This window comes from Medicago sativa, chromosome 2 (assembly GCF_051527215.1).
Source record: "Medicago sativa cultivar Bolivia chromosome 2, Bolivia_mono, whole genome shotgun sequence".
NCBI classification, from domain to species: Eukaryota; Viridiplantae; Streptophyta; class Magnoliopsida; order Fabales; family Fabaceae; genus Medicago; species Medicago sativa.
This window is the reverse complement of record NC_140750.1, coordinates 54539526-54683704: the sequence shown is the minus strand read 5'-3', so window position 1 is coordinate 54683704 and position 144179 is coordinate 54539526. Positions and strand designations below refer to the sequence as shown.

The 144179-nt window shown below is 34.1% G+C and overlaps 9 protein-coding genes, 2 long non-coding RNA genes, 2 other non-coding genes and 3 pseudogenes across 23 annotated transcripts in view; 6 read left to right on the top strand and 10 right to left on the bottom strand.

Moving 5' to 3' along the window:
* The window catches only part of SCI1 (splicing regulatory glutamine/lysine-rich-like protein), a 4103-nt gene extending 360 nt beyond the window's left edge, over positions 1-3743 (top strand). Inside the window, exons 2-4 of the mRNA XM_085745107.1 lie at positions 36-158; positions 2573-2628; positions 3368-3743. Coding sequence (XP_085601233.1) covers positions 36-158; positions 2573-2628; positions 3368-3595 — 407 coding nt within the window. The 3' untranslated portion in view covers positions 3596-3743. The remainder of the gene's footprint in view (positions 1-35; positions 159-2572; positions 2629-3367) is intronic.
* Positions 3744-7369: 3626 nt separating this feature from the next.
* On the bottom strand, positions 7370-10108 carry LOC146948979 (uncharacterized; annotated as a pseudogene).
* A 3587-nt stretch (positions 10109-13695) lies between these two features.
* LOC146948978 (uncharacterized) lies at positions 13696-15543 on the bottom strand. Its single transcript, XM_085748459.1, has 2 exons — positions 14473-15543; positions 13696-13728 (listed from the first exon to the last, which is right to left on the bottom strand). The coding sequence occupies exons 1-2, from the start codon at positions 15541-15543 to the stop codon at positions 13696-13698; spliced, it is 1104 nt and encodes a 367-aa protein (XP_085604585.1).
* An 11464-nt stretch (positions 15544-27007) lies between these two features.
* On the bottom strand, positions 27008-32569 carry LOC146948977 (ABC transporter D family member 2, chloroplastic-like; annotated as a pseudogene). The gene is made up of 7 exons (XR_015028065.1): positions 32546-32569; positions 31458-31676; positions 30932-31160; positions 29811-30049; positions 29442-29748; positions 27749-28008; positions 27008-27426 (listed from the first exon to the last, which is right to left on the bottom strand). The product of XR_015028065.1 is annotated as an ABC transporter D family member 2, chloroplastic-like (transcript).
* Positions 32570-32852: 283 nt separating this feature from the next.
* Positions 32853-39487, bottom strand: LOC146948974 (proteasome subunit alpha type-2-A). The gene is made up of 11 exons (XM_085745106.1): positions 39377-39487; positions 39104-39264; positions 37579-37643; positions 37120-37166; positions 36385-36460; positions 35881-35948; positions 35133-35202; positions 34903-34988; positions 34643-34705; positions 34053-34118; positions 32853-33162 (listed from the first exon to the last, which is right to left on the bottom strand). The coding sequence occupies exons 2-11, from the start codon at positions 39219-39221 to the stop codon at positions 33114-33116; spliced, it is 708 nt and encodes a 235-aa protein (XP_085601232.1). The 5' UTR covers positions 39222-39264; positions 39377-39487; the 3' UTR covers positions 32853-33113.
* LOC146948976 (small nucleolar RNA snoR77Y) lies at positions 38487-38577 on the bottom strand. Its single transcript, XR_015029037.1, has one exon. It is a non-coding gene; the product is annotated as a small nucleolar RNA snoR77Y (small nucleolar RNA).
* On the bottom strand, positions 38644-38800 carry LOC146948975 (small nucleolar RNA snoR2/U65). The gene has a single exon (XR_015029578.1). It is a non-coding gene; the product is annotated as a small nucleolar RNA snoR2/U65 (small nucleolar RNA).
* A 2417-nt stretch (positions 39488-41904) lies between the features above and the next one.
* Positions 41905-48138, top strand: NUFIP (GATA zinc finger protein). Its single transcript, XM_085745105.1, has 7 exons — positions 41905-42852; positions 43195-43301; positions 43415-43482; positions 43597-43654; positions 46464-46554; positions 46649-46708; positions 47371-48138. Exons 1-7 carry the CDS (start codon positions 42115-42117, stop codon positions 47947-47949), a joined length of 1701 nt encoding a protein of 566 aa, XP_085601231.1. The 5' UTR covers positions 41905-42114; the 3' UTR covers positions 47950-48138.
* Positions 48139-48784: 646 nt separating this feature from the next.
* LOC146948972 (F-box/FBD/LRR-repeat protein At3g14710-like) lies at positions 48785-54894 on the top strand (annotated as a pseudogene).
* A 588-nt stretch (positions 54895-55482) lies between these two features.
* On the bottom strand, positions 55483-61435 carry LOC146948971 (elongation factor G, mitochondrial-like). Its single transcript, XM_085745104.1, has 9 exons — positions 61278-61435; positions 59088-59162; positions 58515-58610; positions 57237-57298; positions 57082-57148; positions 56458-56496; positions 56274-56325; positions 56088-56167; positions 55483-55912 (listed from the first exon to the last, which is right to left on the bottom strand). Exons 1-9 carry the CDS (start codon positions 61392-61394, stop codon positions 55817-55819), a joined length of 684 nt encoding a protein of 227 aa, XP_085601230.1. The 5' UTR covers positions 61395-61435; the 3' UTR covers positions 55483-55816.
* LOC146948970 (uncharacterized) lies at positions 61423-62472 on the bottom strand. The gene is made up of 4 exons (XM_085748458.1): positions 62113-62472; positions 61746-61970; positions 61490-61636; positions 61423-61440 (listed from the first exon to the last, which is right to left on the bottom strand). Exons 1-4 carry the CDS (start codon positions 62470-62472, stop codon positions 61423-61425), a joined length of 750 nt encoding a protein of 249 aa, XP_085604584.1.
* A 22528-nt stretch (positions 62473-85000) lies between these two features.
* On the top strand, positions 85001-93348 carry LOC146948969 (uncharacterized). Its single transcript, XR_015027094.1, has 5 exons — positions 85001-85389; positions 85557-85663; positions 87060-91378; positions 91546-91652; positions 93049-93348. It is a non-coding gene; the product is annotated as an uncharacterized LOC146948969 (long non-coding RNA).
* A 19972-nt stretch (positions 93349-113320) lies between these two features.
* On the top strand, positions 113321-114753 carry LOC146948968 (uncharacterized). The gene is made up of 2 exons (XR_015025374.1): positions 113321-113647; positions 114066-114753. It is a non-coding gene; the product is annotated as an uncharacterized LOC146948968 (long non-coding RNA).
* A 5109-nt stretch (positions 114754-119862) lies between these two features.
* LOC146948967 (uncharacterized) lies at positions 119863-124401 on the bottom strand. Its single transcript, XM_085745101.1, has 6 exons — positions 124228-124401; positions 123125-123155; positions 122967-123026; positions 121510-121804; positions 121211-121327; positions 119863-121093 (listed from the first exon to the last, which is right to left on the bottom strand). The coding sequence occupies exons 2-6, from the start codon at positions 123136-123138 to the stop codon at positions 120068-120070; spliced, it is 1512 nt and encodes a 503-aa protein (XP_085601227.1). The 5' UTR covers positions 123139-123155; positions 124228-124401; the 3' UTR covers positions 119863-120067.
* A 7521-nt stretch (positions 124402-131922) lies between these two features.
* Positions 131923-140277, top strand: LOC146948966 (pentatricopeptide repeat-containing protein At3g57430, chloroplastic-like). Of its 10 annotated transcripts, XM_085745092.1 has the most exons (9): positions 132000-132125; positions 132406-132440; positions 133838-133905; positions 134864-136405; positions 138174-138278; positions 138873-138979; positions 139073-139266; positions 139692-139719; positions 139952-140270. In XM_085745092.1, the coding sequence occupies exons 3-4, from the start codon at positions 133888-133890 to the stop codon at positions 136340-136342; spliced, it is 1497 nt and encodes a 498-aa protein (XP_085601218.1). In that variant the 5' UTR covers positions 132000-132125; positions 132406-132440; positions 133838-133887; the 3' UTR covers positions 136343-136405; positions 138174-138278; positions 138873-138979; positions 139073-139266; positions 139692-139719; positions 139952-140270. The 10 variants fall into 10 exon arrangements, with proteins under 10 accessions (XP_085601219.1, XP_085601216.1, XP_085601218.1 ...); XM_085745090.1 differs by lacking the exon at positions 139692-139719 and having other exon boundaries at positions 131958-132125; positions 132283-132440; positions 139952-140277; XM_085745095.1 differs by lacking the exon at positions 139692-139719 and having other exon boundaries at positions 139090-139266; positions 139952-140277.
* Positions 140225-141553, bottom strand: LOC146948965 (endochitinase PR4-like). The gene is made up of 2 exons (XM_085745100.1): positions 140943-141553; positions 140225-140728 (listed from the first exon to the last, which is right to left on the bottom strand). The coding sequence occupies exons 1-2, from the start codon at positions 141382-141384 to the stop codon at positions 140322-140324; spliced, it is 849 nt and encodes a 282-aa protein (XP_085601226.1). The 5' UTR covers positions 141385-141553; the 3' UTR covers positions 140225-140321.
* Between the last annotated feature and the right edge of the window lie 2626 nt (positions 141554-144179).

Here is a 144179-nt window from a genome sequence, read left to right as displayed (position 1 = left end):
ATTGTTAATAATGTTAAGTGTTAATTGAGTGACAGATGAGAAGAAAAGCAAGAGGAAGAGAACTGTAGATGATGATGATGAGGAAAAGAAGAGCAGAAAGAGGGAAAAGAAAGAGAAAAGAAAGGATAAGAAGCATTCCAGAGATAAATCTGATAAAGGTAGTAGGTGATTATTTATTTATTGAGCTAAATTTGATTCAGACTCTTAGGACATGTTCGTTAAATAGCTGAATTAAACGCTTTAAGTGCTTATTTCTATAACAAAATCAAATGGTTTTAGTACAAGCTATAATTTGTTTTTATAAGTTATCTTGAAGAACTTATAGAAATAAGCTAGTCATACATAAATTGTTTCTGTAAGCTTTCCAAAGAGTCTCAAAAGGGCTTATGTCAGTAGTTGGTAATGATTAATTGGTTAATATTTTTTAGCGTTTAATCTTACTTTGTTCCTTTGCGGGACTTAGTAATGATTAATCATGTATCAGCTGCAGGACTTAGTTAGAAGTCGTTGAATTTCATTTTTGTTAATTGGACTGTTTACAATAACTCTTGATAACTCAATATGATAAGAATGTCCGACCTAGATATTTGTAAATTGGTAACTTTAAACTTGTATTTGTTTGTACGCAATGTTGTTTTCAAAGTGTTTTAGGTTGGGGTTCTTTATTTTATATAATAACACAACCATGTCTCTACTTAACTGAATTATTCTAAACAAAAGAACATTGGTACTGAAGGATTTATCAGTATTCTGTTTGACATGGAGGGTCTTAGGAGTTAGAACTTTTGTAAGGCTATGCTAGTTCTTCTAGGAATCAAGAGGATACTGGCTAGGTAGAGTAACTGCAGGGGTTTTGGGATCTCCAATGATCTAGTCAATAGACATGCTGATATTGTGCGTAAAATTGAATGTAGAATTCATGTTTGGCATTTTCCTTGAATCTTTTATATATATATATATATATATATATATATATATATATATATATATATATATATATATATATATATATATATAGATGCGCGAAAAGAAAGTTTGTACCAAAACATTAAGCAATCATTTTCCAGTTCTATAATGTAGAATATCCAGGCTTGCAATAACCTATAAATCATTTTTAGGTTTACTGCTTGAGGTTTTGAGCAAGGAAAAAACATGAAAGGAATGTTTCTGATCATTGTAAACAATAACATGTTTATAAAATATATTTCCAAAATTAATGGGACAAAGTATCTGTATAAGGCTATAAGCCATCCTTGTCTTGTGCCATTTCACTGCAAATTCAACTTGTTACCTATTCCTGTCTTTCCCTTTTGAATCATCGGTGTATTGAGTATCAAATCATAAACCAATCATTTCACTCCATGGCAAAATTAGTGATTGCTTTATGTTTGATTGGATATAGATTATGGGTCAGGCTTAACTAACCCTAAAAGCAAGCTCAAGGAGTGATAATAGTCCGCTGTTATAAGGTCTGCTTGGTCATATAGTTGAGCTCAACATGCCATTTCGCCTCTAGGATAGGACATGTAAAGTGTGAAATTTGCAAGACTACACACATAGGTTGCCCGACAAATCTAGGTGTGGAGAGTCTCATATTGGATGAGATGTGACCTGAAAATGTATTTAAAAGTAGGAGGTATCCTTCTTTTTACATATCGGTTTTGTAGGATTGAGTTAGGTCCAACTCAATTTTTAAGATAGAATCAGAACATATCTAAGATAAGGGAGAGCCTTGGCGCAATGGTAAAGTTGTATGTGTTGTAAGGGCATGGGTTCAAGTCTTGCAAACAGCCTCTTGTGTAAAAAACTGGGTAAGGCTGCTTACAGTATACCAAATGGTGGGACCGCTTGCCAGACCCTGCGTATGTGGGAGCTTTGTGCACCGGCTGCCCTTTTTTTTATCAGAACATATCTAAGATCTGTTATGCTACTCATGATCGGGTCACTCATTCTCCAAATGTCCAGTCTTGGACGTGAGGGTAGTGTGTTGACTGTTGAAAGTTCCCCATTCAATGAGATATGGTCCGAGATGTCTTTATAATTAGGAGGCATCTATCACCTTATAAGTCGATTTTGTCGGGTTAAGTTAGGTTCCCACCTTATAAATCGATTTTGTCGGGTTAAGTTAGGTTCTCACCTTATAAGTTAATTTTGTTGGCTTAAGTTAGGTTCAACCCAAACTTCTAAGATTGGGATATGCTTCTAGTAGCTGCACTGAAGGTAATCTAGGACGTACTATGATAAAGGAGGTTACGATTCCGATATGGAAGCAGAGTCTCCCAGACTGCAAACATTGGTACCATCTTAGAATCTGACTTATGTCTAAATCACCCTCAAAAGTTAGCTCAATGAGTGAAGGATTGTCTAAGCCTTATAAAGATTACGTTGGCCACATCACTGGTCAATGTAAGATCTCAACAAGTATTCAGTCATAGAAATGAAGTTATATTGGATTATAAAATGACATTTTATAATCATATGCAGGAAAAAGAATAAATTCTCTTTTGAAAGATTATATTTTTACGTTGTTATAATATTTTATTTTTATATTGACATTCTGTTGTTATTTCAGATAAGAAGTTAAAAGACAAGCACAAAAGTAAACGCAGCAAAAGTGAAAGAAACATGGTGAGTTGTGTTCCCACTCCCAATACTACTACTAATAATGCTACATCCAGAAGAAAAATCTTTTATCACTTCTTGCCATGCTGAATATTTGGTATCCGATCCTTTTTGGTGCTGTTATATTTTCTTTTTACGGAAATCATTTATATGAGTATTTGTTAATTCAACTCTGCCATCCTGTTTTACCAGTGTTGCCTTTCTGCTGAATTTGTTTATATTTTTAGGTTATTTGTACAGAGAAAAATCTAGATAAATAACACAAAATCAATTCAGAACCACATGCTGCAACTGACAGTTCAAGAGTATAGGTTTTTCTTATTTTGAAGACTTCTTTTGAAAAATTGTGGATGAGGGAAATTTTTATTAAGTAAGGTGACATTAATGGTCATTTTTACAAACCATCCTTGAGGGGATTCGAACTCCGTCCATTGAGCTAGCATCTCATAGACTGTATTTTGAAGACTCCGTGTATGTTTGGAATCACAGCAAGTTTAACAAAATCACGGTGTCACCGTGGTTTTGTTAAATCTCCAAAGCATAGCTTTTGCGAAAAATCAGTCACGCCTTGATTCTATCAAACTCACCGCAAATCCAAACATATTAAAAAAGGAACATGATTTCTTGTTGATTGTGACATGTTACTATCCTGTTATTTATATGAAGTAGTCAGAAACTCTGATTGTTGAGGTTATTTATCTAGTGGTTTGTTGGTATTTATGGCATATCTTTATTTCAAATGTAGGATTTTCAAGAATTGTCCGGTGATGACTATTTTGCTAAGAATAATGAGTTTGCTACCTGGCTGAAAGAAGAGAAGAATGTGTTTTTCTCTGATCTGTTATCAGAGTCAGCACGTGAGTTGTTTGCAGAATTTGTCAAAGCTTGGAATAAAGGAAAGCTTGAATCGAATTACTATGAAGGCATTAAAACTGCGCCTCGCACAGCCCATAAATGGAAAATCAAAAAGTAGATTTGAAGAAAGAGCAGTCATTTTGATCCAATCTCTATAAACCCTTTGTTTAGATTTCCTATGTAACAGTTACTAACAACTGACTTGAAACTCAGTAAGTATAGATGTTATTTATCTATATAAATTTCGTAGTTCACACTTGTATCAATCTTTAAGTGTGTTGGTTGTTGGCGGCGCCAAAAAGAAAAGGTATAAAAAGCAGAGAATGGATGGAGTTGAAACAAAAAAAAAAAAAAAAATGGGGGATTCAGGTTATGATTTGCAGAGTGACGGATAAGCATACCAATTTCCCTTTTGTGTCTTTATGTGAATCAGTGTGCCTGTTGTGTGAATCGGTAAGGCCACTACACATATCAACCAATATGTGTGCCACATTTGTCTTACATGATAAAGGTGTTTTGATAATTATATCATTTCTTTAAATAAGTATTCCTAGCAAAATAAATTATCGACCAAACACAATTGTTAAACATTCTTTGGAATAAAATTGACGTGTGATATTCCAAGGAAAATCAATCCTGGGTATAATTTTTTTGTAACCTTGAACAAACGCCCCCTTGTACTTTAAGAAACACCATTTCATTGTTAATATACAAAACCAACAGCAGTCAAATCATGCTCAATCTGAACAACTGAAGGTCTAATTGTAAGAGAAAACGAGTATTGACTATCTCCCATGATGGATGATAAACCTCTACAACACAACAAAACCCTATAATCACAATAAAAAAAAGTTGAACTTAAAACCACTTCTACAATCAAAAAAGTTCATTACCCTAACGCACTCGCTTTCAAACTCGTGAAGCTTCTAGAACTTCAACTTCTGATTCAAATGCAAATCAAAACGGTTAATCATCTCCTTCCCTCAGGTTCTTCCCGAGGGAATCAACGGTCCATCCAATTCTCTGATCTTATTCGAAATCAAAAGTCCTCTTCTTCATTCACTTAAGGTTGAATCTGAAGAGATTATGTTTCTTTCGCTATGCGAAGTGATAGATTTATTTGCTGATAGGTTGACCAATGTTCTCTTGGTGGATAGGTGGAGCTTCTTGAGTATGTTATCGTTTGTTTTTCCGATGAAGCGCAATTGGAGAATAAGAAATGGCTTTTGTTGTTATCGGAATTACCGGTGGATGTTGTGAATGAGAGTTTTTGTTGAATCAAGGAAATTTTGATCTTGTATTTGTGAGTATCTTGGAATGGATTTATATGGACAAGGAATTGAATGGATTGGTCTACAATGCATCAATTTCGTTGATGTTATTGTCGAAGGATCTTGAGAGAACAAATGTATGCGATTTTTTGTTGCCAAATGTGTTGAATGTTATCGATGAACACAGGGAAGAAGAGGTTTTGGTGAATAGGGTTAAGTGATTGGGTGATTTAGTGACCTTGGATGATGGAAGTATCTTTGAGGGAACACATCGCGAATTGTCTTGGTGCATGATTCGAGTAGCGGAGATGGAAGGTGCAAGCAAGGAGGACTGTTTTGGTGCATCGCTATACTTGTCATTGCTTCAATTGCAGAGAAAAAAGTATGATGGTATGGATAAATTGAAGTAGATAAAATAGTCACAAGAAAGGGGGGGTTTGAATTGTGACCCTTTAAAAATTATCCTGAAACTTAAAGGTTATTCTCAAGTAGTTTACTTGGAATGGTTAAGTTAACTTTCTGAACTCAGAACGTTCTGAAGTTCATACACAGAAACTGATTAATAAAGTAAATGTGTTGGTGTGTGTTGTGTATACTGAAATTAAAGAGTATAAGGAAGAAAGAAAGAACACACAGAGATTTATAGAGGTTCACCCAATGTGGGCTAGTCCTCTCCTCACAATCTTGTGAGAGTTTCCACTATGATGCTTGAGATAACCTCTCAAGTCCTGCACCTTACAATCTTTGTTCACCTGAACAATTACAATCCTGTATTCTCTAAGCCTCAGCAGGCTTGCACCTTCTTGCTAAGTTACCCACTTAGACTTTTACAACCTTTGCTCAAACTAACACTTTAGTACCCCTAAAGCTAGATGAGACTTAGTTACAATTTGTATGGAAGTTGAATGTTTGTGAATCAAACAGAGGAGGAAGAAGAGAGAGGAGTTATCTTAGAGATAACAAAGAGTATTGATTTGCACTAAGTAATGAAAGCCTTAGAGATTGATCAATTTCAGTTTGCAAGAGCTTCAAACAAAATCAAAGTTGTTTTCTTGTATGCTTTGCAATGGTGCAAGTAATGCTGAGCCTTTGAACTGTATTTATAGAGTCCTTGGGCTCAAATAGCCGTTGTGAGGTGTCCAATGGTGTTATGCCATGTGTCCTGGGTCCCACAAGCTTTTACTTGAAATTCTGGGCAAACATTCTGATCTCTGATGAACTTCAGAATGTTGTTGCGTTCATGATGATCTTCATCTGGGTTCATCATGTTCTTCATCTGGGTTCATCATATATGAATGAACATATGAAGTTCTGGGCGTGTCATATGCTTTTCATATGAATTTCTGGGCAATAACCAAAGTATGGACTTTGCTTCATACTTCAGAAAGTTCAGTTGCCAGATCTGCCTTGGAACTTGGTGCAGGAGGATATAGTGGGATTCTGCATCTTCATACACAGGCTTTGAGAGATTGTGTGGTCCTTGTTCTGTACCAACTCTCATACGTGTCTATCTCTGATTGAGCAAGATAGATTTGCTTTGCTTTTGCTTTTGCTTTTCACCTACTGTACTGTTCATAAAGTAGGCCTGTGCTGAGCTGAACATTCTGATCATCAGAATGTTCCATTTGTTTCACTTAGGATGATTTGTAAGACTACCATTTGATGTAATCAAATCCTAATAGTGAAACACAATGAAGAGCAGTAAATATAACATCTAGGATGATATTCCCTTGTGGAATATTCCTAGGACTTTAATGTTCATAGTCTTAAATGAACATAAAGTATCCTTTTTGACATAATCCTTGTATATGCCTTTATTGCTTGATTGATCCATGCAAAAGTACTTCTCTTGACATTTATTTATGTCACATGTGCCTTGCATGACCTTGATCCATGTTCTTGAGATTCTGGGCTTGTATAAAAGCAACCTTCTGATCTCTTGTGCGAACATTCTGATCTCTGAGCAACATTCTGATCTAACTTTCTGACCTCAGTGTTAGATCTTGAATTCAAATGTCCTTTGATTTCTTTATTCTTGGTATGATTTAAACCTTGTTCCTGTCTTAGTAAAACACTCAAGAGCACAAGTTAAATACCAAGGAATTAATCAAAGTCCATTAATTCTTTAATCATATTGGTTTATTATCTTTAAAATTAATTAGGGATTTTGCCTCAACAATCTCCCCCTTTTTGAAGATGATAAACCTATGATTTAGGATTAAGGATTTTGATTATATATGAAGAATAACAGAGCTTGAAAATTTATTTTAATGCTCCCCCTCATTTTTATAATTCATTATGCAGAGTTTTTAAGAACTTTAAAAAGCTCCCCCTCAATTTCATAATTCATTGCATAAAATAAAAAATATGCAGATTTGAACCAAACTCAATATCATTCATTAATGTAAAGCATGAAGTACAATTACATGAATATATGGTTCAAAAACAAAAAGAAATTCAAAGCATGTGATCAGGCAAAAAGTGAAGTTTCTAACTCCAATAACTAGTGATCACTAGACCTACTTAGGGCCTAAAACTAAGAAAAACTTAAGACTTAAATCCTAAAGCTTCTCCCCCTTTAGTCATCTGCAAAAAGGATAGGGATCAGGATGATAAATGATTCAGGGAGTTGAATCCCCAGAATCTGAGGATGGTTCAGACTCAAACACAGATGGATCATCAAAAACTGGTGGATCAATGGCCAGACCAGGAGCATGGACTTTGACAGTTCAATCAGCCAAAGCACAGACAATTTTGTGTGTCTTGGTGGAGACCCTGAGTGCCCTTGAGGCTAACTTCTCAGCCCTTGAAGGCTTGGCAGGTGCAGCAGGTGGACCAGCATCAGAAGCTTCAGCCTTCTCTTTGTTGGCAGACACAAAGGTATTGAGGGAGTCAAAAAGAGCAGCCATATTAGGAAGCTTGCTTGTGGTGGTAGTTTTCATTGGTGGTGGTGGTGGAGTGTATGAGGGAATGGTGTCTGGAGTTGGAAGGTTAGAAACCAAAAAGTTGCTTGCACCAGCAACAGATCCCATTGTGGAGGATGAGAGGTTAACATTCTGACCAGTTTGAGCCATGAGCTGTACCTCAGCAGAGGGCAAAGATCCTGAGGCCATAGGCACTGGATCTGCTGACAGCTGGCTAACTTGAGCAAGAAGAGGCTCATTTGATGCATTCAAACCAGCAGAGATTTGAACATTCTGACTGACTGGAACATCTTCAGCAGGAATTTCAACATTCTGAGCTTCAGAGATTTCAACATTCTGACCTGCAGCTGGTTCCTGAACATGTTGAGTGGTGTCCTGACCATCTTGGAACACTTCATTGTTGAAGTCAGTGTTGACATCTTCAATGTTGAGATCAAACCCAGTTGTGAACTCCATTTGTTCAACTTGAACATCTTTCTCCATAGACATGTTTGAAGCTAAAATTTCTGCCACTTCCTGAGTATCTTCATCAACATTCTGAGCTATCTTCTCAGTATTTTCTTCAACTCTTTGATTTGGATCAACAGAGTTTTCCTTACCAGCCATCTGAGATATACCTTCATGAATCTCAGTTGCTTGCTTAACATTCTCAGCTTCCCTTTGAAGAGATGGATCATCATCCTTCTGAGCATCATCTTCAATCATTGATTCACCAATCAAGGCTTTGAACTGAGAGCTTCCTTCTTGAACTATCTCCTTTGCAAGTTGAGAAACTTGAGAAAACAACTCCAAAGCTGGTGGAGAGGGAGGTCTGACTTCTGCATTCTTAGGAGGTTCATTTCTGATTTCTTCTACCTTTCTTTTCTTCCTAGTTGTCTGAACCTTCTGAGCAGTAGATCTCTTAGTAGATCCAGAAGTGCCAGAGTTTGTGAAAGATGGCATGTTTGAGGTGGTGATGCGTAGCTGACCTAGTGTTTTGGATGTGAATTTCATGAAATCAAGCTTTCGGTTTTCTCCTTCAAGAGGCACCTTTGCTTTCTGAAAGATGGGGGTTAAGTGCATCCCATAAGGTAACCCAGCAACAGTTTGTTTCATGGCCAAGCAGGAATCTATCATATGTTGAATGATGATGAAACAGAGGTTCAATTTGGTTTTGGTCAAGAGGTGGTAGATGATGCATAGATCCATATCAGAAATAACATCAACAGATCCACACTTAGGGACTAAGGTGTGCCTAACCATATTATGAAGGATTTTTGGAATATCTTCTAGATTTGTGGAGTTAAAAGTGCGGTTTTCTTTGGTGTATTTGACTATGAGTTGATTACGGTTAACCCTAACATCATTATACCATGAGCAAGAAAACAGTTTGTTACCTTCATTAGGAATTTTCAAAGCTTTAGAGAGGAAATCTTGAGTGATAGTGATCTGAACTCCTTTTACAGAAGAGATGAGAAAGTTCTCATTTTCCTTTTTCTTCTGCTTCACAACCAGGTTGGTGTAGAACTCTCTGACCAAACCTTCATATGTGTGTTCTTGTAGAGACACAAAGTTAGTCCAGCCTTGTGGATCAGTGAACTTCTTCAGGTTCCATCCTTTTGTCTCCAAGCTTTCAAACTCAAAATACTTTGTTCTGCTTATTGGTCTGAGAGCAATCTTTTCTGCTCTTTGAGCTTTTAGAATAGCAGCAACTCTAGCAATGTCTTTTCCTTTGCCATGCTTTTTAGGAGAAATTTTCTCCTCTTCTTCAGGAGTCTTTTCTTCAGACTCTTCCTCATCATTCTCATCATCATCTTCCTGAGATGATGAACTTCCTTTTGATGGAGAGGGAGTGGCAACTTTCTTTCCTTTCTTTGAGTGTACTCTCATGGATTTCACTATTTCAGAGAGAGTTTGCTCAGAGTCTTCTTCCAATTTTTCTTCCTTTTCAGGAATTTCCATTTCTTCTTCTGGATCCTCTTCAGAATCTTCTTCTCTTTCATCATCACTTGATTCTGTCTTCTTCTCTTCGTCAGAGACAAGATTCACATGTGAGACCTTAGGTTCCTTTGATGAATGCTTCATCCTAGATGATCTTCTAGTAGGAATAGGTCTGGGTTTGGTGATGGGTTTCTTAGAGGCTTTTGATTTTGAGGATTTGGGTGGATCAAAAGCAGGATAGACCACATCTGGAAGAACAGTGTGAACAGGGGTTTCACTTAGTGGTTGTTGATCAGAGGATTGACCAGCAGCAGCGTTTGGTGGTGGTGATTGAGAACGTTCCACTTGTGGAACTTCATTATCAGAGAGTTTTGAAGTGGTTTTTGTTCTTGCCATTTTCTTCGTAAGCGAGAGAGAGAAACAGAGGGTTTGTGAGTTTTGAGAGTGAGAAGAAAGAAGTTTTGGATTGAGATAGTTGTGAAATAATCAGAGGTGGTTACTGATTATATAGACCAAACGTGCAGAAGGAAAAGAAAGAGAGAAAGGAAATGATGGCAGTTTTGCATTGGAAAAGATGAAACTGCAGAAAAGTAACGGTCAGAGGAGAGAGAGAAAAAAGTAGCCGTTTGTGGGAAATGGAAGGGATTGGTTGATTTGATAGTTCAGGTTTTACATGGTGATTAAACCTTAAACTCATCTTCTTATAACCAAACATTAAATGCTTGAGATTATAGAAGGATTTTTGGAGAAAGTCAACACAGAATCTTACGCATGAGATAGTTGACCCAGAAATCAAGTTTTGAATATAACTGAGTTTTGTGGACATCCTGAAAGGATGAAACTCAGATGAAAAAACTTGTGAATGTTGATTGAATGAATGTTAGGATGAACATTCTGATCATATGAACATTCTGACCTGATGAACATTCTGAACTCAAGAACATTCTGAGCTTAGGAACATTCTGAACTCAGGAACATTCTGATGAATGTTCTGATTATGATAGATCTATCTGATTTGCATCAGATGACATCAAGGGGTTTAGTCTAAGGCCCTTAGTGATCTGTAATCAATCTTTATTGGGATTTTTCATGATTGACAATTTTTCTTTAAGAAAATTGAATCTATCCTCAACAAGGGGTTTTGTGAAAATGTCAGCTAGTTGATTTTCAGTATCAACAAAGCTTAATGCAATATTCTTTTTCTGAACATTGTCTCTAATGAAATGATGCTTTATTTCAATATGTTTAGACCTAGAATGCTGAATAGGATTCTTAGAAAGATTAATTGCACTTGTATTATCACAAAAAATAGGAACACTTGTGTACCTTAATGAGTAATCTTCCAACTGATTTCTTACCCATAAAATTTGAGAGCAACAACTAGCTGCAGATACATACTCAGCTTCAGTTGTGGAGAGAGCAATGGTGTTTTGCTTTCTGCAAGACCATCCAATCAATGCTTGTCCCAAGAATTGACATGATCCACTTGTACTCTTCCTCTCAACTTTGTCTCCAGCATAGTCAGCATCACAATATGCTACAAGATCAAAACTAGAACCTTTTCTATACCAAAGGCCAAGATCAGTAGTACCTACTAGATATCTAAAAATCCTTTTAACTGCAGTTAAATGGGATTCTTTTGCACAAGTTTGAAATCTAGCACATAAACCTACTGCAAACATAATGTCAGGTCTGCTAGCAGTCAAATATAATAATGAGCCTATCATGCCTCTATATTCTTTTTCAGAAATAGATTTTCCACTCTCATCCTTATCTAAACTTGAAGATGGATGCATAGGGGTGACCATGATTTTTGCCTCATTCATTTTATATTTCTTAAGAATGTCTTTGACATATTTTTCTTGACTTATGAAAATTCCATTTGGATGTTGTTTGATTTGTAAACCAAGGAAGAAACCAAGTTCACCCATCATGCTCATCTCAAATTCACTTTGCATAAGGTTGGAAAATTCTTCACACATTTTCATTTTGGTGGCACCAAAAATAATATCATCCACATAAACTTGAACAATAAGTAAGTCAGAGTCATGTGTTTTTCTAAAAAGTGTGGTATCAATTTTTCCTCTTGAAAAACCATTTTCAATTAAAAATGTGCTAAGTCTGTCATACCAAGCTCTAGGAGCTTGTTTAAGACCATAGAGTGCTTTAGTGAGTTTGAAAACATGATCTGGTTTTTCTTTACTTATGAAACCAGGAGGTTGACTTACATAAACTTCCTCATTTAGAAAACCATTTAAAAATGCACTTTTAACATCCATTTGAAAAAGTTTAATGCTTTTATGTGCAGCATATGCAAGGAGAATTCTGATGGCTTCTAACCTTGCCACTGGTGCAAAGGTCTCATCATAGTCAATACCTTCTTGTTGGTTGTAACCTTGAGCAACTAACCTTGCTTTGTTTCTGACAACCTTACCATTTTCATCAAGCTTGTTTCTGAAAACCCATCTTGTTCCAATGATGGTTTTCTCTTGATTATTTGGAACCAGGTTCCAAACTTTGTTCCTTTCAAACTGAGAAAGTTCCTCCTTCATGGCCTCAATCCAGGAATCATCAATAATAGCTTCATTGATTGACTTGGGTTCCATTTGAGAGATCATTGCCATGTTGGTATCTTGAAAGGACAATCTGGTTCTTACACCATCAGTTGTGCTTCCAATGATTTGATCTACAGGATGGTCTCCTACCATTCTCCAACTTCTTGGTGGAGTTTGGAAGGTTTGATCCTGAACATTCTGATCATCTTCTTTCTCAACTGAAGTGTCAATGTTCTGACTGGGAACATTCTGAAGTGTTGGCACTTCTGTGTCTTCACTTTCTTTTGGTTGAGAATGTTCATCATATTCATCAAATATGACATGCATACTAATTTCAACTGTCTGGGTTTTTAGATTGTACACTCTATAACCTTTAGAAGTTGTAGAGTATCCTAAAAAGATAGCTTTATCTGATTTAGGATCAAACTTACCCAATTTTTCTTTATTGTTCAGAATGTAGCAATAACAGCCAAATATGTGAAAATAAGATATGCTAGGTTTAATGTTTTTCCAGAGTTCATATGGAGTTTTATTAAGAACTTTTCTTATTGAAACTCTATTCAAAATGTAGCAAGATGTGTTAATGGCTTCTGCCCAAAAATAATCTTCAACATTTGATTCATTTAACATTGTTCTAGCCATTTCTTGTAAAGTCCTATTTTTTCTTTCAACAACTCCATTTTGTTGTGGAGTTCTTGCACAAGAAAAATTATGTTTAATACCATTTTCATCAAAGAATGTTTTGAAAGATGCATTTTCAAATTCTCCTCCATGATCACTCCTTACTGTAATGATATTAGAACCTTTTTCATTTTGAACTCTTTTACAAAAGTGTTGAAATGCTTCAAAAGATTCATCTTTGTGTTTTAAAAACAGCACCCATGTAAATCTGGAAAAATCATCAACAATAACAAACTCATATCTTTTGCCTGTTAGACTAGCAGTTTGAACTGGACCAAATAGATCAATGTGAAGAAGTTCTAAAGGTTTCTGAGTTGAAACAAACTCAATGGTTTTAAAACTACTTTTCACTTGTTTACCTTTGACACATGCTTCACAGATCTTATCCTTGTCAAAGCTAATCTTAGGCAAACCTCTAACTAGATCAAGTTGAGAAAGTTTAGCAATGGTTTTCATGCTTATATGACCAGCCCTTTTGTGCCAAATCCATTTGTCCTTTTCAAGGGACATGAAACAGGATTCTGCAGGCATATCATTTAGTTCTAAGACATACAAGTTCTTTCTTCTTGATCCAGTGAAAAACAGTTTGTTAGAGGAGGTTTGTCTTATTTCACATATGTTAGGTTTAAAGATCACTTCAAATCCACTATCACACAATTGACTTATGCTAAGTAGATTGTGTTTTAAACCTTCTACATACTGAACATTTTCTATCTTAGCAGAGTTAGGTTTACCTATAGTACCTTTACCTCTGATCTTACCTTTGTCATTGTTTCCAAATGTCACCAGTCCTCCATCCTTCTTTTCAAAGGTCAGAAAACAGTTCCTGTCACCTGTCATGTGCCTAGAACAACCACTATCCAAGTATCATGGCTTTGTTCTAGCACCCTGAGGCAGGACCTACATTTGACAAGATAAAAATTTTAGGTACCCATGTAATGTTGGGTCCTTGAGGGTTAGTTCTTCTAAGAGATCCTTCCTTATTGTAACATTCTGTCTTGTGTGATCAGATTTGTTACAGTAGGAGCATGACTTCTTAGCTTTCTCAGCCTTTTGTGAACTTTCTGATCTATTGAGATGAGAACGTTCTGAACTAAGATTAATTTTATTTTCTTTGATAAGTTTTTTCTTGACATGGCATATTTTTTCATCATGTCCATACCTATCACAAAAATAACATTTAGTTCTTGGTTTAGTTTTAGGTACAAAACTTTCAATGATTTTGTGTGGATCCTTAAAGCCTAAGCCAGATTTTTTTGCACTTTCATTTTGAGATCCTAAGATATTTTGAAATGTTTCTGTAGATTTTATAAAACCTGTAAGATCATTTTTCAAAGTTTCAACTTCCTTTTTCAAAAGTGTGTTTTCCTTTTTCATCTCAGAAGGTATAGAAATAATGCCTTTTTGTTTCTTGTTTAACTCTTTTTGTTTTTCTGTCATTTCAAAATGGGAATCTTGCAAAATCTGTATGGTTTTTCTAGATTCATCATATTTGTTTTGAAGTGTTTCTTTTTCTGCTTTTATTTTAGAAAGTTCCTTGATTAAAGAATGACATCTATTAGTTAAGAAGTTTGAGTCATATAAGAGACTATCTATTTTACTTTCAAGATCTTTATAAAAAGAATCAGTTTTATAGACAATTACCTCTTCTTCATCATCTGACTGAGCCATCAATCCCATGTTGGCTTCTTCATCTTCTTGAGGTTCTGACTCTTCTAAGTCATCCCAAGTGATCATTGCCTTCTTCTTGAAGGGAGGTTTCCTTTGCACCTTCTTGATGTCAGGGCATTCACTCTTGTAGTGTCCAGTTTTGTTGCAGCCATAACAAGTGACTTGGCTTTTGTCAGCTTCAGTTCTGGTGCTATTGTTGGTGTTTGGAAACTTCTTTCTGATCTGATTTCTTCTCAACATCATTCTTTGAATTCTTTTGGAGATTAGTGCAAGTTCATCTTCAGCTTCTTCTTCATGAACTTCATCTAATTCTTGTGGTTCTTGTACCTCATCATCAGCAACTGATGGGGTTTGCTGAGATGCTTTTAAAGCAAGTGTTTTAACCTTCTTCACTGGTTTGTCTCCTTGAAGTACCACTTCATGAGCTCTCAGTGATCCAATGAGATCTTCCAGGTTCATAGATTTCAAATCTTTGGCCTGAGTGATTGCAGTGACCATAGGTCTCCACACACTTGGAAGACATCTTAATATTTTTCTGATTCTATCATGAGTAAAATATGCCTTTCCAAGAGATCTCATTTCATTTACTATTGTAGTAAATCTAGCATACATCTCATCAATGGTTTCATTTTCACTCATTTCAAAGACTTCAAACTTTCTGACACCTATGTCAATTCTAGTTTCTTTGACATGAGATGTACCCTCATGATGTATTTTCAGAGTATCCCATACCTCTTTAGCATTCTTACATTCATCAACTCTTTCACTTTCTTCCATGGTTAGTGCACATGATAAAAAGAGTCTAGCTTTAGAGTTTAACAATACCTGAGCCTTTTCATCTGTTGACCATGAACTCTTTTCTTTGACAGCTCCTTCTTTGGTTGTTGGGACAAAATCTCCATCTGTGATGACTTGCCACATATCATTGTCTTGAGATCTGAGGAAGAGTTCCATTTTGCCTTTCCAGAAGTAATAGTTTGAGCCATCAAAAAGTGGTGGTCTGTTTGATGATCCTCCTTCAGCTATGTACTTGACTTTAGACATGCCTCCTGAATCTTTTCTCTAACACTTGTTAAAGTGTTCAAACCCTTAGAACCGGGCTCTGATACCAATTGAAGTAGATAAAATAGTCACAAGAAAGGGGGGGTTTGAATTGTGACCCTTTAAAAATTATCCTGAAACTTAAAGGTTATTCTCAAGTAGTTTACTTGGAATGGTTAAGTTAACTTTCTGAACTCAGAACGTTCTGAAGTTCATACACAAAAACTGATTAATAAAGTAAATGTGTTGGTGTGTGTTGTGTATACTGAAATTAAATAGTATAAGGAAGAAAGAAAGAACACACAGAGATTTATAGAGGTTCACCCAATGTGGGCTAGTCCTCTCCTCACAATCTTGTGAGAGTTTCCACTATGATGCTTGAGATAACCTCTCAAGTCCTGCACCTTACAATCTTTGTTCACCTGAACAATTACAATCCTGTATTCTCTAAGCCTCAGCAGGCTTGCACCTTCTTGCTAAGTTACCCACTTAGACTTTTACAACCTTTGCTCAAACTAACACTTTAGTACCCCTAAAGCTAGATGAGACTTAGTTACAATTTGTATGGAAGTTGAATGTTTGTGAATCAAACAGAGGAGGAAGAAGAGAGAGGAGTTATCTTAGAGATAACAAAGAGTATTGATTTGCACTAAGTAATGAAAGCCTTAGAGATTGATCAATTTCAGTTTGCAAGAGCTTCAAACAAAATCAAAGTTGTTTTCTTGTATGCTTTGCAATGGTACAAGTAATGCTGAGCCTTTGAACTGTATTTATAGAGTCCTTGGGCTCAAATAGCCGTTGTGAGGTGTCCAATGGTGTTATGCCATGTGTCCTGGGTCCCACAAGCTTTTACTTGAAATTCTGGGCAAACATTCTGATCTCTGATGAACTTCAGAATGTTGTTGCGTTCATGATGATCTTCATCTGGGTTCATCATGTTCTTCATCTGGGTTCATCATATATGAATGAACATATGAAGTTCTGGGCGTGTCATATGCTTTTCATATGAATTTCTGGGCAATAACCAAAGTATGGACTTTGCTTCATACTTCAGAAAGTTCAGTTGCCAGATCTGCCTTGGAACTTGGTGCAGGAGGATATAGTGGGATTCTGCATCTTCATACACAGGCTTTGAGAGATTGTGTGGTCCTTGTTCTGTACCAACTCTCATACGTGTCTATCTCTGATTGAGCAAGATAGATTTGCTTTGCTTTTGCTTTTGCTTTTCACCTACTGTACTGTTCATAAAGTAGGCCTGTGCTGAGCTGAACATTCTGATCATCAGAATGTTCCATTTGTTTCACTTAGGATGATTTGTAAGACTACCATTTGATGTAATCAAATCCTAATAGTGAAACACAATGAAGAGCAGTAAATATAACATCTAGGATGATATTCCCTTGTGGAATATTCCTAGGACTTTAATGTTCATAGTCTTAAATGAACATAAAGTATCCTTTTTGACATAATCCTTGTATATGCCTTTATTGCTTGATTGATCCATGCAAAAGTACTTCTCTTGACATTTATTTATGTCACATGTGCCTTGCATGACCTTGATCCATGTTCTTGAGATTCTGGGCTTGTATAAAAGCAACCTTCTGATCTCTTGTGCGAACATTCTGATCTCTGAGCAACATTCTGATCTAACTTTCTGACCTCAGTGTTAGATCTTGAATTCAAATGTCCTTTGATTTCTTTATTCTTGGTATGATTTAAACCTTGTTCCTGTCTTAGTAAAACACTCAAGAGCACAAGTTAAATACCAAGGAATTAATCAAAGTCCATTAATTCTTTAATCATATTGGTTTATTATCTTTAAAATTAATTAGGGATTTTGCCTCAACATAAATATGATATGATATTCAATAAGCTTTACACCCCGAAAGCGTTTTGGTGATCATGCATTACTGCATAGAAAGAGCAATGATGTCATGTAAATTTAATACAGATCCACATAGGACACTTCAAAATGTTGCATGATTTCTGTGTTCTTTTTGGTACATTGTTCAAAGAAGCGTGTCTTTGTTACTAGTAGGTTTCTCTTCATAAACCTAAGTCATTGAATTTTAAACTATAATCAATAGTAGAATAGTACTTGTGTGTGGTTACAAAAATTAAACAACTTTTACACAAGATAAATCACAATGTGAACAGAATAATATTTCAGTGGAAAGATATTCCTAGCAATAAATTTCAAATGAAGCTCTTGTTAAAAATAGTTCAACTCTCCAAATGAACCGAGTTCCTAATAAAATTAAAAAGAATAAAAAATAATAATGTGTTAGTAATAGGCCAACGATTGTAAAGACTTCCTAGGATGAAGGGTTATTGTATAAATTAATTTAGACAAGTTTCCACCAGACTTCAACATTACCATCAATCTTTGCATGTCATATATATGATCCTCTCCAACAGTCGCTTCAATGGAGCTCCGAGTTTTAGCGAGGTCCTAGAGCCTTGTTATCATAATTCTTAAACAAAATCAAACCAATTATCAAATACTTATACAATATCAATTTATTTTTATTATAAAAATTAATTTTAAACACTAAACTTACAAGTCTCGAACGTCGTAAAAATTCATTTCCTCAGTCATATCTATCAACTCCTTATCGTACAAAGAAAAACATTAGAGTTGAGAATATAGGTAATTAGAGTTGTTGTGTTATACTAAAGCTCGTTGTAACAATTGAGAATAAAATGCTAAATTATAAATTCATTCCGTGAGATATTCTCAGTTTCTATCACTTTCTATATTTTAACAAGAACAAAGCAGAGAAATTTACATTTTCTTGTTCACATCCGTATCTCAGACGTAGTTCATCTAACTTTCTATCTTCACACGTCTTCAAGCTCTGTCATACAATTAAAGGTTTAAAAAAAATAACAAATAAATTACATTCTAAAATTATAAAAAATCAATAAAAAATCTTACATGGTCGCAGATATCGCCAAAAATGATTTATATCTTCAATGCTTTCACAATGTTAAAGGCATAAGCTTGTTCACAGCCCTCCTATATTAATAATTACATAAAACAACTTAAAATTCTATTATATATTTGTTAAAAGTAAATAAAAAATATTAATAATTAAAACAATTTACACTTAAGGTTGAACAAATTTCGTGTTCCATGAAACATTCAATGAAACACTAACTGAGGTCGCCAATGATACAATACAGTTTCTCCTTATGAATTTTATCAACAGAAAAAAATAATTTCTTATGAACAGAAACATTTGTGTCAAGATATCTAATCGAATAGCCAACCATTTGGTTCCTTTCTTATAGTGTTGGACAATAATAATGTGTTAGTAATAGGCCAACGATTGTAAAGACTTCCTAGGATGAAGGGTTATTGTATAAACAAAGTATAAATTTAAACAAAGTTAAAATTTGTACGTGTTTTGAAAGTTAAAGTTAAAATTTATATATATGTTTGTATGTGTTTTGAATTTTAATTTTTTGTGCTCATAGTTGTAGTGTGGTTCAAGTGCAAGTATGTTATAGCTTTGTTATCATATTGAAAATGGTATTGTATCCTTTTAATGCAGCATTGCTTAATTTTTACTGAAGACATAAGCCATAAGAAGAGGTATTTGGTCGGAGGGTGGTTCAATTTTCTTAGGCAATACAACCTAAGGGTCAGTGACGTACTGAAGTTTTACCTAGACTACCTTGTTGATCAGCTGTACGTGGACATTGTCCGACACAAAATATTATAAATGTGTTTGCATGAATATGTATCTTAAAGACATTGCTTGTTGTGTATCTTTGTGTGTTTGGGTACTGAACTAATCCATGGTTATTTTTAGTTGCATAACTGTTGTCGTTTTTTACTTCAATGTTTAGAATGTTATTGTCGCGGAAATTCTTTTTTTAGTAATACAATTGAAACAAAACACAGCCTTCCAACTTATGTTAATACGAACATAACAAAAAATGTTTTGACAATGTTGGCTTAGTAAGTCATTTTCTTGCAATTCTCATTTGTGATAACAGTCAAACCAAACTATAACATCCTTTACTAATAAACATGTCATAATTACGATGACCTTCAGAAAAGATTAGCGACATTATGTCACTAGTTGAAATTGACACAATACATACTTTTAACTTAACTTTAATGAATACATCACAAATTCAAGCATAAAAGATTTACCATTCTACAACTTATGACACAATAAAGATTGGAAATAAATTAGTCGGACAACGTTTAAAAGAGGCAGTCATACACAATACAAAACTAATTGTTACTCATCCAAAGATTGTTAATATATAAGTGCTAAATAAAATAACCATGCATCATGATATGATATGATGAGCACCATGATGCTTGTGAACATTTACTATTAATCAACTTAAGACTAGGACTAGGCAATACTTTAAAAAATGCTTGAATTTGCTTCAAGAACGTCATACATTCGGAACTTCAAAAAACATAACAAATGTGTCAATTGTTGCACCCAATATACAAACTTTAATTCCATTTAGCACTATTAGTTTTTATGGATAATGTGCACGAACATCTCAAATTTGTGGATTGGCAACAACAAAGTTTAAAATGTCCCCTAAAACTAGGAGTGATCGTCTTGCAAATGAATACCACCCCTTAAATAGGTACTTGTCCCACATATCCTTACCAATTTTGACGTCACAGTGGTATATGTCATCTCTAGTAGAATAGTACTTATTTGTGGTTACAAAAATTAAGCAATTTTAAACTATAAAATCAATAGTAGAATAGTACATATGTGTCGTTACAAAAATTAAACAACTTCTACACAAAATAAATCACAATGTTCATTGCATAATTCACCTTCAACGAGGGTGAGGGAACAGAATAATATTTCAGTGGAAAGATATTCCGAGCAATAAAGTTCAATTGAAGCTCTTGTTAAAAATAGTTCAACTAAGATGGAACCGAGTTCCTAACAATATTAAAAAAATAATAATTTGTTAGTAATAGACCAACAATTGTAAAGACTTCTTAGGAGGAAGGGTTATTGTATAAACTAATTTAGACAAGTTTCCATCAGACTTCAACATTACCATCAATCTTTAGTAATGATGCATGCCATATATACGATCCTATTCAATAATCGCTACAATGGAGATCCGAGTTTTAGCGAGGTCCCAAAGCCTTGTTATCATAATTAATTTTAAACACTAAACTTACAAGTCTCGACCGTCGTGAAAACCCATTTCCTCAGCCATATCTCTCAACTCCTTATCCTACAGAGAAAAACATTTGAGTTGAGAATTTAGGTAGTTAGAGTTGTAGTGTTATACTAAAGCTTATTGTAACAATTGTGAATAAAATGCTAAATTAGAAATTCATTCCCTGAGATATTCTCAGTTTCTATCACTTTCTATATTTTAACAAGAACAAAGTATAGAAATTTACATTTTCTTGTTCACATCCGTATCTCAGACGTAATTCATCTAACTTTATGACTTCACACGTTTTCAAGCTCTGTCAAACGATTAAATAGGTTTTAAAAAATAAATAAATAACAAATAAATTACATTTCTTAAATTATATAAAAAAAAAAATCTTACATGGTCTCAGATTTTGCCAAAAATGATTTCTATCTTCAATGCTTTCGCAATGTAAAAGGCATACGCACAACCCTCCTATATTAATAATTACATAAAACAACTTAAAATTTTGTTATATATTTGTTAAAAGTTAAATAAAAAATATTAATAATTAAAACAATTTACACTTAAAGTTGAATAAAATTCGGGTTCCGTAATGCATTCAAGTAACACCAACTGATGTCGCAAATGATACAATACATTTTCCACGTATCTTCTTGACTTATGCGTAAAATTAATAAAATGTAAGTTGATTTTCTATTTGTAGTAAAAATTAAAAAATTAAAATACCTCGTTGGTATGTTCAACAGGCACAAGATAGACATGATCTTTTTTATTTGGGCAGGATGATGGGCAGCTTCGTGTGACTGCATTTTTATGAATTTGTCATACTCTGCAAAATTGTAAAGAGGAAACAAAATCAAAAGTTAAATTGGATAAAACACACGATCAATTTCTTATAAAAGTTAATCCATAGCACTAAACCCTGCCCTCTCACTATCTTCATCCAGTGAAACCCCTCAAATAAAACTCATTTACTTATTGCCCTATTGTTCATCTTCTACTCGGTTTGGTTCATGAATTCATATCATGCCATTATAGGCAAACTCGAACAAAATATGGTTTCATTTGACTCAAGGCTTTGCTTGAACTGTTTCTATGCCTATTTTCATCCAAGAATATGCTCCAAAACCAAAGACATAAGTTAACAAAAAGCAATATTGTATATTTTCTTTTCTTAGCACTAATGTTTTTACTTAAATTCTTATTTAGCGTGTGGTTGCCAAGATAGAAAGAAAGTAAAATCTTGATAAAAAAAAATTAAACTACATTTTCTTATGAAATTTATCAACAGAAAAAAATAATTTCTTATGAACAGAAACATTTGTGTCAAGATATCTAACAGAATAGCCAGCCATTTGGCATTTCAAACAAGTCAATTTACGTCAGTCCATAAAAACATAAAATCGAGCCAAGGTTAAGCAAACCTTTGGTTCCTCTCTTATAGTGTTTGGTTGAGGTGAATCTTCCTCCTCCTCGTCACTATATAACGTTTTTCCAGTGTACCTGTTTTAAGAAATCATAAGTACCACTCATAAATATGTAATTTCAACAATGATGTGTTTCACAAGGCAAAACTGTTGTTATGAGCACAAGAAAAATAGCCGCTTCACAAGAAATGTTAGATTATGAAGTAAGAATATATGAAATGTTAGATTATCAAAAGCTCGTGCAACTAGACGCTTTGACTATTTAAAGTCAAATGGTTATTTGCACGTCAAACCTCGTTATTTATATGTATCATAAGGATCCAATTGTACAGTAACTATGATTTCATTGCATTGATAAGAGAACATAATAACCACCATTCTTCTTAATGTGTATAGTAGCATACAAGTTCACCATTGTGTGAAATCGCAGAACAGTTAAGCTATAACTTAGAACTTATAAACCAAAAATGCAACATAATACTTAGGTGCACCTCGGATGTTGATCACAACCTATACAGTAGTCAGCAACACTAAGTCTACTTACTTTAAATGTCAGTGTGTCTTCCTTACAACTAAAACAAGTCAAATAAAGATTTATCAGGAGAATGTCTGAGAAACAATCCGGACACCAATATAATGAATGCAATTAACAAATCATCCCTACAAATAAAGTTAGCATAATCATGTTCACAACACAAATTTTACCCCGGAATAATTAGAACATTATAAAATGAGTTCATATATATATATATTCATCAGGGTCAACAAATACCAACAGTAACGGATTACGGAATGTCAACCAAGTTTCATAACCAATAAGCATTTAAATTCTTAAACTTTAACATTCCAACAGTAGAGTATGCACAATTATCATATGATCATCTCTTTTACCGCAAAAGTACTGCAGCATAAATATAGCATAATGAGGGCTTTGCACGCATGATGATATTAATATTTAACTATTTTCAACCACAATGTTGGATAACTTACCATGGACACAACCGACTCTGGTCTGGGAGTGAACTAAATAAATAATCCGCAAATTTGTTTTGTAACATCTTTTTAACGTGCAAGTATAAAAATCATTCACGAGTAGATAAGATGAAAAAACATGCTGAGCGCATTTTGCTTTCAGTCTATCGTAGTTACTAACAAGCATATGCAAACATACAAGGTGGACAGATAACATTAACAAAGAAAGCATACCAAGAAAAACATACTTTGAGACCCCAAAATGACAAAGTATTGAGCAAAAAAGAAAGAACCTTCACACACCTAGTGAATATCAACACTAGAAGTACATTCACAACATGTTTTAAATTGTGTCCAATAATCACAAACAAGGCTTTTCCAATTGGTGGTTCCAGCAGAAACATTATCAAGCAAAATAAAATATGAGATACATTTTTATTATAGAAATTGTAGGCAAGGAGTCAATAAAAAATTTAAAAATACAAAATGGGAGTAAACAATCTTGGGTGTCACATTACCATTGCAATAGTAGTACAAACATACAGCTTTAGAAAGATTCAACATTAACTCCGAAGTAAAATTTATATATATGTTTGTTACATATATAATATTTCTACGAATATTTTTAAAATTTATATTGGTTGAGAAAATATGATGTGAAAGTAGAAAGTTAAAGTTTGTACGTGCTTTGAATTTTAATTTTTTGTATATATTTTTGTACGTGTTTTGAACAATTCCCAATCCAATTTACACCAAGGACTTCAAAGGTCTTCACCCTTCTCAATATAAACCTAAGCCACATTTTTCACGAAAGGTATTACCATATTAAAGTATTGATCAGTTTGTACTTTTTGTTTGGTTGGTATTTTTTGTTTGCAATTTGTAAATTTGTTTTGATATGTTGCGTTGGTCATTAAAAATGTTATGTTATGCTGTTTTTTGTCCAGATTTTGTAAATTTTAGGTAGGATTATACGAACAACATTACAACCCTTTAAGTTACCGTCCTTTAGCCCCTCCAGATGCTTCATAGGATCTCGTGTTTGACAACATTGCATGTCATTTTGTATGATAGACCCACGATAGTTGAAGGTTTGGTTTATGGTATGGTTTGGCATTCCAATTTTCACACCTCTAAAATCTAGAATTAATGTTTTTGATAATCTTACATTTCATATATTCTTACTTCTACGAGCTTTTCATTTAAGTTGAAGTAAGAATATATGAAATGTAAGATTATCAAAAGCTCGTGTAACTAGATGCTTTGACTATTTAAAGTCAAATGGTTATTTGCACGTCAAACCTCATTATTTATTTGTATCATAAGAATTCAATTGTACAGTAACTATGATTTATTTGCATTGATAAGAGAACATAATAACCATCATTCCTCTAAATGAGTATAGTAGCATACAGCCAAAAATGCAGCATAATACTTGTGTGCACCTCGGATGTATATATATATATATATATATTGCTCAAGGTCAACAAATACCAACAGTAACGGATTACGGAATGTCAACCAAGTTTCATAACCAATAAGCATTTAAATTCTTAAACTTTAACATTCCAACAGTAGAGTATGCACACTTATCATGTGATCATCTCTTTTACCGCAAAGTAATGCAGCATAAACATAGCATAATGAGGGTGTGGCACGCATGATGATATTAATATTTAACTATTTCCAACAACAATGTGGCATAACTTACCATGGACACAACCGACTCTGGTCTGGGAGTGAACCAAATAAATAACCCGCAAATTTGTTTTGTAACATCTATTCAACCTGCAAGTATAAAAATCATTCATGAGTAGATAAGATGAAAAAACATGCAGATCGCATTTTGCTTCCAGTCTATCATAGTCACTAACAAGCATATGCAAACATACAATGTGGATAGATAACATTAACAAAGAAAGCATACCAAGAAAAACATACTTTGAGACCCCAAAATGGCAAAACATTGAGCAAAAATGAAAGAACCCACACACACCTGGTGAATATGAACATTAGAAGTACACTCACAACATGTTTTTAACCGTGTCCAATAATCATGAACAAGGCTTTTTCAATTAGTGATTCCGGCAGAAACATTATCAAGCTTAATAAAATATGAGATACATTTTTATTATAGAAATGATAGGCAAGGAGTCGGTAAAAAATTTAAAATACAAAATGGAAGTAAACAATCTTGGGTGTCACATTACCACTGCAATAGTAGCACAAACATACAACCTTAGAAAGATTCACAACTAACTCCGAAGTAAAATTTATATATATATATATATATATATATATATATATATGTTTGCTAAATATATAATATTCTTGGAATATTTTTAAAATTTATATTGGTTGAGAAAATATGTTGTGAAAGTAGAAAGTTAAAGTTTGTTGAGTTCTAAAATGTTTATTGCCATGACAATACAAAATTCCCACCCCTTAACGGGAACGAAAAAAAGTGAAAGTGTGAAAAATATATTCGTCGTGGAGTCCATGAGTAAAATAGATTTCTGGGAACCAATGATACCTGTGTATTCAGTTTGCCAAAATATGTAAGGAATATAAATACTATTCCCAAGAAATGTTTTTGCATAATAAAAAAATGTGATCTAAAATACACGATTGTAGTATATACCTCAAATAATTAGGTGCTGCATATATACGGAACACCCCAAAACAATACCTCTACAACCACGAATTCCCACAAAATGATGTAGAATTATACAAGCTTAGAAGGGGGCATGCATACCCCTGCATCAATTGAGAACCACCTGAGAAAAAAACCTAGCCAACCGAACTGCAGGAAGGCACTCCCAACACAGGAGACCACACGACCAAACGAAACAGAGGCCCCAAAAACTCCACCAAACGCAAGCCACACGACCACCACCAGAAGCAACAACACAGGAACAGTAAAGCAGCAACCTTGTGCACTTTACTGGGGTCACAACGTACCTGCAACATGCAACCAGCAGGAACAACAGCGCACCAAAAAAAGGACCGGCCAACTAAGCTCTCATCCTAGCCCTTCGGAGGCAACTTTGGGGGTTCCAACACCACTCGTAAAAAAGGCACACCGGGATATTCATCCTATGTAACATCCACTTCCAAGATAGAACCTTAATTTCTTCCACAATTTCCTCGACCTCATGATTAATCCCGTTAAATTTTTTTATCATTCTTGCTTTCCACAACACCCATAAAGTTGTAAGCCATATCAACCGGAGACCTTTCAAGAGAGGTTTATTTGATACCCTCCCACTCCAACACTCCCAATGGACAAAAAGATTCGGAGGGATTACAAAATAGCTATCTAACCACCACATCAACTTATACCACACCTTACAAGCCAATTGACAATGCAAAAAAAGATGAATAGATGATTCTTCCGCTCCATTGCACATTGGGCATAAAGTTGATTCTTCCGGAGCTAAAACATTCCTAAAAGTAAGGTTTGTTTTTGTTGGAACTCGATTAAGTAAGACTTTCCAAGCAAAAGCTAAAACCTTCAATGGCGCCGGATTCTTCCACAAATTATGAAACACCCTTTCGTCCTCTACGTCCCACACATCTTCCCTAACCGCATGATTATTTTTTGTTGCAGTCTGTTCAATATGAGCTACTTATTTATTTTTTGTTGTCTTAATCGAACCGTTATCATTAAGTCACTGACATCTACTACCAAGAGACGACATGTGTGATCTTTGATGTTTTATAAAGAGACGACATGTGTGATCTTTGATGTTTTATAGAGTTTAAGTACTAGTCCACGATAAACAACTTATGAATGTGGTGCATTTTATGATTTCTCCTATAATGCATATTATTAATAAGAGGCAGGCGTATTGGGTTAATAATTTACAGCTCAGTGCATTTAAATTGGACGAACAAAATTAACACACGAATCTCTCATTAGATACATCAGTTTAATTTGTGGAAAGAACAGCACACCTAAATTTATAAAAAGCATTCTTCTATGAGTGTTTCTATGGATCTGTATATAAAAATTTAATGTTATGACAATAACAAGTTTCCTGGGAAAATCTATATGGTGACATCCATACTCCAAAAAATTATGGTTCAATGAATTTGAAGCATAGATGCAATACTGAAACCCGGCAACAATTATACATTTCTAAACTTTTAAAGAGGATTCACGTCTAGTGGGTTCGATGGGCCAATTTGGCTGTTCATTGTTTGAATCGGTTGTAGATGTGCGTAGGATTCTATCGTGGAAGTTGCATAAGGTTGACCGATGGCCAACACTAATGTATGTTATGCCCGCTGCTGCAATCTTTTCGTACAAATAAACCTGTAACACAAAAAGCACAGGAAAATGAATCATTACCGCATGAAGCGATATATAATCATGATATTAATTAATCTTTTTCACTCTTATAGATCCTTTTACAAGAATGCTCAACTTTTGTCTGTTCGAATTTTGTTGATTTTAATTTATTGACAACTTTTCGGTCAAAAGTTCTCTCAGTAACTTTAATTAAATCAAGAATTTAAGTGCATAAAAATTGTCAGTATAATACTCTTTAGTATGAATGATAAATGCACTGAACAAGAACTTCCGCATTCATATCACATTCATAAATCTGACAAATTAACTTGGAGTTCAAGAATACCTCATTGGCTTCATCAAGTGCGCTGGTCGATTCATCCAATAGAGCCAGTTGAGGTTTCGAAAGCAAAAGACGAGCAAATGCGAGATGTTGCTGTTCTCCCAGAGAGAGAACACTAGACCATTCATGTGTTGAATCCAACCCGAATCGAGGCAATATGTAAGCAAGACGGACATCCTCTAAGATCTTTATCAGCCCGTCTGTTTTTGGCTTCATAAGTTCACTATTCATATCATCTGAGTTTGACAAGAAAGGAAGCACATCTGCACAAACAATTTCAGTCAATCAGGAAATTATACATTATTCGTGCTGACCTACTAGTAATATCATTGGTGGTATCAATCAGGTAAATGAATTTTCTGTTTAATCAGATAGCATAATAATTTTTGTTTGACATAGTTATGTGATTAACTCAGATCTTCGATGATAATTCGGCGAAAAATATTCTTAGGAAAGATGGATAATATTTAATAAGAACTTTTTGCAACCTAAAAGTTAATGCTCTCGAGTTTATCATTTTGATTTTTGGTGTTCCTGTCAGGAACTGAATTCGGTAATCCAGATGATTTAAACTTAAGTTACTTACCTGAAACTTATAAACCAGGTCTAATTAACACAGTACATGAAATTAGAAGGGAACATCAATGCAGGATTATGTATGGATATAGCTCCATTTCATTTATCTCAATGACAGTTATTCAAAAAGCTGTGTGTTTCTTTGATAAAGGTTTTCAGCTTAGTTAACTATTATATTAATTTGTGTAGGCAGCGAGTTCACCAATAGTTTTCTTGGCTACAAGTCTCATTATAGTTGCATCTTCAAAAGAACCTAGCGAATAATACCTCTTCAATAATAATCATATTATTTCATAACTACCTTCCTCTTCAATAATAATCATATTATTTCATAACTACCTTTTGATCAGATTTTTTTTAACCTCGTGTTCGATAATTGTAAAAACTCCCACAAAAATTACGAAATAAATTCTGGCATTCTTGCAAGAAAAAAAAAATACTCCCTCTTAGAATTTAGGTCGAGCTTAATTCAACCCTACAAAACTGACTAGTAAAGTGAGAATAGTTCAAGCTTTATAAACACTACTTAGATCATTATCTCTAGGTGATGTGAGGCTAAACCTAGCCCCTCACAACCAGCATACTGGTGGTGTTGGGGGCTGCAGTGAACGCAACTCAAATGCCACGATGGCGGACCGCAATTAAGGCGGAACTTCCAACACGTTCTGGTCCATTGGTGCTGGAGCGTGGACAATGCCGGCAACCCAACAATGGATCTAAGATATGCTCATACCATCTTTTAATTTGAGTTTGGCCCAACTCAACCCCACAAAACTGATTTGTAAGGTTAGAACTGCCCAAACTTTATAAACACTAGTTAGGCAATATCTCTATGACATGTGAGACTAAACCAGCCCCACGCAGCCGACACAATGATGGTGTTGGAGGTTGCAATGAAGGCAACCCAAATGCCGCAATAAGGCGGAACTTCCAACACTTCCTCATCATTGAGCATCTCATCTCCTATGTCAGAGCTAACATTTCTCTATCACTGTAGTCCCAACAATCGTACTAAAGCAAATGAGATGTCAACATACATGGCAGAACAAATTATAAAAAAAAAACGTATGGAGTCTGTAAATTTAGGTGTGCGGGTAAAAGAAGCTGGAAATCACATACTTTTTTTGTTTGTTACTATCTGATGTGGGAACTACATCATCACCCCAAGTTGGATAAAGTAATTGTTGATGAAGAGTACCCAAAATCATGTATGGCTTTTGAGGTAGGAAAAAAATTCCGGATTTACTGCTGATGGATTTTACACGGTCTTCAGATGTATCGCGAGGAGTATTCACATCTGAACTAATGGATTTCTCAGCGTCTTCCCTGCCTTTAACATAGTATATGATCTTTACCGTTCCAGTTCTCCATAGACCAGCCATAACTCCTAATAAAGATGTTTTGCCACTTCCACTTGGTCCTCTTATCTGTTAAATTGTTTATATATGAAAATGCACAAGTACAGTCCTACGGTTTTTATATTGCTTACCAGTAAATTATCTTTTGCTTTGATTGTCAATGACAAGTCTGTAATAAGCGTAGAATCACTTGGTGTCTTCAGAATCAAATTATCTATCTCCAGTAATGTTTCATGTTTCTCTTGTGGAGTCAATCCATTAGATTCCAATGCAGATGAACTTGCAGAGTCTTTGTACACGATATCTATGCCTTCCAAAGAATCAGAGAGAGATTTAGAGTTGCTTCTATCCAAAAGATCATCAAATTCACCTGCATAAATATTAAAAAAAATGTTAACCAATCTCATAGAAACGGACTAAAAATAGGATGAACAAATAGATTTTTATTGAAAAGGCATCCCTTGATGATCAGTATCAATGTGATACAGAACCAGATGCCACCAAATGATACAATGCAACTCTCTCAAGTCTCAGATTCTCAGTTATACATTTCAAAAGACCTAGTTCTCTTCCTCCTCGAATTCTTATTCTATGTTGAAACCGATCCTTTATCATTTCTCTCCCATTGTTTATAAACACTGCTCCCTAGTCCCTCCATTTCAAATTAATTGTGTTTTTGAGGAAATGAAAATTTTCAGAATAACTTGCATTTTATTGTTTCAATGTAGTACTAATCTTTTTCTCCCAAATTTGCCCTCAAATAAATATTATGTGCATCACTATTCACTTCCAAGTCACTATACTCCATTATTAGCATTATGAAATTGGCTAATACACAATAGTTAACAAGGACAATTTAGTAAAACTGTCCTGCTCAATGATGTTAGTTACTCCCTCCACCCCTTATAATATAAGACCCACTTTTGAGATTACTTTGCCCCTAAATAAAAGAACTTTTTCAATATTTCACATGCATACCGACCCATGCATATATTATATAGAAAGGGAAAATTCTGGGAGAACGGTATACACAGAAAAGGAAACAATCTTCATACAGTTGTCTCACAAATAACCTCTTAATACTTTCTTTTTCTGAGGCATTTATTACCGTATATGCGAACAAAACCGCAAACAAATGAAACAATCTTAAACTCTTTTCTGCAGAGTGAACTTCATTCACTTGTGCTCATATCTTGAATAAATTATTATAATGTAACAGGAAAGATAAGATAAGGGAAAAACAATGTTGTACCTAACCGATTAATGACAGCAGAAAAAGCACTTATAGCTTGAAACTGGTACACAATGAGAGAAAAGTCACCAAGGATGTGATTAAAAGCAGAGACTGACTAGTTAATAACACCAAACTCGATTTTTCCCGAGAAATACATGGGAGCAACAACAGCAGCTGGAAGAACTTGAATGACATAGCGGTAACCATTGGTGAAGAGCTGCAGATTTCTCGAAGAAATCGGTAATTGCTGTAAAGAAAGAAAGTGAATGATAATGCAACAAGGTGACATTTGGCAGTGAAATTTAGCTAGTCAATCCAGGTGGGCGGTTGGCGGTGAGTTACTTTCTGCTGATTAAACAAAACCTATAAGTTTATGAGGGAGATATCTATGCAATAAAAACTCGAGAGATTTTGTAAATTGGACTAAACATAGATAGCAATATAGTGTTTCTATTTAATAACGAAAGGAATCGTGCAAGAAAAACAAGAACGGCAATGTCTCAAGCATTATAGCTCAACAACAGTTTTAACAGAAAAATCTTACAGTTAAATTTTCGAAAGCACTTTTGAAGCGTTGTAGAAGAAGTTGCATCTCACTCTCTTCACCCCCATAGAAAGCAATTGATTCAGCATTTTCTCGAACCCGTACAAGTCCATAATGGGGACATATATGTGACAATGATATGTTTACAACATCTAAGACATATATGTTGAAGATTGATGTGACAAAGAAAAGAGATTTCAAAGAAAGCAATATAAAAACCTTAAGTTAGAAATGGCATCAATCCTTGTAACTCCTGAGGCTATGTAAGAGCTAATGACAATAATGTTTGAGTTGCATGGTCAAATGAATATAACATCTAATTTTTTTTTCAAGAAGAAAAAGAGAGACATTATGAATAGGAAAAAAATGAGGAACAAGGTTTGTTTGGTTAAGGAAAGAAATGACACGTGAATATTGAAAATGAGCTGGTTGTTGATTGGAACACAACCTATCATCAAAAAAACATTTGAGATTCATATCATGTATGAGAGGAAATTGTGGAAACATAACTACAATTAGGAAAAACCAATATTTTATATATAGAAAATGGCAAATAAAATACTATATGAAAATTAATGTGTTTTTATTAAGTATAGTGATTTCACAAATTAGCATGATGAGTTTTTTGAGAGAGAGGAAATGGTCACAGGTATGAAAAAAGAATGGATAAGAGTATATTCTCTATGAAATGGAAAATGGGGATTTAAATTGCCCACTCTTACTTATGTCCTTAAATTGGCAACTCCATGCTATGTTGTCATCACCTTAGCTTAGCTACCATGTATGAAGACTTTTATTTTTTCATGGTTATTTTCAATGTATTATGAGTTTAATTTATATGCATAGAGACATCCATGTGCCGATGGTTTCATCTCTTGTTCATTCATCCGCACTTCTAGTGGACATTTCTAGTGAGAAGTATTCAAGCGGCTTGCCCTTCAAATTTGTGATATTTCATGGGTTACTAGACCTTTAAGGATCATCATAGAGGACGGGCACCAAATTTATTATCCACAAGGGTACATGCTCTTATGAACATGAGTATGAGGATGGATATTATAATACCCTATCGAAAAGGCAACCATTACCATCCCCAAGCAAGAAGACTCCATTTAGAGAATTTGGCTTCTCTAAATTTAGTAGTTTCAGAAAAATTGGAAGTTGATATTTTTCCCACGTCTATTATGCATATTCATGTAATATCAACCATTAGTTTCCTTATCAGCGGTTGATATTACACAATTTACTCTAAAGTGAATTGATCACATTAGCGAGCCAAATCCCCCACTTAGTTCCTTTTTCACAAAACAAGATGCCAAGATTGAATATACTCTGTTGAAAAGGAAGGAAACCTTAAGCTCCCCAATGCAATGACTTAACTAGCAAGATCAAAAATAAAAGGAACATAAATAAATTTGTGTTCATTAAAGACCAGTGTCATATCATATATTTAAACAAGCTGGATTTGTATGGTAATTCTGATGACTTTAGATAAAAGTTTTTCAGAAGGCTTGCTGGCCACCACAAGAGTAGCTCACAAATTTGCCAGTGCCATCACAAGTCTTCATTCATCAACCCATCTTGAAATTCAATTAAACTCAACTATGAAATAAACAACAACTTCGGGAACACAAGGATGGATTCTTCTTTGCAGATTTATTCTACTTCACCCAAATAATCATCAATTTCAGCTGGTGTCAATACCCTGCAATATAATTAACAAACTATTAAGTTACCAAATCAGGTATTCAAAACAAAAACTTGAGCTTACTGGTCGTTTTATGCCCCAATGCCACCCCACCAGCAAAAAATAAGAAAAAAAACTTGCTACTCACAAAATGCATTGGGAAGTTATCCATTTGCATTGGTAAAACAAAAAACTCAGATCAGAGTCTTAATATTTTTGGGATCCAGTTTGTCGAACAATGTAAATATGTGAATATCTTTCCTGATTTTAATTAGCCTCCATTAAAAATATATGTTGCATAATTTAAAGGAAAAAAATAATATATACATGTCATTGATTTCAAAACATGATGACAAGATACAAGATGGAGGGGTATTTGACAACAATGGAGGATACCACACGTAGACGGGAATGGAGCATGCAACATGGTTACAAACTTAAAGTGGAGGGTGTTTAGTGCGAGTGGAGGAGTACTAGATGACAACATAATAGAGACTGTCGAGCAACGGGGTCCAAGAATTTATAACTTCACAGCAATTATTGAAAGTGAAAACCACAAAATTGGACATGGTGTTGGTTTTTAAACATTTCAAAACTAAACTAATAACAAAACCAAACAACACCCAAAGGACTTGATCTAAGCTTTTTGACCATGGTGCAAATGTATAACAAACACACCATAATATTCATTTCAGTAACTAAATTCCATTTCGCAGTCCTAACCCATATGCCTCAAATTTATACCTTTTAATTATTCAGATTGGATAACCCATAGCATAATTTTTAGCTCAATTTGATCGGTAAAAGAAACCAGATGATACAAAGTTCAAATAAACAAATACTGAAAAGGGGGAAAAACATGACAGAAAAGTCAGCCAAAGTATATTTTAGGGAACAAAGATATGCACCTGAACTTTTTGTCTGCACCAATGATGCCGATTTCAATGTTTTTTGCTGAGATCTGTCCCTCAAACCTGGGAAATGCCAACAAAAGGGATTAGTTTCAAAGACTAACAAAGGCCGGATATTTTTTTTTCTTTTGGTATTGCAGAAAAGAATTAAAAAGAAAGAGGAAACAAAAAAATGGCAATGAAGGGAAACAAGAACAGTAATCACTCGCTGTCATTTTCAAGTTCCTAATCCAACAAGCTTGGAGCCTTGCTAACATAAAGGCAGCTCATGATGATTTTACAGGGATGGGCCTTTGGTATATGCCAAGATCACTAATAAGAAATTTCTTTGATACACTAGATAAGAATAGCCTCAATATTTTTCAGTTGAACCAAGAAGCCAATCTTAGGTGCATTTTCATTCTCCATTTTATAATTCTGAAACATGGAATTTATCATACACTAACTGACAGGAAGAAACATTTTGCTTAAACGGAGAAATAAACACACAAAAACTGGTTTTTTGCGACCTAATCAACTCTAAGAATTAAATATGATATTTTCATTAAGGTTTTTTAATGCATAAACGTTACACGGCATTTTCCTACCCTTCCTTCAGTGTCAATATGGCTGTGTGGACTGCATCATCAAGCTCCATATCATCAGTGTATCTACAATTGGACAATCAAGGAAAAAAAATGAATTGATAGAGATGTCGAGGTTTATCTGTACTGAACGATACTAACATCAAACAGAAACATATCATTACATTAATCTCTAATAATGGACACAGCAGACATAGACATTATACATTGATAGACACCGCATATTTGCCTAAAACATTGCCATCATTAATGTGAAAGCATACCTCTTCTCAAGAAATGTCTTAGCATTAGAAACATTTTTCCCCATAGCAGAAGCTTTCCAAGAAAAATATGAACCTGATGGATCCACCTACAGCAAAAACAACCTTCAATTTTCCCTTCTCTTTCCCTTAAAAGTACAGTAACTTTAAACAATTCTAGAGCAAGAAGAAAAAAATTCCAGTGCAAACTAATCAAACACAATACAAATTACAAAGTACACCATATGCCATACCTGATATAGTTGTGGTCCATTATCATCAAACCCAGCAACAAGCAGGGACACTCCAAATGGCCTAACACCACTATCAGGGCAAAAAAAGAAAAATTAATATTCAAATGATAATAAAGGGGAGAAATGGAAAGAAAAAGACAATTGTGTGTATAAAAAAGAGTCGGAGGATCCAACTAAGTTCGTTGCATTTTATATTTAGGGGTTCATTATGGAATTCCAATAGGAACAAAATGTTTATCTAAACAGTGAGTTCCCAACAGTTGCATAAAAATTAACTAATGCTGCTGTTAATAGATCCCCAAATACACGTTCTTTCAGAAAGGAAAATGTACAAAGTTTCAGAGTCAGACACCTTTTAAACTCATTTCAAACTTCCCTTAACATATGATGATAATCGAGGTTTGTGAAACGATCTCTCGACATTTAATTTGATTATAATAATTAATATCCATCAACTTTGAAAAGCATCAAAATGGGTACTTCATATTGATTGGAGTAAATGCTTTTGACAATTTTATTTTCTTATAAGTTGTGAAATTTACCAAAAACTCAAAGTTGATGAGGATAAAACACCAACTTTACCTGGATTACACGTTATTTCTCTCTCTATCTTAGTTTTTTATTTTATTTTTTGTGATGGGAGGGATGACATACGTACATAACATAAACTTATATGCTGGGAGTTGATATGGTAAAGTTCAGATGTGAAAATTTCTGAAAGCAAAGACACTGAAGAATTAATAATTACCCAGACTGAGTAAATTCCTGCATGACAGCAGCAACTTCCCTCACAAGTTGAGTGACAGGGATTGGTTCCTGCAATTTTCACTTACAGTATCAGACAGTCTATTTTTAACAAAAGATCCATAATAGAAAACCAAAAGATAACAGAAAAGACAACTGGACTAGAAAATGCATATTCATAAAGATCAACATTATCAGTAGCATAAACTGTGTATTTTTCAACAAACACAAATAAAAAGTAAACGGCACTATCCAGAAAAGGAAAAAGAAATTATTTAAGGAACGTGTAATTGATGTATAACAAGCAACAGTGTAACTCATTACAAGCAATAGGAAATAAAGGAATAGGCAGACTACATATGTAGATGTTACCAAGTAAAATTTAAACGATAAAATCCATTCCAATATCAAATTCCGAAGTACAGGTTACAACATTGTAACTGAATCATATAGACCAAATATAGGCAGAACAGGAAGAAAGAATATTGCAATACATAGTATGGTGTACCTTATACAATCGGTGATACTGCTCAGCCTGTTTCCTGCTTTTTCGAACCAAAACTCGGAAATCAGGACCCATGCCACTGAACAAAAACAAAATTGATATCAATAAATACAATATTTGAAAACAATCTAAGCAAAAATAACCACTGTCATATACCAAAAGCTCAACAGCAATGGAAAAAAGTAGGCTAATAGACAATAATGAAGCTTCACACACAATAAACATCAGAAAACATGTTCTTTCAATAGTTTATCTCTTACAGGGAGTTAAAATGAAAATATAGAAAAACATTGAAAATAGCTTTCAAGATTCATCAGTTGTTTATTCTGTGAAAACTGTTTCAAGGAGTTACTCAGGGATAGGCAGTTGGAAGGGATTAGAAGGTGATGGGTTATATAAATATGGGGAATCAGTTTGGATGATTCATCAAGTACTTCTGAGAGTTTGTAAACGAAAGGAGGGACCTTTTGTGAAGGGAAAACCCTTGGATATAATTCAGCTATGTGTTTAGTTTTCAATAATACACTTCTATGATTTTCATTCTTTCTAGTTTTCTTTCATTTCATTTTGTCTGGGTTCCTAACAGAAACTTCAATAGCACCTCGTGTTTAAGAACATATTCAAAACTCAACCATCAACTGCCATAATATGAAGCAAATATCACTGTACAAAGAAATAATAATGCCATACAAACATGTTTGAACTTAAAGTGATTGAAACATGTAAGAAGAAACAAACCTGTATACAACACCTATATTTGGTGTTAATAACTGAATTTTTTGGACCTGCAGTCATATGAACAAAGAGTAAAAACTCCAGAATGTATGAAATCTAGAATTAATCAAGTGAACTAAATATTACATAGCTCGTTTATAAAAGAAAGTCCACAAACAACTTGCGGAAACTAGATAAAATTTTGTTCTATCAATGGCCAATTGGCCATACTTTCAAGTATCCTCAACTATCACGATATAAGAACATTTTCTACTTTGCAAATACTTCTCAAATACTAAGCCGAGAAGGATTATTAGATAAACCAAAATAAACAAAAATTAGATAAGGATGCTGAGTAATTTAAAGGGGATGCAGAAAACGATAGCACAGCCAAATTGGATACAATCTTGAAGTGGACAATTTCAGATTTATATTTCACTAATAATAATGTACAAAAGTTGATCCAAAGAAAAAGCAACTTACTGATGCTTCATCAACCAATATAGATGGCAGTTTCTTCTCTGTGGCAATGACAACTCCATTTGCAGCTGCAAGAACCAAAAATATAGTTACAAAAAAACCGAATATATATATAGTTACAAACAAACACATGTTGCAGCTAATATTACAATAAAGAAATCATCCACACAAAATCAAAGTTAGAAAAGATAGTACAAATTGCAGAAATAATAGAGGATATTTGCAAATAAATGGACCTCCTATGTGCAATATGAACAAGTTATACCAATATGATAGTACTGAAGCATAAAATAAATGTAATCGCAAACGAAATAAATTTCAACTCTAGCCTCCCAACATAACTTATCCTGCACACCATATGCCCAAATAAACTCACAAGGCTTCATATAGAACAGTTACACAATAAATAAGATATCAACATTCATTCTGCCTATCCATCAGATGACAATCATGCAAGTTCAATCTACCACTAGGAGGGACAAAAGTTAAAACCCCGCCCATGCTTCTAATAAGGAAAAAGCTAGTACCGAGATAAAGTGAACTCGGAAAAAGAATACAAGAACAAACAGTACCGAAATCAATTACCGAAATCAAGTCCACCGATTTGATTTGTGGATTTGTTTCAACATCTAAATGACTCAAGTACATATTTGCTGTTTTATCCCATATTTTAGTTTTAGCATAGAAAATAGTCACAGATAAATATCTGTTAATTGTTCATTGCCCCTATGCAACAATTTTAATAGCTACAGATTTGAATTGGATTTAGAATATTAATCTACCTGTTCATTGGGTCGTAAATGACGGGTCGCAAATTTGAACAGGTAGAATTAAAAATGGGTAGAACATACATCATTATTGCTGAAATAACTTTTTTTAAGAATAACTAAATTGAAAAGAAATAAAAACTCTAGAAGCCTCAGTACCACAGACAAGATATTTACATCAAAGAATAAACTATTCAGACGGTAATTCCAGTTCAAGTTTCATCATCATCGGCTTCCCTATATAATAGCAGTAACAACAATGACTCCAAAAATATATATAAAATATTATAAAAATATATAGAAATGTAATCGCAGAAATCGGCTCTGCAAAATCATAGAATATTAGATAAGCAGATTCTCCTATCAAAATGCGAAACAAATGAAAACACTCTTGATTTTGGTCTAATCATAGCATTTCTGGTCAGAGCATATAGCTAACAGAAACGTGGCATCGGACCCGACAACAAAAACTAAATAAAACAATTAAAAAGAAAGAAAAAAACCTCAAGAGACCCGTTTCAAATCTCACACACAGCTCAGCAAGAGAATAACCCTAGTAGTGTATCAATTACCGAAATTTACAATCTAAATCCCTAAACCCTAGTAATGTATCAGTCGGCATGATACAGAAAATCAACAATACAGGTGTTTAATGTACCTTAAACTAATACATTGAAATAAAAGCAATTGAAAATAAGAACCCTAAAACATGAGGAAAAAAGGGTTGGAAGCAGATCGAATCGAATGAATGAAAGAAATACCTTTGATACCGAGAGAAGTTTGTCCAGAACCAACAGCAGTTAAAGCATGTTCAATCTGAACAAGCTTACCAGAAGGACTAAAAGTTGTTAGAGAAAACGAGTATTGACTATCTCCCATTATTTGATTTGATTTGATGTGATGATAAACCTTACAAACAACCCTACATTCAAAATCGAAAACACATGTTATTTAACAATACAAAGGAAGTAATGGCGATCGATCTGTTAGAAACAAGAGAAAGTAATAATGGGAAAAACGAAGGAAAATTTAACCTGAGAATTAGAAAGAGAAAGAGAAAGAGGAAGAATGGCGAGTATTGTGTTGTGTTGTGTTGTGGTTAACTGAGCGTAGATGTATGTAAGTCAGGGAAGATATGAGTAGGCAACAAGTATAAATATGGGCCTAGGCTTTTATAACTGCATTTGGGTCTGCCAAATTGCTTTTCTCACATCAACTTTTGCTTAAAAACACATGGAATATATTTTTTTTTTGATAAAATAAAAAAAAATTAAATCCTAAACGAACATTTAAATATGAGAAAAGTGAGTTTTCAAAAAAAATATCTGAAATAAACACTACGAAAATAAAAAAATGATTTTTTTGTTACAAAAAAAATAGCTTTTCCTTTTAAAGTCAAAAATGATTTTTCTGGTATATTCGTTTTTATAAATCCTAAGTTAAAAAAGATAAAAGTGATTTTTTTTTATATAAAATGTTATTTTCTGCTGAAAAATCTAAAACAACTCACCCAAAATATTATAGATAATTGGATAGATATTTTTAAGGCATGTTTTTATGGAATTTATTTATTTATTTAAGATTGCAAGTTACAAATTACAATTATTTTTTGAAAGAATGAATAGAAAATCATAATCTGTTATAAAAGGGTGATGTTGGTGTTCCCTAGGGATAATGCATAATATGTGCAAGGTTTAGGAGTTTTTTATTTACTTAATTAATAGAAAGAGATTAGTTGGAGGAAAAATAGAAGTTTTGGAGGAAAATTTTATAGGAGGAATTTGTAGGATTATAATTATAAATGATATCTCTTATGATTATCATTTGTTGATAATTGATATTGCCTTTACCATTACTTTGCAGCAGTTTGGAGGTCGATATGTTGGTTAACAAGGGACCTTCGTACATATAGCTTTCATGGCAATATGATTAGCCAAATGTGTGTGTGGGTGTTGTTATAGGTTGTCGTTAATCGGAGTCTTTTTGCAAATATTGGATGAGTGATGTTGCCTTCTATCCTGATTACTTGTATTTCCGTTATTCTTGGTGTTAAAATGGTCTCTTGAATCATTGATCAATTTTAATAAGAGATGTGTCCTCTTAGATTCAAAAGACCAGAACCTGCCTTCCAAGTTTATGAATATCAGTAGGTACTTTATGAGTATGGGTTCAGAATTCAAAACTCTCATGCGACTTGATCAATATGCATTTCTACATCGGATATAGTATCCTCAAACCTAAACTCAGCTTCATCTCTCCTGGTCAGAGAATACTTTCTTGATAATCAATATGTGTTCCTCCATGAAGCCATTCAATTTGATTTGAAATATGTCTTTGTGATAATAACCTTGATCGAATAATCAAGCTTGAAAGCTCTTTCTGAATAGAAAAAAAAAAAAGAAGCTTTAGAGCTCTTTGATTAGACTGTCACCATCCAACCTCAAGTTTTAGATGATTACTCTACAATCTATTGTCTCTTAAAAGAGTCGTGTTATATGAACAACCAATAAACCACAAACTTATTGACACCGTATAAGTAGGAAGGTAAATCAATATCCATATGTGCGGATATTATGGTATTCATGTCTATTCTGTTGGATAAATATGATATATGTGTCCTATCTATATTCACGAGAATATCTGTTAAGCAGTTAATCCGCAGACTTTGAGATATCCACAAGTATATACAATATCCATGGATAACGTTTTTAAAAAAATGCTTTTTGTTTTGTTCATATATAAAGATCGATTATTCAATCAATGATTTGAACGTCAATGTTGCAGATCTGAAGACATGAATATTCCGATCACTTTAATTTGATCATATTATTGGTAGGCAGGCACAAATGCACCTTATGTGCATTGGGGTCAATTGACCCCACAATTTTTATTTTATTTCAACCAATAATATGATGATTTTATATCTTGACCCACTTTAAATTCTACGTTGAGCACATATAACAAAACTAATACTCTTTTCAATCACATTTATAAACATAAAACTATATTTTAGGTTCATTGGATACCTAATGCATTTGGTATACATTTAATGAACCTAAACAAATATTTTTTTCTTATAAATATGACTGCATTAGAGGAAAAACAAAGTCATATTGTAAACTAATTTTACATTATTTTTGTTAAAAGAGTTTTTCAATCATTTGCAATTGCACATGTTAAGATGTTCAATATATTAAGTTTGATTTAAAACTTGTGTATTTTACATTGAATATATGATTTTCTAAATAAAATAGTAGTATTACTTTCATATTTTCTACTGCAATTTTACATATATGCATTGATCCCGTTTATTGAAATTTCTGGATCCGTCCCTGTTGATATGCATTTTGTAGAGATATAATTCGAAAATTAGATATTGTGAGTTTGTTGACAAATTCATTCGTTGAATGAAATGCTTTATCAAATTTGATTGAATATCGCTTTGAGATTGTTGGCAGATCGTTTTTCCACCACTTATTAAGAGAAAATAGTAAATATGAAACTACTGAACTGCCCTTCTACTGAACTCCTTATTGATACAGCCAAATCCGCCTTTCTTTTTGGACAACATACGGCCAAACCTAAAATCTTCACTTCAGTTCACTCTCTTCAACTTCTACACTTCCACCTTCGAGCCACACAAGAGGAACTAACTCCACCGCCTGCACCACCCACTATCAGCTACCCTTTTGTGAGTTCTTCTCTTTCTTCTTATTCTTTACTTTTTGTACCCCCCACCCACTCTTTGTAAATCTTGAATTTTACTCACTCAATGTCAAATAACAATCCACCCAATTTCTCAAACCCTCAAAACAATCACCGTCCCCAAATGGGTCATCCTGGAAATTATCAAAATCAAAACTTTATGCAACAACAACAACAACCCTTTATCCCACCAAACATGCCACAACAACAACCACCCCCTTTCATGTCTCATGCAGGTGCTGGTTTTGTTCCTCAAAATAATGCAACTTTTAATCCAATGTTTCCTGTTCATGGACAAGGAGCACCTCAAATTACGCATAATGCTCAAATTTTAGCTCAAAATATTCTCAATTTGCTTCAACAACCTAATATGAATATGCCAAACATGAATGTTCCAAATGCTCAGTTTTGTCCACCTGGACCATATCCAATGCAGAATATGATGATGAACCAACAGTTACCTCCTATGCAAATGCAGAGACAAAACCCTACTCAGGTTGCTCCTTATTGTATGCAACCTGGTCAACAACCTATGTTTGGGTTTCCTAACCAACAAGTGCCTCATGCTATGGTTCCTCAAAATCCTATGTTTAATGGAAATCCTCAGTTTGGTATGGTGCCTGGAAATCAAGTCAGGCCACAGATTGATCCGAATGAGAAGAATCGGGTTCGGGGAAATGGGAATGCGAATGGTTTTGTACCAGGAGGACCTTTTCCACCTCAGCAGTTGCAAGGAAACAACGGTTCTGTGCCACATAATGCAAATAATGCTCAAGGTTCTGCATCTAGGAATTCACATTCTCAGGTATTTTTGAAATTGAAAGTGTTTCTGTCTTTTCAATGTTGTGTAACTTGTGTTGTCAAATAGCGTAGTGGAAGCACTTTAACATTATAGACTATAGAGTAGTGGAAATTTAACAAACTGCCATTATTCCGCAATATGCATTTTAGTACAGAGTGTTGTCAAATATCGGTTATGGTTGTGTAGCACTATAGTGTAGTGAAATTTTAAGTTGAACAAACTTCTATTTTCTATGATTAACAACCTTGTTCTGTTTCAATGTGTATTAGTTATGTCGGTGAATATGCAACCTATAAATGTAAAAGGATGTGATTTAGTTTAATGCAACTCTAAATTTTGCTGCAGGAAAATCCTAATAGCAATATGAATACTATTTTTGCAAACTCTAACTGGAACGGATCTCCAAACAAAAATTTCAAAAATAAACAAAATAGAGGGGGATCTCAAGGAGGGTACGTTGTTTTCTTATCTCTTTTCCCACTCTTGGTTTATTGTGTTGACAATTCAACGACTTACACACTACATAGTTTTCCTGTGATTTACAATCAGTGTCCAATTTATGTAGGTTCCAGAAGTCTAAATTCAATGATAACAACAAAGGAAAGAGGTTCTCAAAAGAACATAAGGGAAAAGGTTTGAGTTCTACTTTTTTTTTTTTTTTAACAAAGTTTGAACTCTACTGCTTGGTACTGAGATGAAAACAATTCTCTGTGGTTAGACTTCGACTAATGCTTGCGTCAAAAGCAGGTCCCAACAATGAGAGAGCTGGACATTTTGGTTTGAATTCTGAGCAGGAACCGAAAAGGTAACATTGCTCGACTTTGCAATAAATTTTCGCCAATCTTTTACTTGATATCGTTGCCTTAATTGAAGATTGAACTGTTTTAAATTGTGGTTTCTTCTTAACAAGCTGATTGTTATTAAATGGCCTTTTGTTAAATTAGTTAGTTCGTTGGAGATGGAGTTTTTTTAGTTTCTGACAGGCTGATGTTTGTTTTTTTACTTAATTGTTACATTGCAAAGTAATGTCAAGGAAAAACCATCTGTCAATGTACTTGTTCCCCTTTAAATAGGACAAGAAGTCTCAAGTCTGCTCCTAGTAGATATTATTAAGAAGTAACATTTTTCTTTAAAATTTTAAAAAGTTAATGGGAATGTTAAAACAAGTTTGTAGAACGTTCCTACCGATCTGTTTGAGATTTTGGCATATAGTCCTCGGTGCTGTGGCCAAATACCGAATGGTATATTCTGTTACTGGTCAGTATGTTTACTTCTTAAGGTATTCACATTTTAAATAATTGGAGGGGGTCAGGGGGATACTGGATAGGCTAAATTGACATTACATTTCCCCCCCTCTGATATGTGACCAGCTCCTGTAAAGTTATGGTAGTAAGTTGCCCAGTAATTTATGTTATCCAAAGGTAGATACTTAGGAATAGGAACAAGTTATCTTATCCAAAGATAGATACTTAGGAATAGGAACAAGTAATAAGTATAATAGGTTGTTTTCTATATCGTTGGGTAAAGAGAGTAAGGTGGCAGACTTATGTGTTCAGGTAGAGGGGAGAAAGGGAATGGAGGCTTAGATGGAGGAGAGAGCTCTTCCAATGGATGGAAGATTTAGTGAGGCAGCTTATGGCGGAGCTAGAGGAGAAGAATATTAGTGAGATGGACGATGGTAAATGGGCGTGGGTGAGTGATGTGTCAGGTATATATTCGGTAAAATCGGCATATAAAATCATAATTAAGGAAGGACCGAATAGGGTAGAGGAGATAGTCACGAAAATATGGCACGGATTGGTTCCTCTGAAGGTTGCGGTTTTCACTTGGTAGGTTATTCAAGATCAGATACCAACGAAAGTCAACCTTGTGAAGCGAGAAGTCTTGGTTATGGAAGCTCAGAATTGTTGTAGCGGGTGTGGAATAGCAGAATCGACTCAACATATATTCTTCGAGTGTCCTCTTTTCTCAAGTGTTCTGCATGGGATAGCGAGGTGGTTTGGAGTAAATATAGTGTTTCATAATGAGATAAAAAACCACTTTGCATTTTGTTGGTGTGATGAGGAGAAACTTTCAGTTATATATATGGTTTGCTGGTATTTGAATTATTTGGAAAAGCAGGAATGCAAAAGTATTTCAAGATAAAAATTTAGAGGTAGAGTCTTGGTGTAACAAGTAAAACTAACAACGTGGAGGTGGATTAGATCAAAAGCATAAAGGATTCAGTAAATGAGAAGATTCTTGTTCTGTTTTTTAATTGCCAGGAGACAATTCAGCGTTGGATACGGAACTTTGATTGCCATTAAAGGTTGGTTCTGTACTATTTTCAAAATAGTGCAGAGAGGCTGTGTTTTCAGACTGGTATAAGTGAACCTGCAGAATTTTGGACAAGGGAGTCGACTTTGTCAAAGATGAGCCAACACGAGGGTTAGGCTTCTCTGTATTCAAGTAGAGGACAAATTAAGTCTCTATCCAAACTATGGTGTAACTAGCGTGTAGCTAGTATATGGTGTGGATTGTTTTGGCAAAATCAATGCTTTTATTCAATTAAGTAAACCGTGATGCATGAAGGATTTGTAAGGTGTGGTTTGGTGGTTGTGTTAACTTGCAATGTAGGAATTCGTGATGGTTGGGGAATTAGATTGGGGTGGGGATAATTACCATGATATTGCGTGATAGGAGTTATAGTTGGGTGTTGTATCAGATATTGTCTACCTTTTTATTATTAATATTAAATATGGTTGCTTCATTGGAAATGGAGTTTTTTTTTTTTCCTTCGTTTTTGACACACTGATTTGGTTTGTTTTTTACTTGTTCCCCTTTGTACATGACAGGAAGTCTCAGTTTGCTCCTAGTAGATATTATTAAGATGTATTTTTCTTTTAATCTAAAACTAAATTCGCAACATATATAAATTGACGTATAAATTGCTGCCATAGTAAACCATTTGACCCCATTTCAATCCATCAAGTATGATAGTCTATTAACATTTTTATAACAAACACACCCTGCATTAACATATTGAGTTAACAAGGTTGAGATCATAGTTACCAGGTTTGCTATACTCTTTTGTCCATGTTATGTGTTGGTGGTACGTGACCATACAAAGTATTGGTACGTTTTGGGGTATACATAAATAGTCGGAATGCTATTTGGGTCTTCCTATGAGGGATGGCTGCTGAGCCACCATCTCTGACAGCTCTTTCCTTGGGTCGCTGGTGGTTGAGGAAAACATGGAGGCCCCAGAACATGTAAAAGAATGGAAAGCTGAAAGCCGTCCTCCATATTCAGCCACCGGTTTGTCAGTTCTATGAATCACACAGTGAATTGGCAGAACCAATTCTCATAAGTACTACTAATTGGTACTCAAGTACCAATTTACAATTTGCATATGGGAGAAGTGAATTATGCTTCATCGGTTGAGTTGAGAGCTTTCACAATTTTGGCGCCGAACGAAAATTTTAAACAACAATCCATATGAAACATAGATCTCATTTGTGGCGCTAATTTTAGAAATCATGTATTATTTCGTCATCAGTTTATAGTTTGATCTTTCCTCTACAACCTTTGCCCTGCTAATATCTTAGCACTTGTTTTATTTTTTGGATGGCTAGATCCTTTGCTCTGACTTATTCTGAGCAAGAAATTCAACAATGGCGTGAAGCACGGAGAAAGAATCATCCTTCCAGAGAAAAAATTGAGAAGGTTTCAAACAAACTACTAATACTGCCTGTGTTATTAAAAGTTATTGTCTAATATAAATGTTTGTGTCTAATACTAACTGAATTACTACTTGCAGAAGCAGGGCGAACAATCAAAAGACTCCATGGTCATTGATAGAGAGCTCTTACAACGAGAGGTATACTTATTAGACTGATGTTATTTTTAGCATATAATACTTTCCAGTATGAAATTGGAAACAGATACATAAATACTGCTTTCGACTGTCCGATCTCAATCAACGTGTTCATTGAGATTGTTTAAATAGATTTTATGAAATTTTCATATGAACTGTCCGATCTTAAACTAATGCTAAGATCACTTGCAGCGTGTAACTACGTGATTCCCCCACAGCAGGGAATCCAGATCGGAAGAAATTAATATGCCTTGTTTACTATGTGAAAACATTTTCTACTTCCATTTGCTAAAATGTGTTCATTTTAACTTGTGTGAGACTCTTGAAGTGGATCATTGTGAGAAGATGAAATGCAAGTTTGGGATGATCCATTTCATCCTAACAAATTTTTGCAATTTTCATTGTTTCCAAACAATGTACACAATTGTTCACTTCAAGAGTCTATTATCTCAAAATTTAGAAAATGAAATTAAAAAACGTTTTCACAAAGTAAACAGGGCCTTGTATTGTCGCACTTCATTTTGTTATGCTATTGACTATTGAGCGGTAAGTGGATAGTATATGTTAGGATGAAATATATACAAGTGATAACAAATAAATATTCCTTGGAGAAATGGTGAGTAGTTTGCAAATCTTGAACTTGGTATATATTTTTCTCTTTGCAGCTCAAGGAGGTTTTAGCAAAGCAAGCTGAGTTGGGAGTTGAAGTTGCTGAAATACCTTCATACTACCTGAAGAATGGTACAAATCAAGGCCTTCAGAGTGAAGATAAGAAAAACACATTTACCGACAAAAGAAAATTCAAAAACAAGGTAAAGAGAAATCCAGACAGAAAAAGTTGGAATAACAAGAAGCAGAAGCTTGCTGACAGAGATTTACTAGAAAACAAGAAGAAACCAACGCTGTTACAGAAACTCTTGAGTGCAGATATAAAGAGAGATAAAAGCCACCTGTTTCAGGTTTTCAGGTTCATTACGGCTAATTCGTTCTTCAAAGATTATCCCGATAAGCCACTGGTATATCCATCAGTTTCGGTCAAAGAAATGGGATCTGAAGTTTATGGTGGAAAAAAATATTTGCAGGGGGGAGAAGCTGTTCTTGAACATGAAACTAAGGAAATAGTGCAAAAATTTGTAAAAGATAGTGATAATGGTCATGACAATGAAGATGAAGAAAGTGATGAGGGTGATAATGGAGATGGAATCAATGAGTTTGATGAAGAGGAGGGGGAAATTATAGAGTAAAACTTGAAGTTTGCTCATTTTTGTTGTTGTTTCAACAAAGCTTTTGAGTTGTAAAGACTGTAATGTTTTGTGTTAAACCATTTTTGTTCCCATCATTGTTTTAACATTGTACATATGTTATTACAGTGTAGAGGGGCATTATGGTTCACTGAAGTTATTGAGAATTTTATATTATCGTGCATTTGGATATATAGATCAGTAGAAGTAGCTATTAGTAGCATAGATTGCTTAACCATGCTTTGTGAAAAGTACTGAAAAGTATAAATTCTCAGCACAGGAATTAAGTTTAGAGTAAGCCAAAATCACCAACTTCATGATGCATTATAAATTGTAGAATTAGCTTTAATTGACATTCAAAACAATGGTTTAGTGCTTTAGTTGCTCACATCATTTTACTCTATGCATGTTTTTAAAATTCGATCGTTAGTTTATATCATATTGATTATCCATATAAAATTATACACAAATTTAAAATAATTTGATATGTAGACTCATTAAAATTAACGGTTTATGTGTTTTTATTTAACACCGTTCATCTTGATGGATTTCAATAACATGTCAATTGATTTTAAATTTGTTTTAAATTTTACTTGGATGTTGTATATGATATAAACTTACAATTCAACGGTCAAATTTGTAAGTTATGTATCGTTATACTTGGATGATTTATAATATAAACTTACAATTCAACGGTCAAATTTGTAAAATATACATCGACTTAATTGATATTGAGCGGTGTAATATTATATCGATGTAATTTTATCGCTCCTCAGATATAGGGAGATAACCTCAGAAAATAAAATACAGGGAGATAAATGTAGCAAATTCGGATTCCATGTATGTAGAGCAACTTCCAAGATTTGGGTTACCGTAACTGAATGCTATCACTAAGGAACTGAATACTAATACTAAGGAACCAGCAAAACGCTATCAAAACACTTAAATGTTTGTTAAGCAATAATGTTTGTGTGAATGCCATGAGACAGAAGAAGGAAAAAAACACACAATACTACACTAAGAAAGTTCTTTGTCTACAATTGCAGCAAGAAAGGGGATTATGATGAACATGGAGGGTGGTTCTACAAAGAAAAGAGCACTTGCGCCGCGGGAGGAAGACGCTATTGGTAGCAAGTTACCTGAATCAGTGATAACTAGAATTCTTTCTTTGCTTCCAACAAAAGAAGCTGTTAGGACTTGCGTGTTATCCAAGAGCTGGACAGATAGATGGAAATCTATCACAAACCTTCAATTTGATGACAGTGATTTATGCAATTATACTAACATTTGCACTTTCTGCAAAACAGAATGTATTAGTTGCTTCTACTATGAGAAAGTATGTTTTATTCTTACACTCTTCTTCTCTATATGATTACTTTTTTTTATATAAACCTATTATGTGATTTTCGATGTAGGATGATTGGACCGCGTGTGTTCGTTGTCATTTTAAAGGAGATTATAGATGGCGTTTAAAACTAGACCGAATTGTCATTGATTATGAGAGCTGTTTGAAAATTTTAAAAGGGAAAAAAGAGGAATGCTTTATAAATTTTGTGAACAAGGTTACTGATAACACTTCTTTAATTTTTTCAACCATTGGATTGGAAAGCTTTTCTTTTGTGATCTATAACAAACGTTGCGTATCACTTCAAAATACATGGATCTCTAGCATCTTGAAAAATAGGAGAGTCAAAAATCTTAGGATCCATTCATATTTTTATAAACTCCCCTTTTCTCCTGGTACATCCGATGATACAATAAAAGTTCCCACTACCTCCCTTCATTTTCAACAGCTAAAATTCCTCAACTTGTATGGAGTTTTTTTTGACATTGATCCCTCCAGTGACTCTATGAACCTTAATTTACCGCATGTCAAAAAGTTTGAGATCAGTAACTGCCATTGGTCAAAATATAAAGATGTTTTTGTACAAGCTCCCTTACTTGAAACTATTTCCGTAGGACAAGACGCTGATTTCTTTAGGGTGAAAACGCACAATCCATGTGCCCAATCAATCAAATTCAATGCTTTGAATGTTAAAGAATTTAGTTATTGTGGTTATGGTCTGTCACATAAAATTCATCTTCCTGTTTGTGATTCTGTAAAAATCACATTTTTAGAAGTTAGTAATGTAGAGTCAGAGATACGACGCATTCCTTTTACTCGTCTCCTTTTCCAACAATTCCATAAAGTCAAATGTATCAAATTTGAGGACTTCCCCTTAGAGTTGGAGGTAAGCATATATTTTATATGATTTTTTTCTACTACATGGAACTGTCTATGTTTGGTTATCTTGATTAACGCTTGCACACTTCATTTTACTTTCACAAAATAAGCGTTTCTTTATCTCATGCTCATGCAGGCTCTACCTCTAGACTATTTACCTGTATTTTCAATGTTGAGTCATTTGGAGCTTGGCTTAGTTACTAATATTGAAGTTATTATAGGCTTTCTTCAAAACTCACCGGTTCTAAAAACACTAGTTCTGAAGAAGGTTAGTAATAGTAATCGATATTTTTAAATGAAAGTAGCAATGCAACTTTTGCTGTACTGTTTTCATACAAGTTTTGTGACTATTTGCTCAACGATTTTCTTTTCGTTCTACTTTCTTTGCTTTTGACTAGTCTTATTTGTACTTGGTTTGATCGTTAATCAATAGGGAGTACCCAAATTCGCAAAAGAGATCCAGAAATCCATTGTTGTGCCTGGTTGTTTGGTCTCTTCTCTCCGAGATGTGAAATTTGGAAAAGCTAATGGAGAGGAGCATGAACTGATTTTAGTCAAACTTTTTATTGAAAATGGTATGATGCTGGAGAGGATGGCTTTCTCCTTCCCAATTCAAAAATTTAATTCAAAGGTTTTGAAAGAATTTAAGGAGAAGTTGTACTCATTTAATAAATGTTCGTCTTTTGTTATCGTTGAGATGTCATATGATTATTAAGTTACAGAACTAAGACAATGTTGCTTACTATATGTTTTTATATGATACGAGTATGCACCTGCAAGTTTTTATTATTATGCTGACCTTTACACAAATAGTATGGTTGAGGATGCAAGAGGTCTTAATAATGCAAGAAAATATGTATATCATGCCATCACCAGAAGCTAAAAAGAGAAAACAGTGATATGATCAAACAGGACCTATACAATCATAGTAAAAAAAGTGTGTGAACATGCTTTGTAAGTGGACCACTAAATCTCATCATCTTGTACAATCATAGTCAAAACAAATTAACATACAAAGTATTATTGGTAATGTCCTTTTTCTGTTATGTTGGTTAGTAAAAGTTTTTCTAGTAGTACCTCAGATTAATTTTTAGTTTTGTTTCATTCATGATACACAGATTTACCTATGCTTTAAAAACCACTAGATACATTTGTACTTCTATCCAACATGAAGCACACGAAGTGCTATTAAGTTTCAGATAATTTGTCACCAGTTGCATTGAATTTCCAAACATATCCCAAAGCTAATTTTCTAGCAACATTGCAATTTGAAACACTACTAAGATTTGAGTCATGAGTTGTTGAAATTTTAATATCAGTCATCAAGTTATGCATATCCAACATAAATTGGAAAAAACATATATGCATTTGATCTAACTATGCATGAATATAGGAAGAGGCTCCTTGGAGACTAATTTACTACTTATCTAACTCACCAATGGAAATTACTTCAATGGTATTGATATCAAACATTTCCAAATATTAATCAAGTTCATGAGGATGAACCATAACAAAGTAGGAATTGTTAGAAACATTAGAATTAAACAACCAATATGAATATAAGAAAATATAACTCAATCAAATGTACAAATTAGAGTTGCAAAGGAACCAAACTAATAAAAGAGATTCAGTCTCATCCCAAATGTGGAAATGAATTTTGATTGCATTGCAGCAACATTGATTTCATAGCCGTTGTTATTTGTCATATTAGATACTCACTCATAGCCGTTGTTATTTGTTATATTAGATACTCACAATTTTAATTTTTTTTTTTTTGGTGGTGACCGGGGTTTGAATCCCGGACCTTGCATATATTATGCTTTGTCCCTACCAACTGAGCTAAGCTCACGAGGACACTCACAATTTTGATTTGTATGCATTGATCAATGAAAACAACGTCCGATAAAAATCAACGTTACTAAGCCTTTACGTACAAAGCTTGAGCTATGAAATGGATGACGACACTTGAGTAAATGAGTTACATTTTCTCTGTTTTACAAACCACACGATGTGGGACTTATTGCTTTTACTAACTCATTCATGGTACTCCATATAGTTATCTTTTTATTTTTGTGCAAATCTATAAATTGGATATGCTATTATAAGCTCAACTCCGTTTTGTTGAATATCACAACTACAACATACTGAAATTTACCTATCAAACACATACACCGTACATGGACACTGACACAAATAATACTTTGAGAAAATGACACAATTCAATTTAATCATAATGTCAGGGTTGTGTCGGACACCGAACACCCTTTCGATCATAATTGTCTGTGCCTCAAAAAAAATTACACTGCAAATCAACGAACATCAACGTTTACATGAGCTATCAACCATGGAAGTAAGTTCAAACCCTAATTAAACATAAATATAGTTCATATAAAAAATAAAAATCACATAAACAACCATAAATTCTACACACCACAATATCACAACAATAGGTTAAAATTAAAATAAAAAATTGGAAAAATAATTACAAATCTTTTCATCCTCAGTTGGAGCCCTAATTGTCATATATATGCGTTTGCTTTGAATTAATAAAATATTGCCAGTTGTAGGTGCAGCTGAAGAAAGAAATGTTAACTACAACCAATCACATAAGAATATAAAACCCCACTCAAGTGTACAAATAAGACTAGCAGTGGGAAAAAAACAAATCATAGAGATAGAAGAAAATTCAGTCTCATCCAAAATGTGGAAAGGAAGAGAGACAGAAAAACGAAAGCATTGCTCTGAAAAATTTGATTTCATTACAATAGTGACAATTTCATTGCATGTCAGAAAAAGTCTGATAGGCCAAACCGCAAGTGCACGGTCTATCAAAGTAATAGTAGTAAAAGAGTATCGTTCCGCTAGGGAGTTGTTCAATCTAATTAACTTTAAAAGAATGAATAGAGGAGAAAAGAGTTTTATAAGAGGAGGTTCAATTGTTGAAAGTAAATAACAATTAATAAAAATAGCCTTGGGATTATTGGTTCATCATAATAACAAACCCTTCACAAGACAAGACTTTAACTTCTAATTTCATGGTTTACACCTTAATTTCTAAAGACCGGTTTCCCTTAGCCCCTCACCTTTCCGATGAAAGTCCGGTGAGAGTTTACTCCTAGTAACCAAGCCTATTTCGCTGACTTGATTACTAGAAGATGCTTATAAGGATTGAAACTACTTGTGTCTCAATAATTGCAAAGACTATTTCGCTGCCTTTGCAATTATTGTCTAGATTCACTTGTTCCAACATCAAAGCTCCGCTCTCGCTTTATGAATTGATGTTTGGGATAATGGATTAACAATTATCAAACCCTCCACTTTTGCTTCTACAGTTTGATAATTGTTAATTCATGTTAAAACGGTGAATCTAAATTAGAAATTACGGTTACATAAAATTAGGGTTAAAGCTTGGTTCGATTAGGATTATGTCATTAGACTTATCCAATAATCCCAAGACAAGAGAAGTCTACTCACTCATGTTCATCGTAGACATGGGCGAAGAAGAGAGAAAACAATAAAATAAATTGCGAAAGAAAGTAAGGTAATAAAAAGAACTTTATTAAAATAATTGTAACTAAAATATTCTAAGCAAAGGTGAATGTTTATGATGGAGAGCCACTCTATTTATAGCTTTACAATTGACTTAAAATCTAAGCAACTATAAGGGCAAATCAGTAAAGCTGCAACAGGGTGACTTGGGCTTGAAGAAAAGCAGCAAAAGAGCATCCTGGAGGGTGGCACGGGCCGTGCCAAGCTTCTGACTTGGTAGAGACATATTTTTGTCTCGTATCTTCGTATTTTCGCACTGTATTTGCTCCAGTCCTCTTTCTTTTGCTCCAAGACACCTTCCACCATATATTCGTTCCTAAAATAAAATAAAAAGCAATTTAAAGTAAAATATTCAAAAAAGAAATAAATATGCAATAAAATAAAATCAAATCTAAATAAAACTAAACTAAATAATGCATTAAATTAGACTAAATTATGACTCATCAAAGTCAATGCGTGAGACTTAGTGTGCATGGACTTTGTCCGACAAGCTATAAAATGAACATTACTGACAGGAGAGTTAACTTACAACATTAAGTATTTCATTCCATGCCTCTCCCTCTACGTTAGACATTACTTTTATAGATAATTTATCTTCTTTGTTTTACAAACCACCCGATGTGGGGCTTTATTAGTTTATTGTTTTTTATCAATTCATTCACGGTAGTCCATAGTTATCTTTTTATTTTGAAGAGCACTAGCTATAGTTGTTGGTCAACTTGGATGTGGGTTATTTTGATCTTAGGAAAATGCCAATCAATATTGTAAAAATCGTGAATATGGGGAATTGTATGGATACATGTGTTTACTGTACCAATAGGGAATGATTAACGCAACTTTTTTAGTGTAACAAAGCAAAGGAGATGTGGATGGAGGCTGGATTGTGGAAAATAATTAATGAGAGAATCGATAGGAAGGCACTTTTCTTTGAGCAACTCGATTTTCTGTCACAAAGTAAATTGGACATGTTTATCACAATATTATGGAGCATTTGGAGACGACAAAACGACAGATTGTGGAAGGATAAGGAAACAAGGCTTGTTGAAGCTTTGTGCTTGGCGCATGAGCTGCTACATCAATGGAAAGGAAGATTGCAGGGCGAGAGGAAGGGAGGATTTTGCAGCATGAAATATAGAAGAATTTTACTGTTGTTCTTGTTTGGCCTGCTGCAGTAACAGAAATGAGCAGTGCCGTTGGAGGGGCAAAAGATGCAAGATGGGAGCTTTGAGGCGGGTGAGGTAAAGTGCAACGTGGATGCCGCAATTTTCCAAGCTAGAAACAGTTTTAGTACTGTTTTTGCAAACCAAGTCCAAATGATGGGAAATAATGGGATATAAGGCAAGCTCTACTTTTTGCTCATGGAACTAGGATTTACTAGATATCAAACTAGTGGTGGAGAACACCTAGTCTTAGGTCGGAGTTTGGTGCTATTCTATGTGCATGCAAAACTACTTCATTTTCTTTTCCAAACTTTAGAATAACTTTTGCAAGGAGACAAGCCAACAATGTGCTCACTTGTTAGCCAGAGCAGCATTATCATACGTAGTCGTCGTTGTTTTTTTTATTACATTCCATTTTGTATTGAGTACTTTGATTAATGAAATAAGCTAACTTTGTTACCGTCTAGAAAATATCACTAAATTTAAGTTACTCCTTTAATTGTCAAGTTTGACTATTTCACAAAGATAAAATAAATAAATGAAGGAGAAGAATAAATTTAACCTTAGTAACTACGGATGTATATTGTCAAAAAAAGAAAATACTGTTGGTGTATTCTCTCATTAAACAAATGCAAAGAATAATAACTTGCAAGTGTTGTAAATTTTACTCCCTCTATTTCGCAATACTTGTCACTTTTGAAGAATTTACACATACCAAGAAATCAAATAAATTATGTTATTTTTGATGAAATTTTGTTTTCTATAATAACCTTAACTATTTATTATTTCATTATATTATTTCTCTCTCTACAACAACGGTCAAGCCTTATCTCCATAAATTAGGCCTACTTATTAATTAGATGGGGGACAACTAAAGTTACACAGGAAACCAAAAGTTAAAATCTTTTTGGACAATTATCACAGGACAGAGTATAATTTAACATTTGAGTAATCCAGAGATGCTTTTCATCAATACCAATCGTCCTTTGCCTCCATAAACCTTGACAAATGGTAAATACGCATCGCCTTTACCCTGATAAGAACATCAAATTTGTCACAGATTAGAAAGGTAAAATGAATAAACTACAGCCTTCCCGGTCCTCAAACCAACTCGTAAAGTAGGATCCGGTCCTTGGAAGGCATTAAGAGATTTTGAAAACTAAAAGCAATACACAAGAAGAAAATACAAAAAAGGTGAAACTACTTACTTGCACATCAGAATCACTTGCGACCAACTCAGAAACTTCAATAGAAGTCATTTTATAACTTACTAACCCATCAGTAAAGCCTGATTAATATAATTAATACAAAAAAAAGACTGTCACATAAACATTTGTTTCACATAGGTGCAGTTTTTCTAAACACATTACGACGGCTATGGCAAGAATAAGAACCTGGTGCATTAAAGACAGCAACTATTTCCCCAGCATTAGCCTCTTCAATTACCTGCCAATTTCATAGAAGTATACCAGTTAGAATTTTAGAAGAGATATGGCAGAACAATTCTAAAAAAGTTCTCAAAAGACATTCGATTGAATGGGAAGATCAAATAATCATGGTGAAAATCTTAAGACTAACCTTAAACACATCATTACACTTCCGAAACAAATGAGGAACCTGCATTTACAGAAAACAAAGGCTTCAGCCACAAAATCACTAATCTCAAAGTGTAATAAATGAAAGCAGAGACATGAAAATGATCTTATGAGCTAAAACTAGTATTTGTCTTTGTCATAGCAATATTTTTAGAAAATAGTATAAAATGATGTGACAAGACTTGAATATGCAAGAGGATAACATTAGAAGATTGGTTAAACATTAGAAGTAGGATAAGTTTCTTGAAAAAGTGATGTGACAAGTCTTGAATCCATGCACTTATTGTTAAGACTTGAATCCATGCACTTATTGTTAAGACTTGAATCCATGGACTAGAAAGAAATAGATAATCTTCCCATAATTTTGTATATCTTTGTAACTTATTCTTCCCATGACATAAATTAATTTCATCATCAGAGTTTGAAAAACATATCATAAATGCAATCTTGAATTGAGTCGTACATTCATAAAAAATGAACAAATTGTGCGACAAAAAACCAAGATTAGGTAGCATAGAAAAAAAATAAAAGCAGATTTGCAACGCAAAACACAATGTGCACAAGACCAACACAATCAAACAAGAATAGTGAGGAGCCTTAAACTTACCTCAAACGTCTTGTCAGTGTTAACGTTTGTAATAAAATCCCCTTTCCGAATGACACCCTCATAGATTCTTCACCCAATAAAAAAAAAAAAAGATCAACATATACATAAGACAACAATTTGAAGTAAGATTTAACCATATTTAAAGGCCAGGGTACCTTAGATATGTTACTTGACCATACTCCCTCTTCATTGTGATGGACAATGCCACAAGGGTATGCTGTTAAAATAGCCCAATAATATTCTTTTTAGTAGATTAAAAGATAGCATAACAACCATGTTTATCAAGATTATGTGGAACACTGCAGTATCTGCTATATTGTGGTGCGTAGGAATAAAGAATGTAGAAGTGTGCAGTCTTTTATACATAGAAGATAGAACCCTAAGTTTGTCTCGGAGATTACAAAACTGAACATTGGGAATGGCTTTGTGAGAACATCAGCAATCTGAGTCCCAGCAAGAACATGCGTCACAACAAGAGAATTGACACATACCTTTTCTCAAACAAAGAACAAATCATGTTCCATATGTTTGGTTCTTCAATGCCGAATCAGGTTATGACTCAAAGCAACAGTGCTTTGGTTGTCACAGTAAATAAGGTTAAGATAGGGATGAACCACCAACTTTGGACCAAGACTTAAGAATGACCCAGAAGTAGATCGCACTTTATGTTACATCAGAGGCCCAATCAACATCACAGTAGGCTTGCAAACTTGTGGAAGACAAAGGAGAAGCATTACACACAACTAAACGATGATCCAGAACCCTTCCTTTGAGGTATCGATCGAGTGACTCTTCAGGGGTTGAGCCACAAACGGGCACACTTTATTAAAAGCATATCCAACTTCTAGTCTAGTTGTAGTCACATGCTGCAGTGCTCCAACTATGGTCATGTTGGTGGCAAGATCTTCCATGTATTCTAAAGTCTAAACCAAACTGAGACAGCTTAGGTTTTTCTTAGGGAAGGAGGTAGAGACCATATCTTCTTTCTGAAGTAACCTCTGATATACTTGGCCGGAGAAATAAAGAGATGTGATTAACCTCTATACCAAGAAAGTATCATTCGTCATGACCAAGCTATTTTAGAGCAAAGACAACATTATCATAACATACTTTAATATGTATATCACGATTTACATATACTGATGCATCTAATTTGGATATTTTTTTAGAGCAAAGACAACATTATCATAACATACTTTAATATGTATATCACGATTTACATATACTGATGCATCTAATTTGGATTTTTTTTTTTGGTACGGGCAATAAGCTTATAATGTTATTGCAAATGTATTAATAAGTCAGATATTGATATTTCCTGTTTCTAGTGAATCTAATCTAAATATTCAAGAAACTGATGTCAAGTTAAAACCTCAAATTACAATTTCTGACAATTAAGAAAACAAAGAAAAAAGTTTCTTTAAATCTGGCACCTTTTCCCCATGCTTAGATTGGTCAAGAGTATAATTACTAGCTTCAATTGGACACGGCAAATAATTAATTACACCATCCAAAAGTAGTTGTAGCCCCTGCACCAGCCAGCAACATCAAAAAAAATGAAAAATAAAGAACTGATAAAACACAATATTACGAGCTGGCTTGTATGCATTATTCAAACCAAAATCAATGTTATCAAATAGTCTTTTAAAATATAAATCCAATGAGCTTGCATTCAATATAGAATGTTCAAGTTTGATCATATTGATAATTAATTAGTGTTTTGAAATGCCTAAGTGTGTATGCATGTGAGAGAATATTATGGGGGGTTTGAAATTTGAAAGCAAGGATGAAACTTTTGTTTTTTTTTTTTTTAAGAAGCAAAACTAACCCAAATTGTCATTGGGGAGAATCTAATCTGAGACCTTGAGAGGAGTACAATCTAAGGTCCCAAGCCAACAAGAAGAAAGAAAAGAAAAGGTAGACAATGCACATGAATTCAAAGTTAAAGAAAAAGAAAACATACAACACAAAATGCAAATATGAATTCAAGGTAATTCAACTATTACCTTATTATATTGGAAAGTATTACCCATGAATGCTGGTATAAACTTCCGTGCTATGGTGGCCCTACGAACTGCATTCTACACACAAAATAACAGCAATTAAAAAGTATTTAAAAATATATATATTTGGGGGTGGGACTATGTAACATGATTTAAGTAGTATTGAACTAGAAGTATTAGTGAATTAAATTATTTTAAATATTATTTTTATCTTGTCAAAAAATATTAGTTTTATTTTATGTTGGTTTACTATTTTATCCATAATTGTTGTACTTGTTGTGAATCCGATGAAAATCACACCAATAAAAACTTTGTGTGGAGCAAGTAATAATCAAGGAACCAAAACAAAGTGTATGAAAATTATAAACACAAACAAAGGTAGAAAAACAACGAGAGAAAGAAAGAGAGAACACACGAAATTTGTTTACTCAGTTCGGTCCAAATTGACCTAGTTTTGGGGAGAGAGCAGCCTTCCGTTTCACTATAATGATGAGTAACTTTACAAAAGAGATATTAATGGGTTACAAGAATAAGTCTCCAGGCTAATTCTACCCAAAGCCCCAATCTCTTCTCGTGACCAAGAGACTCAATCCTAATAGTGTTTCCCAAGGTGAATCAACCCAACCCTAGTGTTTGTTGCCAAGAGCCAACTCTATACAAACCCTAGTTTGTGTTTGTTTATAAACCCTTGTTCTGCCCCTTCTATCTTCAGGTTTCATCTGATACAAGGTCTATATTTATAGTAAAATCAATCCCTCATAAATTGGAACAAAATCAGGCCCATAAAAATACGTTTTATTTTTATGCATCAGCGTAAAATCGTACTACGATTTTCCAGATCGTACTACAATTTTTCCAGAATGGAAGTGCCATATCTGGTCAAAAAATCGTACTACGATTTTCCACATCATGCTACGATTTTGACAGCTTCCAGACTTCAATTTTGAGTCACTTTTACAACAGTACTTAAGCTTACCTTTGTGGCTCATATGAAATAGAGTGAGTCGCTTCACTCCCCTGTTTTTACGAAGTATAAGTTGAAAAATAAACGGAATCATTTCGCTCCTTATTTTACTCATTTTTAACAACTTCATTTTCTATATTCTATAAACTATCATTTTCTATATTCTATAAACTATATAAGTAACATTACACGTTTTTTTTCTAACTATGTAATTTTCACATTCTCTTCTCTAATACACTCATCTTCTACATTCATTTTTGAAAACATTGATTGTGATCTTGCGAACTTTGAGAGTTACTCGGATTAGGGTATCTTAAAACATTAGAGTGTGATATTATTATAGGCTTCTTCAATTGAGGATTTTCTTCATTTATTTTGTTTACCTTCAATTGACATCTTGTCAAGAGTCAAAGGAGGATCAAAGTTGAGTAACTTATACGATCGAAGGAGGTTCAAAGGGCTGAGTAGCTCATCGTATAAAAGGAAACTCAAGGATTAATTTGCTCTTCGCATTGCTTGGACAAGTGTAATTGATTTGAAGGGTTGAAGGTTGATTCTTAAGAGTCTAGAGTCGGGTCACATCAAAGAATTGGTGAAGGATTGAGGTTCTAAGTAGAAAATTCAAGGCTAAGGGAGCAATATTTGCTGTACATATTGTATCAAATACTGGGTTTTCAATATTCAACAAAACTCCATTGACATATGTCTTTAGGAGTGGAGTGGCCCACGAGTGAGGATGGTGTGGGTGAACCATTATAAATATTTGTGTTCTTTCTCTCTATCCATTAACTCTTTTAATTTCAATTGTTTGATGGATTCAATTTTTGGTTGAAAATTGTTTTTCCATAAACCTAATTTTTTTTTTATAGATTTGATACAAACCCAATTGAAGGTTTAATCTTATGGAAAATTAAATTTTATCAAAAGGGGTTCTAACAATTCATCTCGTTATCCTTCACCATCACCAAAGCCGCTAGATAATGATCCACTTGCGGATGCTTTTCGCAATGAAATTATTGACTTGCAATCAACTTACACCGTTCATAAGACAATATGTGAAAGGAAAAGAGTTCACATCTAGGATGCTCAAACTTGAAGATCGTCAACACTTTAAGACAATATGTTGATAAACTATTTTTTAGAAGTAAAACATATGACGAATCTTCGCAAAATGTAAACCAAGTGATTAACATGTAAAACTCCTATAAATTTTTTTGTTAACAACACACCTCAAGATCAGTTGCTGATATGGGCTTATCACTGCAAAAAGCTTCAGCAAGTTTTTTGTCCACCTTTGACACAGTTTCTATGAGTTCACGCCTCTTTTCTGAGACCAAGGCTTTCATATCTGCAGGAACTTCTTCAAAAACTTCATCAATGGCAACCTTTTGTCTGCAATAAGCAACATTTGAGTAACTTGAAGAATAAACACATGTATAACCAATGTAGAAGTTTCAGAAACAAACCGATTTAACCCATTAAAATAATAGGCCTTTAATTGCACGAGATCAATAAGTCCCTTAAAATTATCTTTTAAACCTATTGGAACTTGGACTGCAGCAGTGTGATGTTTAAGCTTTGATCTTGCCTGAAAAATAAAGCAAAATGGTCGAAAAATGAAAACAACAACTTGAACTTGAATTATATAGCAACACTGAGTAAGAAATATAGAAAATCTCCAATAATATGAAGTTTACCTGATCTAAAACTTCCCAGGGATTTGCTCCATTGTGGTCAAGTTTGTTAATATATACAAGTCTTGGAAGTTTATATCTTCTCATTGTCTTATCAAGAATAATAGATTTGCTTTGCACCCCACCAACACTACAAAGAACAAGAATGCCACAGTCAAAAGCACGCAAAGCCTTCTCAACCTCAGGAGTGAAATAAGTAGCAGGATAAAGTGTGTGAATTATGTTAATCTGCAAGAACAGGAATTATATTTCAAGTATGAACTTAGCCCTCAAAACACTCTCATTCCAAACTTACAGACACATAATTTGAGACATGGGAATTTGTAAAAATGACAATGACTATGAGACTGAAGCAGTAGTATATTATTACCATATTGTTTTTCCAGCGGAGAGAATTGATATCTGACCGCGTCTCATTTATATACCGCCACGTCTGTTCCAAAAAATTCAGATAGTCTATTTCTCTAATCTCCTCTGTACTCCTACTAGTCTTTTCCCTCTTACCGAAAACCCTAGGTTGACTAGTTTTTTCCATCTGAAACTTGCGGCTATCTTTGGGCCTCCCATTGCACCTACCTTCCACTAATCTATTGCCACTGAGCATCGAGATCCAGATATTACGCTGCGGCTCCGCTGACTCCGAAAAGTGACGGAGGTAGACAGTGGAGGAAGATGGCGGGGTTGTGGAGGCGAGTAGGCGCTCCAAGGAGGACTTGGAGAAACGAGCCATCATGATGGTTGGTGTTAGCAGAAGATATTTTGTTTGTACCGTTTCTGTAGAATATGGGGATACACGTAAAACCCTAGTGAGTGCAAATATGGCGTTAAGCAATAAGAAATAAATCCAAATTATTTATAAGATGTAGCCAATGAGTTTATAGCATGTGATTTATAAGCTATCTTTTAGCAGATAAGTTAGTTAATTGAATTTACACTGTTCTATAAAATTAGTGGTTGAAGTAATTTATAAATATAAAAAGACATAAAAAAATGTACATTTAATTAAGTATTTAATTTTTTCAATAAAGACCATAGGGGTAAAATTGAGATTTAAAGTGATAAGCTATAAGTTATTTGAATTAACTTGTCACATAAAAAATAAGTTATAAGCTCGTGAGAAAGTGATCGTTACTAAACGGTTCTTGTTTAGTCAAATGAGCTTATAAGAAATAAGTTATAAGTTCAAAAAACCGTTGGAAAACTCGCATATTCTTAAATCGCCTATATGCCGATTTCGACTAAAAAGATAATTATTTTTAGGTGTGCAATGACCAAGAAAATTAATCTTTTTCCTTATCATAACGGTGACATGGTGGTCGATTATAGGTGATTAATTTGTTAAATTCTGTTACTAGTCACTTTGTTTACTTAAGGTATTTACATTTTAAATAATCGGAGGGGATACTGGATAGGCTAAATCTACATATTTCCCCCCTCTGGTATGTGACCATCTCCCAAAAATTATATGTTAGTAAGTTGCTCAGTAATTTATCTTATCCATGGTAGATAGTTATGAATAGAAACGAGTAATTCATGAAAAATTAACTTGAGATAAAGTTAACTTGTAAAAAGTGATAAATAATCAATAAGGATACTAAAAAAAGAGGACAAAACCTTACACACAATGCAATAGGCAATATCACCATTAAACTGCTTCCTCTCGGTGGTGGATAAGGTGGGAAAGGTGGAAATGCAGCAATTTGTTTATTGGAGGGTGAATTGGTTTTTTGCGATCGGTTCTTGCAGCGTTACCGATATTCTATTTGTCTCTCTTTAAAGCTCCATCAGGAATTATCACAATGATAAAAACTATTAACAAACAATTTCTATAGGGCAGGACTGAGGAATCTAGGAAAGTAAATTGGGTTAGATGGGACAAGTTGTCTGCCGACAAAGAGTTTAAGGGTCTGAGCATAAAAATTTGAGGGGTTTCAACATATCTCTCTTGGGAAAATGGTGTTAGAGAGTGAAAAATGAGAGAAATAGTCTTTGGCTTGTCTCAGGAACAAATATGGAGAGAAGTTTGGCGGAGTGGAGGGAGGGGGCAGGAATAGTTCTTTGTGGTGGAGGGATGTGTATGCGGAGGAGAGAGGGAGCAAGAGGTTTAACAAAGAATGGTCTGTATAGAGTATTAAGAAGGTGGTGTGGGAATGGCAAAGATACATATTTTTGGGAGGAAGTATGGAAGGGGGGAGAGGAATGTAGTAAGAGTATAATAGCTTGTTTTCTATATCGTTGGATAATGAGAGTAAGGTGGCAGACTTATGTGTATAGGTAAAGGGGAGAAGGGAACAGAGGCTTAGATGGATAGAGAGCTATTCCAATGGATGGAAGATTTAGTGAGGCAGCTTATGGTGGAGCTAGAGGAGAATATTAGTGAGATGGAAGATGATAAATGGGCATGGGTGAGCGATGCATCAGGTAGATATTCAGTAAAATTGGCATATAAAATCATTATGTAGGAAGGACCAAATAGGGTAAGGTGATAGACACGAAAATATGGCACGCATTGGTTCCTCTGAAGGTAGCGGTTTGCACTTGGTAGGTTATTCAAGATCGGATACCAATGAAAGTCAACCTAGTGAAGCGAGGAATCTTAGTTATGGAAGCTACGAATTGTTGTAGCGGGTGTGGAATAGCAGAGTTGACTCAACATTTATTCTTTGAGTGTCCTCTTTTCTCAAATGTTTGGCATGGGATAGCGAGGTGGTTTGGAGTAAATATAGTGTTTCATAATGAGATAAAAAAAACTACTTTTTGCATTTTGTTGGTGTGATGAAGAGTGGAAGGGTCCATGAGGAGAAACTTTCAGTTATATATATGGTTTGCTAGCATGTAGATTATTTTGGAAAAGCAGTAACTCATGTATTTCAAGATAAAAATTTAGAGGTAGCGTCTTTGGTGGAACAAGTAAACTAATAACGTGGAGGTGGATTAGATCAAAAGCAAAAGGATTCAACTATTCAATCTCAGATTGGAATTCAAATCCTTTACCATGTACGGGTTTTCGAATGCAGTAAATGAGAAGATTTGTGTTCTAATTTTTAATTGCAGGGAGACAATTCAGCGTCGGATAGGGAAGTTTGCTTGCCATTAAAGGTTGGTGCTGGACTATTCTCAAAATACTGCAGGGAGGCTGTGTCCATATGTTATCAGGTTGAGTTAACGAGGTTGAGATCATAGTTACCAGGTTTGCGATACACTTATGTCCATTATATGTGTTAGTGGTACGTGACCGTACAGAGTATTGGTACTTTTTGGGGTATACATAGTCGGAAACCTATTTGGTCTTCCTACGAGGAATGGCTACTGAGCAAGTCTCCGACAGCTCTTTCCTTGGATCACTGGTGGTTGTGGAAAACATGGAAGCCCCAGAACAACATGTAAAAGAGGGGAAAGCTGAAGGTTGTCTTCCATATTCAGCCACAAGTTCGTCAGTTCTATGAATTACATGGTGAATTGGCAAGAACCAATTCTCATGAGTGCTGCTAATTGGTACACAAGTACCAATTTACAATTTGCAGAAAGGAGAAGTGAATTATCATTCACTGGTTGAGTTGAGAGCTTTCAGAATTTTGGTACTGAACTAAGATTTTAAACAATAATCCATACGAAACATATCTCATTTGTGGTGCTAATTTAGAAATCATGAATTGTTTCTTCATCAGTTTACAGTTAGATCTTCCCTTTACTACCTTTGCCCTGCCAATGTCTTAGCCCTTGATAAATAAACCTTTATATATGTACCAAACATAGTTACATCATTCGCGAAAAAAAAGGTAGTGTACCGGGTATCAATTTGCAGTTCTTTTGTGTATTAGTACGCACAAATTCACGTAATTAAGTTACAACGTTTGAACTAAGAAATGAATAACGACACTTCCGTAATTAGTTACACTGTGAAAAATACATAACAATGCAAAAATCATGAATACAAAAGAAATTAATCTAGAGCTTAACCCTCTAAACTGTATTGCTATTCCTGTTGGATTGCCACATTTTCTGCACTTGACATCAGGCCTCCACCAACATCTTATTTGAGGATGGTTTGTCTTTTTACAATGTGCACTTGGTTGAAAAATATCATCATTTTTCCTGTTGGTGCTGCCTCCTCCTGGACTTTTTGCTTTCACATACAAAGCACCTTCTATGGATGCTTCTCCTCTCATCATTCGCCTTTGCTCTTGCGCTTGCAGTGCATTTACCAATTCTACTAAGGAAATGCTCGACAAATCTATTGTTTCTTCTAATGAAGAAATTTTTTATTCATATCTCTCAGGCACAGAAACCAAATTTTTTTGCACAATTCTTTCATCAGAAAAATCATTACCAAGTAATCTCACCTTGTTAACAACGCCCAACTGCCTCCTTCATTTTTAGCATCTCGAACTCCTGAATCAGGTTGAGTATCTGCTTGTTTTTGGTTCTTTCATTTCCCTCATATTCTTTTTTGATGTAATCCCAAATGTCTCTTGCCGATTTCAAGTTCATGATTCTTGTAAATATTGTGCTTGACACCGCATGAAATAGACATGCTTTAGCTTTGGCCTTCCTTGTCTTCTTTCCTTTGTGAATCTTTATTTGAGTCACCTTTGGATTTTTAGGCAATGGCTCCACTTCATATTCTTCTTCAACAGCTTCCCAGAGGTCTAAGGCTTCAAGATATGTTGAGATCTTAATGGCCCAAGCATGATAGTTTTCACCATCAAAAATGGGTGGAGCAAGGGAGAAGTTTCTTTCTGTTTCCATTTTTAGGGTGGTTTTTTTATGTACTAAATTCACAGATCCCTTAAGAAAATAAGCTCTGATACCAATTTGTTGGTTTTAGAAGGGATATGAGAGAAAAAGTATTATGGAAATTATATACTGTAAGACAGAAATATGTTTATAACATCAAGCACACCATTACAAAATACTTTAGTGTCCTATATAAATAGAGTTGAAACATAATTTAAAACAAAAAGAAACTCCCTAAAATTATTGTCTTTAAAACAAAACTAAACTGAAAACAACTCACTAATGTCTCATAAAAAAAACTTCATAAAAGCATAACTGAAAATACTAAGGAATGCAATTCCTACAGTTTATAAGAAAAGATATAAGTTTTTTTTCCTTTTTGGGTTAATAGTGTTTTACCCCCTTGTAATGTAGGTCATTTCCGGTTTTCAATCCTGTAAATTATTTTTTTTTGGATTTCGTCCTTGTAATTTGAAATTTTTTGGTTTTGGACCTTCATGAATTTTGACTGTACAAAATCGATGATATGGCAGGGTGTAAACCGAAATTTTCTCAAATTAACAGGGGGTAAACCAAAATTTGCTCAAATTGCAGGGGGGTAAACCAAAATTTACTCAAATTACAGGGGGCAAATTTTTTTCATGAAGGTCTAAATAATAAAATCTTCAAATTACAAGGATGGAATCAAAAAAAAAATTACAGGGGAAAAACTGGAAATGACCTATATTATAGGGGGTAAAACATTATTAACCCTTCCTTTTTTATGGAAGAAATGATAGAAGTTTGCTGACTTCAGCCAATTCCATAAGGAAATAAAACCCCAATCAAATTAATATTAGCCCTGGAAAAATAGAGAAGAGGCAGAAAATAAGCATGACAAAAAATTGTTGATTTCATTGAAGTAGTATGGATTTCATCGCACCAACAATCAAGCACACATCAACACATCATATGTTATTTATTTTGCATGTGAGTGCCGGATTTGTTGGACCGATAAAATCAACACTACTAAGAATAATTACAAGTGCCCACACTCACATGCAGAGTGAAGTAAGATGCAGAGTGAAGTATTCTCTGTTCCTTGCTAATGCCTCATCGTTAGTGTTACTTTTATAGAAAACTTCATTTCTCTGTTTCACAAACCACTCGATGTGGGACTTTTACTATTTTCTTTTACCAATTCACTCTACTCCATAGTTGTATGTCAACTTCAACGTGGGTTATTTTTTAATCTTGCCAACAAGTGCCCACACTCATTATTAAGAATTTCAAATTAAAAAATTATTCTTTAAAAAAAAAATTAAATATTTCAATTTTTAACACATTCATAAATTTTCATAAAAATATATCATTTAAGACCTTTAAAGTTTATCCGGAGGGAGCACTTGTGATCCCGTATTTCTATCTTAGGCTTTGTTTGAGAGTTTGTAGGGGAGGAGAAGGAAGAGCTTTAGTGGGATAGAAATATAGGAGAAAATTGAGAAATCTTTCACATTTATTGAAAGAATGTTTTTTTAGAGAGTGATAAGTTAATGCTTATGATTAATATATTTTTAACTTTAAGAATATTATATCAACATATATTAAATTTGAAGAATTCATATAAACCATCTCAAATCCCTCAAAACCCTCCTCGAATACAATTTTTTAGTTATCCAGATGAAGAGAGTTTTTTAGAATAACTAGCTACAAGGTAAATAATTTTTTACAGGTATATCAAATATACCAAACATTGTTCCATAATTCGCTACGCTAGGTACGACACTGTGATGTAAGATTTTTCCTACACGTCATATAACTATGTACACGTGAGTATATATAGGATCGTTTCCACAGGGAGTTACGTTAATCATAAGCATTTACACAATCGTTCACATTAAGGGTTTGGATATAAATTGTTTGTTTGTAACACTATATCCATATTTGACATTTAAGTAAAAACGAGAGGGGATCGAACTATTTCGCTTGCGGTATAAGATAACGAGCAAGCATAACAGCAGCAATCTCTCGATCGATTAACAGACTCTAGCTTTATAACCAATATTATTACAATCATTTCTACAATATCCTTCGTGTCCAAAGCGACATCGTTATTTCTAGGTTATCGTTTAAACATTCGTGTCCAAATTCCTTAAACGATAACAAAGTCGATCGGATGACTTAATCGACCGTGTCCAGCCTGATTAAGTATCCGAAAGCATTAAAAGCTTGATTAAAAGTAATTATCAAAGGTTTACAAACTTGTCAAGAATGATATAACATAAGATAGATTGTTATTCTAGGTCTAGATTCAAGGGTTTGTGTCCAAATCATCTTGAATCTCTTTGAAAGCATTAAAAGCAAGAATAACAACAATATTGAATCATTAAGCTAGAACCTTATATATTAAAAGATCAAAAGATTACATAATAGCTTGATAGTTACCTCAATACTACAAAGAAGGTTAGTTACATATAGACATGTAAACTAATGCAAGGAATGAAGGAAAGATGAAGATTCCATGCCAAGATCCTTGATGTCTCAATGAATCTAGGGTTGAATCTACTCCTTAATCACTTGCTTTGTGTTTCTCTCTATGAAATAGCTCTAACCTCTCTCTAGAAATGTGTAAAATGTTTTAATGGAATAGTGAATACCTAAAAGAGAGGTAAAAATGCTATTTAAATGGCCTGTGTTTTTGCACCTGCGCTAATAGCGCAACTCACGCTAATAGCGTGGTAAGGCGGCCTATAATCTGGCCAATGGGAGCCTGCCACGTTGTTCTTGCCCTGCTGCTACGCTCCAGCCACGCTAATAGCGTGGCTCTCTGGAGCATTTACGCTAATAGCGTGAAATACGCTAATAGCGTAGCTCTTCAAACCCAGCTTCTGCTTCCACGCTCCAGGTACGCATATAGCGTAGCTCTCTGGACATTGTACGCTAATAGCTCAGAATACGCTATTAGCGTACTCTTCAAGGGTACTCCAGATCCACGCCCCAGGTGCGCTAATGGCGTATCCCTCTGGCCTTGGGCATTTCTTCATCACGCCAATAGCGTAGCACACGCTAATGGCGTAGCTTCATGAACTTTGACCTTTCTTGCTCCTTGCTTGTAATTTCCTGCACAAAAAGGGTAGACTAAGGCTCAAAAGCATAAATGACATATTAACACAATATTTGGAGTTTTCCATAGAGAATCTTGCAAAACAAGTCACTAAAACGACTAAACTCCTATGCGAAATATATCACTTTTAAACACTTATCAAACTCTCCCCAACTTGGCTTTTTGTTTGTCCTCAAACAAATTAATTGAAAAGGAAACTAACAAGGCTTTGGACAAGGTTTTCAACATGGTGTCAAACAATTCAAAACAAAAATAAACAAATGGTGATTCAAAAATGATTGCGTGGACAAGCATGAAGTCCTCCGCTACTCTAGGTTCAAACTAAGAATGCGAAAAATGTCCTAAGCACAAACTATACATCATAAACTTCAATACATAAACATAACTATCTATGAACCACACCTAACACACTTCTTTGAAAGTAAATGCAATATAATGATAACAATGAATGAGGTAATGAACACACATCCAACAATCATGCTAACATCCTATTTAAGTTAGGTGTCCATCCAAATATCGTCTCAAAAAGCATAAAAACATGGATCAAAAGGTCTTGCAAGGGTTATAACTTGGCCGGGCTACAAAAGAAATGTCATATGTGGGGCAATTGATCAGAAAGCCTATCAAAGAGGAACATTTTTTTGTATCACAACTTGAAATCCATATACTTCCCTACCAAGAATTAAAACCTTTGGTGATTAACAATAAAACTTATAACCTTGACAACTTATTCTCTTTTTGATTTTTCACTTCCTTTTTCTTTTCTTTTCTTTTCTTTTTTCAAATGTACAATTTTTTCTTTGATTCAACGTTGTCAGGTTATTTTACAATTTCACCAGAACTTAACATATAATGCCTCCTTTTTCTCCCCAACTTGAATACAACAAAAACTCTAATTGAATGTTCCCCTATCCTAAGGCAAGGGACAAAGTACAAAAAGGTTAAGGGTTCAACAAAGTAAAAATATCAAAGTCCTATAAGATTCAACCATGAACTGGATTTTTGAAAAATTTCAGGCAAATTCAACAAGCATTGTGCTTATGAATATTGACAGTTCATGTTTGAGGACTCGATTCATTAGGCTCGGATTGGGGTATCAGATACTCGCTCTTCTCACAGGTAGGCTTTATGTGGTCAAGTAGGTTACTCTCAATTCAAAAAGTGCCTTGATCCTTTCCATGCTTTCAAACAATTCAAAATAATTATCAGATTTAACATAACTAAAACAAGTTAGACGGTGATTATTGGTCTCCAACATATATACAACAGATTAAAGCTACCTCACATTTATGTTAAGTACTAAGTGGTTCAAAAATATTTATGTCTATGAAAAGAATTAAATGATATATATTTTGTGCAAAGTACAAGTTTCAAATTCTTATTAAAAACCTAGAATAAAAGAAAACCAATACCTTGGCCTTACGCTTTATCACAAGTAATATCATTATCACTCACCTGCTTTTGCTCAAACATGGCTCCATGGAGCACTTTAAGATTTATTGTTCATGAGCAATTTTCTTTTGAGAGACACAAGCAAGATGTGCACAAAAATTTCATCCAAAGCATAAGTTATTAAACCAAAAAAACTAAGTTATTAAACCATATAAAAAGTAACAAAGTAACAAAGTAACAAATCAAGCACTAAAAACCACAGTGCTTGAAGAGTACAAAATACAATTCTAAAATAAACAGATGTTCCAACATGAAATAAAAACATAGAGTTATAAAGCAAAAAGAAAAAACATCACTAAAAACTCAAGTTCACTGATCATCCTCTCCAGCATCATCCATATCAAGATCCTGGTACACATCATCATCATCACCCACGACTCCAGCATCATCAGGTGTCGCCTCATCATCAACAGCATCAGCCACCCCCACATAAGGATTTGGCCTGCCCTCAGGCCAATGAACATAAGTCTGGTACTGCTCAGGAGTCATAACCGGGTACTCAGCATTTCCCGGATGCATGTGAGCATTGTAGAGGTCCTGGTGTATGCCCATGTTACTCCTCCAAATTGCTTCATTTTGGTCCATCAAGAAGCTGTTCTGGTCCCTCACGTACTGGTTATGCATCTGCTGCTCCAGCATAAAGGTCTGCAAACCTGAAAAGTCAAAAGAACCAGCAGCCTCAGATGGGCCACCTTCATCATCAGAGAAATGGTATTGGGCTGCCCTTTGCTCTGTTTTCTCCCAGGTGCGAATATGAGTGTCAGTAATGACCCCTTCAATATCTTCATCATAGGGTCCAGAAATAGGCACTCCATAAGCCTTCAGCAATCCCATAATCAAACCTGGGTAGAACAAAGCCACCTTCTTAGCACCAGTGGCTACTTTCAAAGCCACAGCCTTCATCTCATTAGCAATGATGCGAGCAATATCAACAGGCACTTCTTTCATAATGCACCAGATGAGTGGTAGAACGGCTTTTGGGGCATTGGAAGTATGGGCTCTTGGAAGGGCATTGTGGACAAGGAATTGGAAAATTAAGCGGGCAGTAGCTGTCATCTCCTTGGTAAGTGCATGCCTAATCTCTCCCTTGTCATTTTTGACAAATAGCCTACCCTTGTTCATTATATCACGCTCAATTTGCTGATATTTCCAATTTCCTTGAGCGTTTCTCTTAGCATAGGTACACAAGGTGGGCATTGTGGGGTCCTCAGATGGCTCAAGGTTTAAAGCATTTTCAAGGAAATCATTGATTGCATCCCTATCAAAAGGGATTTGCTTTCCTCGGACGTAAGAAGTCCAAGAGAAAGTCTCAGCAAAGGTAGCGGGTGAGGCATCAGGGACAGCATTACAATAAAACTCCCTGATTAGGTCGGTGTTAATCTCGGTTGCAGGCACGAGGAGTTTGGTCCATTTGCGACCAGTGAAAATGTGGAGCATATCAGAATGCTCACCACTAGGATGAATGTCAAAAGTTTTCTCGTGCCAGGTTTTGTACTGTACCATTTTCTTAAACCTGGCAGAGTGGGCAGGGGTGGGGAAACGGTTTGGGATTGCAGGTGCAGCAGAGGAAGAGGCACCTTTGCCTCTAGGACGCTTAGTCCCGGTAGTTTTTTCAACATTTTTCGGTGCCATCTGCAACAAAACCAGGAAACACCAACATATTGCATAGAAAATATTAGCACAAACTACTGGTGGTCATTTAAAAATATCAAAAATTTTGAAAATCTGGGCAAGTAAGAAGATCTACGCTATTAGCGCCTGCCACGCTAATAGCGAAATTTTTCTGGGAAACTTTCGCTATTAGCGTAGATTACGCTAATAGCGAAATTTTTCTGGAAAAGTTGCGCTATTGGCGTAATTTTCGCTATTAGCGTAGCTCTTCGTACCTGCAATTTTCAAATTTTCAAAATCTTTGTTCCTGCAATTTCTCAGCACAATCCAGCATATTTCAACCCTAGGTTTCATCCTATGTTTCTAAAACACAATAGAATCATGAAAAGGAATCAGAATCACAACATTGGCACACAAATCATTCAAAACCCTTTTTTTTTCAAATTTACAAAATGGGTCAAAATCAAAAGATGAATGTTTGTTGCATGTGGGTTGTGATTATTGTTCCTTTTCCAACTATTATCAATGAAGAACAGTCTCTATTCACAAATCAAAACTCTAACCCTAACCTAACCATCTCTAATCATGTCAAAAGCATGGTTTTTTTTTTCAAATTTAAGAACAAAGATAGGAAGAGAATCAAACCTGTTAGTGCAGTGATTAGATGCAAGCAATAGAATGAATGATGCAAAGATGAATGCTTGGAACCAATTGACCCAAAAGAAAAGGGTTTTGATTTTTAGGGTTAGTGTGTGAGTGAGAGAAGTTTTTGTGTGTGAGAGTGAGAAAGTGAAGAATGAAACCGTAAAAGGAATAAGAGGAGTGGGTTGTGGGAAGTTAAGGGGAGTTACTCCCCTTGGGCCCACAAAAAATTTTTTCCTCACGCCAAAACCACGCTATTAGCGTGGCTCTCTGGAGCTCTCACGCTAATAGCGAAAAATACGCTAATGGCGTGAGGCTTCAGGATCAGTTTTTCAAAGTTTTTCATTCTGCTTGTAAATGTATATGTACTACCACTATATGCAATAAACATAAAAATACTTACAAAACTGGGTGTGCCTCCCAGCAAGAGCTTGTTTTACGTCCTTAGCTTGACGCATTTTGAAGAAATCATGGCTCGATTAGTGAAATTGTCGTCAAACACCGATCAATTTCACCACCGAAGTAGGGCTTAAGCCTTTGCCCATTAACAGTCCAGTTGGCTTTGGTGACTGGGTCCTCAAGTTCCACAGCTCCGTATGGTTTGACCTCTTTAACCATGAAAGGTCCGGACCACTTAGACTTCAATTTGCCCGGAAACAACCTCAGTCTTGAATTGAAAAGTAATACCATTTGTCCCGGCATGAATTGTCTCAGAGTGATCTTCTTGTCATGATACTTCTTGGTCCTTTCTTTGTAGAGCTTTGAAGATTCATAAGCTTGATTTCTCAATTCTTCAAGCTCATGCATTTGAACTTTTCTTCTTTCACCGGCTTTCTCTTGATCGAAGTTTAGGAACTTCAATGCCCAAAAGGCTTTATGTTCGAGCTCGACCGGTAAATGACAAGATTTGCCATAAACCATTTGGAAAGGAGTGAGGCCTATAAGAGACTTGTATGCAGTCCTATATGCCCACAAAGCTTCATCAAGTTTAGCCGACCAATCCTTCCGAGATGTAGAGACCGTCTTCTCAAGTATGCGTTTGACCTCCCGGTTAGAAACTTCGGCTTGTCCATTCGTTTGCGGATGATACGGTGATGCTACTTTGTGCTTGACTCCATAATGATCTAGGGCCTTGGCAAGTTGTGCGTTGCAAAAGTGTGATCCTCCATCACTAATAAGCACTCTTGGTGTACCAAACCGGGTGAAAATATTCTTCTTTAGGAACTTCACCACCGTCTTGCTATCGGCTTTAGGCGATGCTACGGCTTCCACCCACTTTGACACATAATCAACAGCGACCAAGATGTACTCATTTGAATATGATGAAGGGAAAGGGCCAACAAAATCTATACCCCAACAATCGAACACTTCCACTTCAAGGATGAGTTGTAGAGGCATCTCATTTCTTTTTGACATTGATCCGGTTCTTTGGCATTCATCACAATGCTTGCAATGTAAGTTGGCATCTTTGAATAGAGTTGGCCAAAAGAACCCGGATTGAAGTACCTTTGCGGCTGTTCTCTCCCCGTTGAAGTGACCTCCATAGGGCGAATTATGACATTGCCATAGGATCTTCTTTGCCTCTTCATCATCCACACACCTACGCAAGAGATTGTCCGCTCCAATTTTGAACAAGTAAGGCTCATCCCACACATAGTGGTTAGCATCATGAAGGAACTTCTTGCGTTGTTGCCATTCAAAATCTTCCGGAATGAACCCGGTTGCTTTGTAGTTCACCATGTCGGCAAACCACGGTCTCACATTGATTGCTAGCAACCGTTCATCTGGAAATTCTTCACGAACCTCCGGTTCATTCTTGGTTACCTCATTGTTTGTCAACCTTGAAAGGTGATCAGCTACAAGATTCTCCGTGCCTTTCTTATCCTTGATCTCTAAGTCAAACTCTTGAAGCAACAACATCCACCGGATGAGTCTAGGCTTTGAGTCGGACTTAGTAAGGAGATACTTGATAGCTGCATGGTCAGTATAAACAACAATTTTGGAACCTACAAAGTAAGAACGAAATTTCTCCATTGCATAAACTATTGCAAGTAACTCTTTTTCAGTTGTGGCATAATTGATTTGTGCCTCATTTAAAACCTTACTTGCATAGTGAATAGCATGAAAAATTTTATCCTTACGTTGACCCAAGACCGCACCAACAGCATAATCACTTGCATCACACATTAATTCAAAATTTAAATCCCAATTAGGAGCAATGATTATTGGTGCGGTGGTCAACTTTTCTTTTAAAGATTCAAATGCATCAAGACATTCATTATCAAAAACAAAAGACTTATCTTTGTTGAGCAAGTTGCTCATAGGCTTTGCAATCTTTGAGAAGTCTTTGATGAATCTCCGGTAGAAACCGGCATGACCAAGAAAACTCCGAACACCTTTGACATTTACCGGTGGAGGAAGCTTTCCTATGACATCGACCTTTGCTTGGTCTACCTCAATACCCTTAGCAGAAATCTTATGACCAAGGACAATACCCTCGGTAACCATGAAGTGACATTTCTCCCAATTGAGCACCAAGCTAGTTTCAATACACCGCTTCAGCACGGTATCCAAGCTATTCAAACACGTATCAAATGACGAACCGAAAACCGAGAAATCATCCATGAACACCTCCATGCATTTACCAATAAGTTTGGAGAAGATTGCTTGAACACACCGTTGAAAAGTTGCGGGTGCATTACACAAGCCAAATGGCATTCTTCGATAAGCAAAAATACCAAAGGGGCAAGTGAAAGCCGTCTTCTCGTGATCATCTGGGTTCATGGCGATTTGATTGTAGCCGGAGTAACCATCTAGGAAGCAATAAAAGGATTGACCGGAGAGTCTTTCAAGCATTTGGTCCATGAAGGGCAAGGGAAAGTGATCCTTCCTTGTTGCTTGATTGAGTCTTCTATAATCTATACACATCCTCCATCCGGTGACGGTTCTAGTTGGGATCAACTCATCTTTATCATTAGTGATCACCGTCATACCTCCTTTCTTGGGGACTACTTGAACCGGGCTTACCCAAGCACTATCCGAGATAGGATAGATCATGCCGGCTTCAAGCAACTTCACTACTTCCTTTCGCACCACCTCTTTCATGTTTGGATTCAAGCGGCGTTGCGGTTGTGCTACCGGTTTAAAGTTTTCTTCCATCATGATCTTGTGCATACAATAAGATGGACTTATCCCTTTCAAGTCGGATAGCTTCCACCCTATTGCTTCCTTGTTGGCCTTGAGAACCTCTACCAACTTTGTTTCTTCATCGATGGACAAGGAGCTACTAATGATCACCGGTTTTGTACCATCTTTCTCAAGAAAAACATATTTCAAATTAGATGGTAAAACTTTTAATTCTACCTTGGTGTCATCAACTTTGGCTTCTTCCTTGGATTCTTCTTTCAAATCTTCAAGTATGGCTTGATTAGGAAGAACCTCCTTCAAGGAATCTAGCTCCTTCAAACACTCTTCAATGGCACTTGCTTCGTCTTCATCAATAGCATTGAGTGCGTCCACCAAAGCACTCTCAAGGGGTGTTCTATTGTGCATTTGCTTCCGAGTAGTCAAGATGACTTCTTCGGTTGCATCCATTTTGAAACATGCACCCTTGTCTTTCGAGTACTTCAAAGCTTCTCGGATGTTGAAGGTAACCTCTTCATCATTTACCTTGACCTTCATGATATTATCATCAAGATCAATCATCATCCGAGCCGTTTGCATGAAATTCCTTCCCATTAAGATAGGCACATCCTCATCTTCTTCGACATCCATAACCACAAAATCAGCCGGAAAAATAAATTTGTCCACTTTTACAAGAACATCTTCGGCCATACCTAGTGGTTTTGCAAAGGATTTGTCGGCCAATTGCAACATCATCCTAGTCCGCTTTATACAAAGGTCACCAACTCTTTTGGCAACGGACAAAGGCATGAGATTGATGCTTGATCCAAGATCAAGTAGTGCTTTACCTACATGTGTTGTGCCAATAGCTACCGGTAGAGTGACTCTTCCCGGATCTTGCTCTTTCTTTGGCATTGTTCTTTGAATAATAGCACTACAATTGGCATCGATTTGGATCGTCTCTTCATCATTGATTCTTCTTTTCTTGGAAAGGATATCTTTCATGAACTTTGCATAGACCGGCATTTGCTCCAAGGCTTCCGAGAATGGTATATCAATTTGCAACTTCTTGAAGAGTTCAAGAAACCTTGCGTATTGCCGCTCTTTGTCTTTCTTCGATGGAGCATGTGGGTATGGTAAGCGTTGAGCCACCACTTGCTTCTCAACTACTTGTTTCTTCCCTTTATCTCTCCCCACATCTTTATTCTTCCTCTCCATCTCCTCTTGTAACTCTAGATCTCTTTTTTTATTTTTTTCTTTTTCAACTAATGCTTCTTTATTCTTTATATACACTTCCTCCTCTATCTCTACACTATCCTCCTCGAACTCCTCTTTATTGACAACTTCATCATCCTTTTCCTCAACAACAATATCATCACCTACCCCTATACCTACTACTCTCCCACTCCTTGTAGCTATAGCTTTTGACTGCTATGCCTTGTTGTGCTCCTTAGGATTTGGTTGAGTGTTAGCGGTGAAAGCTCCACCTTGCGGAGGACCTTGAGCCATTTGTTGAGCTAACTGACCAACTTGCGTTTCAAGGCCTTTGATGGACGCGTCGGTGTTTTTCTGGTTAGCCATGGACACTTGCATGAATTGTTTCAAGACCTCCTCGGTGCTTTGGGAATTATTCGGTTGTTGGGGGTTATTTGGTGGTGGATTTTGGTATTGATTATTGAATGGTTGTTGGTAAGGTTGTTGGTAGTAGTTTGATGGTGGATATTGATAGTTATTATTGTACGGTGTTCTCCAAGGTCTTTGTTGGTTTTGGTTGGCCGGATACCTTCCTTGGAAGTTGGAAGTACCCGGATTTTGTTGTGAGGTTCCGGCTTGTTGTGGTTGGTTAGGCCTTTGTTGGTTTCCCACATAGTTGACCTCTTCCCCTTCAAAAGAACCGGGCTCGGGACAATAGCCGGTGGGATGATCCCCCGTACAAAGTCCACAAGTAAAGACTTGAGCGGTTCCTCCTTCTTGCTTGAGAGATTCAAGAATTTGTTTAGGCATAGCTTTCATCTCCTTTTGCATAGCTTCTAATTGTTGAGTGAGAAGCTTATTTTGAGCTAAGACCGCATCATTTGCTTCAAGCTCAAGAATACCGGCTTTCCTTTGATTAGGATTCCGATTGTGAGAAGATTTTCTTGTGTTGAGCGCCATTTGGTTAATGATTCTGACAGCTTCAGCTGGGTTTTTCAAAGCAATAGAACCTCCAGCACTTGCATCTAGCATCGTCTTGGACATGTCTTGAAGCCCTTGACGAAAAAGATATAGTTGCATTTGGCTATCAAAACCATGCTTTGGACAATTCCTTAGCAATGATTTATAGCGCTCCCAAGCTTCACAAAGAGTCTCACTTTGGCCTTGAGCAAAAGTTGTAATTGAAGTTTTAGCCTCAAGATGCCTATCCTCCGGAAAGAACCTTTCTTGAAATGCTTTCTCTAGCTCACCCCAATTTTCCATCAACGAAGTTGGTTGATCAAGATACCACTCCTTAGCCTTCCCGATCAAAGAATGAGGAAACAATTGCACAAACACACCCTCTTCCTCATCTTCTTTCATACCAAGTGTACCGGCGGTAACATAGAAGTTGGTAAGATGTCTATATGGATCCTCATGATCCATACCGGTAAACTGGTTATGAGTTATCAAGTTTATCAACCCAGACTTCAGCTCAAAAGATTTGGCATTACGGTTGCCAAGATTAGCTAGCCTCCTCGGACTAACCCACATAGGTAGAGCATTCTCATCTTCATTAGCCATGACTACTTCTGGATCACTCCTCGGAGATGAATGTGCAGAAGAATGTGATGAAGAATCACCTAGTGATATAGTATGCACCGAACCTGACGGAGAAGGAATAAAAAGTAAAGATTCCGGCTGAGCCAGCCTGGCTAATCTCCTAGCTTCCTTTGCTTGCTTTCTAAGTAACCTAGCAGTTTTCTCAATTTCAGGATCAAATTGTAGGTCTTCCTTATCAACGGTACCTCGCATAAACAAAGTTCACCAAGACTATACCAGGTGGTTAGCATAAAAAATAATGAATGACATAAGTGTATAAGTATATGCATGAAAGAATTTTGTGCAAAATTGACTTAACATGACAAAATTGTTTCAATACTTATGATAAAAATTTCCGTTACTCCCCGGCAACGGCGCCATTTTGATGTAAGATTTTTCCTACACGTCATATAACTATGTACACGTGAGTATATATAGGATCGTTTCCACAGGGAGTTACGTTAATCATAAGCATTTACACAATCGTTCACATTAAGGGTTTGGATATAAATTGTTTGTTTGTAACACTATATCCATATTTGACATTTAAGTAAAAACGAGAGGGGATCGAACTATTTCGCTTGCGGTATAAGATAACGAGCAAGCATAACAGCAGCAATCTCTCGATCGATTAACAGACTCTAGCTTTATAACCAATATTATTACAATCATTTCTACAATATCCTTCGTGTCCAAAGCGACATCGTTATTTCTAGGTTATCGTTTAAACATTCGTGTCCAAATTCCTTAAACGATAACAAAGTCGATCGGATGACTTAATCGACCGTGTCCAGCCTGATTAAGTATCCGAAAGCATTAAAAGCTTGATTAAAAGTAATTATCAAAGGTTTACAAACTTGTCAAGAATGATATAACATAAGATAGATTGTTATTCTAGGTCTAGATTCAAGGGTTTGTGTCCAAATCATCTTGAATCTCTTTGAAAGCATTAAAAGCAAGAATAACAACAATATTGAATCATTAAGCTAGAACCTTATATATTAAAAGATCAAAAGATTACATAATAGCTTGATAGTTACCTCAATACTACAAAGAAGGTTAGTTACATATAGACATGTAAACTAATGCAAGGAATGAAGGAAAGATGAAGATTCCATGCCAAGATCCTTGATGTCTCAATGAATCTAGGGTTGAATCTACTCCTTAATCACTTGCTTTGTGTTTCTCTCTATGAAATAGCTCTAACCTCTCTCTAGAAATGTGTAAAATGTTTTAATGGAATAGTGAATACCTAAAAGAGAGGTAAAAATGCTATTTAAATGGCCTGTGTTTTTGCACCTGCGCTAATAGCGCAACTCACGCTAATAGCGTGGTAAGGCGGCCTATAATCTGGCCAATGGGAGCCTGCCACGTTGTTCTTGCCCTGCTGCTACGCTCCAGCCACGCTAATAGCGTGGCTCTCTGGAGCATTTACGCTAATAGCGTGAAATACGCTAATAGCGTAGCTCTTCAAACCCAGCTTCTGCTTCCACGCTCCAGGTACGCATATAGCGTAGCTCTCTGGACATTGTACGCTAATAGCTCAGAATACGCTATTAGCGTACTCTTCAAGGGTACTCCAGATCCACGCCCCAGGTGCGCTAATGGCGTATCCCTCTGGCCTTGGGCATTTCTTCATCACGCCAATAGCGTAGCACACGCTAATGGCGTAGCTTCATGAACTTTGACCTTTCTTGCTCCTTGCTTGTAATTTCCTGCACAAAAAGGGTAGACTAAGGCTCAAAAGCATAAATGACATATTAACACAATATTTGGAGTTTTCCATAGAGAATCTTGCAAAACAAGTCACTAAAACGACTAAACTCCTATGCGAAATATATCACTTTTAAACACTTATCACACTGTCTACCATTTCGCAAGTATCAATTTGCAGTTCTTTTGCGTATTTGTACACACAAATTCACTTAATTAAGTTACAAAGTTTGAACTATGAAATGGATGACGACACTTAACGTAATCACGTTCACCGAAAAGTACATAACAATGTGAAAATCATGAATACAAAGAAATTAATAATCTAAAGCTTAACTCTCTAAACCGTGTTACTATTCCTGTTGGATTGGAATTGTCCACTGTAAGCTTAAATTTTACAGCTTCTGAAGCACAACCATCTAAAGAAAATGAGAATGCACCAAAACAATAGAAACTTTTCATTAAAAACACACGACCCAAAGAAATAAATCACAAGAATTAAAGTCATGACAAAGCTAGAATGGAAAACATATTCAATTTTGAACACATCCAAGCTACATGTCCTTGTCGGAAAATTTATTAAGTTCAGACCCGATACTTTGAGTTATGAATTGTTGACTTTTAATATCAATCATCAAATGTTGAAATCATACAAGTCATCATGCCAAGAAACTCATCAACTATGAAAGGATAAAATCCATCTTTGCTATTTTGAAGCACATATTTGAGAATGAGATGTTGAAAGAGTCCCCCCACGGACATGCCACCATATTTAAAAGACATGTCCAGCGGCTGTGCTTAGTCAAAAAGACTCGACTTCATCCCAAACATTACGTTGCTGGTTCTGATAAATTTAACTTGCATAGCAACAATGTTGAGATCTTGCGACAATGATGTCAATGGATGCTTGATTTGTGTGCATCATTGACTCCATCGTCAGCAGGCTCAACAATGTTGAGGAGGAAGCAAGGCTCACGTCGGTAAATAAGTTTATTCCTTGTTTATGTCTTTTCGTCACATGTTGACATGTTGATTTTATAGATAACTTTGTTTTCTTGTTTCATATACCACCCGATGTAGGACATTGTTACTTGTCTATTTTGTCTATTGCTTTTACCAATTCATTCACAGTACTCCAACGTTATCTTCTTATTTTTATTTTCTTCTGAGTACCTCTATAGTTGTGTGTCAACTTTATGTAGGTTATTTTTATCTTATTATTATTGATACACGTCAAAAAAATTAATCAACAGCGAATATCTTTGAAAGTGAATCCATATTCCATACTCCCAAACACATTATTACTCCCTCAGCATTGGCACGCTGAGGACTTGTCTAAACTTTGGTAGGAAACTTGGAGGTATAAGCTAAGGACAAACCATATAGATTTGTTTTATCATTCTCCAAATCACAAATCAACACATACACTATAAGCATAAACATTTTTGAATTTAGCTTAAACATGTCAATACACATTTAATGTTATAATGGGTCAACAACACAAATAACACCTGCGTTTTATCCATCACCTAATCGTGCAGCTCAACAATCCATTGCTCATGCTAAACACATCATACAATCAAGGCTCAATGTCTATTGTCTAAGCCAACTGAAATTTAAAACTGAAAATGTGTCATACATATGCTAAGTGCAGACTGTTATGAGCTGGAGCACACATATCGCCATCATGAGCTTAATCAAGATCAATAGTCAATTGAATTTTCGCGCTGCAGCTGATACTGATGAATACGCAAGGTGATTACCAAACTAACCAACATTTCTGCCAAAAGCACTAGATTGAGCTACTATATAAAGAGTTGACTTCACTCTCACTGAACGACTTCACACTTAGTGTTGACTTCAGAAGCTAAAAGTCTTAATAATGCAAAAAAAATTGGATCTAGGTGTTGATTTCACACTTAGTATATGAATAAAATGCCATCCACACCAGAAGCCAAAAGGCGAGAACATGTGTTTAAAAGACATACAAATTGGACGGAACAACATCTATCTAGGAACAACGAAACAGAACTGTTGTTCTTCATATAGGAAGGTAGAAACTAGTGTGATATGATCAAACAGGATTGCAAAACAAGACCACTAAATCTCATCATCTTTGACCATCATAATCAAAACAAAATAACATAACTAAGTATATTGCTAATGCATTCAATTTCCAAACATAGCCCAAACCTTGGATAAACTAGTTACCATGCAAATATTTGGCTAGACCACACTACAAACAGATCAGCTAAGAGCCAAAATTTAACACAGTTAGGTGAATGGAATAAAGTAGCATAGTTCTTTTTATTTTTTAAATTAACAAAAAAAAAAAAACATATTTGTATGGTTGCAAAGATATATACACCAAAAATACAAGCAAGTGATAGGAAAAGCTATAAAAATAATCAAATTATAACTTGTGAACATCCAATTTTAATAAACATGAAGATTAGAATCACTAGCTACTTGATAAATAAACCTTTAATATGTATCAAGCATAGTTGCATCATTCGCTACACTAGGTAGGGTACCGCGTAACAATTTTCGAGTAATAACCTATTGATTCAGTAACTCATAAGAATTTTGCAACCATGATTATTCTTCAGCGAAAGAATGAAGTCATTACACATAAGAATCTTAGAATCAAACTCATGAGAATGAATGAACCTATAAAAAAGGAGGAATTATTCGAAACATTAGAAGTAGTAAACAACCAATATCAAATACAGAAAGTTTGCACTGAAATTCACAAAATGCATCAATTCTGAAAACGGAAAAAAAAAAAAAAAAAGAGATAGTTAGTAATACTTCACTTATAGAGAAGAATGAGGATGCTGATTATATGAACTCAACTTAAATTAAGGAAGTTCTCAATATAACATATATCGGGTTTATAAGAAATGATAGAAGTTTGTTAACTACAACCAATCACAGAAGGAAATAAAACCCCATTCAAATGAAGAAATAAGAGGGGTAGCACTTCAGTGCCTTTGACTTTGGTGCCTTTGTTCATATCCCTCTCTTAACCATTCATTCTCTCTCATCTAAATAAGAGAACAAATCAAAGAGATAGAAGAAGATTAGGCCTATTCCTAAATGTCGAAATGAAGAGAAGAGATAGAAAATGAAAATGCTCCTTTTGAAAAAAATTGATTACATTGCAGCAGTATCATCGATCTCATCGCAACGTCATTCAATCTCACATTAAATGTTAATTTTTGTGAGCATTGAACGGAGGTGCGATAAAATCAACACTACTGTGAACAACAAAGTTCGGCAATCTAGTAATAAAGATTGACAGTGAAGAATCTTCTATTCCATGCTAATGCATGCCTCTCCTTCACATTTGGTTTTATAGATAGCTTTATTTCTCTGTTTCAGAAACCACTCGATGTGGGACATGTCTGTTTTCTTTTACCTATTCACATGTGAATCCACTTGGTTTTCTTTGTTTGGGACTTGCCAACGAGCCTCCACAATTCTTTAAGGATTCTAAATTAATTATTTTTAAAAAAAAGTCAAATGTTTCAATTATCAATTAATACATAAATTTTCATAAATTTTTTTACCATTTAATGTTTTTTGAGGAACCATTTAATGTTCTTAAAGGGTGGTACACTCGTTAACGTTTTTCTTAATTTTTATCTTAGTGTCGAGCTTAAACTTTTCTTTTATAACTATTTCCAAAAATATAGTGACTCGTCCTGTGGTTCTGCAGTACCATTACGGGCTCGGTTTCGCAATGTCCTTTTTAAAAGTCATGCATCTATTCGTTCCAAGGACCCGTATCCCAATGTTTAGAAAATTTCTTGAAGCAAAATGTTAGAACAAGTATCGTTATTATCTAACAAGATGCGACACTTGAAAGTATGTAAGACACTACGTAAGTTAAGGTTTGGCAAGGTGAACAGTAAGGTTCATCGAAGGATCGTACAAGTTTTCGCTAAGAGTATTCAAATGCAAGTGTGATAGATCGGAAGGTTTCTTAAAACTCTAAAAAGAGACAAGAGAATTGCAAAATCGTTGGATGACCAACGTAAGTAAGAGGCATGAGTTTCAAGGTACAGTAAGGAAGATTATGTATGGACTATGTGTAACGTACCGGTTCATTTAAATATATATATTATAATAATACTAAGTTTTTGTAAAAGTAAAATAAAATAAAAATAATAATAATAAGTTAACCACGGAACCCCACCCCTTTTACCTAATTATTTTTCTCTCACTTGTCCCAACTCTCAATTACCCCTTTCTTCTCTGTTTCGAGAACCTTCTCCATTTTTCTTTCTCTTCACATTTCAATTCACAAGCTCAAAATTAAACACCCATGAACAATACTCTCTTGAGAGAAAGAATCTATTCATTCCAAATAAAAGCTTTCTCATACCACACAAGTGCTATGTGGTAATATTTTGGAGTTGGTGTTGGTGCTCTAAGAATGGAGAAGGATACCCATCTCTTGAAAGTTGCTCATTTAGACTCTATGAGGTAAAACTTTATGATTTATGGAATTTATAGTGGATATCTAGCTTGGATGAGTAGTGGAACTATTATAGATAGTAAAATTTTAGTCTTTCATGAGTCCCTTTCAAACGTGTATCAAATTGGGGGTTTTATCTTATTCTTTTATCCATTGGTAATGTGATCTTAAATAGGTTTTAACAAGAGCTGAAATCAATGTATGATGTTCAGTTTCCATGAGAATTGCTTCGGTGGTTATTCGGAAAGACGTTGCTAGGAACGGAGTTGGCTCGTCATATTTGTGAGTTGATGACGATCATTATCATATATTTTGATTATTGTTATTATTGATATTTTGCTTATTTCTATATCATAGTATTGTTTTTAAACGGGGAAACACAACTTTTGAATATTTTTCTCGTCATCATTATTTATGTTCAGTCATCGATATTTATATATACTCTATTTGAGGCTATCTATGATTTATCAATTATTGGATTTGAAATGGAGATTTAATTGCACATATTATGTGCACTAGTTTTGATATGTTCTGATATGTTCTAAAGCATGGTTTGAAACTTGTGTTTTTGGAAGATTTTGATATTTATATGTACTCGATTTGGATTGGATTTGGACTTATGATTATAAGTACTAAATTTTCAGTTGAGTTTTGATGGTAAATATTTTGACGTAAGTTTCGATTTGTTGTGAAAGATGGTTTTAGATATGTGTTTAAAGAATGGTGTTTTGAAAAATCATGATTATAATGACGACGACCTAGGTGCACCTAGTATGTGATTTCAATTAGGTATAGTTACCCCGTTAGATGGAGCCGCCCCTATGGAAAGGCCGCCATTAGGAGGAGAGGGCTATCAATGAGAGGTAAACTCCCTAATTGAAAATGTTTTACATTTGTTTTGAGTCGAGAGAAAAGAGCTATCCGTTAGATGGAGCCGCCCCAATGGAAAGGCCACCATTAGGAGGAGAGGGCTATCAACGAGATGGAGCTAGTTCTCGATTCACTCATTTGATTATTTTCACTAAAATTGGATTTTTTTATACTTTCTTTAAAGTTTATTATTTTGGTATAAACAAACTGAATGTGATTTTATATTCTATTTGAAGTTGATTATTTTGATCATTGTCATTAAATGGAGTTTTCTATATTTTCTTCAAAGGCTTTTACTATGATTTTCATCAGTGTATTTTTTAAAGGCTTTTATTATGATTTTCGGCGATATATTTTCTAAAGGCTTGTAATCTTATTTTCACCTATTTACAACCTTGAGATTAGAAATATTCTAATTCATGATATTGATTTTCACGTACAATGATGTATTCATGTTGCTTCCAAATGTCAGATATGTGATGGTTTGTAGTAAGGTTATACCAGAAGGATAAACTCACAGTTTAAAATGTGTTATAAAATTTCCCTAATAATTTAGTTCATTTTATTACAGTTTGGTTCAACAAGCTAAGAGCAACATATTCGTTATGTCGGCGACATTGGATTCAGAAATATTCCTATTTGATTTTGGATTAATAGAATTTTATACGGTTACTAGTTTTGTAAATGAGCATTAGATTTTGAGAAACTTAATTACTCGTGCCCTTGTGTGTTTCCCTTCTAGTTGGTAGTGGTTGTTGTCTCTCACTAAGTCCCCGTGACTTACTCTTTTATTTTCTATTTTTTTCAGATTTCCAAGCAGCGAAGTAGAAAGCTGCTGGTAGATTTGAAGTTCAGCTGTGTCACTCGTTTTGGTAGGCTTTTTCGATGGATGTCTCTATTGTTTATGCATATGTTGAGTCGAAGTATCTGCAGCTATTTGGTAGTCTAGGATGTTTTATTCTGATTTGTACAAGTATGGAAAAAAAAATGTTATTTGAGACACTGACTGATGAAATAGGTTTTTAAAATAGGATTCATATCTTAGAAATGTTGAATTTACAGAGGAAACTTTGTCGAAATTTCAGTAAATATTTTTTTGAAGTGAAAACCGAATTGGAATTGTTTTATTTTATAGTTTGTCAAGTTGAATCAATAGGCTTGCCGGGCTATAATGTTCTAGTTCGTGCGCCGGTCACGATTAGTGTTTTTGGGTCGTGACAAAGTTGGTATCAGAGCCCGGTTGTAGGTCCCAATAGCTGCAGACATAGAATGAAAATAGATTCTTGCTAGTAAATTGTGAACCGCGGCACCGTTTACTTGCAAAAATCTATTTGCATTCTATGGTGGTGTCATTTGTGGTCCGATTTTATTATTTCTTTTGGGTCATTGAATTGTCTTACTTTGTTTGTCTTCTCGTTCTATTTTTGGTCGATTTTGTTTCATTTGGTGAGGATGACACACAACACTAGAAGGGAATTTAGTTCGTTCTGGGTCTACTTCCTAACCTTAATACTCTCGTCAAAGTGGTCGAGGTTGTATTCAAGATCGACGTGGAGTGAATGTCAAAGAACGCATAATTAACGTTATATGAGTTTTCTTGGATATAGAAGTAGAAAATGTTAGGTCGTTATAGGAGGGCAATGATAGCCACGTTAGTGCAACAATTTGCTTGGGTCGTTGTTTGACAGCATCAAGGTAATGAATGATAGGGAAATCTTGTCGTCCATTGAGAAGTTTGATTGGGTGAGCATTAAGCAACTACTCTTAATAGATGGGTTTAGATTACTTTTGAAGATTCGTGAAGTTTAAACCTCATTCGTTTCTGGGTTTAGTTCAAGTGAAAACTCTTAATGGTTCATTACCGATCTAGAGAGGTTATGGAGGAAATTAAGATGCTCAAATATAAGGGAAGTGAAGTTGATATATATATATATATATATATATTTTTTTTTTTTTTTTGTTGGAGTGTGTTCTATATTTCTAGTTGGATACGTTAACACTTGAAAGGAAAATAGGATCACCTCTATTGGAATGAAGTGAAACCATTGGACTTTTATGACTCGTTTCCTTTTAAAAAGTGATGGAGATGGATTAACTCACAAGTATGAAAGATCAAAACAAACTAAGAATGTGCCAATTTCAGAGTATGAAACCCGTTTTACAAAGCTTCAAGGCACGATCCTCACTCTATAATGAGATGTGGTTCATTAAAAAATTAAGGGGATACTTAGTTATATTTTTGGATCTAATTATACTACTTTGTAGAGGTTTCAAATTTGACATTTCGGATTAGGTAACAAAAGCTTATTAATTAAGATAGTAAACTAGATTCTCATAAGAAACGAGTTGATTGATTATATAATGATTATTCTTAACGTGGCGATGAAGTTGTATTTGGTTATTAGGAACAACAAATATAAATACACAAATGGATGGTTCTAGTAGACAAACTTTGGGGCACATTGCAAAGTCGTAGATTAGATCATGGGGAATATAGTTAATTCGCTTTTCCTTAGAGTACTTTTGATTCTACAATAGTTGATTCGACTCTGGAAATATTTTGTTTCAAAGATGAAAAGGTATGATATCAATGTGGTTAATTATGTTATATTAGGAGGGATTATCCTTGGTAGCTACGACACAACTATTATCTAGTCATGCATTAACATAGTCGTGTTAGGTCAAATTTATAGGATTTTGAGTGCGGATTGGTTGCCCTTCCATCATGTCACCCTAGTCTATTATAACAAGGTAGCGAGAGTTGAGATATTGGGCAATCGCTTTTCAATTTTTGAGGAAAACCTGGCTGGGTAGCATAAAATTTCACCTTGGGTTTAGGAGCTAACAAGTTATTGCAAAGAGGTTGTCAAGAATAATTGGTTTTGATTATGGATATACAAGTGAGTGAAGAAGAATTATAAAAAGTTCCAGAAACAATTGTGTTTTGTGATGTTGTTCTGAAGAACTTCTTGGATTGTCACCTGATAGAGAGATTAGATTCTCTATAGACTCACAAAGGTCTTAGTGTTACTTAAATTTAAGAGAAATAAGGTAGATGAAGTCTCTTGAAGGCTTTGATTGCAAAGACTTGTATCACCTTGGAAAGTCAAATGTTGTTGTAAATGTTTTGAGTAGGAAGTACATGGGTAGGCTTACTCATTTAGACAAAATGAATGGAGCTATAACTAAAGGGTTACAAAAACTTGTTGGAAGTGGGATTCAATTTTAGCTTGATTATTCAATGGCATTATTGGTTATGTGTAAATTTGTTCCACAATAGTTTACAATATCAGGGAGACTCGGTTAAGATATAGACTAGGTAAAGTTGATAGGTAATGGGAGGAATAGTAAAGTTATAAAATTCTTAGTTGAATTAGACAGTGCTTTATGGTTCAAGTGTCGATTGTGTGTTCCAAACGTTGGTGATTTGAGGAGAAAAATCTTAGACAAGGCAAATCATTCTTATACTATTCATCCAAGTTCTAATAAGATGTACTAGTACTTGAGGTAATTGTACCGTTGGGAAGGGATGAAGAGGGATGTAGTGTACTTTGTTTCAAAGTGCTTGGTGTGGTAGTGTGATAAGGTTGAGCAACAGAAGCCTACAAGATTACTTCAACTGATGAAATACGTGAATGAAAACTGAAATGCATTGTGATGGATTTCATTACATGGTTACCACTAACTAAAACAGAGTTATGACTTGGTGTGTGTGATTATAGACAGGTTGACCATTTCTGTCCATTTCTTACCTGTGAAGACTACTAATATTGTACCTCAGTATGTTAGGGTCTATTTTAGATGAGGTTGTCACCTTGTTGGGTGCGCTGTTTTCCATTATCTCTGACACTGAATCTTAAATTGTAGTTCAACGTTGGAAGTCTTTATGATATATATAGATAAATTAGTGACTCGTTTGAATCTTGGTACAACCTTCATCCTAAGAATGATTCTTAATTAGGGAAAACTATAGAAATCATAGAGGATATGCTTCTCAATTTTGTTCTTGAACTTTGAGGAATATAGGATCGATATTTGTCTAAGATGGAATTTTGATATAACAATAGTTATCAATCAAGCATTCAGATATTGCCCTTGGAGACTTTGTATTGCAAGCAGTGTAATCCTTATATAGGTTGGTTAGAAGCTTGAGAAAATTGATTTAAGATGTCATTTGAAAGGTTAAATTGATCAAAGATTGTTAAGTAATAACTTAAAGTAGGCAAAGGGACTTATGTTGACAAGAGGTGCTGCCTTTTTATCCACAGTTGGAGAACATTTATTTTTTCGAGCATCATTAGTGAAAGGAGTTGCGGTGTAGTAGAACGACAAGATAAGACCAAAGTTCATTGGGACGTTCAAGATTCTTAAGAGAGTCAGACTTGTAGGTTATAGTTGGGTACTTCTACCGAATCTCTCAAGAGTTCATCGTGTCTTTCATATATCTATGCTTCAAAAGTACCTTTATGAACCCTTTCATGTGATTAATCATGAAGGTGCACAGTTAGACGAGAATTTGTCCTGCATCAATCATTTGATTGCTATGATAGATAAGAGAGTAATATGTTAATACTCAAAGGATATTGTTCCGATAAAAGTTCTATAGTAAGGATAGTCTGGTGAAGACAAGTAGGTATTTGAATAAGTCATGCTTGCAAAGTACTCACACTTATTCGAAATCAAGGTTAGTAGTGTAAATTCGAGGACGAATTTTTTTTAAGGGGGGAAGAATGTAACGTACCGGTTCATTTAAATATATATATTATAATAATACTAAGTTTTTGTAAAAGTAAAATAAAATAAAAATAATAATAATAAGTTAACCACGGAACCCCACCCCTTTTACCTAATTATTTTTCTCTCACTTGTCCCAACTCTCAATTACCCCTTTCTTCTCTGTTTCGAGAACCTTCTCCATTTTTCTTTCTCTTCACATTTCAATTCACAAGCTCAAAATTAAACACCCATGAACAATACTCTCTTGAGAGAAAGAATCTATTCATTCCAAATAAAAGCTTTCTCATACCACACAAGTGCTATGTGGTAATATTTTGGAGTTGGTGTTGGTGCTCTAAGAATGGAGAAGGATACCCATCTCTTGAAAGTTGCTCATTTAGACTCTATGAGGTAAAACTTTATGATTTATGGAATTTATAGTGGATATCTAGCTTGGATGAGTAGTGGAACTATTATAGATAGTAAAATTTTAGTCTTTCATGAGTCCCTTTCAAACGTGTATCAAATTGGGGGTTTTATCTTATTCTTTTATCCATTGGTAATGTGATCTTAAATAGGTTTTAACAAGAGCTGAAATCAATGTATGATGTTCAGTTTCCATGAGAATTGCTTCGGTGGTTATTCGGAAAGACGTTGCTAGGAACGGAGTTGGCTCGTCATATTTGTGAGTTGATGACGATCATTATCATATATTTTGATTATTGTTATTATTGATATTTTGCTTATTTCTATATCATAGTATTGTTTTTAAACGGGGAAACACAACTTTTGAATATTTTTCTCGTCATCATTATTTATGTTCAGTCATCGATATTTATATATACTCTATTTGAGGCTATCTATGATTTATCAATTATTGGATTTGAAATGGAGATTTAATTGCACATATTATGTGCACTAGTTTTGATATGTTCTGATATGTTCTAAAGCATGGTTTGAAACTTGTGTTTTTGGAAGATTTTGATATTTATATGTACTCGATTTGGATTGGATTTGGACTTATGATTATAAGTACTAAATTTTCAGTTGAGTTTTGATGGTAAATATTTTGACGTAAGTTTCGATTTGTTGTGAAAGATGGTTTTAGATATGTGTTTAAAGAATGGTGTTTTGAAAAATCATGATTATAATGACGACGACCTAGGTGCACCTAGTATGTGATTTCAATTAGGTATAGTTACCCCGTTAGATGGAGCCGCCCCTATGGAAAGGCCGCCATTAGGAGGAGAGGGCTATCAATGAGAGGTAAACTCCCTAATTGAAAATGTTTTACATTTGTTTTGAGTCGAGAGAAAAGAGCTATCCGTTAGATGGAGCCGCCCCAATGGAAAGGCCACCATTAGGAGGAGAGGGCTATCAACGAGATGGAGCTAGTTCTCGATTCACTCATTTGATTATTTTCACTAAAATTGGATTTTTTTATACTTTCTTTAAAGTTTATTATTTTGGTATAAACAAACTGAATGTGATTTTATATTCTATTTGAAGTTGATTATTTTGATCATTGTCATTAAATGGAGTTTTCTATATTTTCTTCAAAGGCTTTTACTATGATTTTCATCAGTGTATTTTTTAAAGGCTTTTATTATGATTTTCGGCGATATATTTTCTAAAGGCTTGTAATCTTATTTTCACCTATTTACAACCTTGAGATTAGAAATATTCTAATTCATGATATTGATTTTCACGTACAATGATGTATTCATGTTGCTTCCAAATGTCAGATATGTGATGGTTTGTAGTAAGGTTATACCAGAAGGATAAACTCACAGTTTAAAATGTGTTATAAAATTTCCCTAATAATTTAGTTCATTTTATTACAGTTTGGTTCAACAAGCTAAGAGCAACATATTCGTTATGTCGGCGACATTGGATTCAGAAATATTCCTATTTGATTTTGGATTAATAGAATTTTATACGGTTACTAGTTTTGTAAATGAGCATTAGATTTTGAGAAACTTAATTACTCGTGCCCTTGTGTGTTTCCCTTCTAGTTGGTAGTGGTTGTTGTCTCTCACTAAGTCCCCGTGACTTACTCTTTTATTTTCTATTTTTTTCAGATTTCCAAGCAGCGAAGTAGAAAGCTGCTGGTAGATTTGAAGTTCAGCTGTGTCACTCGTTTTGGTAGGCTTTTTCGATGGATGTCTCTATTGTTTATGCATATGTTGAGTCGAAGTATCTGCAGCTATTTGGTAGTCTAGGATGTTTTATTCTGATTTGTACAAGTATGGAAAAAAAAATGTTATTTGAGACACTGACTGATGAAATAGGTTTTTAAAATAGGATTCATATCTTAGAAATGTTGAATTTACAGAGGAAACTTTGTCGAAATTTCAGTAAATATTTTTTTGAAGTGAAAACCGAATTGGAATTGTTTTATTTTATAGTTTGTCAAGTTGAATCAATAGGCTTGCCGGGCTATAATGTTCTAGTTCGTGCGCCGGTCACGATTAGTGTTTTTGGGTCGTGACACTATGTGTATGGACTATGTGTGTGCACACAATTTGGGACCATCTATATATAGTTATCTTTTTACTTTATTTCGAAGAGTACTCTATACTTGTCTCTCAACTTGGACGTGGGCTATCTCTATCTTATCTTATTATTATTGTTTAGTGTTTTTCCTGGGGATATTGTTTAGTGTTGTGCTGAAGTTTTTTTAATTTAAAATTCTTAATTTTAATAACAAGAATTATAATTGTTAAATTGTTTCTTTAAGAGTAATTGTTTAAATCGCTTAATTAGTCCAATAGTTCCTTTAAATCGCTTTACGTGACAAATTTTAAATTTAGTTACTTATCACTAGCATATCGATTAAAATATTACAAACGTACCATAAATCGAAGGGTTAATTATGTTTCTAGTCCCTATAAAATAGCGACCTTGTAAGTTTAGTCCTTACTTAATTTTAATAGCATTTTTAGTCCCTATAAAAAAAAAAATTTACTTATAATTTTAGTCCCTGCTAAAACAAAGTTTGATTAATTATCCTTAAACTCTTAAATTTTTGAACGATTTTTTTGAGACAAGATTAGAACACTATGAAAGGTTCGTTTACTAAAATTTAGAATTTTCTGACATGAAATGAATTAAATATGAATTTTTTAAAACGACAAAAGTTAAAGATAAAAAGTAATAAAATCTGGATGTGGAAATCAAATTTTGCGATAACTTTTTGCGGACGAACTTTTAGTAATGTTCTAAACATGTCTGCAAAAAATTGTTCAAAAATTTAAGAGTTTAAGCATAAATTAAACAAATTTGAATTGAGTAGGGACTAATACTCAGTGCAGAAAAACAAAATTAGGGACTAAAAATGCTATTAAAATTAAGTAGGGACTAAACTTACAAGGTCGCTATTTTATAGGGACTAAAAACATAATTAACCCTAAATCGAAATAGTATACCGACTATAAATATCCCTTGCATACTCGATACTTCAAGGCTAGCGTAGTGATTAAAATATTACAACGTATCATAAATCGAAATAAAATACGGACTAAGAATATCTCCCGCGTATTAGATACTTCGAGGCTAACGTACCACTTGCCCAAACCCGTACCGCGTATTAAAAAAAATGCTAACCAGGTGTTAATGGTACCAAACCAGTTCCTTAAAAATACATGGAGTAGAATGATGGTTTGTTATTGCCAACTGAAATTTCCTTTCCCATCTTAATATAAACTCTAACTGGTCCATCTATGTCTACAAGTCTTACCACACCTCTAAAATTTGATTTAAACGGAATGGATTAAATATTAATGAAGAAAAGTATTGCAAATTATCACCAACCAATTCCATAAGCTGAGGAGTTTATTATGGTTGAGATCTGCCAGAAGAAAAAGAAAAACAACGAGCAATTAATCATTTCTAAAGTCAAAAGATCCATTAGGTCATCAAGTAAAAAGTAAGCAGCATACAAGCAAATTCAAATAATGTAAATGTTATCATAATGTTTAAGTGTTAATGAGTGTTATAGATGTAATATAAAGTAATCTCATAATTAGAAATTTACATTATAGACTGAAAAAAGGAAACGTAATAGCTATGACATATCTTGGATGTATATCCTATGAAGCACTCACTAAGACATAAACACGATACCGACATGTTGACACGGTAAAATTTGAAAAAATGACTTAATATATAAACACATGTGTTAGTGTCGTGTTGGACTCCAACACGACTTTCATCAAAAGTGTCCAAGAGACTTTCTAATATGGCAAGAGTTCATTTCTTCTTTATATATGTCGATTGATAGTTTCTTTTAGTTGTTTTCATAAAAAAAAGTTTGAACAATGAAATGGATGAAGAAAGTTACACTGAAAATACATAGCAATGCAAAAATCATGAATAGAAAGAAATTAATCTAAAGCTTAACCATCTAAACAGTATTACTATTCCTGTTAGATTGGAATTGTTCAGTGTAAACTTAAATTCGGCAGCTGGTGAAACACAATCATCTAAAGAAAATGAGAATGCAAGAGAATAAAATCTTTAATTAACACTTTTTTTTTGCTTTTTTTTACTCTTTTCAAGAAAAATTGATACTGTAGTTGACGTGTCAATTTTATGTATGAATGCACCTAAAATTTGCTTTTCATATTCCAAAGACACTTGGTGCTATTAAAGTTGACTCGTCTAAACTTTGGTAGGAAACTTGGAGGTATCAGCAAAGGACAAACCATATAGATTCTCCAAATCACAAATCAACACATACACTATAAGCATAAGTGCAGACTGTTATGAGCTGGAGCCGTCATGAACTTGATCAAGATCATAAGTGCAGACTGTTAGAAATTAGGGTTTTTTTGGTTAGTGTGTTGAATAAAGTGGAATATTCCTTGTACCCACATGTTTTATTCCTTGTTTATTTCATGGTTGAGCATAGGGGGTAGGTTTAAAACTATCATTTCTCTGCGTTTCTGAAGTTAAAAATAGGAGGCAGGACTAAAACTGCAAAAAACATATAGTTTAGGGACGATTTTGTTCAAATTGAAAGAGCCGGGACCGTTTTCGTGAGTTGGTCAAAATACAAGGACCAAAAGCATACTTAAGCCTATTATTTTCCCACTTCTCATAAATTTGATATGCGGTGTCAATTTCATCTCTACAGCGATCGCAATGCAAACATTAAAAAATGTTGTGCTTTGAACCACCATAGAAATAAACACCACTGAGAAGGATGTTGCTAACTTAGCCAAAAAAAAGATTGAACTATGAAACATATGACAACACATCGTTACCCAGCGAAGTATCCTGTATCATATGATAAATCTTACCCGGTCACACCTTGGTTATATAGAAAACTTCATTTTCTTTGTTTCACAAACCACCGATGTGGGACTCTATCTTTTTACCTTATTTTTAAGAGTACTCAACACTTGTCTCTTAACTTGGATATCGGTTACTTTTATTATCGTATTATTATTTGGGCTGTTGTGCAAGTTTTTTTTTTATTTTATAATTGTTAATTTAAATAAAAAAAATTGTTTATTTAAATAAAAAATCATAAGATAACCAAAAAAATAAAAAATCATAATTGTTAAGAGTAATTGTTAAATTGTTTAATTAGTACTATACAACAACAACAACCAAGCCTTTATCCCACTAAGTGGGGTCGGCTACATTGATCAAATTACGCCATAGTGTTCTATCAAAAACCATATTTGGATCCAACTCATTAACCTCTAAATCTTTTCTAATGGTTTCTCTAATGGTTTTCTTAGGTCTGCCTCTACCTCTTTTAACCTGACTCTCCTCCATTTGATCTACTCTTCTTACCACGGCATCTACGGGTCTTCTCTCTACATGTCCAAACCATCTAAGCCTATTTTCTACCAACTTTTCTACTATAGGTGCTACCCCCACTCTCTCTCTAATGGTTTCATTCCTAATCCTATCCTGTCTAGTCTTACCACTCATCCAACGCAACATCCTCATCTCCGCTACGCTTACTTTACTCTCGTGTTGGCTCTTAACCGCCCAACACTCCGTACCATACATCATTGCCGGTCTGACTGCTGTCCGATAGAACTTTCCTTTCAGCTTAAGTGGTACTTTCTTATCACACAAAACACCTGATGCTCTTCTCCATTTCAACCACCCAGCTTGAATACGATGATGTACATCAGCTTCTATTTCTCCGTCATTTTGTACTATAGACCCAAGATATCTAAACCGTGTAACTTGGGGTATGATATGATCTCCAACTTTCACCTCCAAGGTAGACCCACTTCTCCTTTTGCTGAAGTTACATTCCATATACATAAATATCGTACTATAATCGTAGACCCATTTACTTCTCCAAGGTCGACCCATTTAATTAGTACTATAATCGTTTAAAAACAATATACATAAATATCGTGTGACAATAGCATATAGATTAAAATAGAATATCCCCCTGTACTCAATACTTCAAGGGTATCATATCACATACCCGAACCTGTACCACTTTTATAAGCAATATATGTGAGACTTTTAACTCACACTTGTTACACAAGTACAACAATACACACATCAAACAATTTAATCAACACCTTCTATATTTGAAAGTGAATTAATCCATATTCTATACTCCACACACACATCACTATTACCACAAGTTCCCTACAAAAATTTATGAAAGAACTACGCCAGAACAAGCAAGTGTTGGAGCAAACTTAAATCACCAAGTTCATGGTGCATTATAAATTGTAGAGTCGGATTTAATCGACATTCAAAACAACGGTTCTGAACTTCGCTTCTGATATAAGAGAAAACCTCGACATTCCTTAGTTAATGGAAAGAAAAAAAGGAATGAAGTAAATAAAGATTAGTGGTTACCTTATCCAAGATTAGTGAATCCTTAGATTGTCTGTAATTGCAGGCTTTCTTAGAGAGACACAAACATAATTACATGTATTAGGAGGCACATTGAACTGCATCCCAAAAAATAAAGCTATGCCATCAATTATGATGAGAGAAGCTATGCCATTGAAGAACAAATATGGCCACAGCCCACAACAACAGACCAATGCATATATGTGCCTCCAAAATCCTTTGGAGTAGCACATAAAGCAATATAACAGGAACAAAGAACAAGATGGCATTAAAATTTGGAGTGCATTAATAGAGTGAGTTGAACGCAAATCTGTTAAGTACCAAGGTAAACCTATATTTCATTGCTAGATTCCAAATAAAAATACATGTTTGTATGATTGCAAATATATATACACCGCAAAATCAAAGGTAGTGATAGGAAAAGCTATAAAAATTGAACCCATAAGGTGATTACAAAACAAACCAACGTTGCTGCCAAACACACTAGATTGAGCTACTATATAAAGAGTTGACTTCATTCTCACTGAACGAATTCAAATGATCTCATTCATCTTTGGACTGGAAGTCACTTACAGCGGCAGAGGAAAGAGTCATCTAACCCGTCAGCTTCTTTATCACTCAGCAGAAATCGTGGAACAGGAACTCTCGCAGGAACTATCAAGCTCCTGATCTTCAAGGTCTGAATTGTCTCAATCAATCTCACACTTATAGGTCCATTTGTAACTACTTTTCTTTTGACAAATGTTCTGTGATTATTTGTTAATAACTTTTTTTTACCAATGTTTTGTAACTATTTGCCGAGTCTTATTTGTAATTTTTTTTTATCATTAATCAATAGAAAATACCCAAATTCACAAAAGACATCCTGAATTCCGTCGTTGTACCCCGGTTGATTGGTCTCTTCTCCCCGAGATGTGAAATTTGGAAAGGCTAATGGAGAGGATGGCTTTCTCATTTCAAAGTCAAAGACTGAATTTCAAGGTTTTGAAAGAATTTAAGGAGAAGTTGTAATGATTTAAGAAAGCTTCCTCTTTTGTCATTGTTGAGAATTGAGATGTCATGTGATTGCTGAGTTATAGAACCAAGACAACATTGCTTACTACTATATGTTATTTATATGATATATGATATGACTATCTACCTTCAAGTTTAGATGAATTTGTGGCCATTATATAGTAGTTTATTAGTAGTCATACTGACCTTTTTATATACGAATATAGCAGAATTTCAACTGCATTTTATTGACCTTGTATTGTTAAGAACGCCGTGCCATCACTAGAATTTTAAAAGAAAAAAGCGGTGTTTAAAGGACGTATGTCACGTAACAATTGAAAGGAACAACATTTATCTAGGAACATGGAAACTTGGCCAAACATTTCTTCCTATGCAGCAAAAACAGAATTGTTGTTCATACAGGAAAGGTAGAAAGCAAAAACTGATGATACGATCCAATAGGTTGCATAAGAGGACCTATACTTGTGTGTGTAAACTTGCTTTTTAAGTGGACCACTTAGAAAGCAATATATGCCAAATCTATGAGAATTCGAGTTGGAATAAGGCAAGCATAATATGGAAATATAGATTACATCCTGTGCATGGAACTATTGTTTTCCACGAGAGATCGAAATGTGAATTGGTAAAAGGAATAGACATGTTGGAACACATGGAGGGTTATGGTGTGAATTAAAAAAATTCTCATGTCAACTTTCACAATTAGTGCTCATTTATGATGCGAGATCAAGCCATTGATTTTCTAACGGTCAACTAATCCTAGCCATTGGCTATTGTTTCAACAAGACAAGTAATAGAGTCCCAATATTTGAGTTTTCTGCACTTGGAATAGGAAGCATCACTAAAGGGACTTGGGATCCTGCCAGATTTTAATCACTGCACTATTAAGAAGAGAACCCACTCTCAACATCACACACTCACCATTAGAATAGCCACAAAAAATGTTAAAATAACCATAAACCACCATAGGATAAGAAATGATAGAAGTATGTTAACTTCAACTAATCACATAATAAAATAAAATCACAATCAAATAAAGAAATAAGAATAGTAGAGGAAAAAAACTAATGAAAAGAGATAGAAGAAGAGCCAGCCTCATCCAAAATGTGGAAATTGATTTCACTGCTTCAAATAAATTTGATATCATTGCAGCAGTGTCAATTTGATCGCAACTTTGACCACCTGGTGCACACAGACTTGTGTGCATCAGTTGATCAACAGCCCGATAAAATCAACAATACTGAGAAAAGAGCTAAGTTACACCATGATGTATCCTCTATTCCATGCTTAAACCTCTCCGTCACACCATGCTTTAATAGATAACTTCTTTTCTCTGTTTTACAAACCACCCGATGTGGGACTCTCTAGATACACAAGCCACACACATTATTCCATCAGCATTACTACAAGTTCCATACAAACATTCATATAAGAACTAAGCTAGAACAAGCAGTAAACTTAAATCACCATATTCATGATGCATTATGAATTGTAGAGTCAGATTTAATTGATATTCAAACTAAAGGTTCTGAGCATCCAGTCTGATATATTTTATTTAAATGTAAGGATTTATTATGGTCTTTCCGAAACTGAGGGTAATTTCATTGGAAGCAAATAAGTTTTGTGGAATATAGATTAAATTGACCAACCAAAAACACATTTAAGGACTAAATTGACTACCTAAAAATAAACTCGAAAATCAAAATGGCTAATAAAAAAGATACGTGTGGATGTGTTTGCATTTTCGAAACATTCAGAGACTATAAGAGTAACTAAATCACATTAGCTACTTCATCCAGGACACATCAGAAGGGTCTGTCGGTTTACACTAAGATGCAAAGCAACTAAAATCAATGCTTACATGAACTGTCATTCAACCATGGAAGTAAGTTCAAACCCTAATTAAACAGAAATATAGTTGATATAAAAAATAAAAATCACATAAACAACCATACATTTTACACACCACAAATATCAAAACAATTGGTTAAAATAAAAAATGTTGACTCTAGTAAAGTTCATTTTCTATTTCTCAATCCGTTGTTGAAGACCTACTTGTTATGTTTGTTTGCTTTGAATTAATATTGTACAAGTTAATAGTTGGAAGAGATATACACAAATGACAAATATGGAAATGAAGAGAGGCAGAAAATGAAAGCGTTAGTACTATGCCAAAATTAATTTCAAGATTCTGATAAATTTGATATTATTGCAGCAGTGTCGATTTGATCACGGTGGTCATCGCAGTGGAAACGTAGAATAATGTTGTGTTCACTACAATGAATTTCCGTGATAAAATAAACACCACTGAGAAGGTTGCTAACTTAATAACCGATGAAAGATTGAGCTATGAAACATACGACAACACTTAGTATCCTGTATCATTTGATAAAACTTATCCGGTCACATGTTGCTTATACAGTAAACATCATTTTCTCTATTTCACAAACCACCATGTGGGACTCTATGATTATCTTTTTACTTATTAATTATTAGGGTTAATATGTCTTTACCCCCCTGTAATATAGGCGAGTTCCGGTTTTCCCCCCTGTAAAAAAGATTCTTTCGATTCCAACCCTGTAATATAAAGATTCCGTCGAAAACCCCCCTGAGCACATTTGAGACCCCCCCAGCAGATGACGTGGCATGACGTGGCGCGCTGAGTCACCTATTCTGCTGACGTGGCGCGCTGACTGTATAATTAATTTTATTTTTATTTTTTTTATAGGGACACGTGGCATTTGTCATTTTTTTAATAAAAATTTTTTTTTAAAAAAAAAATCTAAAAAACGAAAATAATTCAGAAAAAATAAAAAAATTACGAAATTTTTTTTAAAAATTGGAAAAATTAATAAAAATGAAAAAAAATCTGGAAAATTTTAAAAATAAAATCTGGGAAATTTTAAAAAAATAATAATTTAAATTCTGGAAAAATAAATAAAAATTGAAAATAATGAAAAAATTTGGAAAAAAATTAATAAAAACGAAAACAAAAATCTGGAAAATTTTAAAATAATAATAATTTTTCTAAAAAAATTCTGGAAAAATAAATAAAAATTGAAATAATGGAAAAAATAAATAAAAATGGATTTTTTTTCGAAATTTAGAAGATATTTAAAAATACTGAAATTTAATTTTCAAAATAAAAAAGTTTAGATTTTTTTTGAAATAAAAAAACTGGAAAGTATTTAAAATTTTAAAAATCTGGATATATATTTTCTAAAACCCAATTACAATATGAAAATTAAATTTTGAAAATATATAATCTGAAGAAAAAAATTGATTTTAGTTTAATTAAAAATTTAGGAAAAAAATCTGAGAAGCTTGAATTACATAGGAATATTTTTGTAAAAAGAATTATTAATGCGTGTAAAATTTTAAAAAGTGTCCGTTTACACTCAGGTTCATCGAGCTCGAAAGAGCTTTATGCTTGCTGCTTGAGCAGGGAGCTGTTGGCACTTGGGTTTGTTATTGTGTTGGCAGTCAATCCATTCGCTAAAATTAAATCCTAATTGTTTTTGACAAATGTTCACTATTCATATTTTTTTTGTAATCTGGTTTCGTCCCCGCACGCGGGTTTGCTATGTTATGCTCATGATTAGTGAATTTTTGTTAGGATATTTTAGGACTGTTTCGCTTGGTCTAATTTATAATGATGTATGCCCGTTTTGGGTTTTACCTAGGTTAGGTTTTATGTCCCCCCAGTCTCTGTATCTCTCTCTTTTTCTTTTAATGTATTTTTCTTTTTACTTAAAAAAAATTTAAAAAGTGTCTTATTTAAGAGACATTAAAATTTAAAAAGTGAGTACCTCAAGTTGCTCTTCCAATGTCTTTTGAACTTCCCAAAAAAATCTAAACTTTTTTATTTTGAAAATTAAATTCCAGTATTTTTAAATATCTTCTAAATTTCAAAAAAAATCCAAACTTTTTTATAATTTTTAAAATTTCGAAAAAAATCTATTTTTTCATTTTATTAATTTTTTAAATTTTTTTGGAATTTTTTTCATTATTTTCAATTTTTTTTAATTTTCCAGAATTTTTTTAAAAAAATAATTTTTTTTAAACATTTTCCAGATTTTATTTTTTATTTTTAAAATTTTTACAGGGGGTAAAACTGGAACTCGCCTAAATTACAGGGGGGTAAAGACATAAAAAAATTACAAATGCCACGTGTACCCTATAAAAAAATAAAAAATAAAATTAATTATACAGTCAGCAAGCCACGTCAGCAGACAAGGGTGACTCAGCGAGCCACGTCACGCCACGTCATCAGCTGGGGGGTCTCAAATGTGCTCAGGGGGGTTTTCGACGGAATCTTTATATTACAGGGTTGGAATCGAAAGAATCTTTTTTACAGGGGGGAAAACCGGAACTCGCCTATATTACAGGGGGGTAAAGACATATTAACCCTAATTATTATTATTGCTTTGTGTTGTTGAGCTTAAGTTTTTTTATTTTATAATTGTTAATTTGAAATAATAAAGTGTTGATTTAAATAAAAAATAAGAATTGTTAAACTGTTTTTTTAAGAGTAATTGTTAAATTGTTTAATTAGTACCATAATGGTAGTCCACTATCAGAGAGTCCTTAAATGGACGCCACATTATATATCACTTATTTATAATTTTTTAATAAAAGTATCTATTAAGCACTCAATGACTCCAATGAAAAATACTTAAATAGGTCATAATGGCAGCCGAATTCTTAAAATATTACTTCTTTTGTAAGTGAGACTAAGTAATACATATTTTATTACTTCTTTTAAACGTATAACCCGTTAGTTGTCTTAGAGAGAGGGGATCCTTATATAGTTGATGATTGCTTAATAAGGACTCATTTTTTCTTCCTTTAAAGAAGGGTCCTTAACAGGGAGTGATCATTGTTAAGTAACGACCTTCCATTGGATATGCAACTCTATTTTCTTTTAACATTTTAAGTCAATGGCAGAGCAGGAAAAAAAATTGGTGTGTCACAAAAATAAACTATAACATATACACAAAACTTATGTTTTTTTTTTTGTCAATAATAATGCATTGTCCCTACAAATAATTAGGAACAACTGAGTTATGCATTTGAAAAAAATTATTTTTTGTGAATAAATAGGGTGTTCAGAGTTCGAACTTCGGACCCTGCAAATATAACGCATTCTCTCTGCCAACTGACTTATGCTGACTTGGACACAAAAATTATGTTTTAATAAGCATTAAAATAAAGTTGACCATCAAAAACATGGTGATTAGATATAAAATTATCAATAACATAGTGATTAAAATAGAATATCCCCCAAGAAGGGGTGTTCGCGGTCCGGTTTGGATCAATTTTGAGGCAAAATTTATCCGATCCAAAGATAAAATTATATGCAGGTTTGGTTTTGGATGATTAATTTTGAAAAACCAATCTAATTGAATCCAATTTATTGCGGTTTAATTTGGATTGATTTTTGGATATCCAAATTACAAATTGTAACTTTTATTTATTAATAATAATCTTATAAAAATATGATAAAATAATATGTTTTGTACAAAATATAACATATGATTTATAAAAAAAATTAATAATACAAAATAAAAATGATTGATTATCTTTGAAACATATGAAATAGAAACAAAATTGATTAAATTAAACTCATGTGTAGTATTAAAAGAATTAAAAAGAAAAATAATAATAGCTTAATATAATATATTATACTTATAAAAATGGAAAAATTTATTAAAATATATGCATGCAGTTTGGTTCGGTTTTGTTCGGTTTTCAAAATTTTGATCTTCTAAATATTCACAATTAAATATGCAATTATTATTGTAGATAGGAACATATGACTTAACAAAAATTTGGAAGGACACAACAAAATTGGCCTAGTAAAAGCATGTTAGTTTTGCATACAAAATAATGTTCATATAGATACTCCTTCTGATACTCACACCCAATAGAGCATGTTACTGATGAGTCAATAATTAGTGTTTTTATGATAATATTTGAGTCCGTTTTATTTATATTTGAGTTTATTTTTTTTAAGTTTATTTCCTTTTTAGAATTATTTTACTTCAATTGCAAGTTATTTAATTTCAGGAACAAATATTCTAAAGATTGAGTCTTGGAGCAAAAGAAAGGGATTTGGAGCTGATTCGGGATGAAAATACGAAGATTCGTTGCAAAAATATAACATCTCCCAAGTCAGAGACTTGGCACAGCTCGTGCCACCAGCCACACGGTCGTGCCAATCTTCAGGATCACTTTTGCTGCTTTCTGCTTCCTGGACAAGCCACCTATTAGTTTACTTCTAACGTAAAAGCATGTGGTTTCTTGTGGAACATTCTAGTGTTATATTTCTTAGGGCTTAAGTCATTGTAAACTATAAATAGAGTAGCTAGCTATCACAACAAATCATAGCTATCACAACAAATCATCTTTTGGTCTTGGAATTCAACAGTGACAATTGTCTTCTTTTAGAAAAGTTCTTTCTTTTACTTTATTGTTATTTTATTTATGTTCTTCTTCTTCTTCTATATGTCTACGATGAACATGAGTGAGTAGACTCTTCTTGTCTTGGGATTGTTGAATAAGTCTAATGACGTAATCTTAATCAAACCAAGCCTTAAACCCTAATTTTATGTAACCTTAATTTCTAATCTATTTCACCGTTCTTATAATCAATAACAAATATTAATAGATGGATCGAAAGATGAAGTTTATTAGTTGTTATTGATTCATCACAAATATTAAGCGATGGATCGAAAGATGAAGTTTTAATATTGGAACAAGTGAATATAGACAAGGATTGCGAAACATGAAAATAGTCTAGCAAACCTTGAGATAATAAAGTTTTGAGCATCAAGGATTTCAATAGCAATCAACAATGAAAATAGGTGTGATTGCTAGAGAAACACACTCACTGAGACCGAAAGGAGATGTGACGGGCTAAAGAGAAACTTGTCTTTAGAAAGAAGGTCTAACATAAAGTTCTAGGTTTAAGGTTTGATTTGTGAAGGGTTTTGTCACCATGACGGACCAATGATCACAAAGCTCTTTTATTATATATTATTATTTTCAAATAGGGATATATATTAATAACGCTGTAAAATTTACAATAGTGCAGAAGCGGCCAAGTGGCAGTGCATTGTGTAAGAAGCCTTGAGGTCATGGGTGACTCTTGTCATTTACTTTTTTTTTTATTTTTTTTTACCTCTTTCATTACTTTTTTTCCCAGCATATAATATAGCCAAAATACTCATATGTCCTCCATATTCTCTATTATCTCCTTAATTCCGTTCGCTCACCCGAAGTCACTGAAATGTTATCCAAATTATAAAGGTAGGTTAACTACAACGGAAACCGCAATCAAATTCAAATGTACATAATAATTATGAGTAGCAGGAAAAAAAAAAAAAAAACTAAGCTACTGACAAACACCACTGAGAAGGTTGCTAACTTAACCAATGAAAGATTGAGCTATGAAACATACGACAACACTTCGATACTCAGCTTAGTATCCTGTATCATTTGATAAAACTTATCTGGTCACATGTTGCTTATATAGTAAACATCATTTTCTTTGTTTCACAAACCACAGATGTGGGACTCTCTATGATTATCTTTATAGGCATTGAATGAACAAAAAGATGACATCAACTCTACTGAGAACGGAGTTGTAAGGCATTTGAAGCATAGTTTGAACTAAATAATGCGTGTCCCTCTTTAATACCATAAAGGCCTGCGAATGAAACATGTTTTGTTTTAAAAAATCTAATTAGTTGATCATAACACTCCATTTTATATATCCAGTGACATAAATATTCTCTTTCTCATCGCTTGTTGAATTATTAGACATCTGGTGAAATGCCACAGACACTCCATCACCATTCATATAAGAACTATTATGCTAGAACAAGCAAGTGTTGGAGTAAACTTAAATCACCAAATTCATAATGCATTATAAATTGTAGAATTGGTTTTAATTGACATTCAAAACAATGGTTCTGAACTTCAGTTCTGATTTAAGAGAAAACCTGTAAATTTAATGGAGAAAAGGAGTGAAGTAAATCAATTTGAAATGCATAATAAAGATTAGCGATTAATTCCTTATTCTACATTGTCTCTTGAGCTTAGATTGTTTGTCGGTAATTGATCATGCTTTCTTTGGGATAAAGGCCATCAACCATAAGAGAGAGTTTGACCAAATTATTATGCAGCCTTTACTTTTTATCTAGATTAGTGACTTAAATATCATTGTCAACCATGAATGAGCTCATATCCGTACCCGTACCCAAGGTCTTCTCTGTCTTAGAGTGAGCCACCATCTCCTCATTTCAAATTCCTTTATAAAATAAGTATACTATCACCAATTTTTTTTATTTATAATTAATTTTCAAGACATTTTTGTTCCTCACATGTTTATTCCTATGTAATTTAAATGTTTACCTATACTTAAGAGCGCTGAGATGAGATGATACAAGGGTCTTTTAGCTTAACTAAAGTCTTGGGTTCAAACTCGAGTTTTGGCATGCATCAATATTAAACTTTTAGGAAGAGTTTACCGCCTTTTAGTTCTCAGCCTTAGTGGATTAATCTCGACAGTTGCACGGAAGAAACCCAGTTTACACCAAAAACGTTTACCTCTAAATCGTAATCTTAGCGTAAACATTTTAATTCTATGTAAAACAATATTAAAATTGTTGTTCATGTATGTATGTGTTTATGATACTATGGTCATTGTTGACTATTATAGCTTCCCTAAAATTGTTGTGCAATTTTTGTGGGGACGGTAGATGGTAAGTAGAGATCGATCTTCATATTAATTGTAATATATTTTTTGAGTTTTGTTAAAGTTCGAATTATATAATTCAAAATTTTGCAAAAATGATTCTGAAGCAAAATGAAAATTTTGAAGGACATGTGAGAAAGTAAGAAATCCACAAAAGATTTTCACTTCAAGAGATTCTTTGAATTGATAAATGATGAGACTTCTACTACACCCTCCAATTACTATTTTAAACAAAAATTTAATTTTTCAATTTTTAGATTTATTGAATAACTCATGTATTTAATCTATAATATTGACAAAAGAAAAAAAAATCTATAATATTGACAAATACATAAATTATTTGTCTTCGTGAGATAAGCTCAGTTGGTAGAGACAATGCATAATATATGCAAGGTCCGGGATTCAACTCAGTTGGTAGGGACAATGCATAATATATGCAAGATCCGGGGTTCAAACCCCAACCATCACAAAAAAAAATACATAAATTATTTAATTGATCTAAAAAAAAATTGTTTACATAATACACATTGTAAATCACATAATCTGACGTATTCACTCAACTTGGGAGAATATGTGATGTGGGATTTATGTTTGTGCTGGACAAACCTCGTACCATACGTGGGGTGCTGCCAACATACATTTTCTTTTGGCAAAAACATTCAGATAAACTTTCCTATATAAATGGTTCAATGTTTGATGATCTCTACTCGCTTTTCACATCTGAATAATGCTTTATGATTCTTTACATATCTATAAATTATACTCCCTCTGTTTTAAAATGAGTGTCGTTTTAGGTGTTTACACACATATTAAGAAATGCAATGATTAAAAGAAAGAGAATGATTATTTTACCAAATTATCTTTATTAACTATTGGTTAGTTTTAAAAGTAATACTTTGGAAGTAGTGTGCAGAGTATTAATTGGAGGGTACAATTGAAAAAAAAAAGTTATTATTGCATTGGAAACTGAAAGCGACACTCATTTTGGAACAATTTTTTTTGGCTAAAGCGACACTCATTTTGAAACGGAGTGAGTATATGATATTGTAAGCTCAACTCCATTTTATGCTCGACCTATGTACCTTCTACCCATCAATTCTTAACTCCACAACATAAAATTTACCAATGAAGCATAGACACGCATTGACACGTTGACACCAATAACAATTTAACAAAAAGACATAATTCAATGTAATTACATGCGTCAGTGTGGTGTTAGAGTTGGGCAATTACACATTTTTGGCACCGGACACACCTTTGATCAGAAGTGTTGGTTTACACTAAGATGCAAAGCAACTAAAATCAATGTTTACATGAACAATCATAACCATGGAAGAAGTTCAAACCCTAATTAAACAGAAATATAGTTGATATAAAATATAAAAAATATATAAACAACCATAGATTTACACACCACAAACATCACAGCAAAATACGTTAAAATTAAAAAAATAATGTTGATTCTGGTGAAGTTTATTTTCGATTTGACAATCGATATGGTAACAAACAAAGTTTGAAAATACAAATCATGTTCTACAACAATAAGTTAAAATAAAAAAAAATGAAAAAATGCTGATTCTGATAAATTTAATTTTCAATTTTCAATTTTTCAATCAGTCGCAGTAACAAACATTTTTGAACTTGCAGATACAGATCAGGTTCTTAAAATTAGAAGTAGAAATGGATCCGCGGTGGGAGCCCTACTTGTCATGTGTGTTTGCTTTGAATTAATATTGCAGAAGGTAATGATAAATGTGGAAATGAAGAGGCAGAGGATGAAAGCATTGCTTTACTTTGCCGCTTATAATAAATTTGATATCATTGCAGCCGTGTCGTTTTTATGCCAGAGACTGACTGCAAGGCAAACAAACATCAATTAATTAGAAAGTTTAGCATGCGCTGCAAGTCCGTTTTAGCCTAAAATAGATTGAACTATGAAACGAAGGACAACACTACGTTACTCATCGAAGTATCCTGTTTCATATTATAAAACTTATGTGGTCACATGTTGGTTATATAGAAAACTTCATTTTCTCTATTTCACAAAACACCCGATGTGGGACTCTACAGTTATCTTTTTACTTTTATTTTGAGCAGTACTCTATATATACTTGTCTCTCAACTTGGATGTTGGTTACTATTATCGTATCGTATTATTATTGCTCTGCCTTGTTAAGTTTTTTTTTATTTAATAATTGTTAATTTGAATAAATAAAGTGTCAATTTAAATAAAAAATCATAATTGTTAAATTGTTTAGTTAGTACTATAATCCACTATAATCCTTTAAAAACAAAAGGGAAAGTTGGCACAAGGAAATGCTAGGACTAGAACATAAGCCACACACACATCACTTCATCAGCATTACCACAAGTTCCCTACAGAAATTTATAAAATGAAATATGCCAGAACAAGCAAGTGTTGGAGTAAAACTTAAATCACCAAGTTCATGGTGCATTATAAATTGTAAAGTCAGATTTAATCGACATTCAAAACAATGGTTCCGAACTTCAGTGAATCCCTTACTGCACAAAGTGTACAATGAGGTAGATTGTTAGGCTTTCTTTGAAATTATGTCTATCATGATTCATATTGTTGGAATACAAAAGTGAGTATGTTAGTCAGGCTCAAACAGAATTACATGTATTAGGAGGCACATTGGATTCATTGCATCCCAAAAAATAAAGCTTCAAGGTGTTAATAAATAAAAAGAGATGTTGATCACCCTTCTCTCATTAAAGTTAACGTCAATCATGATGTTTATGATTGCCATTCCCTTACGATGGTCATTGTTCGTTGCTGGCGATGATGAGGGAAGCTATGCCATTAAAGAACAAATATGGAGTAGCAATGTGAAGCAAATGGATTTGAACTCAAATGGAGAACCTATATTCCATTGATAGGTTTCTCACAGAACCTAACCCATCTAAATTCATTTTTAGAACCGGTAATATTTTGAGAAAATGAATTGATTCAATGTAATCACATGTGTCACGCGTCGACATACCTTTCAAAAGTGTTGTTGCTACATAGAAATTTACACTAGGATGCAAAGCAACTAAAATTAATGTTTAGATGAACCATCAACCATGGAAGTAAGTTCAGACCCTAATTAAACACAAATATTTACACACCATAGATTTACACACCACAGATATCAGGTTCTATAAATTCAAAATGGAAATGGGAAAAAATAATCTTAAACATTTTCATCCGCAGGTGGAGACCTACTTGTTATGTGTGTTTGCTTTGCATTAATAGAAGCATGTTAACTACGAAAAGAAATTATCTCGAAAGAGATAGAAAAACATTCAGATAAATGTGGAAATGATTAGAGGTAGGAAAAAAAAAGCATTACTCCTTTCAATATTGCCAATATTATTTTGCTGCTTCTGATAAATTTGATATCATTGCAGCGGTGTCGATTTCATCACCGTTGCATTGTCCATCAATTGACTATATCACATTGACGAACTAACACATTGGTGATAAAATTAACACCACTAGAAGGGAGCTTGCAAACTCAGTTACACATGATTAATTCCTCATCGTTGCACCTTGGTTATGTATATAACTTTATTCTCCCCTGTTTGACAACCCACCCGATGTTGGACTCTATTACTTGTCTATTCCTTTTACCAAACTTAATTTTGAAAGCCAATTTGGTCCGTGTCCACCTAGTTCAATTTAGTTCTCAACAATTTTTACGCGGTCCAGTTTGGTTTTCGACGAAAAATAATATCAAACTAGTACTTAATATTTTTAAACTTGGGACAAATTAGTTCACCTATTATAAAAGTTAGAATCCCCTTCATTTATTCCTGGTGAAACACAATCATCTAAAGAAAATGAGAATAGAATCTTTCAATTAACACCTCTGCAGAGTTAAGCTAGAATGCTTAACATAGCTTTCATTTTTGAAAACACATCCAGGCTACATGTACATATCGGAAACACTATTAGTTTCAGATGCGCTACTAAAGATTTGAGTTACAAATTGTTGAAATTTTAATGTATCCAACATAAATTAGAAAAACATATATGCATTTATTCTAACTATGCATAAATATATGAAGAATACATTCTATTTTAAAAGATTAAATTTTTTCGAGAAGAAAGCAAATCAAAGTTATTCATAAAAATAGCAGTCACAAAATAAAGATTAATATGAAGTTCCTATTGTCATAACCAATTGATTTGGTAACTCATAAGAATTTAGCAACAATGATTATTCTTCAGCCAAACAGTGAAGTCATTACACATAAGAGTCTTAGAATCAATTTCATTTTCATGAGAATGAACCTATAAAAATGGAGGAATTATTGGAAACATTAGAAGTAAACAACCAATATCAATCAATATTTAATTCAGAAAGCTTAAACTATGAAATGGATGACAACACTTGTAAATAAGTTACACAGTTAAGTATCCTTCATTCTTATTTTCTCGGTTTTACAAACCATCCGATGTGGGACTTATTGCTTTTCCTAATTCATTCACGGTACTCCATATAGCTATCTTTTTATTTCTTTGGAAATCTATAAATTGGAAATACGATTATAAGCTCAACTCCGTTTTATTGAATATCAAAACTACGACATATTAAAATTTACCTATGAAGCACATACACCGGACATGGACACTGACGCGTTGACACAGATAATACTTTAAGAAAATGACGATATAATTTCATCACAATATGAGTGTCGTGTCAGACTCCAATCACCCTTTTGATCAAAGAATGGAAAAATATAATTTCATGACAATTTGAAGTAGAGTGAAAAAATAATCATAAATCGTTTCATCCACGGTTGGAGCCTTAATTGTTATGTGTGTTTGCTTTGAATCAGTAAACACGATGACATTTTGTCATTACTCTTTTAGAAGACATTTTTCATGTAATTTTAGGGGTTATTTAATGTAATTCATGGAGTTGCAAGCTACAAAAGAAGAAATTGAAGTTTTCAAGATTGGAAATCGGCCAATGATTATAGAAATGCCACCGATTTTTGCTGCAATTTTGAGTTGTTGCCTCCGGAAAAATCGGCCACCAATTTAGAGAAATCGGCCACCGATTTTGTTAATTCTGGGCACGCGTTTTGTTGAAATCAGCCACCGATTTTGGAGCACGGTGGCCGATTTTGACCTACTTATAAATATAAAGAGGCGTTTTCAGATGAAGTGTTCACGATTTTTGAGACCTAAAGGCATATTTTGGAGCAGAGACTTTGGAGATCTGGGCAACCATAAAATATAATAGTCAATCATCCATTACATGTATGAATCCTTCTTCTTATGTTAGTTAGCTTATACTTTAGCTATGAGTAACTAATTCTTTTGTGGTTAATCCTGAGATGAATCTGATGTAATCCTATGGGAACCCTAATTTGTTGAACTCCTTTGAATTTCAATGAAAGTTTAGTCTTTATTCATATTATCTTGTGTTTAATGCTTTTTGTATGTTTATCATTGACTACTAACCTTAGCTTTCATGAATATGCAAATTGATCATAGAGATTGAATGATCACTAACCCTGGCTTTTAACTCTGAACTAGTTAATAGGTTTAACCTAAGTAATCAAGATAGAGATAAATCATTATTAGGTTATGACTCAGGGATTAACGTTCTTTTAATACCTCCAAAACGGTTTCGAATTCACTTAAGAGATTAAGGGGTTGTCACTTGCGGGGAGAATTCTAGGTCAAGAGATTGGGTAGAATTATCATGTTAATCTGTCAGTGGCGGAGACAGCGCCCGGCGACCCCGGGCGGTCGCCCGGGCTCGATCCGCAAGTTCCTCACATTAGACCCTCCATTTACACACTTCAAAAACAAAAAAATTGGGCAAATTGGGCAAATCTATACTCTTTACAACAAAGGGTTTACTATGCGAAGCTTCCAGATTGCAGTTTTTCCTCCATCTTCCCATTATGTTGTTGTGGTAGTAAACCATTCTATGGCACTTCAACAACATTCTCAGAGGTTCGAAGGTTCTATGTCTAGAAGAATTGGTTCTACTAGCTCTAGAAGACGTACTTTACCTGATTCTGTTCCAGTCAACAAACAGGTTCTGCTCTCTTTTTTTTTTCAATTTCTTTTTTGGGTTTGCATGCTTTTTGGATTATTGATTGTAAAGTTTTGATTTTTGAATCATTTGATCAGTTTCAGAAAGTGGGTTGTCAGGATTGTGGTTTATTGATTGATAGTAAAGTTTTGATTTTTGAATTATTTGATCAGTTTCAGAAAGTGGGTTGTCAGGATTGTGGTTTATTGATTGATAGTAAAGTTTTGATTTTTGAATTATTTGATAAGTTTCAGAAAGTGGGTTATTATGATGACTTCATGTTCTTCTCTTGTGAGAATTGAATTCATGAGATGTAAGAGAAGGAGATTTTGAATTGCTAAGTTTTTTTGAAGTAATCTTTATCAGGTAATTTTCTTTCTTGGTTTTCTGTTCAATGATTGTGAATCTGAATTCTTTACAGTTAGTGGATAAAGATCCAGGTAAAGCAATTTCCCTTTTCTGGGCTGCCATCAATGCTGTTTGTATTTTGATTAGCATCTGAATACACTTACAAAAAGGTGGGAATTTGGAGAATCAAGACCTTGTTGATTTGTAACATTTAGGTGTATCATTAAGTAGGATGAGTTTGAAAATCAATGTTAAAATTCAGACAAGTATGTCAGATTAGTTTCTTCATATAATTTGAACTCAAACAAGATGAAAGACTTTCATACATGGCTATCAAGTATTGTAGGACTTTTCGTATAACAATGTTTAGTATTTGATTGTTGAAGGTTATAAAACCAGGTGTTTAACATTTTAGTGGCTTATACATGTATATTGTTACTGTTATAGAGGTCAGGAAGGGTTGATGAAGAGATTGGCATGCTTCATCAAAAGTTGAAGCAAATAAGGACAACAAAGCATGCAAGATCTCAAGGGAAGAAAGTTCAAATCAGTGCTGAACAAGAGATATCAAGGATACTCGGGAACTTGGCTTCGGCTTACTTGATGACATTGATATTATTCGAACATTCACCGCAAAGAAATCTCAGAAAGGCCATTTACCTCCTAAGTTTATCTAGCACGCTATTTGACAGGTAATATTCCATCTCTCTTAATTCAAATTGTAATTTTGTTCAAAAAAAGACGAACCTCTTTTTTAAAAATTTTTGCATATATTTTTCGCCCAGGCTCTATGAAATTCCTGGCTCCGCCACTGTAATCTGTCGTGAAACTAAATAATCATTAAATGAATTAGGAGTGCGAATTACCATAGGAGAGCTTCAGAGGATTCGAAGGAATTAACCATACTTCTCTCAATCTTCTAAAACCAATCTTTATTTGCTTTTAATCAGTTTATGTTACAAAACAACTCAAGTGCCTTGGGCAACAATATAAATGCATAGTTAGACTCCAATCTCCCTTTATATTCTTCAGCTAATCTTTATATTCTTCTCAGTAAAATATAATTTCATCCCAATATGAGTGTCGTGTCAGACTCCAATCACCCTTTTGATCAGCTGATACCGATGAACGCACAAGGTGATTACCAAACTAACCAACGTTTCTGCCAAAAGCACTAGATTGATCTACTGAACGACTTCGCACTTAGCTTTGACTTAAGACTTAAAGTTGATGTCCAGAAATTGTTACATGGTCATCGACATTTATGCAACAGTTGACAGACACAAATAGTAGGAAGATTTCAACCAACTTTTACTGACCTTGCATGGTTGAGGATGTCAGGTCTTAAAAGAAGGAAAATAATATAAAATTAACAGTAAAATGGTCTTAATAATGCAAAAAAAATATGAATACCATGCCATCGCCACCGGAAGTTAAAAGGCCAGAACCTTTGTTTAAAAGACATACAAATTGGACGGAACAACGAAAGAGGACTGTTGTTCTTCATACAAGAACGTAGAAACTAGTGTGATATGATCAAACAGGATTGCAAAATAAGACCACTAAATCTCATCATCTTTGACCATCATAATCAAAACAAAGAACATAACTAAGTATAGATAATGCATTGAATTTCTCCAAACCTTGGATAAACTAGTTACCATGCAAATCTTTGGCTAGACCACACCACAAACAGATCAGCTAAGGCCTAATAACCAAAATGAAAATCGTCTGCATTAAATTTTAGGCTTAAACGCATTTTTCACCCCTTAACTTTGCATAAGTTGCAATTTTGGCCCCCTATTAAAAAAAATGGCAAAAGTTACCCCCATGTCTACCCCTTTTGCAAAAAGCCAATTTTGACTTGGTCAATCCTACGTGTCATGCCACCTGGGTATTTTTTGAATTAAAAAATAAAAGAAAAAGCCACTTGTGTATTTATAGAATTAAAAAAATAAAAAAAGAAAAAAAAAAGGGGAGGCACGTGATTTGCTCTCTTCCTCCCCATTCTTTCTCTTCCTCCCCATTCTTTCTTCCTCTTCCTTCTTTCCTAACCCACCGCCCCCTTTTTCCTCCACCCACCGTGGTGCCTATACCCACCATTCATGTGTTTGCATCAACATGGGGGGTAACTTTATATTGCCACTTTCCTTCATCAAGCTCAACATAAGCCTTGTTATCATTTCACCCTCCACATTAAAACAATAAGTCTCTCTCTCAAACCGCCATCTTTATTGTTAGATCTTGACCACCACAAATTGTTTTTCGACAAATTACCATCATAAAAGGACTCTCCTTCGTATACCCTACAAAACCCACCAAGAAAAATCATGTTTGGATGACCTTGTTCCGGCGGCCACCGCAACGGGAAACATCACCACCGTGCCGGAAATTTTTGTTTAATGTTAGCAGCGGCCGCAGAAAACATGACAAAACTTGAAATTAAAAACCTCATCAATAATAAGAGTTTGAAGCAGGGGGAAATTTTGAAGCAGTTTTATCAGCCAGCTCCACTTCAACATCCCATAATTAGGCATAAAGTTCAATGTAAGCTCCAGGTGGGTTAAATTGTGAAACACGCTATGTAGTTGATATGAATACTTCTGCATCAGTCACAAAGACAAAATATTGCAGGGATGCGTAGAAAAAAATGGCGGAGAAATTTTTGTCATGTTTTTTGTTTAATGTTGGATTTCTAGTTTGTTGTGGTTTGTTTATTCTGGTTTGTTAATTATTGTTTGTGAAGTAGCTTGATTTTTGGTTTGTTAATTTTGGGTTTATGTTGTTGCTGGATTTTGTTAATTCTAGCTTGAATTTTTCTTGTTAATTAATTCTGGGTTTATGTTTGAATGATATGGTGATATTATGGATTTTCTTTAAGAAGAAGGAACTCACGTGCCTCTCCTTTCTTTCCTTTTTTTTTTTTTTTTATTTTTTTTTATTTTTTAAATTCTGTAAATACACATGTGGCTTTTTTTATTTTTATTAATTCAAAAAATACCCAGGTGGCATGACACGTAGGATTGACCAAGTCAAAATTGGCTTTTTGCAAAAGGGGTAGACATGAGGGTAACTTTTGCCATTTTTTTTAATAGGGGGCCAAAATTGCAACTTATGCAAAGTTAGGGGGTGAAAAGTACGTTTAAGCCTAAATTTTAACACAGTTAGGGGGAGTGAACAAAGTGGCATAGTTCTTTTCATTTTTTAAATTAATAAAAAAAAAAAAATTTGTATGGTTGCAAAGATTACACACCAAAAATCGAAGCAAGTAATAGGAAAAGCTATAAAAATAATCAAATGATAATCACCAGTTACTAAATAAACCTTTATACATGTACAAAACTTAGTTACATCATTCACTACACTAGGTAGGGTACCAAGTACCAATTTGCGAGTCATAACCAATTGATTCGGTAACTCATAAGAATTCTGCAACCATGATATTCTTCAGCCAAATAGTGAACTCACTACACATAAGAATCTTAGAATCAATTTCATGAGAATGAATGAACCTATAAAAAAGGAGGAATTATTAGAAACATTAGAAACCAATATCAAATACACAAAGCTCGTACTGAAATTCACAAAATGCATCAATTATGAAAACCGAAAAAAAGATATATAGTTAGTAGTGCTTAAATTATAGAGAAGAATGATGTATAAAAGATGACGCAGATCATATGAACTCAACTTAAATGTCAACAAAATTAAGGAAGTTCTCAATATAACATATATCGAGAACGAGAAGCTCTAGGGTTTACAAGAAATGATAGAAGTTTTTTTTTTTAGGGAAGAAATGATAGAAGTTTGCTAACTACAACCAATTCCATAAGGAAATAAAACCCCAATCAAAATTCTCGTGAGCTTAACTTGATATAGACAATGTATAATATATGCAAGGTCGGCCACCACCAAAAAAAAAAAAAAAAACCCAATCAAATGAATATTAGCCCTAATCCCAAATGTGGAAAAATAGAGAAGAGGCAGAAAATAAGCATGACACTAAAAAAAAAATTGTTGATTTCACTGCAGTAGTATGGATTTCATCGGGACATCAATCAAGCACACATCATCATATGTTGATTTATGGGGGTATGTGAGTGCTAGATTAATTGCCCCGAAAAAATCAACACTACGGTGAATAATTACAGCACCTTGGCAATTTAAGATACAAAGTGAAGTGTTCTCTGTTCCATGCTAAAACCTCATCTTCAGTGTTACTTTTATAGATAATTTCATTTCTCTGTTTCACAAACCACTCGATGTGGGACTTTTTCTATTTTCTTTTACCAATTCACGCTGCTCCATAGTTGTATGTCAACTTCAATGTGGGTTATTTTTTGGACCTTTGCCAACAAGTGCCCACACTCATTAAGAATTTCAAATTAAAAAAACTTATTCTTTAAAAAAATTAAATGTTTCAATTTTTAACACATAAAAATAATGAAATGATAACCTGTGACTTTATGAGCATTCATCATTTTCAGTTTGTTTGTTATTTTTGTACTCTGGTATAGTTCTTGCTCCACTGGCAGAACACAACCATTTCTTGTGAATAATAAAAGTAATTCAACGCAGTGAATCACCAGTTCTAACACAAAGCTAGAATGGATAACGTAGTATTCAAATTTGAGTTATGAATTGTTGAAATTGTAATGAGTCATCAAGGTTGAAATAGATCCAACACTTGTAAGTAGAATGCAAGAACGGATAACGTAGCATTCTATTTTGAAAACACATCCAGGCTACATGTACATATCGGTAAAATTATTAAGTCCAGACCTGTTACTAGGATTGGAGTTATGAATTGTTTAAATTTTACAATTCATCAACTATAAAAGGATAAAAGGATAAATTCTACAAATATACTACCAGAGTAGAAATCAAATACTAAAACTAAGCTTTAATAAGAGATATCATCATATGCTATAGCCCATAATTTATCCATTATTTCAAGTACATTGTCTGACCAATCACATTAAATATAGCACTATCCATACATATACACATCAGAATAATGTAATTTTTTTGATAAATAAGATGTATTATATTAAAAATGTAATTTTTTTGATAAATAAGATGTATTATATTAAAATAATGAGTAATGACAAACCAAAACAGAGAAACTAAAGTGTTTCTATACCTACCATAGTAAATACCAGTTACCACATACATTATATAACACGAGTCCATGACACAAACTCTTAAACATGCACAGATTTGCATCCTCAGATACATTATTGCATAGTTAGCAATTGAAGTCTTAAAAAAAAACTTTAGGAGTTATGAAACAAGGATTTAATGATAGGTGGGTATTTATTTTATCTAACAAGAAAACTGGATCAAAACTTGTATTTTCTAAAAATTCACACTTAACTTAAGAATTCAATAATTATTGTACATAGGACCATTTCAAAATTTGGAAGTACCAAACAAAATTGACTTATTCCAACTCCAAGCATGTTAGTTTCGCATGCAAAAGAATGTTCATATAGATATTCCTTATGATACTTGCACTGATACTCACATCCAAGAGAGCATGTTAGTCTGGCTCAAACAGAATTGCTTTATTAAAATAAACGGAGATTTGGTGATCACCCTTCTCTCGTTAAATTAAACATCAAATGTTTGTGATAGCCCTTTCCCTTATAATGGTTGTGGGTTGCTTGTGAGGGTTCGTTGCCGGCGGTGAGAGATACCATGTCATTGAAGAACAAATATGGCACCAACAACAGAACAGCACATGTACGTGCCCCCAAAATCATTTGGAGTGGCAAATGAAGCAATGCGACAGAAACAAACCAGTTGCAGACAATAAAACTTAGCACACCACACCACAAACACCATTAAACAAAAATAAAAGAACAAGATGGCATGAAAATTTGGAGTGCGTTAATAGCGTGAGTTGAACTCAAATCTGTTAAGTAGCAACCTAAACATATATTCTATTGATAGGTTCCTAACAGAACCTAACCTAGCTAAATTCATTTCTAATCTTAACTAAAAAGTAACTGAAATTTAGAAAAACTGGCACTTGTTTATATACTGAAGCCAACATTCTGAAACTTTACTTTTCTACCAAACCTTCTTCCAGCTGCCAGTTCTTTCATATAGTCCTGTCATAGAGGGGACTTGTGGACAAACAGCATCTGAAGCACCGGCCAAGCGCAGAAACACACTAGCTCTTTTATACGTTGCACCATTTTTCCTCTGTTGTCTGACATCTTTAATGCTTTCATATCGATGTTGCTTATTTTCTCTTGACATGTTATTCGCAAAATCCTTTCCATTGGCATCGTTCTGATTCTTCGAAGCAACACCCTTTGAAGAAAAATTTAAGCGAGAAAACACGCTGGTTTTTTCTTTGGGCTCATCACAATACATACCCTTTGAAGGAAGGGAATTCAAATGATCACTTTCATCTTTGGACTGGAAGTCACTTACAGCAGCAGAGGAAGAGTCACCCAACTTGTCAGATTCTTTATCACTCAGCAGAAATCGTGGAACAGGGATAGAAGAAACAGCGTTTCCAATAAGCATATCTAACTCTATCTGTTCCTCATCTGAACCCTCGCTAGAATTACCAAGCTCCCCGTCTTCAAGGTCAGAATGGTCAGTTGAACACAACGGTATAAAATCTTCATTATCATCCTCAAAAATATGGAAGTTTTCTTTCTTCTTTCGCATTGTAGGAAGCTTATGTGATTCATAGCTAGCCTCAAAAATATGGAAGTTTTCTTTCTTCTTTTGCAATGTAGGAAGTTCATGCGATTCATAGCTAGCAGCAGAGTGAGTCCCAGATGTCACTGATTGATTGAAGCCAGGGTGTTCAGGATCATAAGCATCAACATCCAAATGCATGCTTTCACCCTTTCCGAAAGACTCGGGAGACAGAGAAAGCTTTTCCACCTCTTGCTCAGCAGTTACTGGAGTTCCATGGTTCACGTTGAGCTTCCTTTTCAGAGGGTTAGCAACCCTCCCTTTCTTTAGCATATCTTCAATAATCTGAAAATCCCACTTTCTTATTTTCCTTTTCTTCTGATGAAGAGAGCGCGGAACTTCACGTTTTCTTGAATTGAATAGCCACATCAGACTTTGAACCTGACAGTCAAACAACCGGAACCATAAAACAACTATGTATCATGCAGGTTATTCACGCAGACTCCCGCATATGCTTGTAGATAAAGTAAAATGCTGCAATAATGAAAAGGAGCAGACCTGATCTTCAGACAAACCAAAGTTGAATTTGTACTTGGTAAAGTAATTATCTCGAATAGCATCACAAAACTCATTTTCGAAAAGAGGGTCGCAGCGCAAGATTCTGGTGAATTTAACCTGGTCAAAACCTTAAACATAAGAACTCGCAAAAATAAGAATATTCTAAAAATAAAAGTTTATCAAAGTAATAGGGAAAGCAAAATATAAACACAAGTAGAATAGAAAAATGAATATATGCCAAATCTGTGTGAATTTGAATTGAAATAATGCAAGCATAATATGAAAGTAAGGATAAAAACCTGTGCAGGGAACTGCTGTCCAGATGAAACATATGCATGAGGAGCAATATTCATGCCACCATCTGTTATTGCTTCAAAAACCCCATGAAGTTTCCTCTCTTCAAATTCGAAAAGGAACAAAATCATTCCTGCCTTGACGTTTTTAACAAAATCAGAAAAACCACCCGGTAGCCCAAACAAACTCCTCTCAAAGCATTCTTTCAAAGTACTTCTATTGGACATGAAGATGGCACCATGCTCGGGAAAAATTCCAGACCCCTTATTTTTGCACAAATCTCCAGCGTCCATTTTCGTTCTAACAAAAAAAACTGTGTAGGTTAGAACTTACTTAAAATCCTTACACCTACTATGTAATATTATTGAAAAATTAGCACACGGACAAGTAAATTTCAATTACAAGGGCCAAGTTCAATTCAAGAAGCAAATAGTTAATGTTATACATATGCATTACATATTATAGTACACTTGTGAGAAGTGTAGAGTAATCCATACTTCAAAACTACCCCAATATTTCAGTTTTCTGCACTTGAAATTAGAAGTTGGGGTTGAGCTACATGCATCACTAAAGGGACCCGGGACCCTGCCAGATTTTGATCGCTGCACTACTAGGAAGAAAACCCATTCTCTACATCAGACACTTATCAAAATAGCCCTAAAAAGGAAACACCATAAACCATCACAGGAGCCCAACCTTAAACCTCCACAGTCACTACCTCCACCATCACCCTTCATCAAGAAACCAAACCACAACCAGAAACTAACTAGTACCCTTCCTCTTGAAGCCAGTAACTCTCCTTCACCATTCTCATTCACACCATAATCCACTACTCTTCTACATTACATAACATTAACCAAAGTACACCACCTTTAGCCACCACTGCAAACAAAGTCCACTAACCACATCAAAACTATTGTGAACACATTCCCTCACTCGCAGAAACCCGCCATGAAACCGGTGTCTCCGCTACTAAAATTCTACATCCCGTTCCATTTCCCTCACAGCCTCACCCACCACCCATTACTACCTTCCCAGCGCCCCTAATTAGAATACCACCATTCATATGATTCATTAAAAATCTATAAACTGGATATGCTATTATAACTCCATTTTGTTAATAGCACCAACCACAAATTAATTGTTCCTTCTACACATCAATTTATAACTCCTACACAACACATTAATAGTTACACTAAGATGCAATAACTCATTTTATACATGAACCATCAAGTTCAAAACACTAATTCTACATAAATACAGTTCAAAAACCTAATTCTAACAAAAAGAAATAACAGATTTAAATAACTCATTATATATAAAGCATAAACAACCATAGATTACACAGCACAAATTAAGAAATAACAGGTTAAAAAAATTGCTGATTCTAACAAGGATTTATTTACAATTTCTCAATCAGATTCTACAAATTTGGAGTGGAAATGAAAAAATAATGAGAAACCTTTTAAACTGCGGTTTGAGCCTTGATTTTCTGTTTGATTGTCCTGTTGTTGTGGATTTTCTGAGGAATCAAACAAAAAGAGAAAGAAAAAAAAAACCTGAAAAAGCGATAATAAGAGAGAAAGAAAATATGAAAGAAGTTGAGAAGTAAGTACTCACTCAGAACTGGACATTGCAAAATGGTGTCACTCTGCACATAAAAAATTTGGTCATTAGAATTGCCATAAAAAATCCTTAATCCTACTACATAATAATACTAAAAAATTAGCAGACGCGACAAGCAACTTTCAATTACAAGGGCCAAATTCAATTCAAGAAATGAATAGTGGATGTTATACATATGCATTTCATATTATAATACACTTATGAGGAGTGTAGTGTGATCTATACTTCAAACTACCCCAAGGTATGAGTTTTCTGCACTCAGAAGTGGAAGCAGGGGTTGAGCTATATGCATCACTAAAGGGACTCAATTCCCTGCATTCTCTACATCACACACTCAACATATAAACCACCACAGGAGACCAACCAAACCTCCTTAGACCTTCACAGTCACTACCTCCTCCATCATCCTTCACTGACAAACAAAACAACCACCAGTACCTAACTTGTACCCATCCTCTTGAAACCAACACCTCTTGTTCACCATTCCTGTTGACACCACAGGCCATTAACCCTTTAACACGCATTACAAACTCCACTAACCATATCAAACCTATTATGAACCTATGATACCAGACACAACATTGACACAGACACCAGACACAACACTGACATATCGACACTCGACACTGATAATAATTTATCTAAAGAAATGGGATAGTTGAATGCAATCACATGTGTTGGTCTCAGACATTGACACGTGTCAGACACCAGACACACCTTAGATCAAAAAAGTGTGAGTGCTACAGATTTATTATGAACACATTGACTAACCCATAAATTATTATACTATAGGCTACTATTATAAGCTCAACTCCATTTTGTTAATAGCACACTGCACATTACTAAAATGAATGTTTACATGAAGCATGAACCTAGAAAGTAAGTTGATTCAAACCCTAATCAAGTAAAAATCATAGATTTACACACAAAGCAGAAATATGAAAACAACAATAGATTAAAATCAAAAACAAAAATGGTTATTGATAAAAAGTTGGTTTTCAATTTCTGAATCGTTACAGTTATAAACATTTTCGAAAGTGCAAAAACAAATAAGATTGTACAAATTCGGAGTGGGAAATGGAAAAATAATGAGAAACCTTTTAATCTGCGCTAATATTCTTCTTGATTTTCTTGCTGTGGTTGTTGTTGTTGTTGTTAGAGAGAGAGAAGAAGAAGAAGAGAGGAAGAGAAATGGGTGAGAGTGAACACTCACACTCACTCAGCAGAAGAAGAAGTTGGCATTGTAATATGGCGCCACTCACCGCGTCTTCAGCGTGTGTTAAGTATCAATGCACAAAACGACAATTCTTTTTTCATTTTAGAGGAATCAAACGACAACTTTAATTAATACTAATAACTAAAGGGAAATGGAAATGTTAACGAGTGCCCCCGGGGCACTCTTTAAGCACCTAAAGTAGTAAGATTTTATGAAAGTTTGTGCATTTATTGCTTTGGAAATCGAATTCTTTACTTTTTTTAAAGAATAATTTCCTTATTAGGAATGCTTAAAGAGTGCCCCGGGGGCACTCGTTAACAAGACCCATAACTAAATGGGTTAATTATGTTTCTAGTCCCTATAAAATAGCGACCTTGTAAGTTTAGTCCCTACTTAATTTTAATAGCATTTTTAGTCCCTATAAAAAAAATTTACTTATAATTTTAGTCCCTGCTAAAACAAAGTTTGATTAATTATCCTTAAACTCTTAAATTTTTGAACGATTTTTTTGAGACAAGATTAGAACACTATGAAAGGTTCGTTTACTAAAATTTAGAATTTTCTGACATGAAATGAATTAAATATGAATTTTTTAAAACGACAAAAGTTAAAGATAAAAAGTAATAAAATCTGGATGTAGATATCAAATTTTGCGATAATTTTTTGCGGACGAACTTTTAGTAATGTTCTAAACATGTCTGCAAAAAATTGTTCAAAAATTTAAGAGTTTAAGCATAAATTAAACAAATTTGAATTGAGTAGGGACTAATACTCAGTGCAGAAAAACAAAATTAGGGACTAAAAATGCTATTAAAATTAAGTAGGGACTAAACTTACAAGGTCGCTATTTTATAGGGACTAGAAACATAATTAACCCTAACTAAATTGCATTTAATCAACTCTTACTTGTGTCAACAAATTCTTGCTAACTCCAACTTTTTATTTCTAAACAATTCATTTTATCTCTCACAATTTTCTCTACCTGCAAATTTATTTTTTTTAAAAAAAGAATTTGATAGAAAGTATGGGTGTTAATGATGCGGTTTTGATAAAAAAAAAAAATCAATTTAAAATAAAAATCATATATGATTCAGTTTGAATGATTCTTTTAAGAAAATCGATTCAACCTAATTAAATGATGTTTAATTTAAATCTTTTTGAATTAGAATACCACTAATTAAGGTGATGGTGCTTCAGTCCAAAATAGAGAAGATCTACAAACACAAAATCATTTATATAAGTGCATTTATGTTTGTCTTCCTTCAAAGATACTAGTGATGCTCGAACCCGAAAGTGTCAGGTTTAAGGTATATCATTTTATCTCGACCAAACCCTTGGAGTTTTCCCAACTCTCGATTAGTTTGTGACAAAAAAAAAATTAATGTAGTCTTTAAATTTTTTATATAATTGACTAAATCTTTGAAAGAAGTGAAACTCTCGTATTTTTTCAACAAAAAATTGTCTCGTGATCATTTGTTTGATAGGATAAGATTCATGGTTAAGTGACAAAGCGGAACTTATTTTTTGGATTTTAATTCTTGGTTGGCCAATCCGGTAGTTTAAGCCTTTTTGTTGACTTGTTATTTTTTGCACTTGCATATGTATATAATTTACTTTGTTGAACTAATTTGAGGCACGTTCATTGTTTTTTTTTTTTTTGTTGTACAAGATCTCATTGTTTTCTGATATATTTTTTTTAGTTTCTTTAAAGAAATAATAAACATAAACTATAAATCGGACCAAATAAATTGGGAGAGGTTAAATTGAACTTTTACTCCCATTTTTTTGTTGAGGTTATATGTGGTAAAGATTAGTTTAAACCAAACATTTGCTCTGGCCAACAAAAAGGATGCGTGAACTCCTCTCCATTTTTGTCAAAATGCAAATTTTCTTTTTTCCCATCTTCTGAATATTTCATCTTTCAAATAATGTTAATGGTGGAGGCTAACATGAGGGAGCCAATAGGTCCTTCATCTAGTGAGGGAGTAAAGATGCTTTTTTTTAACCTTAGGATTAAATAAATGGATTGGATCTTCTCCACATCAGCAAGAGAATACCTACATCTCTCCACACTCAATCAAAACAGACCCCACACTTTCTGCATATGATTTTCTCTCCCCTCTATCCCTTGCATATCTTCTCTTCTATTTCTCTCTCTCAAGTTTCTTCCCCATTTTACAACCCAGTGGCTTAACACAGACTTTTCTCTTGCCCTCATTCACACCTCCTTTCCTCAAGATACTTCACTTTGCAATTTACGTGAATTGATGAAAAAAAATGGCAAAAATCTTTCATTTATGGTTACTACTATTGCTTCCTGATTCCAACTTAAACATAGTCTTTTTAATCAAATTTCATGTCATAATTGTTCAATACCAACGCCAAATTAATGTTTATACTTTCAGAGCTCGGTTCAAATTTTTTCATAAAATTATCACTTGCATCCTTCAGAAAGAGTTATGGCAAAAACCCATATCACTTGCATCTTTATCTTATCCTCTTTCTGAAGAAAATTAGTTCTCAAATTGATATGGGTTTCATGGTTTCATGGATGCTGAATCGAAACTGTCCGATGTTATAGCGAAAAGTTGCCAAATCAGTGATATAGAAACATTCAAACGCGTTTTTTTTTAGAGAACCATAAAAAATAAAATCTGTGATTAGCTTGTGGATTTAAAAAATAAGACTGTTCATTCTTCATGCCATTCAATTACGATCAAAACTGCGCAAAATAAATTATAACCATATTTATTTAAATCATTGGAACCGAAGCATGTTTGGTCGATCCCACCGTTGGATGTGGCCCTCACAGAGTTAGAAGGAAGCAGAAACTGGAATTTCTCATATCGAAATCTCTGGGAGTTGTCTACCAGACAAACAAGGTTAGACACGTTTCAGTCATCGGGGAGTTGTCCTTCTTCGTTGACTAGGCTTCTAAAGGGATAATTTGTCCGGTAGACACGTGTTCGGGATTCCGATCTGAGAAATTCCAGTTTCTGCTTCCTTCTAACTCTGTGAGGGCAACATCCAACGGTGGGATCGACCAAACATGATTCGGTTCCAATGTTAGACACGTTTCAGTCACCGGGGAGCTGTCCTTCCTATTTGACTAGGCTTCTGAAGGGATAGTTTGTTCAGTAGACAACTCCCAGGGATTTCGATCTGAGAAATTCGAGTTTCTGCTTCCTTCTAACTCTGTGAGGGCCACATCCAACGGTGGGATCGACCAAACATGATTCGGTTTCAATGTTAGACACGTTTCAGTCACCGGGAGCTGTTTTTCCTAGTTGACTAGGCTTCTGAAGGGATAGTTTGTCCGGTAGACACGTGTCCGGGATTCCGATCTGAGAAATTCCAGTTTCTGCTTCCTTCTAACTCTGTGAGGGCCACATCCAACGGTGGGATCGACCAAACATGATTCGGTTCCAATGTTAGACACGTTTCAGTCACCGGGGAGCTGTCCTTCCTAGTTGACTAGGCTTCTGAAGGGATAGTTTGTCCGGTAGACACGTGTCCGGGATTCCGATCTGAGAAATTCCAGTTTCTGCTTCCTTCTAACTTTGTGAGGGGGACATCCAACGGTGGGATCGACCAAACATGATTTGGTTCCAATGTTAGACACGTTTCAGTTGCCGGATAGTTGTCCTTCCTAGTTGACTAGGCTTCTGAAGGGATAGTTTGTCCGGTAAACACGTTTAAATTTATCTTTCAATTATGTGTGTTCATATAAAGTTTATTTAGGCTTGTGTCGATGTAAGACTTTGTCTATATAAAAACCCATAATTAAATGAATTAATTGATCATTTCAAATCTATTAATAGATATTAAATATTATATAAATCCGTAGATTGCTGAATTGCTTGCGTGGTGCAGTTGGTCAAGGTACAGTCTTTCTTTGTGTTAGAGGATAGGGTTGGAGTAGCTGGTTCAAGTCATGCCTACGTGATTTTTTATTTTTTTTCACTTATCTTCTTCGCCCGTCAACTGTAAATGGGTTATTTTGACCCACCATTCGATCCGACCGGATCTCCCTTTCTACGCAATGAAATGCAACTATATTTACATAGTTTTGGTCGGAATTAAAATTCAAGATGAAATCACATACTTTTTTTCCAAATCCACAAGCCAATCGTAGATTAATTTTTGAAGGTTCTTGCATAAAAAAACTTGATGATATTTTTTTCTTTCACCGAAGTTACAAATTTGATTTTTGTTTTATCTATGAAAGCCAAATTGCAGATTTTTAATTAACAGGATGCAAGGTTAAGATCCCTCTCTAAAACAAGAGTAGGTAAAAACCTAAAGCCGTCTATTCAATCCAAAATACAAAAATAAAAATGCAGAAAATGTGTATCAGCGAGATCACTCCCATCAACACAAATTTTTATTCTTGGTTGAAGTTCACACTATGCAGCCACACAATAACAATCACACAATTTTGGCACTACATCAATTTTAAAATAATTGCTTAAACGAGAAACACAAACAAACCAACTCTCTGTACTGTGTTTTTAGGAGTGTTTCCACAACCTCAACAAAGTCTACTCCATAACAAAGAGTTAGAGTTACAAAGCGATCCAATGATATTAAATTCCACTCAGGCCTGCACCAACGTGTTCGACAACAACAACGTAGTCGCTAAACGTAGAGAGATATTGAAGAGAGGAGAGAGAATTGTAGTTAGAGGGAAGAGAGGATAGAGAGGAGAGAGAAATTGTACTTAGAAGAGAGGTTGATACGTTTGGATTGAGTGTGGGGAGGTGTAGGTGCTCTCTTGCTGAGGTGGAGTAGATTCAATCCAATGTTATAATCCTAAGGTTAAAAAAAAGCATCTTTTGCTCCCTCACTAGATGAGGGACCTATTGGCTCCCTCATGTTAGACCTCGCCAATGTTACTAGCTCAAATTAAAAAGCAAAACAAATGTACAATACGAAAAACCACTTTGGACCAAATATAGGTACTATTTTTCCTTATGGAGTTATGCAACAAAACTACTTTTTCTATGCCTTCTCCCTTTGGTATTATGATGAAAGTGACACAATTTGGCATCAATCCCTTTAAACAGAAAAAAGCAGCATTTGACCTGCATCAAAGCAGAGTCTCAAACTAGCAATTTGGTGACATTGTCACACTTTAATCTAATTTTATGGATTAACATTTAAAAGGGCTTGCAGAAAACAAAAATTAAAATCAAAAATATATTTTAACTAAATTTTAATTTGCTCCGGAAGAAATAGGCATGACCAAAACAAAATAAAAATCCAACTGTCTGTATTCACATTTTCAAGTTTCTTATAACAAACATTCATTTTCCTGAAGAGAGATTTTTCTTATGGCAGAGCATAATTAAAACTATGGGTGGTAAAACGGGTGTGATCCATCGGCTAAGTCCCTTTAGCCCCCTATTTTAGGCAAACTAAATTGAGGTTATGAACCCATTATTTTTTGTTGGTCGGTCCAATTTTAACCTGTAAAAAAAACGGGATAGATTGGCACACATACTTAAAACACTTTTTTTTTAAGGGACTTAAAACACTTTTTATTTACATAACTAGTTAGTAGTAATAGGGTCTTTTAAAAAAAAAATTATACTCAGTCATGTGAATGCAATTTAGTTGGTAGCTCTATGGACAAGAAATATAGGGGTTGGGATTCGAGTTTCAGATTCTCCATTTCTCCATATTTATAGTGTGAGTCCACACACTAAACTAAATATATATTTAAAGGAAAATGTTAACCAGTGTCCCTGGGACACTGGTTAAGGAAGCAAATATAGTAGCTTTTATATTGGAAGTTGTGTAATCAATTTTTTAAAAGTAAAAAAAGTGTTACTTTTAATTCAAATTTTCCTTTTTTAGATTCCTTAACTAGTGCCCCGGGGCACCTGTTAACAAAACTCATATTTAAACCATAGCGCAGGCTATTCAAACCATGTCCCACTCTATCTTTTTTTTGTCACTTTTTTTAACAAATTTTCCAAAAAATTATCATACAAGTCGTACTATTCCCAATAATAGTTTAGTCATGTAGCTCAGGCTACGGGCTATTTCATAAAAATAAAAAAATACAAAACTATGACACATGGTATTTCATAAAAATAAAAAAAAAAATAAAAAACTATGACACATGGTAAATTACATGCAAGAATTGTAGGTTATAATCAAGTTTCTTGCAAAACAAATATCATGAACTATTTGTTTTTGGGTGATGTTAACTTGTGACTTATGGGCAAATGTTAAGGAATCCAAAAAGAGTAATTTTACATTGGAAAATATGATATTTTAACTTTTAAAAAGTTGACTGCGTGACTTTTGATACATATATTTCTATAATAAGATCCTTATTGTGTGCCCTCAAGGGCACAAGTTAGCATTTGCCTTTGTTTTTTAACCCACCTATTAAGGTAGGTGATAATCATATCAAGGTTTCTTGCAAGAATCTTCAAATATACAAATACATGCAATATAATAGAAGCACCTGAGTATTAGCTACTACTACCTCCGTCCCGGTATAATTGACCTACTTTGGTTTTTCACACAGATTAAGAAAAGTGTATAAATAAAGGGGAAAGTGGAATATATTGTATTGGGAATGATAAAAGTAATATTATTTAGTGTTATATTGTATTGGGAATGATGAAAGTTGTATTGAAAATTGAAATGGGTCAGTTATTTTGGGACACTTTTTTTTAGAAAATGGGTCAGTTATTCCGGGACGGAGGGAGTATAAGGTAGGCCCTAATCATTATCAAGTTTTTTTTTTTTAAGAAATGTCTTTGTAAGCTACCTTACCAACTTCATGTATTCCCTCCGTGTCAAAATATAAGCAAAATTCACTTTTTAGGTTCATTCATTTAATGAAGTATGTGGTTTATAATATGGACCACATACATCATTAAATGAATGAATCTAAAAAGTGAATTTTGTTTATATTTTAAAACGGAATGAGTATATAGTAGGATCAAAGAAAATAAACAAACAAAAGAAACTAGGTTATTGTTATTAGGGTCATGTTAACCAATTATTATGAAGCTAACCAATTATATAAGAGAGATTTACAAAAGAAACAATTTTTTGTTGGAACTATTTCAGGTAGGTCGTAATCATATCAAAGTTTCTTGCAAGACCCAATGTTTCTTGAGCCATTCAATTGCATTGTTCAAAAAATATTATGTACATACCAAATCAAGGTTTTTTTGCAAAACAAATCACATAAACTATATTTTTTTTTGAACTCGCCTATTAAGGTAGGCCATAATCATATCAATGTTTCTTGCAAGAATTCTCTTTGTAAGCTAGACATGCTTATTAGTTATTACTAAAATCTTTTGACAATTATGGTTCTCATTCCGTCCCATAATACCTGATACAGTTGACCTTATTACGCATGTCTAGCTTAAATATCTTGAATAATATATTATAAATGATTGATCCGTCCTTAAAAATTTGAGGATGAATTTGCCTATTCACTATAACTTTTACGAAACGTTACCCTTAAAAACGGTGATCAACAGAACAAAACAAAAACAGTGACACCTTCATTCAGCTGCTTCACATCACATCACATCACACACTCTCACTTAATTGATGCTTTTTTGATTTTTAATTTTTAATTAAAATTTCGATTTTGGAACAACCTGCGACTCTTGTTCGAGTTATCCGAGGCCACTCCTTTTAATGGCTTCGTCCCTTTTCACAAAGATTCTTTTACGCCCTCGCTCGGTTCACACTTCTTTCTTTTTCTCTCACAACCCACCGATTCTCTCTTCTTTCTTCAATGTAAGTAAGAATCGCTTTTTCATCTGGGTATTATTTTTTTTACTTCAATTTTGTGGGTTTATAGATTTTGGGTTTTTTTCTTTGGTTGTAAAGTTTTGATTTTTAAGTATTGGAATTGGAATATAAGGTGGCCCAGATTGTGTATTTTGTGTTTTAGGTTCTTGATTGATCAGTTGAGTGATGATATACTTGTTTGAATGTTATCACATTGATCAAGACATGAATGAAATTAATCCTTGAAGAATAGATCCATTGATTTGACTTCTCTCAAGTTTTCCAGGTTTTTTCTTGGCACAGCTACACCACAGTTTACAGGTTTGTTTAATTTATTCCATATTTGTATCCTTTACTAGCTACATGTTTTTTTTAGAGCTTTTTACTACATGTTTGTTAAATGGTGGAAATGGATTAGTTGTGTTAGTAAGTTTGTTTGGATATGTGCTCATCACCATGTTTTTTTTTTTTTTGCTCTTTAAAAAAATGTCTGCCACATGTTTGATTTTATTATTCACTCAAGACTAAAAGAGTATAAGTAGATATTGGCAACTAATTATCCTGAGGTGTCTAATCTTTAATGACGGTGGATTTTATTTCTTTGGTATGATTTTCAATTTGTTAGTTACACTAATTTTCTAACTTGCTTACATTTTGATTTTAATTGGATCATGTTTTGTTAGACAATTGAATATCCTGTTCGTTTCATTATAGTTTGATACCAAAATTTCATCCCAACAATATGAGATTGCAAAAAAATCCATACCTGCAAAATTACACGTTAGCTCAACTTTGATGTCTTTTTTCTCTCTTTCCAAACTTATTAGTTGAATAACCTTGCTTTTGTCAAAACAAGATAAAATTAAAGAATGCTGCTAATCTGTTATTTTTCACAAGTGAAAAAGATTTAGACAAAACACTTGAAGCATGAAAAAGTTTCAGACATGCATTATTTTAGATTATGTTGCTATGCAACCATGAATTTCAAGCAAAAAGATGTCTAAATGGCTATTTAGACAAATCAATATAAATTTTTTGTCTTCTTTAAAGACTGGAAGTATATTTCTTTTGTCTTCTTTAACGACTGTTAGAATTTTCTTTGCCAAAAATCCGAACTCATGACTATTTTCAAGTTGTGTTTAATCTTTTTGGATAAATGGTACTTTATAAGTTTTGCATATAAAATTAAAAAAAATGTAGTATTTATTAAAAACACTATATTTATGTTGATATTTTGATAATTGTCATGATTTTTAATATTTTATCGTATCGACTTTCTCATAAAGAAAAATTGCTAATTGAAGAAAGATATGTATAATAAATAGAGGCATGTAAAATAATGTAGTTGGAAATAGCAAAGAGGTCTTATAAAAAGGGACAAAAAAAAAAAAAATTCTCAAAAAGGTTTATAATTAGAGACGGGGTAGTATATTGTTTTTTATATGATTACCGTAAAGTCCTTTAAAAAAATATTACCGAAATGTCACACGACCCGTGCGAATGCATGGGTCTTTTACTAGTTTAATATATTTATGAAAACATGAAATGCACATTATGATAAGTGTTACAATGTGTTTTTTTTTTTATGTGTGAAAGGAAATAACACAGTACAGAAGCAACAGTAGCCATCTTTGAACATCAATGGCCATTGAGTGCATAAATATCCGTGTCTCTTAAAGTAACAAGTTGGTTGATTTCCGTTTTGACGTGTTTTGCAGAAAAATCAACCAAGGCAAGAGGCTGTTAGCTACAAGTCCTTCTCAAATTCATGATAAGGGTAAATTGGGTAAGCATTACACTATTTCAAAGCTGTTTGCTTAAACTTTGAATGCTATGCATTATAACCCTTTTGTATCTTTGTGTGTGTGCATCTTGTCCCCGTGTCCTGTATTTTAGACATTGCATGTGTTGTGTCCATGTTCATATTGTGTCTAGTTAGATTTTTAGATGTTCATGGGGTTTTGTCACGTCACTGTACCTTTTGGTCTCCCTCCCTCTCTCTCCACACACACATAGTGATCATTCATAATCCCCTATATCTTCCTGATGTTTGCATTGTATGTATGTATATTACCTTAGTCACGAAGGCTCCGATTCATTAAAGACTGATTGGCGTCTTGTGCTTGAAGAATTTTTTTTTGAATGTGTTTTCTGTTTTTTTTTTGTCAAGACAGAACATGGTATTTAACTGTAGTGGAATTTTTTTATCAATAAATAAATAAATAGTGGAACAAATGAACCTGAGAGAGGGTGTGAAGTGCTATGAATCTAGATGATTGATTGGTAACATTACCACAATATATGGGGTATTGGATGTTTCCACCAATTAAGCCTTAATGGGTGTATTTGGATGTTTCCACCAATTAAGCCTTAATGGGTGTATTGGGAAGTTTCAATAGTTAATTGGGTGCGCAAAAGAACCGTTTCAAGTGACAGGAAAAAAAGGTTTTTTCTGGGTGTCTGAGAGATAAACCGTGTTTTAAGAAACCGGGTTGCCAGCCCACGAACCCGGAGAGATCAAGAAGATGAACAAGATCGATTTGAACGCACGATTCAACTGTCTCTACAATTTTTCGTGCCGATCCCGTCCGCGCCCACCAAATCCCGATTCTGGCCCTACACGAGCATGCTAAGGGGTTGCTAGATCATGAACTTGTACAATCTTATGTTCTGAAACGTGATGTTTTCTACCATATAGATATTATGCATAATCTAAAATTTTCGTTGATGATGGTTTGATGCAGAAATTCTTTGGAAAAGCCTGTAAAAATGATTGCATTAGAAAGCATTCTAAAAGTGCAAGTACATTCCAAGCACTAGAGTCATTAAACAGAATGAATGGACTAATGGAGAAGCCAACAAAGTATGTTCTTTGTAATGCACTTAGTACTTGTGCAAAAACCCTGAATTGGCATTTGGGCTTGCAAATCCATGCATATATGATTCGATCTGGATACGAGGATAATTTGTTCCTTAGTAGTGCACTTGTGGATTTCTATGCTAAATGTTTTGCCATTGTGGATGCAAGGAAGATATTTTGGGCCATGAAACAACATGATCAGGTGTCATGGACTTCACTTATTGCTGGATTTTCAGCAAACAAACAAGGAAGAGATGCCTTCTTGTTGTTCAAAGAAATGTTAGGAACTCAAATTAGGCCCAATTGTTTTACCTTGACTAGTGTTATAAATGCATGTGTGGGGAAAAATGGAGCCCGTGGACATTGTCCAACTCTTCATGTTCATGTCATCAAACTAGGATTTGATACGAGCAATTTTGTGATCAGTTCCTTAGTTGATTGTTATGCAAATTGGGGACAAATTGATGATGCTGTATTATTATTCAATGAAACTAGTGAGAAGGATACTGTTATATACAATACAATGATCTCTGGATATTGCCAAAACTTGTACAGTGAAGATGCACTGAGACTATTTGTAGAAATGCGGGAAAAAAATATGAGTCCTACTGATCATACTTTATGTTCCATTTTAAGTGCATGCAGCAGCCTTGCAATGCTTCTTCAAGGAAAACAAGTGCACTCTCTGGTTATTAAAATGGGTTCTGCAAGGAATGTGTATGTGGCCAGCGCTCTGATTGATATGTATTCAAAAGGGGGTGACATTGATGAGGCTCAACGTGTGTTGGATCAGACTTCTAAAAAGAACACTGTGTTGTGGACATCCATGATCATGGGTTATGCTCAATGTGGGAGAGGTTTAGAGGCTTTGGAACTTTTCGATTATTTATTAACCAAGAAAGAGTTAATTCCTGATCATGTTTGCTTTACTGCGGTCTTAACAGCTTGCAATCATGCAGGATTTATCGACAAAGGGGAGGAATATTTCAACAAAATGATAACAAACTATGGTTTGTCTCCTGATATAGATATATATGCTTGCTTGATTGATCTTTATGCTAGAAATGGAAATCTAAGGAAAGCAAGGGATTTAATGGAGGAAATGCCTTATGATCCAAATTGTATAATCTGGAGTTCCTTCTTGAGTGCTTGCAAGATTTATGGAGATGTAGAGCTTGGAAGGGAGGCCGCTAATCAGCTCATTAAGTTGGAACCATGTAATGCTGCTCCATATTTAACTCTAGCACATATCTATACAACAAAAGGATTATGGAACGAAGCTTCTGAAGTTAGAAGCCTTATGCAACAAAGGGTTAAAAGAAAGCCTCCAGGGTGGAGCATGGAGCTGGGTAGAGGTAGATAAACAGATTCATGTCTTTCCAGATGGTGATGTTACCCATCAACAATCAAATGAAATATATGCAGAGTAAGAAAGTATTTACTTTGAAATTTTAGAAGTTTCACCATATGTAGTAGAGGATATTAATATTCAAGCATAGATTCACACATGGAATGCATGTTCCATGTGTGAATCTATGTAGGCCCAATTTTAAGCTAACTTCTAACATATATTTGGAAATTTTTATTTAGAAAGCTTATGCTTCCTTTTGGTTCTTCTAATTGAATTCCCTCTTTTTATGTTGTTTTCTTCCAATCAGTGTATGGATTTGATATTTTTGTTTTTACTTTTGCTTTTTTGTGTTTTTTTTTTTTTTTTTTTTTTGTGTGGAAAAGGTTAATGATTGATATTAATTTTTGAGGGAATTTGAGTTTCTAGAGTACACCAGAGATATCTCCTTTTGAGAAAGTTATTTGTTTTGTTATTTGACTAGATTTAGTTTTCAAAATTAATTTTTGTATTATTTGGTTTTGATAAAATTCTAATAGCTGATTATATTATCAAATACCAAAATTTGAGTTCATTTATACATATGTATTGTGATTACGTGAGTGAAATAGAAGTCAACTTTGATTAGTTTTGAAAAAATTTCATAAATTTTATTACTTTTGTACCTAATGGTGGTCTAGAAATTATCATCATTTGTTGAGTCCTTGCAGCAATGTTGTTAGATTGTATTTGTTATAGATATTCACTATCGCCATGGTTGTCAAAATCGGGATCCCACTAAAGATCGTTGAGGTATAGAAAAAGCGTAGATCGTAGGATCGTAACAGGGATCGTAAGATCCCATATAATAGACAGAATTATAAAAAAACTAAGAAAGATAACCTTTAAAAAAAAACTTATATTAATCATAATTCTCATTATCTTAAACATCCAAAAACATTGATACAAAACAAAGCATCATACAAAAACATCATAAAAAAAATAAAAGAAACTTATTCAAGAGGAAGCACAAGCAAGAGAAATTTATAAAAGAATAGAAGATTAAAGGGAATTGATGATAATTGAAGAATTACAATTACACAAAAGATGAAAAAAAATCACAATTTTAGAGAAATTCCCAATTTACTAACCTAATTATTCAATTAAACACTAACAAGTCCCAAAACTGAAATTAATGAATGAATCTGGCCTTTTAGAGTGGAAAACGGGTCGTTTTCCGGCCAGAATGGGGTTGGGCTCGTATTTAAAGAAATCGGGTCAAACCCGAACCGGGTCGGGTCAGACGGGTTGCACCCGAATCAGCCACCTTCCCAGATGCGAAAAAAATCGCCGATTCAGCGATTCAACGTGTTTACGCGGCGCGCCGGCCGCTCCTTCATCTTCTCCGATCTTGGATCCGCTCCAGATCGGTGGAGGTATCATGACTCGCAAGATCGTACGATCTTGGGATCTAGATCGCGATTTCGACAACATTGACTATCGCAACCTTAAACCCTATACATTGCGGCCAGCGACTAGTACACACTGTTTTGGCCTCTGACGGCAGAAAAGTTTGTGTGTGCGATGTCACCTGTGAGTGTTGCTGGTTTATTTTATGAGGATACCGGCACGTGATGACAGTAGAGGCGCTTAGAAACTGCTTTCGCTGAAGTTAAATATTCTGAGGTTTGATCATTGTGTGTTCGCCTTGTTGAATTTGTGTGATTATTTCTTTGATTTGAGTTATACATTGTGTTTATGTGAATTGTTTTAATTCTCTAATGTATTCTTTTTATAGTTATGAGTATGTGTTCATGCTAATTTCATAGCTTTTCATCTGACGAGTTGCTTATGTTGTATAATGAAGGATCTACAAAATTATCAATTGTGCATATCAACCTCAGTTATGTGTAAGGGCTTGTGTATTTGCCATTATGGTGTGTTTGTAAGCATGGCATCACTCAATATGAAGGTGATTATTAGATTTCTTTATATAACAACACGATACTTATATGATTAATATGCCTCCATATAGTTAGGATGCAATACACATGATTGATTGTTTGTTCACTTTGATAGGTTAGGCAATATGTTTATAGGGGCTAGTGGCTATAGAACTAAATTGGGATACTTCCAAAATTAGTGTTTTTCTAGTCCAATTTATTGCATTAGCACATTATTAGTCCCTTTTTAGTCGAATTCATTGTACTGCCGATCCTATTATTTGTTGTCATGTTTAGATGGAGGATTCATTAGTCCTTTTTTTCTATTCTTTTCAACACTTGTATCTGCTCTTTCTTACGTTATTATTCGTATCATTGTTCCTTGAAGCACATTAAGAGTTACTAGTTTACAAGAAAAAGTAAAGGTAAATGACAAAGAGACATGTTTAGAGTTATTATCATTTTTTCAAATTCTCAGGAACACTTAAAGAGTATCGAGATGAAATTTGTTTTGCAGTTGATGAGAGTGAACAGTCTATCTTTATCTTGAAGCACATGAATGTGACAATATTAATTTTTTATGGCTAGTTCCTTTAGAAGTGAATCACTATCCTCTTGTACAGGAAAAGGAAGTTGGTTCTGCAGAACCTGTTAATGGGCAAAAACAGAGTTAAATTATGTGCGCGAAAGGGTCCAAGGGGAAGAGTCTAAAGAAGAAAGAGCCTTGCAGGTTTATACTTCCCAATTATCTCATATTCTCATTCATTAATTTTGAAGATTTTCCTTTGTTGTTAAGTTATATATTCTTACTCTATCTTCCTAGATGATGGTACATCATAGGAGTCTGAAGTAACGAGAAGCACAAAGTTCAAGACAAAGCCTTTGAAATATTGACCAAAGCGTATCGTTGGACATTTCAGCAGAGTTATTTGTGATTTGGATTCAGTATACCATAGATATTAATTATGCAGAGATGACACAGAGAAAAGCTCTTCAATGAAGTTCAAGAGGCTAAATGTATGATCTCGTGTTTATTTATTCTACATAGTATGTTTACTTTTTTATATGTCAAAGTCATTCAATTCTAATGTGCTTGTGTCATGAATACATGGGGAACATAGATATGTGAATTGTTTATTTATTTTTTCTTTTAATAGTTGAAAGAAGTAGTAGGCATTAGTGATCTCAAAGTGAAGTATTAGAAAGAGATGACACATAAATAAAAAACTCTTTAATGTAAGTACAATTCATATATGTGTGATATATAAACCTGGTATTTTTTTTATTTTTTTTACACAAGTAGAATACTGCAAAATTTTGAGGGTCTGTTCCTTTTTGCCAAAGACACCAAAACTCTTGTAGGAATGATCTTTGATCATGTTAGTGCCCTCTATTTGACTAAGAATAACTTTTAACTAATCAAAGTGGGGTTCTCCTAACAGATATGTATGGGATTTTTCAAAGTCAAAGGTATGTGCCAAATGGAAATTTTGGATGTAACTTCCTTTGCAAGTTTTTTCCTTTTCATATTTTGCAACTAGACTTCAAAACGTGTGAAATCATTCCTCAACATCACAACCTGATACATGACATGCTAGATATTCATTAGGAAAATGAGAAATTAAATGGAGGCAGATCATCAGATGAATTCAGTGATATAACTATGCCAGATATTCATTCTTTGGCTGTTTGCTTTGAGCAGAAAGAAAAGTCTCCTCCTGCAAGAAGCACTACTGCCACAAACACTTTAATCCCATTAGAGATGCTGAGATTGATGCGGGACTTGATCAATGGAGGTCAAAACCAAAAGTGTAGGAATTGTGTTTTTTTTGTTTTTGTTTCTCCATATACCATGCTTGAGTTCAGTTATTTTGTAAAATACCAACGTTTGTTATTATCAAGGTTTTCCATTTTCTTTGTTAAGATAGTACAGTTAATCGAATTAAGCGATGCAGTGGTAAAAGGGGGAATTGAATTGTTGAATTCGGTATGCATTATGATATCATTTATTCATTACTACATATATAATCATCAAATCAAATACTATAAAATCTATTGTATGGATTGCTAGCTTAGCAAGTAAGGTTATCACCAGGAGCAACACCCAACTCACTACAATATTGAGTGTAGTAACCAACACGAGTCTGAACTGTGCTTGGGTTAGCACCATCACATTCAAGTCGACCATTAATAGCCCTAATGGTTGCACCAAAGCCTTGGTTGATGACACCATGCACATTATTCATCCAATACCATAATGCTGTCTTGAAGGACACAACAGCATCATTGGCCACTGTTTCAGGAGAGTTCAATCCATCAAAACCATTGTCTCTTCCAGCTGGTCCATAGTTGTAGTTCCAAGATAGTTGAATCGGTCCACGACCGTAGTAACCTTTGTTAGGGGCACATGGCCACTCTGTGTTGTTTTCATCACAGTAGTCCTTTGATGGACCATCAATCTCTTCAGTATAGCAAAAATCTGCACAACATTAATATCACATGTTATGTGTGTTCATAAACACGACCCTAGTAAAAAGAGAATATGAGATTAAAAATCATGAAATTATTTACCCAATAATTGTGTTACCAAATTTGATAACAAATTAATAGTTAACACAGTTTAAATATATCATTAATTTTGTTTAGTTGATGGTTACCGAATACAACGATAAATTATGATTCTTAATACTTACGTCCAGTTTCATGTGTGAAATGAGCAAAAGCAGCAGCAACCTCACGTTTGGAGTCATCCAAAGTACCAGACCTACCAAACTGATTATAAGAATTAAGTGCATCAAGAAAAGCAGCTCTTGTGTAGAAGTTCTTTCCTGCACAGCTAGAATCAGCTTGATCAATTATACTATTGAAGAAATCTTGTGTAAGGATGTCAGCCACATTAGCATCATTGTTGGGCAAACTTGGTGGTGTTTGGCCAGCATAACAAGGACCTTGTTTGCATCCTGTGCCACAATATGCATCACCATTACCACAATACCCGTATTGGCTGCAACACACTCCTTCAGCACACCCACAATTTTGAGCACTAACATTTTTTGGAACCATGATCATAATGAAAAAGGCTATGGCAAGTGTTGCCATACATATGCTTAGTGATTTGTTTCCCATCATAGTCATATTATGAGAGGTATTGAAGTTAATTGTTCAAGATATTTAATCAGCTGGTGGAGGGTGTGTATTTATACCGTTAGTTAGTTGTGGTTGTGATGAAGAAATGTGTAATTAGTTGACAAATTTGAGTTTGAACATTTCAACATTGAAATTGCAATCCTTTTCTAGAAAGCATGAGTTGCTTTTGGGTGGACTTTTACTTTGATTTGTCGAAAGAGTGCTTTGTACTTATTTGTCAACACGGTTATGTTATTTAATGATAGCCGAGTACATGTTTTAATGAGATACATAAAAATAATTTCTTACAATAATTTTAAGGCAAAACTAACTTTAACTTAATTTCGGATAACGATTTCGATATTTATCTTTTGTTTACATCATTTTGGTATATGTTTGCATATGAATTTTTAAATATCATATCTAAAACTCATAAAAACACAACCATAAATTTGATTCTTGAAAATTCATATGCAAATTAAGCAAAATGATGAAAACTACGTGAACAAATATAAATGACAAAATTGTTAGCTGAAATTAAGTTAAGAGCAATGATATTTAAACATCAAATTTTGACAATTTATGTGATAACCTATAAAACCTAGTGTTAATTTGTTTAAGAGAGAGAAAGAAAAAATTATTATAAAACTCTAATGAGTTGTTTTGGTGTGATTTTATAATTGTCATATAAGTTGTCAAAATTTTGATGTTCAAATATCATTAACCCGCAAGAGTAATTTGCCTAATTTTAAGGAAAATTCTTACATATCTTAGAGCTTTGTTGGATATCAATACTATCTAGGCAAACAAATTTTAACATTTACATTTATTTTAATTAATTGATTTATATCAATGAACTATATTGATGTTGTAGTTCAACTAGTTTTATTATGAGCTAAAAAACGCCAAACTTTAGCGCAAGTGCCTAAACTCAGAAAATAGAATTACAAAAAGAGTAAAATAAGATAGTTTGCTAATTACATAATGCAATAATTATTTATTTTTTTAGAAAAGACGCCTGAAATAATTAATTTTTTAGTACATCATGCAATAATTTTTTTTTTTTTTGAATAAAGACACATTTTATTAAGAGATAAGATCAGAAAAAAACACAGAGAAAGCATTGGACGGTACTTCTTCCATCCATACCTTATCAGCTTGCGTGGCAGCTAATTGGGCAAGAGAGTGGGCCACAAAATTATTTATTTTTTTAGAAAAGACGGTGACATCAGGCATTAGTGAAATAATTATTTTTTGAGAAAAGACGGTGACATCAGTCATTAGTGAAATAAAAAAAATTCTAATTGTCTCTATAAAAAATAAGAACAAAAAAAAAAGAAAAAAGCTTAGTGTACCGATCTAGATAGTAAAATGAAATTTTTGACAGAGGATATAGACTTTTGGTGTGATTATTTTGTTTTTCAATTTTTTTTTGGTGGTGGGAGTTTGAACTCGGGACACTTTTTATTTTCCAACTACATATTTCATAGAAATTATTTCATTTATAATTTAATAATTTTTTCTTAATTAAGTAATCAAAATTTTCAAATATATATATCTTTGTATTATAAGATAGTACTAAGTTTTTTGTTGTAACATTTTTTTTTTCATTTATACATTTTATTTAATTTTTTTTTTCATTTTATCATTTATTGCCAACAAAATATAACATAAGAAAAATGCTAAAGAATGTGTTCAAATCATTCTTTAAGGACTTTAAATGATAAGTCTTTATAAAAGTTTATGTTTTTTTTTTTTTAAACAAAACAGTTTATGCATTTAATGTTGTTTTATCTTGGTTTTCGGGTGTCAAACATTGATTACGTTTGAACCTTTTAAACCGGTGATATCTTATTTTTTCTTGGGAAGGGAAAAAGTAAGCAAAACCCTTGAGAATCGAGGTCCGGAAGTTGTTTTCGCTACGGGAAGGTGTTAGGCACCCATAACGACTATAGTATCCTATAGGAACCGTCTTTAATTTCTACGCGCGCGCTTTATTTTTAAATGCTATTTTGAAAGTGTTTATTAAACCTAAGAATGTTCTAAGTGAAGAATTGGAGGGAGAAGAATGTTTTTGGATTTTTATTTTAGTTGAATTGAAGGAATTTTGTTCCTTGCCTACGTACCCGATTAAGGGATCAAATCCACCGTAGTTCTCTTCCAAAAATGTTTTTGTTTTTGTTGGTTGATTTTAAGTTTGAAAATGGAGTTTGAAGAATAGAAAGAGGCCTCAAGGGCATGAGATTTTGAAATTGTGAGGTTGAATTAGTCATTTGCAAAATATGGTCTAAGCATGATTATTTTCATTGAAATTTGATTAAGAAAATGAAAAAGGAAAATACAATGGGATTTTGATCCCAAGGTTTATTTAGAAAATAGTTTGGGTGATATTGTTCATATTTTTTTGGAAAATTGATTTTTCTAAGTATAAAGCCTAAACATACATCTAAACATACAATCCTAAACATACATCTAAACATGCATATTCTAGCTATATACCTAAAGTGAGGTGTGTGCATGTGTCGGTGCTTGTGTCGGTGTACATTATTAGAGTCCATTGTCCGTTACATCATTGGCCTAGATACATTCTATGGTCTTGCAAGAATTTAAAAGGTATGAGGAAGAAATATTACAAAATTTCCTAAGTTTACACTCTACTTTTTGCATGAACTTAAATTGCGAGAAATGAAACTAAAATTGAAGAATGAAATATGCTCATGAAACATGAAAGGAAAGAGGTTAGTAGCACAAAAATATAGAAAAGAAATAGAAACAAGTAAAGAGAATCAAAGTAACTAGAAATT

What these genes read in the sequence shown, in the direction of transcription:
- NUFIP (XM_085745105.1), top strand. Translation starts at nt 42,115, where the DNA reads ATGTCAAATAACAATCCACCCAATTTCTCAAACCCTCAAAACAATCAC. An exon ending in AGAGGGGGATCTCAAGGAGG is followed by an intron (nt 43,302 to 43,414) that starts GTACGTTGTTTT and finishes CAATTTATGTAG; the next exon opens with GTTCCAGAAGTCTAAATTCA. An exon ending in GAGAGCTCTTACAACGAGAG is followed by an intron (nt 46,709 to 47,370) that starts GTATACTTATTA and finishes TTCTCTTTGCAG; the next exon opens with CTCAAGGAGGTTTTAGCAAA.
- LOC146948971 (XM_085745104.1), bottom strand. Translation starts at nt 61,394, where the DNA reads ATGAAAGCCTTGGTCTCAGAAAAGAGGCGTGAACTCATAGAAACTGTG. An exon ending in ATACTTTCCAATATAATAAG is followed by an intron (nt 58,611 to 59,087) that starts GTAATAGTTGAA and finishes TGGCTGGTGCAG; the next exon opens with GGGCTACAACTACTTTTGGA. An exon ending in TGCTGTCTTTAATGCACCAG is followed by an intron (nt 56,168 to 56,273) that starts GTTCTTATTCTT and finishes TATATTAATCAG; the next exon opens with GCTTTACTGATGGGTTAGTA.
- LOC146948974 (XM_085745106.1), bottom strand. Translation starts at nt 39,221, where the DNA reads ATGGGAGATAGTCAATACTCGTTTTCTCTAACAACTTTTAGTCCTTCT. An exon ending in AACTTCTCTCGGTATCAAAG is followed by an intron (nt 37,644 to 39,103) that starts GTATTTCTTTCA and finishes TGGTTCTTGCAG; the next exon opens with CTGCAAATGGAGTTGTCATT. An exon ending in ATATTGACACTGAAGGAAGG is followed by an intron (nt 34,119 to 34,642) that starts GTAGGAAAATGC and finishes GGCATTTCCCAG; the next exon opens with GTTTGAGGGACAGATCTCAG.
- LOC146948967 (XM_085745101.1), bottom strand. An exon ending in CTCAAACCGCAGTTTAAAAG is followed by an intron (nt 121,805 to 122,966) that starts GTTTCTCATTAT and finishes TTTTTTTGTTAG; the next exon opens with AACGAAAATGGACGCTGGAG. An exon ending in TTGGTTTGTCTGAAGATCAG is followed by an intron (nt 121,094 to 121,210) that starts GTCTGCTCCTTT and finishes TTTGACTGTCAG; the next exon opens with GTTCAAAGTCTGATGTGGCT.
- LOC146948978 (XM_085748459.1), bottom strand. Translation starts at nt 15,543, where the DNA reads ATGTCTAAAGTCAAGTACATAGCTGAAGGAGGATCATCAAACAGACCA. An exon ending in AGTCAGATGATGAAGAAGAG is followed by an intron (nt 13,729 to 14,472) that starts GTAATTGTCTAT and finishes TGTCAAATGTAG; the next exon opens with GTCCTGCCTCAGGGTGCTAG.
- LOC146948965 (XM_085745100.1), bottom strand. Translation starts at nt 141,384, where the DNA reads ATGACTATGATGGGAAACAAATCACTAAGCATATGTATGGCAACACTT. An exon ending in TTTCACACATGAAACTGGAC is followed by an intron (nt 140,729 to 140,942) that starts GTAAGTATTAAG and finishes AATGTTGTGCAG; the next exon opens with ATTTTTGCTATACTGAAGAG.
- LOC146948970 (XM_085748458.1), bottom strand. Translation starts at nt 62,472, where the DNA reads ATGGCTCGTTTCTCCAAGTCCTCCTTGGAGCGCCTACTCGCCTCCACA. An exon ending in TCCGCTGGAAAAACAATATG is followed by an intron (nt 61,971 to 62,112) that starts GTAATAATATAC and finishes CTGTTCTTGCAG; the next exon opens with ATTAACATAATTCACACACT. An exon ending in CCTGGGAAGTTTTAGATCAG is followed by an intron (nt 61,637 to 61,745) that starts GTAAACTTCATA and finishes TTTATTTTTCAG; the next exon opens with GCAAGATCAAAGCTTAAACA.